We start from the raw sequence: 143,611 nt of genomic DNA, 5'->3' as shown, positions 1-143,611 counted from the left end.
ATTCCAACTATGGCTTCAAGAGAATATTTGTCATCAAGAGGTATTTATAACATACACTTACGCCTTACAACGGCGACATACTGTGTCAAACCACCCACTACAAACTTGATCATTTTAAAGGCAACAAAACAACAAAAAAAATCAAATATTGCTGATAATGACGATTGCAAATATTCGCTTTGTTCTTCAATTAATACCGTGTAAAATCTCAATTTAAATAAGGAGTAAATGAGTCATGATAGCACCTATTTTGTTTTTTCAACAATCAGCTTTTGTCAACCACACAGAAGTATTTGGCATTTGCTTAGAAATAATCAAAATGTAATTAACACCTTGACAAACAGAAGGTTCAATGCCTCCATGTATTCAAAAGAGGAAATTGCTCAAATGTGCAGCCCTTGTAATGGCCTGTCTAACACACAGACTGTCAATGCAATGGAAAGAATAACATTAGGCCCATATATCGCCCATTGGAAACATATTCTTATTTTTCAACCTCTCTCTTTATTTTGCCTATGTTTTGTATTTCTTTTTTCATTTTTAACAAATGTATGTGCACATGTGTATGTGCAGACTATCTACTATATATTCTCTCTGTAAAGGTCTTTGTAGTCATTTTTTTTTTATAAATACTATATTTACACAAAGTTTACCATTTTATTACACATATATAGGCTAAATCGTTTCTTATTTTAGAGTGTACAATTTACACCAATTATTATACTCAGTTATGTGGACCAAAAAAAAAAAAAAAAAAAAAACTTCCACAATGAACTCAAGTGAATCCTGACGTAGTCACCCGAGTGCGAGAGCATTGGTCCACACAAACATTAAACCGGTTGGGGAGATTTACTGCTCCTCTGCGCACGCGATGAGCCCTCGAGTCGCCTTTGACCCGTTTAAAGTTTATGAACCATAAACCCTCGACAGTATCTTACATAATTCAGCACATTGTTGCAAAACATCGCATTTATTCCATACGAGAGCAGGCATAATCGTTTCCAGCCGCGTTTGCACGAATTGGATGGACTATCCGTTTTTTAAGATCTAAATCTCCTTTAAGCGTGCTTTCAATGTCTAAAAATACACCAACCTGGCATAATCAGCTTATTTTTGTAAACACCACTACTTTGGACACCAGTCGGGTATGATTTTGTGTTGGTAAAATTGGAATACTGTAGCTCCCAAGAATATCCAAGACATTTTAATATGAATGTCATGAGCACAACCAGAAATAAATAGCGTAATTACCTGTGTGTGTTCTCTTGTGAATCTTCAGATTTTCCGATCTTGCAAAGACTTTGCCACATCCAGGGAAGGGGCAAGGGAAAGGTTTTTCTCCCGTATGCACGCGAATGTGATTGACCAGTTTATATTTGGCTTTAAAGGGTTTGCTTTCCCGGGGGCACTCTTCCCAAAAGCAGACGTGGTTGCTCTGTTCGGGTCCTCCAACATGCTCGACCGATACATGGGTGACCAGCTCGTGCATGGTGCTGAAAGTTTTATTGCAACTCTTCTTGGGATTGCTGAGCTGCTCCGGATCGATCCACTTACAGATGAGCTCTTGTTTAATGCACTGCTGCCGCATGTATCGAAAGAAGGCACCGGGGTGATGGTGATGCGCTGCCATATTCATCCCCATGTTCATGTTCATGGAGCCGTACTGGTTGTGCAGCTGGGCGGCTGAGTAGGGGTCAGTCCTCGGGCTGGAGACCTGGTGGTACTGATCTGATCGCCCGAAAACCTCCCCCGGTAGTCCGAGTCGCATCTGCCCGTTGAGCACGTTTGGGGAGCCGTGAGATCCATGCTGCTCATGGATGCCAGGAAACAGAATGTGGCCTTGGCTGTCTGTATGGGTGTGATGGAGGGAGCCGGCCGTGGGGCCGAAAAGCGCATGCTGCCCGCCCGCCGGTGATGATTCCCCGAATCCACGGCTGCGAAAGAGAAAGTCCCGCGTGGAGTTAAACGGCGAGCTCGCGTATGATGTGACATGAGCCGCGTGCGCGCCTAGAGCTGCAGCGGGGTAACCGGGCGCTTGGCTCGTGAATGCAGAACTCTGTCCGGGAGAGAGATCGTGGTTCAGTTTGAAGGCGCCCATGTGCGCCGAGTCTACGAAGCTGTTCTGCGCTAAACTCAAATCTCTGTCCTGCATCTCACTGGAGGAGTGGTGATGCCTGGCAAAGGTGCCCACTCCCAAACCAGGGAACTGGTGCCCAGCGTCCAGTAACATTCTTTCGTTAACCAAAACCAATTCTCTTTAAAGCAATCTATGCAAGGCGCTTTATAAAGCACAAAATAATACTGAAGGCACTACGGGAATATTAACTTCCAGATTTGATAACACGTCATGAGGCGATGAAGTTCGATCCGCTCATAGGGAAAAAGCTTTTCGCACTGAGTTAGTCTATATTTTTCTTGTGGATAAGTTGTTACTCAAAATCCCCAATGCAACAAAATGCGAAGATTCCTTTGCGCTTTTCCTTTCAAATTGAGACGATGTCGTTGTGTTCAGATTACAAGAATATACGAGTAAATATTTTACTGAGTCTTCCTTGTTCCTGAAGCATCTCGAATAGGAATGTTTATTTCTTTCGCTTGTCTATGTTTATCTCGGAGGGTCCCTCTTTCTCAGTGGACTGGCACTACCTCCTCTTACGCCCCCTTTAACTGGAGCCCGGTCATTCATTTGACGCTCTCTCATTGGCCGCCGCTCCTCATCAATCCCAGGTGCCCCTCCAATGGAACGCATTCATTTGGCGACTAATCGCTGATCGCCATCTTCTACTGACAATTACCGCCTACTTTTTCGGAGAGGCTTTTCGGGGAATAGGTAGAGGGAAAGCGAAAATACTCGCGTTTAATCAGACCGTTTAAAAAATGTGAATCAATTGACAAATTACTTCACTAAAGTATACGTAACCCATAATACTTTGGTGGAACAGTAAAAACGGTCGAATACGGACGCATAATTAATCATTTAATAATGTGGGAGCTTTAGTTTATAGTAAAGTCTCTCACAAACTGTAATCCAACAAACAGACAGCGCAAACTGAATGAAATGCAAACTCGTAAACCTCATTCAAGGTGCCTTAACCTATTCTGCACGTGAGTACCCAAATGCTACAATATTTCACAATGTAGAAGTAAAATATCAGTTTGCATCCAGTTTGTATGTAGTCGTCAGTCAGCATATGAATAAAGGAAGACAGTAAATCATGTGGAATCTCCCTGGGTGCGGACTGACATATAAAAAATAATCAATTAAATATACGTGTATACATGTATAAAACATTAGCCTATTGAGATTTGTGGCAACAAGGGATAGATTAAAATGACATGGAGTTTGGAGCATAACAAAGCAGGTGATGTGTGGATCGTGCATTATCGCCATCAACATCATCATTATTAAAACCAGCAATACATACAGTAAGTGTCATTGGATTAGAAAACACACTGTTTGTTAAATCGTGGCTAACACTAAAACCCTGTTATATATCTTGTATAAAATTCTATTTCCTCCACAAGAGCCCACAACCATAATCTGTAGACAACACTGTGTTTCAAATACAGCAAATAAAATAGCAACATAAAATAGGCTGTTTTTATTTCACCAAGACATACTATTATTATTACAACATATATAAGACAAATGCTCAGACTCAGAATACTGCTAAGATCACATATAAAAATTGCCAACACAATGCCATTTTAATGTCAGCTCGATAGGCTATATTCTCTTGTTAGACAAGCACAATCTGATACAAAAATAAACCGTGATGTCATGGGCCAAGAGTCTAGTCTTTCCAATGGAATAAATGCAGATTTAAAAATCAAATTTACTGGTATTTTGTGGTTACGGAACAATCATATATGCAAGCTGTAGGCTAACATGTACACTCCATAACAATAACGGAAAGGTCCGACCTAAGTTATCCAAGCCCATGTGGATGGGGTTATTAGCACATTGCGAATTCTAGGCCAATATATAGATAAGCCACTTCAGAGACCATATCAGAACTCTTCCCCCATAGCACCTGGGCATTTATTTAAATGTTAAGATTCAGTTAAAGAAGGTTTACTTACAATTGCATTGAACTTAAGTCCCAAGTCCCGTTCCAACAGAAAACACACTTTTTCTCGTATTTTCTCAGCTCCGAATGCTATAAGCTGTAAATAATAGGGCGGAGGATGTATAAAACTTTGGGAATTCAGTGTGCCTCAGCTCAAAGCGATGCTGTTTGAATGTTATGTACCATTCTTCCAAGACTATTTCTACCCTCTCCACAGGAAACATAGGATCTGATCCAAGTTCAAAGTCACGTCTACCGACCTCTCTAAGAAGTTCTTTATTTCTCCAGAATCCCACAAAACCTTTCCCCTATCCAATGGGCAGGGGGAAGAAGAAAGAGAAATTAGACAGAGACTGCAGTCAGCCAGGAACTCATAGCTGCAGTTTTGTTGTGTTTCTTAAGGAAGGGAAAAGGTTCAAAAATGCTAAAACCAAACACACACATCCGTGGGGGGAAATGAGTTTGGCTTATTTGGCTTGTATACGTCACTGCCTGGATATTAACTAATATTACTATTTTTTTTTTTCTTCTGTGAAAATTGAACATCCTAACTTTATCTATAAATCACCAGACTTGAACAGTAATAACAATACCTATAGTTTACATGAAATATGGCTTTCCTTTGTTGTATTTTGCTATGAGACAAAGCAACAAGGCATTTCTTTCAAGTTTGTCATTACCAATATGGTGATGCATTGTTGGTTACTTTTAGTGACCTGGGGTATTTCAAGGGTGTTTGACCTCCAACCCGTGGAGACCACATATGTTACCCTTTGAACTTATTATGTTAAGAAATCCTCCCTGTTCAAAGGTTGCAAGAAGACAAGTGCTGCCGTCTCCCTCCGTTTTGACGTTTTCATAAACAACAGCAACCGAAAACAGCAAAGGTTCACTCACAACCTTGTTTTAACCATATTCAACCATTATACAATTCTCACCATGAACTTTTATTGTAAATGAACTATTAATTCATTAATTCAAGGACAACAGCAACACTTCCAACATGCATATTGTAGCCTGTATTCTTCCATTACAATCCAGGTAAAGGTTGGGATGTCGGAAATCTAAATTGTAACGCATAGATTGTAATGCTGCTGGCATTAATCGGGATACATTGTGGTTCTTTAACACATTAATTCCCTAAACAAAGCGGACAGGCATGATGGCTTGTGCAGGAAATCGTAACACTTGCAATTACTACAGGTGCAGTTTACACAATGAATGGTAGGCTAATCGTTAAAAAAATAAAATAAATAAATAAATTAAAAAAAAATCCATTTGACACATTTGTTTTTCAAAGTTTGTAAAATTTAGCCCTCATTTACGCAATTTTACGTGATCTGAGAGAAAAAAGTGGACTTTGTTGGCACATGTTTGTCTAACTGATTTAAAATGTATTGAGGATTTTGAAATTATTTAGTATTGTTAGGGTGTGTGATACAGAATCCACAAAAAGTAATTTGTTAATTTGTATTATTAGATGTATTCCTGTTTCTGTACCTTCTACTGTACTTAGGTCTTTGGTTTTTGCAATTATTCTTTGGGATATGGTCACAAATGCCCTGAAGCATTTTCAAAGCTGTCTTTGAATTAAGACATATTAAATCAATGGCTTACACTTCATGCTGAGTTCAACATGGACTCTAAAAGGGCATGGACGTGTACCATGACATGACACACATGTACAGCACACACAAATAAACATGAATTAAAATGATGTGAAAGGTGAGATGCTTCTTAAACATTATTTTTTAAAACAACACTTGACGGGAACATCTTCGAAATGTCATGGTTTGAAAGACTTTAAGGTAAACGTTTTTTTATATCAAGGCACAATGGAACGCTTGAAAAGTTTAATAATTACTTTTTTCTAATTTAAAGCACAGGAACCTACCAACATCTGAAAGCGACCAGTGGATTTTTTTCCTCCTAAGATCTAAGATATTCAAAATTGCATTTCTAAAACATGAATATTAAAATGCATTTACTACATTTGATTTTGAATGTAAAATTACCTGTTAATGTTGGTGATGAATTAGATTTATTTTAATCATCATTTTATCTTGACAACCTAGGCTATTAGAAAGTGTTTTCTCTTTTCTTAAGAAATTATGCCAAAAATGCTTAATAGTTCTAGCTATTCAATTTTCCTGTTTATATCTAATAATTTAGTTTTGCATATATAGCTTGCTTATCAATATACTGTAGCCTACTACTAAACATTGCAAAAATTAAATAAAGAAAAGAAAACATATTTGCTAAATTTCTATTTGGTATAACTATACATTTTTGTCTTAATTTTTATTTTCATTATTTCCAGCTTATGCTTCCTCATTACAACTATCAAGATAATGAAATTGTTTATTATACAGCCTTTTTTTTCTTCTTTATTTTCATTTTTTTATTATTATTTAATTATTATTTTATGCGGTGATGGGCGGTTGCTCAGTATGCACGTATGTATGTAGTGTCAATCTGTTTTGTACAAAGGAAAAACACCATCCTTCCACGTGTGTGTGTGTGTGTGTGTGTGTGTGTGTGTGTGTGTGTCTTGGTAAACATATTTGCCTGTAACTTTGTGAGCACAACTTTGGAGTGAACAGTGATGAAGGGAGTGAGGGGGCGGAACCCTGCTGAGCCTGTGCGCTGAAAGACAGCCAATCGCTTCGTTCTCTTAACTGCCAGTCACCGAAATCTGTCCAATACCCGCAGTGCCATTTCTAAACTCTATTTCCCACTGTGTCCTCCAACTGTTGTATGTTCTGCCAATCGCTTGAGGACAGAGTGGGAAAAGGAGCAAGCAGAGTTAGAGGCAGGACAAAAGAAGTTCTATAGGCGGCCATATACATATATTTTAATGGTTTCGGAAGGCCCGTAGTTAAGAAAAACAATAGCAGTGAGGGCGGACATGACAGCGTAGTGATGGAGCCCCCTTTAAGCAAGAGGAATTCGGCGATAAGATTAGCGGATTTGGCATCGACTCAAACCCTTCCTCATCAGAATATGACAGGCTTCCCGGGGATAGGGGGGCATCACCCGCACTCCCACCATGCCCACCTCCACCCTGGGGAGATGGGCAACGACCCCGGAGTGGCTCTCACTCCATTTGGACCCGAGCACATGGCACAGACCAATGCTCTCAAACTTAGTCCCTCTCAGCCTGTTCAAATCCATCCCGAAGCCCAGACCGCGGCATCTTTCACGTCTTCTCAGACCACAGTTGGTTTCCCCTTGGCTCACCCCCACACAGGCTACACCACCAGCAGGGACTTCATCCTCAGGAGAGAGCTTTCAGCCTCTGCTATGCATGCACTTGGCGACCAGCATAGTTCCGCCTCCTCCCCTCATCACCATGGCATGTTCATTTCCCCAACAGGTGCTTATGGGCACGCGGAAGGTGGTGCCCATCCACTTTTCTCTGGACTGCACGAGCAAGCGGCCCCAGGTGCCCATCACCACCATGCCCTCAACGGGCAGATGCGTCTGGGTCTACCGGGGGACATCTACGGCAGGCCAGAGCACTTCGGCCACAGGCCCGAGCACTATGGATCATCTTCTCTCCACAGCTACAACTCCATGAACTTAAATGTGAACCTCGCCACGGCTCCACACGGAGCAACGGGGGCGTTTTTGCGATACATGCGGCAGCCCATCAAGCAAGAGTTAATCTGCAAGTGGATTGATCAGGAGCAGAACTCTAAGAAGCCTTGCTCCAAAACTTATAGCACCATGCACGAGCTCGTCAACCACGTTACGGTGGAGCACGTCGGAGGACCGGAGCAGAGCAGTCACGTCTGCTTCTGGGAAGAGTGTCCGCGCGAGGGAAAGGCGTTCAAAGCCAAGTACAAACTGATCAATCACATCCGCGTGCACACAGGAGAGAAACCGTTCCCGTGCCCCTTTCCCGGTTGTGGCAAAGTATTTGCGCGCTCGGAAAATCTCAAGATTCACAAGAGGACGCACACAGGTATGTGAAGTGCACAAATTCCTTGAAAAAAACAAAAAAAAACAAACAAACTGCAATTATGACTGCATGTTTCACAATTTATGCTCATGCGTTCAGAACAAAACGAGTACAAATAGTTATATATAAGACTACAGGCAAAATATTGGTCCGAGGTAATACTTGAGTCTTTGGCACGTGCTTGTCTCTGTTAGAGCCACAGATAATTACAAACAGGTAGCAAATAAGTCCATACCAATGTTGATATGGAAAGTGTGCCAGCCATGGTGTCTTTACCACATTTGGATTGACAAAAAATGTTGCCATTGAGAGAGAGGAAGGCCTCTGCTTACGATGTTCCTCTCATGACTGTATTCTAACAAAATTATTTAAAGACACCTGTGCATTGGTAGCTGTGCATTGCATTAAACTAGACTGTTACATCCAGGGAACACAAACTGATAAAAATGAATGCATGAATCGCTTTGGATAAAAGCGTCTGGCAAATGCATAAATGTAATGTATTTTAGTTTTTAATAGATGTAAACAAGCTCTTTCTCCTGTCAGCACAAACATGTACCCCTGAACCCATTATAAAGTGTCTTTTTACGCAAAAGAAATGTAAGAAATGGTGGTATCTTGAAGACAATTTGTTTTTGCCAGCTGTTAAGTAAGTACAAGGATTGTTTGGGATATTGGAGTATATTTACCCTGCAACACGTGATGATATGAACTGCCCTCTGAATATAGGCAAGCCTGTCAAGCTCACCTAGATTAAGAATTCTGTGTAAATGGTGGTATCTTGAATCAGTACTCAGTAAAATGTGAGTAAAAAAGTCAGTATTGGCATTCAATAAGCCCATTTGTTTTCCCGGTATAACACAGTGAATCAATGACTAACGCTTAATGCTATTTTGACATGAGATCCTTTATTTATTTTGAAAAGCTTGTCATTTCTGTCACTCCAGGCAATTTCATACATATGGCGGGCCAAAATGTTTTAAGTGCAGTTGAACTGCATGAGTCAGTGGTATATGCAGTAAAAAAAAAAAATAAAAAAAAAAGAGACATTGGCAATATTTATGCAAGCTTTATTCTGAGAAGGCGAGAGTAGCCTGCATCTACAAAGTATGCCTGAACCATATGTAGCATTTCCATATGCCAAAGCAGAAAATAATAGGCTACTGGGGAGTTACAGTATGTGATAGTGTTTTGATTTTCAAAACGAAACAAACCACCAATCACTGAATGCTTTCTATTATTGGTCACGCATCCATTTCTACTTTTTACTGAGAATAAACAAGCTATTATTTTCTTATGAACAAAAATCTTCTCTGGACCTAAAAAGTACAAGGATGATATCTGCACCATAATTTAATTTTCACTCTGTTTTTGTTATCTTCCAGGCGAGAAGCCGTTCAAGTGTGAGTTTGATGGCTGTGACAGGAAATTTGCCAACAGCAGTGACAGGAAGAAGCACTCTCACGTCCACACGAGTGATAAGCCTTACTTCTGTAAAGTGAGGGGCTGTGACAAGTCGTACACACACCCGAGCTCTCTGCGTAAACACATGAAGGTCCACTGCAAGTCTCCTCCGCCCCCTTCCGCCAACACGGGCTCCTCTTACCATCCCTCGTCCACGACAATGGGTGATGCCCTCTCACCAAACCTGGAGCCCCACAGGAACCGTTCGTCGAATATTTCGCCTCAGGTGACAAACCTAAATGAGTGGTACGTGTGCCAAGGGAGTGCTGGACCAAACAATCTACACACCCCTTCCAGCGATGTGCCAATGTCGGAATCTGACGACGAGGACACTTACAGACACACAGATCCAAGGGCAATGCTCTGATGTGAACAGCAAGGAATAGATTCATGATCAGTGGTCCCCATTAAAAATAAATAAATAAATGAATAAAAAATAAAATTCCAATTTCAAGGACATGGAAAGCCTATGGGTGTCAGTGGGTCAAAGAGATTTTGCCCCCAGTTTGCCCTTAAAACATGCTCAGAGCATTGATGCAATTTATGTTCCCTATGATAACATTCATAAGCAGTTGAAACGTGTAAAATGAATTGTGAAACTTCGATAACAAACATGAAATACTTGACGTCTCCCCTTTTTAAAGATTGCATCTGACTTATCGACTTGTCTTAAAATAACTTGAGCTCAAAGAGAGTATTAACAAAATTCACTTTTTTTGTTTTGTTTGTTTTTTTGTTTGTTTGTTGTTTTTTTTACATCAGACCCCCTTCGTTATTTGATATAAACGCATTTTACACGTGTAATGTCCATTAGGCATTGTTCCGCGTTTGGGGACAAATGCAGAGACAATAATTTTAGGTTTCACTTGTAAATTGTCAGTGTCAAACAAAAACGAGTTTTAAATTGGTTGAGTCTGGTCAGGACGGCTTTTGTGATATTTATTTAAACCTATATTTTATGCAAAATCAATGTAACTGATTAAAGAGTACGAATATGTCCTTTGAGACCCTAAATGATGTATTATTGACAGGCCTATCCATGACTGATTTGTAAATAGTAAATTGCATTGATGCTTGTGAATGTTGTCGTAGAGTCTCGACGAGTTTTGTACATTGTAATTTATTTGCTTGTATTAATGTTGGTCTGGAAGTACAGAAACACCAAAAAAAATAATATAATTTTGGTGAAATGAAGTGATGGTTTTTTATCGTGTTATGTAAAAAAGGTCAAGCTTGAATAGGATGTATAATGTGAAGAATATTTCGCATGACCTGTGTTGTAACTATTTCTGTGAGGTGCATGATGGTATTAATGGAATTACGTAAGAAGGTTGTGAAGAAATGTGATGTTTGTGTATAAATATATGGGAAACTTGAATAAAAGGCAGGACTTGTAAATATGGTATTTTCAGTAAAAGGCTTTGATTCACTGATCAGCGTGCATATCTCATTTTAAATAAAAAAGGTATAGCGTTGATTTGAATAAAACGCCCACCCACTAAAACTCTGCAATTTCCAGACGAATGATTACATTTCTCAATTTCTGCTGAATAAAAATATTCCATATGCCCTTTCAAATGGGATAACGTATCACTTGCTAATAGTGCATCAATCCATCAATACATGAATCATACATGGGACTAAAAGTCATAAAAAATAGCCGACAATAAGAAGAATATTGTATTGTGAATATGAAACAAAGTTCTCCGTGTAATTTCCTTAATTAAATCGTACAATCAAACTTTCAACGTGCATTCTGTCTTAGACAAAAGAATCAGAACTGACCAACGCAAGTCTTGCACCACTTCAAACAGATTCACTTCTGAAAGAAAGACTGCACGATGCGTTCGGATTTCTATGGATCCCATTTGAATATTTATAGTAGAAAAACAACAAACTAGCCTACTACTTGACAGTCAAACATCAAAGCGGAAATCTCCCCCACGAACCATATTCTCCCTTAAAATCAGCAAACGCCGCATTGTATAACAGAGCAAGAAAAAACAGCCACCTTGACCATTTCATTTAGCGGGTTTTTATGCGAGAAAACCGTTTTTATGCTTCATACGAGAAAACCGAAAAAAGGATAGAAGTTTAAATTCATGCTAATAAACATGAATACATCCATCTTGCGTTATATAGCCTACCCAATTGAATATAAAGTATGCGCGTTGGTACGTCGTTGGAGGTTGTAAATCTAGCTTTTTTGTGTCAGTGAAAAGCCCCATAAATAAAGTGAAGTTCAAGGGCACTTCATATAGAGTGTGTATGTGTTTACCCGACACTGGAAACAGGCAACTTCAATTGGAGACACTCTATTAAGATACAGTCGCACTGACCTTTAGTTTCATGCTACGTTAGAGCAGTCAATTCGCACTTCTTCAGAATCGCTCATATTTGTGTTCCCAAATCTTTGAAATCCCTCCTGCGCATTCAGGTTTACTTTGGAAACAAGCGCGCGCTACTATCTGTTGTCCGCAAACTACTATTTGCCCAAAGAAAGAATGATCTTCTATTTATTTAAAACAAGTGTCTTATGAATAGTGCAAAATAAACATGGTGAAAAATAACCAAAGAGACAGTCCTCTCGGAATGAAAGGGGGAACTTCATAAAAGCTGCAGCAGTCACAGCTGAATTGGAGACGCTTTGAAGTAGAACTTATTTGAGGAATACTTTTCGGTCGTCCTAACAACGCTATTGAATCGAAAAGATACCCCCTTTGTCAGCGATTTGTTCTCCTTTAGTGCAAAGCCCGTGGAAATCACTTACATGGTCTACCTTAACACGCAGCCTGCAAATCAGTAACTCTGAGAGTCAGACTCACAGACGCCACTTTTCAAAAGACAAAGCAGAAGTCAGTCTGAAAACGCAGCGAGTTCTCTCTCGTTTTGCCTTTATTGGACAGAATGATCACATCATAGGAGTCTGTTTACTACAGTCAAGTCAGATTTCACACCGTCGGCTTCTTATTATTCGTTTGACGAGGGTTCAAAGTACCCAATTCATTGTGCACCCCTTTTTTGTGACGCAAAAGCAAGAGCATTTAAAGAACTCGGGGGAAAGAAAACATGCATCAGTCTAAACTTCATATTTCTCCATTAGGAAAATTCCCTTTACACTTCATCTGTTTGAAACTCGTACATATGTTCATCTCATACTGCCAGACTTCATCTGAATGCTTGCAAAGTCTCAGAGGTAAATTACGGCACTAATGGAATATTTGCCATGAGAGAGAGAGGCGTTATAAAACACTTGCAATTAAATATCGAATGACACAAATATATTTAAAAATCTTCTTAAACGCACTGCGCGCGGTGGTTTTAATTCCTCTTTTGGATTAGTCAATCTCTAAACTATAGTGATAATTAAAATGTAATCTTAAATATATAAATATATATTTGTTCCTCATTTATATCGACAGATCTGCTGTTTAAATCATCCTAAAATATTGAACTATAATTATGATAATTAATTGTTTACTATCATAGGTGATTATCATTTTATTTGTAGAATCATTTGACTACTTCATTATTCATTTTTAAATGGTGTAATCGTTTCATCAAAATTATAGAAGCACGTAGACTAAGTAACATGAACAAAATGTAGAATTTGCTACATTGTTAAAAAGCCTTAAACAAATGTCAGCTGGACATCTGCAAGACAAACACGGAATAATTGTGCAAAAGTGAACCTTCTTTAAACGCGTTTAAAAGAGCATAACTAAACTGTTCTCGTCCATACTATTTCAAAACAAAAACAACTTCCAAGTATGCGAGGTACTATAAACATCCGTTGAGTGTTTGACCACACTATGCTTTGAAGAACAAGAAAACTGGGCACATATTCATTCTCCAGGCACTCTGCCAAACTCTTCCGAGCACCCTACCTGACTATTATCTTAAGTTTCCCGAATAAGTGAGAAAACACAATCCAGTTGCAGCTGCAGGGCTGCTTGTTTCCTCCCTGCACTCCGAGATTTAACTCTAAAACACGGAGAGGAAAATGTCATGCTCGAAAATGCAAGGGGTGTTTATACAGTGCAACGTAAGTACATGTTTTATGAACTCAATTCTGGGGGAAAAGGGGCTATTGCACGCTTTTCTCGTTTTAACTAGCAACTGATTTAGCGCAGCTATTGATTAAGCGTCGTGCTTTTCCTTCTTGCGTGCATGTGAAGATGATGTTGTTAAGAAAGTTTGCCGTCTCATTTAGTTAGAGACCGGGTGAGTAGTTGTTTGCTATTTGCACTGAAAGCACAAGCCCGACTCAGACAGCTGTGAGTTCACCTATTAGCCCCGATGTCTTTCCCAAAAGATTACTTGAGTTAAACATCTGACAATGAGCGCTCAGGGGTTCCGCTCGCCTGACCTCCACTCGCTTTTAATAGTTTCATAGGAACTTCATTAAATCAATTACTCCACGAGCACATCAACATTTATTTGCACTTGTCCCTCAAAAGATTCCTTAGTAATACTTTCATTTCTTTGGACAACAACTTTCGCGAATAAGTCATTAACAAACCATGCTTAACACATAGGTAGTTCATGTGGAATTAAATATTCAAATATATGAATCTAAGTTCATGACATTTCTATCTATTTAAATGTAATGATCCGATGTTGAAGTTATCAAAAAGTGTTACTGCTTGTATTTCCTCTTTTTTTTTTTTTTTTTTTTTTTTTGCTGGCAACGATATAACTCCACACAGACTACGAACATTTTAAGTGTTTAGAAGCTTGAGACTTGGAATTAAGAATTTGTCTGCTTTAGATTAAACTCTTGTATACAAGTTCTCGCAAATTCATGCTGGAGAATTAAAGTTTCACGCGGCCCATTTATATTTTATGCTTGTAACACTGACAGAGTTTTGGAATTAGTGAAGTATGCCTTAACATGTCTAGAGGGTGAGATTCTTTAAGAAAAAAAATTATATATATATATCTACACTACCGGTCAAAAGTTTTGAAACACTTGACTGAAATGTTTCTCCTGATCTTACAAATCTTTTGATCTGAAGGCGTATGCTTAAATGTTTGAAATTAGTTTTGTAGACACAAATATAATTGTGCCAACATATTAATTTATTTCATTATAAAACTAAAATTTCATTTAAAAAAAAGTTTTTGAAATTGATGACTTGGACCAAAAAATAAAGAAAAGCAGCCAATAAGTGCCCAACATAGATGGGAACTCCTTCAATACTGTTTAAAAAGCATTCAAGAAGTTGGTTGAGAAAATGTCAAGAGTACATGTCTGCAAATTCTAGGCAAAGGGTGACTACTTTGAAGATGCTAAAATATAACACAGTTTTGATTTATATTGGATTTTGTTTAGTCACAACATAATTCCCATAATTCCATTTATGTTATATAGTTTTCATAGTTTTGATGACTTTACTATTATTCTAAAAAAATTATAATAAAGAATGAGTGTTTCAAAACTTTTGACTGGTAGTGTGTGTGTATGTATGTATATATATATATATATATATATATATATATATATAGCCAATAAATCTGTCAAGTTTTTAAAGATTAGATCAACCAGCAGAAGCAGCATCTTGTTTTGTCAACTGACAAAACAGTTCAGAGCTTAAAAATAGTCAGAAATATCTACTTATGTCTATAAATCTAAAAATGTATAAATAAAAATTTCTGAGCAATTCATAGTAAAGAATTTCCTATATTTCTAAATCTTTTCTTGTACTTTAAATTCTCAGAAATGTGAAGTAAAAAAACAACAATAACTTGGAAAATTAGTGATGGCATTACTTGAAGTAATTAGACATTTTCAACCTGTTGTACATTAAACAAATGCTTTGCTTTTTTCATTTATTTCCAACACAAACCAGATAAAAGTACTCGAGCTCAGAATCTACAGTATTCCTCTAGGCCCTGTTAATGACATTGCTTGTAAGCATATCTTGTGTTAACAGAAAATCACACACACACAAAAAAAATGCAAGTTAAAGTTTAAATTGTATTTGAGTGGATATCCATTTATCCAGCACAACAGCTGAACCCTTTTATCGTTAACACATATGAATCATCCTGTCAGTCTGCATGAGAAAACTGTCATAATATCTGGCCTCTCCACAACATCTGTGGGCCTCCAAATTTGGTGCTGGTCCAAATATGGATCCCCAGGACTGGGAGGCTTTCCAAGGCACTTGGTGATGAGAGCAAGGTCGTCCACGGACATGTCCAGGAGCCAGAGCTCTACACCTGGTCCGTTCAGCCTGTTCCGCATTATATGAAGCAAACCTCAGAGCCACGCGACCACTACTCTGCTTGCCTTGTATTTGACAGGTCCTGTTTAAATGGCCCTAAATGCGGGTCTGGACTTCCAATTGAAAAACACTCTGTCCATGTGGCACATGTTCAGAAGCATTTGTGGTGCTGTGCCTTGTCCTAGGAGAGGACGCAAATGTTTGATTTAAAAGCTTTTTGGCCTAGGAAACATATTACATGGACATTGTGGCCTGCTTGAATGTGGATTGTGGACATACCAGTTAATGTATAGTTACTATTGTTGTTGTTTGCTGTAGATTTTAGCATTTCCAGTAGGTATATGACCAAACAATGACCAAAGCTTTACCAAAGTTACTATTTAACTTATGCAACAGTCTCTGTGCATAATTTGATATGCACTGCGATGGCATAGGCTAAAAGAAAAGAACTGTGTATTAACTGTGTACTGTATATAGTTTTCTTGACAGCCTGGAAAGATGTGAGAACTTTTTCTCACTAAAATAAAATAGAAACACTTTTCAGTAGAGAAAGCAAGCTAGTGTTAGAACTCCTATTCCCAACTGCACAGTAGGCCTTTCAAAAAAGAACATTGTGGCTTGTTCAACAACAACATGAAAACAGGATGCAAGGAGAGATTTTTAAAACAAGCTTGTCTAAAAGCACTGTGACTTATCTCAACAATGAGAAACTGTACAAAGATTAGTGATGTGTTTGACTATAAAATTACAACATTGGTCGCAGTACCAACATACTTATCATTTTAAATAAATAAAAGTCAATTACACATTATGTGCATTCATGTGACACAATCTTTACTACATTGGCTTTCCATTTTGATTTTACAGTCTGTAGATGCTGATCCCTTCCACATCTGACGAACTACCATGAGCAGCACATCAGAGTCGTGCCTCTGAATACGGCATCTTTCATAGAGGAAAAGGTCAACATTCGGTGAGAGGAAATCATCCTGCACAGCTGGACAACCCCAGTGCTGGACCCTCTCAGTGAGAGAAAAGAACAGAGTACAAATACACAACTTTCAAGCGTAAGAAGGAAGGGGATGAGCAAAAGAAGAGGATCTCAACACTCAAACAGTCAAAACCCTCAAAAAAGCCAATTCACTTATGCAGTTGTATCTTCATTGACTTGACTTTGTTATATTCTTTTAAACTCTATTGATGATTTGATTGAAGATCTCCAACTACCTTAAATATACAGAACCCACCTTATTTCAGTGAGGGACTAATCCCTGCTTAATAAACCCGTAAACTCACCTCAAGAATCCCCTGGACTACACCTATTGCGTCACCGGCCACCAGAACCCCTGCTGGCTTCACAAGGGTGGCTAGATGTTCTTAAACATCACAAGCCACTTTCTCTGTTTCAAGCTGACCTTGGAATGGCCATTAGACATGGCTTTGAACTACTGGAACTATCTCTTGTAGACCAGTGTCAAGGGTCCCCCTGAGTTGATAATGACTTGCTTTCATAACTGCTGTGACATTTTGTGAAGGTACGCTAGGTGTGCTCGCAGGCCATATCTCCAGAATGCAATGCTTCCTTTCCCCCTCAGCAGGTGCGAATCCAAGCTGCATAGTATGCAATTTGCAGTGCTGTGTTTGCGCATCTCAGAATAAGTATAGGACTAAACACATGCTTATGTCCTACCTTGATAAGCAATTCAGCTCACGAGTGCATCAGTGCCAATTCAGAATTACCACCAAAATATTTCGCACATAAAAAGCCGTGATATTTGGTTTAAACAGCATAGTTCCAAGAAATGTTAGCAACAGTTCAATGAACATTTAGGTTAGAACATTTTATTATGGCTATACTTGGTAAAACACAGGCCATATTCTATCAAATGTTGCCAATTAGAAGTAATTTGACCGTGACCCTTCAATTGTGATGAAAGGTGGGATTTACACCATGTTTGATGTCGAAAATAAAAATGGTCTGGGTGAAATCACTGTCCACTTTGAACATTTAATTGCAACTATGTAACTACTCCATATAGCTGAAATCTTAAATGGTCACCATAAAGATTTGTTAATAACATTAAGACCTGATAAAATAATCTCAAATATTCAAAATAATCTTGTAGGCCACTGAATGGCATGCATGCCTTGTCTAGATCCTGTGGATGAAAAAGAGATAAATGAACTTGCTCACTGTGCCCTTACTTAAATGAGGGTTGATGAAACTGATGATAGACTCTGCTGCTGAAGAAGTGATCCCAGTGGAGACTTTACAGTGGTCTGTCTCACTCACAAGACAAATTATATAATTAGGCACATCTCTTAGGGGATGGCCACCTTTGCCCCTTTCTTGACATATTCAAAGGTAAATGACAGCATATCTTGCTAAAATAACGGAGCAAATTCATCTTGGTGACACTAGCCGAATTCTCTTTATAATTGTATTATTTGTCTGGTTTTGGGAAGTCCCTTTGCTTGTCGCTACTTTTGCATAATATGCACTCAAGGGAAACATTACATTTGATTATGAAGATAATCTTGATTCATAAGATGGCCTGCCTTAGAGATTTGTGCATGAATCAAAAGAAAATTGTTTAAACATTACAGTTACTTGCATAAATAATATTGGAAGAGTCCACGAATAGAATTCAATGCACTGAGATGACTAATCAGTGGAATAAATGTCATTATTATAAATAAAACGGAGATGCCTTTTTGTCCAATTGAAAACACGCCCAAGCAAGTTAACGCCCATAACTAAAGTGTTACATTTTAGGTCAGTTTGAGATATTAGGCATTGCTCTAAATTTGAATGTTTTAAACCATAATTTGGGAAACATAACTTCTGAGATATTGGCGCGTTTGTCTAGATTTCAAACTGACATTTTTTTTTATTCACGTAGTTAAGCTGCAATCTGAATTATCATGCAACAGAACAAACGGACAAGCTTCCTTTCATCACCTCCTGCTTATTATCATCGGCATTGTCAAAATTTCCGTTGAGGGCCGCATGCTCTGCAAGGGGCTCCGATTGATAAAGCAGAACCCGGGTTCCTGCTCGTTCGGGCAGGGTTAAGCCACCTCTCCAACCAGGCGGCCCCCAGCGGAACCCTCATTACTTTGGCTCCTGGAGCAGTCAACTGCGCTGTGATTCAGACAAGAGAGGCTTCTTACCTGAGCATCACTGCTTCAACACGCCAACAACACAAGCGCATTCACCAATCTGATATGACAGCTCATCCTTAACTACATCTTCCTGCACATAGAAAGGATCAAATTACAGTTCGTTTCCAGTCTGAAATGACGTTTCATTCCCTGTTATTGCCTAGGTCGGTGACTTAAGGGTGCTGGGACAGCACTTTGAATTGAGACTTCTTATTCGTATCATTTTTAGCACGAGTTTAATAATTATAACGAGTATAATTTGGGATGTTCATGCCGTCTGTATATGTAGAGCATGCTTATATGAAGCTGCCATTTCAGCTTACAGGGCTTTGAGGTGTGAAGTTTTGTAAAGTTCATTCACCCCATGTGGTTTCTCTGTTCTAGAGGCAACATTTTTATTGACATGCAAAGAAGCTCTGTGGACATTTGCGAATGAGTATGGCTTATTAAGACAGAAAAATTAGTAGACTAACGGTCGGGCTTTAGCTAGCCTGCTTGTTTTCCTCATAATATTCAAATAGCTATTACTTGTTTGAAGACACTTCTATAAAGGCTTTTACAAATATAATTCAGAGCATTACATGTTTCGTATAAAAAGCAGGGCCAACACCATTATATGCCTAAAATCCGAAAATGATACTTGAAATGGGGAAACTAAATTAAAAGGTTGACATACTGCGCAAAGAAAAAAAAGGTTAAATTGTGATTCTTGAACCTTATTTCACTTTACAGTGCCAGTGTATGTTTAACATATACTGGGCCGATAGATTGAAAGTCTCACGAATTAAGTCACTATAATTTATAAAGAGCTACTTTAGATGGACATCTTATCATTCAGGTTAGAATTCTATATGATTGATATTAAGATAAGTAATATTTTACTTTAAATCATATGAACACTTTGGCAATTTTTAAAAAAATAAGAAAATGGCGTGAGCAATCAAAAACAGTTTAATAAACAGTGTCGTGGAGATATTTCACATTTTGGACGGGAAAAATTGCTGTATCTTTATAATAAAGCCATGATGTCATAAAGAATCATTTACGAGCTAAAAGTTTGAAAAGAACAGTTCAATGTTTCAAATGACGCATTTCATTGGGTCGATGTGATTTTTTTTTTTCGAATCGAATTTAATTTCCATAACATCTCAGCTCTATGACATGAAGATATCAAATAGAGACATAAGACTATTTGTTTTAGTGTATGCCAAGCTTCGCTCAACATCGTTCAGAGAATCATCTTGTCCGTAAATATTGAAAACCCCTAACGAAATACTGATTAAGAATCATTCAAATTTCACCCTGATTGTTAACTTTCATGATGTCTAAACCATTCGAACGAATTCAGGTCGAGTTTCCAATATGTCAGTTTGCAAAGCCTGCCAAAAACGAGATAAACCTTTAAGAAACTACTTACAAAAAATCGCCTCAAAAAGAAATTGATGCTTTTTATCATGGCTTAGAAATTTCGTGGTACCATAATCAAAATTAAAATGAATTTCTGCAAGGTTCTTTTCTGGATATCTCAGGGTAGGTTACAAAAATAAGCTACTAAGCTTATTTACCCATACTACAAATTCAATCACTGTAAATACAGTATGATAAATGCATTTTTGGCAAATCTTACAAATTAAGAAGCTGTTTGTTGCCTTGGAGATTTTTTTCATGCATTAACTATTACTTAAACATAGGCTACAAAACGGTATTGAAGGGGATACAGCTATTTTTAACAGCAGAAATAAACGAGGCTAAACGAAAGTCCGAAAAAATGAAATGTATGTGTCTAATTCAAAGCCATAAAGGTCAGCTGCTGTATTCATTATTCACACGTTTAATTGGATTAGCGGAGATGATGTCATAAACTACAATTAAGAGCTTGACTGTGCAAACACAGGCACGCGCTCAAATTGTCAACAGCATAGGCCTATGGAACAAAAATGACTGTTTTAAATATTTATCAAACATGTCAATTATTATTATTATTATTATTATTATTATTATTATTTTAAATACCATAAAATAATAATAAAAAGATTTTTACGAACGGGAAACTTATTTAACATTAAGAGTTTCATTTTCAAGCAGTTCAAAACAAGAACTATATAAAATTACAAAGATATCCTACAATATGGTAATAACTTTGAAACAGTCAGTAAATCTAGTAAAATCACAACATACAGACTATAGACTACACATAGCCTATACGAGGAAATGCGTGGAATTGAATTACTTTCCGAGGGAGTGATTCAGTGACAGCACACCATAGGCTATCATGTTTGTGTGTCCCATCTGACCTATCGCCGCCTAAATGAGCACTTCCTGTCCCTGAAAACACTTGAGAGCAGTAAAGTCCATAATCTAACTTTGTAAACGTTCTGATATGATGAAACCAAAACCAATTGTGACTTCAGGCTAATTCATTACTTATCTGCATCACTTGTCTGATTAATGAATAACTTTAATAACACATTTATTAACACATGATTAACAGATCAGTAGTTCAGGCCTACACTTCAAATATGAATAAGTGAATGAACATTAAGCATAATATCTATAATATTTTTTAACAATATTAATGTATTAATTAGTGTTGTCAGTGTTAGATATTTGAAAGTTTTACCGTCTTGTAAAACAGAAGCAAAACTATTTTAGGGAGAATTGTCAACGCAAAGGTTTATGGCTTGTTAAATGCACAAGGTGGACACGGCCATAGCATTTCGGTGAACTTGTGTCAAGACAAGGTGATCAACCAGAGACTCATGTTCACATGTCCCATGGCTCGATACCTGACAGTTAAATCAGCGAGTTGAAAAAAAGTATGCCTATTTAGGTGGCTACCTAGGCGGTCATCCCAAGACATAGCAAAAATTGGCCTCTAGAATTGCACAAAAGAAAGTTAGCTAAATTAGACCATGCATAGTTGAAATGCCATGACATTACTGGCATGCAAGAAAATGTTTAAGACGATAACTATAACAACATACACCATTTATGTAACCAAACACACTTTTTTATTGTATGACTTCTTTTATAGATCGTATGTCTTCTGCTATCATAAATGTGGACTTTAATCCACATAGTGCACCTGTTACTCATTATAACTATGGACAAGAACAGATATGACCAGAAAGCAACCTTTAAGAGCATAGATCATATATTCCTCTCGATTGCTCTGTATGGATGCATCTGCACTGTTCTAGGAGGGTTCAACTGGAAAAGTCTTAACAGCCAAGAAGCAATAAATGTCGCCTTTATGAACAACCATTCTCTTCCTGCCCCCAATTTTGACAGCATCCGGCGGCACACTTCTTAAAGTTCTGTTCTTCTTTCATCAGAAAGCCAGTGGGTGAGATGGTACAAGCAGCGCCAAGCAGTCAAGACACACAGCAAGCTCACTGGCACTCAAAAGCATATCTGTTTTATCGCATCCATGAAAGATATCGAGGAATTGTTTTAATTTCTCATTCATGATATACAGCCGCTATAATATACATAAAACCTCAATGCGATGATCATCCTGGAGGCAACGCTATAATTGTACCATTTTGTCACAACAGAAGGAAAAGTCCATTTGCAGGGGAGCTGCCATGGGCCTGTAATTGGGGAATCCACCTATCGGCTGTTCCTAAGACTGAACAGTAGGCCTAAAGTGAAATTACATCTGCCCATTGTGCTCTATAGGGCTGACGTGACGATCAAGGAGAACAAATATTTAAAATATATTTAAACGTTAAAAAATATTTTCATAATGCACTAATGCAAGTCTACACATGACTTGAATTTAGCAGGTAATAATAATCAGATGTGAACAATATTCTGCATTTCATTAGGTTTTAAAATAAGAGCATAAGTCAATTAAAAGAAGAGCGATAGAGAGTGAACTTTGACGGACAAAACAATAATGCTGCTGATCAAAAATCATCCTTGGACATCATTCATGAAAGTTCATGGTAAGACAATAAATATAAAGAGTACATAGGGCCAAGCCGGTTGAAAATGCAAAAGTTTTCGGAGACTTTTTGTCGCACTGTATCGAGTCTGATTTACGTGGCCCCTCAACTCGAAGCCATAGCAACAGCAGACAAAGACTGGAGGAGGTTTACTGGGGTTTGTCCTTTGATCTTTCTCCATTTCAAATAAAAGAGTCAGCTCAAAGTCTCCGGTTATTCAGAGAGAACTATCCTTCACTCACATCGGTATTCTACCAAAACATAAAGAAATTATAAAAAAAAAAAAAAAAAAAAAAAATCCCTGCTACGGCTTAGGAAAAGGGCAAAATTAATGTTGCTTCAGAATTAAGAAACAGTATGCTATTTTTGTTGTGCCATCATACGGAAAATCAGTCTTGCATTTAAAGCCGTAAAAACTAGGATCTAACATAATCAACAATCTAAGTTTGATTTTTTATTATTTTTTTTTTTTTTTTTTTTAATGTAAATAAAGTTGTGTCTGGCTCATACATAGGCAGCATTTCAAAATATTAAAGCAGTCTAAACTAGAACACTCGAGCAAAGAAATCCGTTGCTTTTAAAATCATGACGTTGAGCAAAAATAAAGAAAAACAAATAAAACCACAAATAAGGCAAATAGCATCATCATAATAATAGGCCTAATAATAATAATAATAGCAGCCCACCATTTGAAAGTGAAAGTATTTGGTTTTAATAAAGAATAAAAGGTGTGCAAAAAGGCAGACATTTAAAACGTTTGTACAGAAAAAAAAAGTTTTGTTGAAACAGACATGAAAACAACGCGTTAATTTCGTAGTATGAATAAAAAATAAAAATAAAACCAGGATCCGACGATTATCCTGGAGGCTACACGACAATTGCATTCATGCAAAGAAACACAAGACATTTTAAGCATTATTAGAGTTAATTTGTCACTCATTATCCTCATTGACAATAAATTCAATTTCATTTCAATTACACATTATTTCCAAAATGGTTTTTGCCAACCCCTGTTGTAAACGATTCGTTTTATTGCGGGGGAATCATATTTGTTGAAATGAATTTGTCATATATTGTCTACTAAAAAAAATATAAAGTAATTATTTGGAAGATCCCCTGGCAAGAAATTAGGCGAGTAAAATCCTCCCAGCCACACGGGTCCCATTGAGATTAATGAAAAATATGTAAAACGTTTCCTTTTAATTTTCCTCTGAAAGCACTTTGCATACATGCATTTTCTCGGCTGGGTTGATATCAGATAATTTATGAGAGCAATCTCATCACATAACCATCAGGACTGTGTTTCAAGCCTAATTGAGTGCTGTCAAGATTAGGTAAGGTCCTATTCGTGTTAATTGTATTGTACTCTCTTTGGGAATACTAGTAAATGTATTTAAATAATTCCACCTTGTGAGCTAAAAAGATTATGTCAAGTTAGAGGCATAATAGAAATGTCATGAAAAATGACAAAGAATCAGGAGACAGTAGCATTTTGCTGATCTCTAATGACCTCAAATCTTTTAAACCCAGAATCTTTCACTCTGCAGAACAGTTTCAAGATAATTAATATAATTTACAGTGCCTTTGGTGTACAGATCAGAATTCCATTGATGAATATAATTTCACTTTGTATTAAATAATAAGGTGCAAAATAGTAAATTATCACACATCTCAGTTTCAAACAGTAAAGACACATTAATGTGGACACTTTTGAAAAGGCACAAGAACCACTGACGTAGCCGTTTTATGGGAGGGGGTTGTCATACAGAAGTCCACTTTAGTGTCATATCAATCAACAAACAAATATCTATGATATATGCCACAATGCATCCAAGTAGCATTTTCCAGCTCTGTCCATTGGCCTATTGAGCCCACGGTCTCGAGCTCTGACTGAGAGTCTTCAAGACTTGCTTGAAAAGTGCTTAGGAGTGCAAAAGGGCTTGTCTGACATGAATCCAAAAAGAAGATTCCAAAGAAAATGAAAATTAAATGAGTGTATATGGCAGAGAGGGGACAAGGAGAGAAGTGTGGGCTGGGTGCCAGGCCGTCAGCATATCGTCGGCCCTTTGGGCTGTTCACAGTGGCGGCTTCTATCTTTCTGTCTGCGTTCCTTGGTTGGCACAGAGCTCAGGACCGAGACGCACTCCACAGACTCTATTGATCACTCCATATCCAGTCTTGCTTTTTTGTGGGGGCCTTTATTACCATAGTGACCAACGGAACCATCAACCATCCCCCCACCCCAGACAAATCCACCCCTGTCATTTCTGCCAAAGGTCTCATCAGCCCATGGGAGCCAAAGACCAGCAATGAGTGGGAACAGAGTGTACTGTAAGATGCATTCATAACAAATGTGAAAAAACAAAAACAAACAAACAAAAAAAAAAACAAACAAACAAAAAAAAAAAAACACCAACAACAACTCCCTCAAGAGAAATCCTGGAGCTTTATTTGAAAAGAGACATTCTTGACAAAGTGTGTGTGTGTGTAGAACATGGGCAAAATGGACAACGGCAGCAGCAGCAGCAGCACGTCTTTTTAGTGCTTGGGCAAGTTCATGCAGATTCGGACCCACTAGGACCCACTGCCCGGGTAACAAAGCAAAGGAAAGCATGGAAAACTGCTGATATTTACATAGAGGAAAAAGGACAAACTGCGGAGCCCTTTGTGTACGTGTTTGCGAGCAAATGTGTGCAACACCACTGAGCAGGTCAGCTTAGAGCTTACGCCAGGCTGCAGACACATTCAGGCCTCCTCTCAGAGAACAGACTGGCTAACAGAATCCCCTGAAACAAAGGCCTGCAATTTAGAGCGGGCACACAGACTCATTCGCTCTCTGTTGGTTTTAGTAAATTCATGCCGGCTTCTTGGCAAATAGCACTTTGATGTGCAGGGGCCTGGAGGAGCCTTCAGGCTGAATGGAAGCTCAACGGCAGGGCAGCTCTGTTTGTTTGGCCTTTCACTGGGCATGCACAACCTCTGCCACAGACAATCGTCTGTCCTGACACGAGAGAGGCAGGGGGTGGGCACCGCCACACACACAAACACAAACTAATGCATAAAATGGTAATGCAACTACAATAAATTTCAGCAAAAAAAAAAAAAAAAATTACTTAAGTTAAACTTCAATTACTCAGCAGAAGAAAAAATGTGCAATACAGTATGTTCTGTCTTGATTGCAATGCACAGATTTCAGGCGTTGATGTGAACAGGCACAGTTGGTGGCCAGCGTGGTGCAGAATTCGATGCCTAAGGAACTCAGGTCTAGCTCACTTCCCCTGAACTGCTGAAGCCAATGTGACAATGTTCTGAGCTTGCTTCAGAGATGTCACGTCAATCATACTGTTATGAAACATGAAAGCCCCCTAAGGAAAAGAGAACAGAACGCCAGCTGAATAAAAATAAAGCCAGTTGTGTCAGGTATTTTCTGAAAGTATTTATGTCCTTGCACTCTCTGCTGCACTAAGTATTTAACACTACAACATAAGTCTTTTTAGAGACTCCAGGGATTCAACTGTTAAATGTAATAAAAATACAAATGTTGCAAAACTGTAACTGAAATCAACTTTTAATTGGCGTGCCGTTATGATACAGTGGATCAATAAGCTTGTTAGCTTCCAGTTTAAGGCAATGTTGTGTTTTATTCAAGTTGGTAAAAAGTTGGAAAATGCTTTTTTATTAAACTAAGACGCTTTTACTACAGCATGTGTGAAAAAACTGAAATATTCCTGACAGCTGCAAGAATTAGGGCTGGAAGTCTTTTATTTGCATTTTAAATGATTCTGTTTATTACACCACAGGACTGAGCCAGATATTTCAATCAGCCTACCCTGTCATAACTTCTCAACAATAAAGTGTTCCAATAATTAAATGACACATGCATATGCATATTGTTCAAAGAAAATTAATCTGCAGCTAAACTGTATCATAAATGTAATTCAGCTGTATTGGAGTTTGTTAATATTGATATAGTGTCTACAAATGTCACGTTGACAGGCAGTAAAGCCTCAGGTGGTATTTTGCAAACATTTTCTGAAATAAATCTGCAAGGAAATTAAAAAGGGCACTGAAAAACTACGGGAAAACACAAATAAATCAAGCGACTGTGCCCTGGAATCTTGGATAGCAAAGAGCCGAACGGGGAGAGTGCCGCAGACGCACCCCCAGGCCATCCTTAGCCTAAGAATTACTGGCAGATTGTACATTACCAGTACATCTCCGACACACGCAGCCCTACCGTGCAGAAAACTCAGGACTCAGTGATGCACTAAATTAGGAACTATAATATTCAACATCTCATTTTCTTTCTTCAGACGAAAGCTGAAAAGCTACATTGCAAGATGCATCGTGGAGGACATCAGGACATTGATGCTACGTCACATTGGAAAATAGTACAGATCTCTGTAGCTCTGGAATGTGCACCTTTCCCAACTTTTGATGCTCCTTTAATGCAGCAATCAGCTCTGTGGCCCACTTGATTGTCTCCGGACTCGGGGTGAATTCCTCTTGAACAGTCTTGATCTGGTTAGAGTGGATCACTTGTTTTCCTTGAAAGAAGAAAGCACAACAAACAAACAAAATTGACCTCTAACAGCATATTTCCAAATAAACAAACTTACTATCCATGTCTCAATTTCAGGCTGCAATGAATCTGACCAAATCTAGAGACCTGTATAACGAACTAGTGTTGTCATCAGGGGAGAGAAAACCGGGATGTGCAACATTCGGTACGTTTACATGCACTTTAAAAGTTCAATTTCAGTTGGACTAAAACAATAATTCATCATATTAAAATGCTTAAATTTGACTGAAACTGCACCAGTCCGATTTTTGCTAAAACAGACTAACAGACCTACACTCACTGAGCACTTTATTAGGAGCACCAATACACTTGCTTATACATGCGATTATCTAATCAGCCAATCGTGTGACAGCAGTGCAATGAAAACATTTATCTCAGTGATTTCGACTGTGGCGAGATTGACTGGTTTGAGTATTTCTGTAACTGCTGATCTCCTGGGATTTTCATGCACAACAGTCTCTAGAGTTTACTCAGAATGGTGCAAAAATCAAAAAAACATCCCGTGGGAGGCATTTCTGCGGATGGAAACGTCTTGCTGATGAAAGAGGTCAACGGAGAATGGCCAGCTGATAGAAAGGCTGCAATAACTCAGATAACCACTCTGTACAACTGTAGTTAGCAGAATAGCATCTCAGAATGCACAACACATTGAACCTTGAGGCAGATGGGCTACAACAGCAGAAGACCACGTCGGACACTTTATTAGGACAACAGTGTACCTAATAAAGTGCTCAGTGATTGTATACTACGTTTACATTCACAGTTTTAATCGCGCTACGGCAAGTTTTTGTGTAGTCGAACTACAGTCCTTATCTGTCTATCCAAATATACACGACACAAAACGTAATCGAATATTTAAAGAAAGGATGTCAGCTGAGGAAGTGTTAAATAAACGTCATGCGTCAACTCTGTAGCTCGACTTGCATGCTCTGAAAGACAATCAAATTATCTAGGTCTGTTAGACCGACTTCACAAAAATTAGATGATTTCAATAGGACTAAAGGTTTACATTACATTATTTTAGTCTGATTGAAATCGACCTTATAAAGTTAAAGTAAACATACTGCTAGATAATGTGATTGCAGCTCAGCTTTGTCAAGTATGTATACATGTTAATTGGACCACAATTGGCTTCAATGTTGTGCGCATGCATGCTCAACATGTATTTCACCTGGCTAATTTGACATTCATCTTCCCAATATTCGATTACACATTATCCCCTTCAGAGAGCAGCTCACATTCTCTTGTAACACGGGCTTATTGCAGACAATCACTAACATTCTTCACATCATTGCACATTCAATGCATCCATGGGAGACAAATGCAAGTGTCGTTGTGTGCATGTAAAGTTATGGTGGTAAATGCAAAGAGACAAACTTTAATATTTCACTTAACATAGTGAAGCTGACATATTCTTGAGTTGTTACCTAGTTACAGTGATAAAACAGCTGCCGCTGTACTAATATTGATGATATAATGAACAGACCGTGGTTCGGACCCAAATAAAATAATGTGAACAGAGACCAGCGGGTGCAGGGGGAGGAAACAAACTCGGGTTCAGTCCAAGCAATCGAACAAAGTGTGAAAGCACCCTAACTGTGCATGTAAACATACTGAATGTCCCAGGCCCTGTGCAGAGGGGGAGCCACTAAGGTCCTCCATCCATTATAACATCTTTGCTGGCAATGTAATATCATATGAAGAAAGACTTAAAGCCAAGTAATTGTTTATGTTTTCTGGCCGATACGGCAGCTTTTGGTAACCAACGTCAGTGTAATCAGTGTAGTTGCCAAGCAAATTTGTATTTGTGCATTTTCACCTATAAATAGGAAGGCTCCAACATGTAAAATAAAATATAGAGTCAAATAGCTTCTTATATGACTGAAGATAAAGAGTCTAAATAATTTAAAAAATAGGACTATTTGTCAAAAGCACTATTTCTTTCTTTAGGTGCATAACTTGCACATCGTAGATGGCTACAACACAATACAACAGAAAGTGACTAAATTCTGTAAAAACAGAAAAAGTCATGATTATTCCTGCACATTTAAAGGGCTTTGGTTAGTAGAAGGAAAGGCATTGGTGTGTTCTGGCTCCTCTGTCTATAATACAGCTCCCTGACCAGGAGTGAATTTAAGGGACACAGCAGGGATAGAGGATCCTATGAATTATGGGTGTCATCCCAATTTTCGCCTTGTGCCCTGCTGAACTCTGAAACTTTACTACACGCTTAGTTACACTACAATCTGAGGCAGCCTCTGTGAGAATTCACTTGCAGCTTTTATTACAGGACTGTGTGAGAGCCACACACACTTAAACACACAGTAACCACAATGCGTGCACTCCTAAAAAAAAAAAAAGTGCACACACACACACACCACACATAGATATAGATATCAGACAGCAGCAACTGATATCTGTCGTAAACTCAGCTATGTGTGTTAATGACACAACACTGGGCTGAAAAATTGGAGCCGACTACAACATATGAACATGAAATCCTCCATAATGTGAAGTGAGACATCAATGCATTTACTATGTATGCCTCTGTAGGCAAAACACATCCTTCATTTAACCTATATGCCTTTGGATAAAATAAGTCTCAATCTCAATGTTTGGTTTAAAATGTTATATAACATAATTTAGAATTGTTCCATTTAATCTGGAGGCCATTTTAAAATACACGTCTCTCCTTTACCTCCCTACTTTGAAGCATTGGCTAAGAAGCTAAAACAAATTACGGTCAAGGCGGCAGGAACCTTCTCAAAAATAACATCTCTCCAGTATTGCACCAAGATAATCAGGGACATGTTCCCAGATCAGACTTTTGGGTTATTAAGCTTCATTTGAGATATGACATCATCACTTCACAGCTTTAAGGAAAGGAAATACGGAAAGGTAGCTAAACTGGTATGGACTGAATTTAATACATGAGAAAACCATTAGCTCCATCTGCAAGTCTTACCCCAGTTAACCCCTCTGAAACTGCCTGTGCCATGTGTTATCCATCTCAGTTCCCACATAATTCAGCACACAATGTTACATATTGCAGCATAATGTCAGTCATATGTTAACACAGCCCCACAATACCACAGGTGTTACTTTTTGCATCTTTAACACATTGTTAAAGCCAAATACTGCAGGATACAAGACATTCTGACTACAAAAATTAACAACTGAGAGTAAATGAGGCATCAGGTTAATGCTCTGGTTTATCAACGACAGCTTGGCATGCACTGCAATGTAAATACAGTATACCAAATCAGCTTGGTGACTTTGTTTTATTATTGAGTGCTGCAGACGGACGAATGGTGGTGGTGAGGACCAGTGTTTGTGTACTGTCCCTCTGCGGCTCTGGAGGAGATGGCCTGTTGGATCAACACCCTAAAGCGGAGGCTCAAGGTCCCTGTTTGTCACGCCCATCCCAGAAAAGACTGGCAGGGGTCGTTCCCTGACATCAACAAAATATGCCTCCTTCCCCAGACTGCCACCTGTTCAGGAGATGTCTGTTTTGAGCCAGCTAGTGACGGAGTGAGCAAAGGGGGCGTGGAAAGCCCTTACGGCACATTGCTATTGGCCTGCCACAGTGCATCATTAATTCTCCCTAAAGCCAATCGGCCAATCACAGGGTGCCATCTGGTTTGGATATGTCTGGTTGGCTCATTATCATTTAGCAGAGTGCCCCCTGTTAGATGATTCTCAAAATGTCACTTAGAGTGACAGAATCTATGAAAAAGGCAGAACAACAAAAACAACACAAAAGGATACATGTGAATTTTCTTACAATGTAGCAATATGATGGAGGTTATTATAATAAAACAGTCCTGAACTGACAGAGCTGTAAATTAAATAAAAAATAATATGTATAAAAAAACAAGGGAAAGCTTATTTTGACATTTAACTACTTAATGTACTGGGAAAACGTACAATAATATTTTGTCTAATCTTTATATTGTCTTGTGTTCTGACATTTTAGGACACCAACTGAAACCATTCATATTAATTAAACAACATCATATTTATGTAGATTGGTCTCAATAATGCTCCTAACAACAAATTGGGCTAAACACGGGCCAAGGTAAATTCACAAGTGGGGAGTTCAGGGGCAAATAAAGATGCAATATGTGCAGTGATACATACAAGAGGACATTACAAAATATATCGTGAAGCTTGTGATGCTAATTTGTAATTTATTTTTGCCCTATTCTTATTTTCCAAAGAGTATGCTTCCATAAGAAAAACTGATGAACAGTATGCTATTCACTGTAAATAAAAAAAAAAGTCTGGTTTCTGTTTAAAATGATCTTAATTCAAATTAGAAACATCACACACAAAGATACACATGCATACAGATACTAAAGTGTGGTTTAAACTAATCATATTATTATTATAAAGAATTCTGAGACCAGAATTATTTCCATTAATATTGTGATAGATTTCCCAATTCAAGTCTAATAAAAAAATAAGAAATGATATTGCATTGCCATAACATCCTAAGGTCAAACCACATTTATCTGCATGCAATCTAATTTCCTACAGACATACACACATTAACACACTTATACACACACTTCACACCAAGGGTGTAAACTGTAAACATGTTTCCATAGGCCTCCCCACACAGGGACCTCAGACTAGCAGTGGCAAATGGTGCAGCGGTAAGCTCAGCACATGCAACATGAGGAGACGCTCTGATTCAGACTCGCACGAGAGCCAGAAGAGAGTCATCAAACCCGACCCCACCTGCCTAATGACAGGCTGCTGAACAGAGTGCTTGGCTGATGGGCTGCAACATGGCAAGATCAACCCGAAGGCTGGCCGCCGGGAAAAAACAAAAAACAAAAGCCATTTCAGTGGCACCTAATATATTTCCTAGGACACCACAACCCAAAAAATAATAATAAAAAGTAAATAAATGGGTTGGCTCATGCTGACCTACTTGTGTTCCCTTACAAAAATTTACCATGGTAACCATAGTTTTTGCCAAAATATTATAGCTACAATGGTTATTGTTTCCATAGTAAAATTGTGGTATTAGCCAACACTGTCATAAAAAACAAACTAAAATGTCAGAAAGATTCTGAAAGCTTCTACACTGTTTAAAGGAGATCCCTAATTTATTTACCATGATTGAAAAATTAGTAACAATAACTATAGTAACTATGGTATTCTGTCAGAAAGCATGGTTACCACAGTACATTTTTCTAAGGGTTGTTAATTATGAACAATTATTAAAATATCTTCTGTATGAAAAGCTTTTTTCCTGAGGTGCAATTCTATTAATTTCTAAAGCCTACATCATTAAATTATAATAAAATTGTGTTTTAAATCACACATGTTTTAGATTTTATAACACCATGCCAGCTTATATGGCAATTTTCATGATTTTCAAAATACAGGTTTAAATAAAATAATAGGTAAAACAACTTACATCCTACATAAGATGTTTAAAATAAATTTTTAATAAAAACTCTAAAACAGACTATGGATCAGTAATAAGGATTTATGATGAAAAAAATAAAATAAAAATAAAATGAGGGGAAAAAAGAGAGAGGAGAACATCTTGAGCAGAGGACTGCTGTGTTCTGGAGGAATGGCAGTGCTAGTGTATACAGAGATGTGCAGGGAGAACAGTGTGTATTCTGCAAACAGCAATTACATATTCATTAGCGGAGGCTCAGAGGAGTGCTGTGTCTGGCCTCCTGTGGCCAGTTACCCGCTCACCAGGACTCCACACACACACGTTGCCTGGCTACAAAACCACAAAGCACTAAGCTGCGAACATACGTCAATCTCCTACACACACTCACCAATAACGCATACACATGGACAAATACAGAGAGATGCACGCATGCGTACACAGACATACAAATGCTATTAACTATCTTTGAAGTTTCATGTCTGTAGAACAACATTTAAAGCACAGGTAATTAAAATAATCTCTAATACAAAATGGGGAGCTTTACATAATGAAAAGAATTTAAAAAAAACCCTGAAATATAACATCATGCCAGCATTTTTGTTCAAAAGGAATTAATGACAGCATTAATGAGGTAAATGTCCAGCAAAACAAGAGACGAAGAGAGAAGAGGGCTGAAAGCCAGAGGGAGAGACAGGCAATCAGCCCACAAAACAATATTAATCAGCAGGAGACACTTAAAAAAAAAAAAAAATAAATAAATATATATATATATATATATTAACAGGAGTGTTAATATTTTCCACTCTCAGAATTTTAGAGAAATATCTAAAGGAATACTTAAGTCTAAAAACAAGTGAAGCTCTATCAACAGCTTCTGTGGTACGGCGTTGATTACCAATTATATTGAACTTTTTTTAATTTGATGATGTCAGTCACAGGTTTTCTTACTTGTTTTGCTGAGGTAAGGGGCATTTTTACACAGTACATTATCAATATGTAAATATGCCTATATGTAAGTGCATTTTTTTATATATATATATTTTTTAAGATCCTAATTATTCTGAAAGGCCAAATTAGGTATGGAAGACCATACGGTAAGTGAAAAGAAAAGAAATCGATGTGAACGTAGCAGTAAGCATACCAGTGAAGCCCATGAGCGCGCCTCTCTGGCCTGTTGCCTCAGTCCATCCACATCCTGATAGTCAATGTAAACAACAAGGTTGATTGCCTGGAGACCGAACACTTTGGTGGTGACCACCACTTTCTGCCGCACATACAGGAGTTCTTTAGCATCTTTAGTGCATGTGGCTCCAACATTTGGAAGAGACAGAAAACATAACCATTATATAAAAACAACTATACAAAACCCAAACATCAAATAAAAGATCATGTGTATCTGAAGGGATAATCTTAAACATAATATATTATGGAAACAAAAATTCTAACTTGCATCCTATATGTGAGCTTATTAGCAGATGGAAACTAATTTTAACATTTAGGGTACTGTCACACAAATGAAATGAATTAAAGGTGAATAAATGGTGCAAAATAAAAATACATAAATGTCAAGAAAGCAGACCTATGCTGGCACAAAAGTCATCTGACCATCGTGATGAAAAACTGCCTTTGGCCCAAGATCTCGAAGTACTTCACACACTGCCTTCAAGAGAAAGAGAAAATAAAGAGCGGTGCAAGTATGTGTGTGTACATGTGGTCTTTGGCACACAATCAAGTCACCCAGTCAGATGGCTCTAATTTTCCCCAAAACTCCCTTAATCGCTGTCCATGCCTCTGTTCCTTACATAGTGTTTAGAAATGGAACTTGATCACATATTAAAAAGAAAGTCACGTGCGCGCGCACACACACGCACACACACAGACACACACACACACACACACACAGACACACACACACACACACACACACACCCACACACACACTTAATGGCCTGATGCATCTCTGTTTAATGGATGGAGAAATCTAGAAATCTGTGAAGAGCATCCAAGGCTGAAACTAACCTCAGAACTGGGATTGGTGAGAGAAAGTCTAGAATGTGATATGACTGTGTCAGGCGTGGAGCAGATGGAATTTGGTGAATGCTTTTGTTGGGTTCCAAATTAATTTCACTTCTTGCTGTGACTCTGCAATATTTCCTTGTATTGCCTCTGTGATTCCGTCTAGCCAGCACAACAGAGGGTTTGGGGGAGGGGGAAAAAGAAAATAATCAAAGAAAAAAGAACTGCATATTTCATAAGCGGACAAAAAAACATGTCAATTTTTTCCTAAAGGTTACATGAAAGAGATAATTTTCAGATTTGATAATTCAAAAGAGACTGAAAGTTCTTTGAGATGTGATGATTTATAAGGTTTGCAGGGCTGTACTTTACCTTAAAATTCATCAGACCCACAGCAGTTTCCACAAAGGTGACCAGCCTTTTAAGTACTGCTCATGTCTGTCAACAAACTGAAACAGACACACACACAAAAGAGTAGTACAAAACAACACTTTAATCACATGTAAACAGACAGCATATTGAAAAAATCCTAGCCTAAATAAATTCAAAAACGTCTGACTCAGGGTTTTGGAGAAAGAAAAAAAAAAAAAAAGATATTGCTTTTGGAGAAAAAAAAAAAGATATTGCTTCAAAAACTTCACAGGATTCACACAGTCTTTGGACAACTCCTATTTCACAGGGCCCTCGAGATATACTACAGGTTCCTGTCTGCATTTACAAAGCAACAAATGCCGAATATGAAAAGGGAAGGGACGAGATTTGAGCTTTCTGGGAGTGCATTTCATTTCATTTATGCAGAGCCTCTGCTTCCCCAGGCAGACAGACTCATGAGACTCGCAACGTGTGATACGACACTTCTCTGCGCTATTCATTTTCCTGCTAATATTTGAGCTTACCTATGCAGGCTTTAAAATGAAGTTTGGTTCTTTGAAGACCAAAGCATTCTGATTTTTTCCAACAGACCAGTTCACAGCTAGCTGTGGACTGCCAGTGGGGTTGCCCAAATTCCAAAATCTATCATCTGGAAACACACAAAAGCTCCCTCTGTCAGATATTTTCTTTTAAAGCCTGTACAAAAAAAAAAAAAAAAAAAAAAAAAAAAGAAGGGGGAAGGGAAGGGAAGAGAGAGAAAAAAAAAAAAAACTCAAAGCAGAAAAGTGTAATTCCCTGTCCCCTGATCCATCTCTCTTTCACACATTGGGGACAGCAGATTAAAATAACCACAGGTACGTCAAGGCTAGTTTTTCAAATAAAGGCAAAAATATCCCACACACACTTGTTTTACTAGCTCAAAGAATATGCCTTCATTGAGGTTTTTTTTTTTCTAATGGGGGAATTTTAATCATCTCCCCATTCAATCTCAGTAGGATAAATCATATCTAAAAGATTTGCATAAATAAAAACCATCAAAGACTTTTCATCTTCAAAGGGGTTTTCAAGACCCAATAAGCTTTGTACTGTAATCATCTGAGGTCACAACCCTGCAGGAGTAATGCTGCTATGGCAACATAAAAACGCCAAAGGCTTAGCATAATATTCCCCTCCAACGGAGAAAGGGAGGGAGAGGGAGAGGCTTGTTTAGTGGCCCTTCCATTTCCTTCTCTTTTATCAGGTGCTACGCTGACCTCTCTAATGGCCCTGTATTTTTGCGCGAAATAATAGCCACTATGCAGCAAAATTAAGCGTTTATGTAGCCCTCAATAAAACTGAAAGCTCTGCCATGTGTATAAAATGTCTGCCGCGATGGAGAGGTGCCATTAGGATGTCAATAAGTGACAACAAATTACAGGTGTGCTTTTATAGCGCTGAAGTATCAGGCTTGATTGTCCCTTTCAATATTTACACAGTACGGGGGATCTCGGCATTGAACCGTAGTTGCTTAAACATTAATACCTGTCAAGAGAAGAGGGCTTTTCTGGTCGTCAATGGCACTATAGACCGCCGACTCCTCTAGAGGTTGTTCAACCCTCGCTAAAACCCACACTTCTCAAGAACAAGTGCTGAGTTGGCCCCATCCACCACGATCCGGATGGGAAAGAGGCAGGGATTTTGGGGAGAGGGAGCTGCTAGAGTGAAAAAGGCGGCAAGTGGATAAGTTTCAATTAATTCTCTTCAAAAGAGGGCCAGATTAAATGTTTCCGGCCTGCTGAAGTGCTCATTTCACCATGTGGGGGGGAAGAGAATTAGGAGCGGACGGGGAGGGACGGGACTTGAGCTGGTTCCTTTCAGGACTCAGTAGTGTGGCGGCCAAAGAATGCGCACAACCCCGAATATGTGGGAGAATTGTCTGTGGACAAAAGAAGGAGGGGGGGGAGAGTTACGCCTGTTATAGTCCAATAAGCCTTGTCAGTCAAACAAGCACAGAAAGAGAGGATAGAAAGGGATAGTAGAAGATTTTCACACAAAAGGAAACAAGTAAGTCCATCTTTTAGCAACAAATCAGTCTGGAGGTTCCTCTGCTCATCTACGTGAAAAAGGGAAAGAAAATAAACAACAGAGGGATTTAGGGTCGGCTGCAGATAACAGAAGAAGAGGAGGAGGAGAGAGAGATAATCAGGCTTGTAGTGGTACGACTTTGTGTTGTGTGCTGGATTAGACACTCACTGACTGCTCTTCACAGAAACAAACACACACACACACACACACACACACACACACACACACACACTCACACACACAAAAGAGGGAAAGAGAGATATTTAATGCTGCACAATAGCACTTGATCGCAGGTTATTATTTTGTGATATAAAATTATTTTAAGTTACACAGCCTTGACAGTAAAAAAGCACCATTATGATTTGATGCAGCCTCTTCGTTTCAGAGTAAAACATGTAACAGTAATATCACTGGATTTGCCAAATCAAGAACATTTGGTCATGCCATTTTATTTTAACAACTACTAACTTTGTAGACTGCATTTTAGAAACAGAGTGTGTCATTTAAGAACATTTTTATGATTTACGTTGATGAATGCTTCCCCTAAAATTAAAATTTACCAATGGTAATGATAGTTTCCTGGAATATAACATAGTTGCTTCTGTTATTGTTACTGATGTGAAATCATAATAAATTCACAATTTATCTCTTTGGTAAAATGTGTAATTTCTGTGCCACTAATGATAGTAAAAGAAATGGCATACAAAATTACTGTTTTCAAACAGGTTTCCCACAGGACATGTAGTCCCATCCCAAACTCATATCATTGGTTGAGTGTATGCTATGTTGACGGGAGGCTCAAACAGAGCGATGTTAAAAGCACCACAGCTGAATTAAATTAAATTGGGATAGGATAAATTATATATATTAGAAAATTATGCACATCACCATTAATTTCCATTTTTGATAAAAGTGATGAGTGGTGGTTAATACCAAGATACCACATATTTACGATAACTGTAGTAACTACATTAATTTGCCAGAATCTATGGTTATCATGATCATTTTTTGTAAGGTTTCTCTTTAGCTGTGCATGGCAACGTAACTAAAATGTTCAAAGATCAGAGCTATAAAAGACAGAAAAGAGGAGAGGAGGAGAAAAAGAGAAACACCCTCTCCTTTCATGTGTGTCTCACGCCACTTTCAAAGCTGTGGGCCCATGTCAGGTCAGTGCTACATGACTTCCTCTCTGCTCACAATCTCCTGTATCCTGCTGCGGCTATGAGCTTTGCCGTGTGCAAAGCATGTTCTAACCCCCACCATATATGTATGCACCTTTTTTTTAAACACACACACACACTAACACACACACTAACACACACACTAACACACACACTAACACTAACACACACTGTATAACCCAATGAGATATATGTGTGGAGTTTGTATTGATTTTTGGGTGGCTATGTGGGTAGTGAATGGCTGATCTTGTGGGCAATTTCTTTTTGGGAAAACTCTCAAAATGGGGATATTTGTATATGTGGATGAGAGGGAATTCCTGATACCAACTGTATGCAACTATAACAGATACTGAAATAAAAATCAAATCAACCATGTTCTTTTTGGGACACTCTCAGGAGATGTTAAATACAGTTGTACTCAAACAACATATCATAAAAATGTTATGTTTTTATTTTTTTATTTTTATTAAAGGAGGAAAACACCAAGGGTATGCACATTTCTGAAAAGGATCATTTGTGTACATTCAGTTATTATTTTGTCTTGTGGAATATATTTTAAATAGCTTCATCAGGTAAGTACTAAATTAAAAAAACAAAATGCAATATTCATGATCCCTAAAATGATTAATGTCTTGAAGATTCTACTAGGGTCATGTAAGCTTAAAGGAATATCCTGGGTTCAATACTAGTTAAGCTCTATTGACAGCATTTGTAGCATTATGTTGATTGCCATAAAAAAATAATTTAAGACTTGTCCCTTCTTTTCTTTTAAAAAAGTATAAATCGAGGTTACAGTGAGGCACTTACAATGGAAATGAATAGGGCCAATTTTCAGGATGTTTTAAAGGCAGAAATATGAGGCTTATAATTTTATAAAAGCACTTACATTAATTATTCTGTTGAAACTCATGTATTATTTAAGCTGTAAAGTTGTTTAAATCATAATTTTTACAGTCCTTCTAGGGTTTGTTTACATTACATCATCATGACGTAACATGATGTAAAATTTGCTATAACTTTACACAGAAAAGCTTAGTAAGCGATTTTAACACACATATTGTTTTTACGTTTTGTGTCTATACTAAAACAGTGAGTATTTTAACATTGGCCCCATTCACTTCCATTGAAAATGCCTCACTTTTTAAAAAAAAAAGGAGGGGCAAGTAAAAATAAATTTTTGTGGTAATCAATAATGTGCCACAAATTATTTCGAATGAGCTCAACTTGTTTTAAATCCGGAATATTACTTTAAGAGAAGAATTGCATTTTTTGAGGAAACAAAATCAGAGGAAAGTAAAAGACAAAACAGCAAAGAACAAGAAAGAAAAATATGAGCACCTGTCAGCAATTAAAAAAGGGAAAAAACATAGAGCAGCCCAGGAAATATATGAGTAGTAATTAAAACCACTAGTTAAAAACTTCCTGCTTCAAACCTAAACTAACTGTGAGCAACAGACTAGGGGCCCCTCCATCTCTCAGCCTCGGTCCCTCCCTCCCTTCATCTACCTAGTTAAGACATTGTCGGCTCTTTTAAGTCTTTTCAGTGGTCATGCAGAGCAGCTGAATACTGCAGATTTGGGCTAGGTTGGCTGGCTGGGGAAAATGGGCTGTAGGGATTTGGGGGCTGGTGTATTGGCAATGCTGGGGGCCACCAGGAGCTGCCTGGCAGAGGAAGCCCTGCTTTGATGGGTGGACAGACATCCAAAATAAGCCTCAACACCTTCAGTATTACACACATGGAGGTGATCAGGAGCAAAGAGTGTTTAATGATGCCACTTTAATGAAGATCTTCAGTATAAGACAGACTGACCTCTCTGTATATCAAGCCACTAGTCATTAAATGTGTAATTCCCTGATGAAACGGCAAGACTATACCACAAGAGCGATACACCAATATTATTTTATCGAAACATGCACTTTTTATTTTATCCCCAGAGATACAATTAAAGGTATATGTTTGATGTCTAACTTCAGTGCGATACAGCGAATTGCAGTAGTTGTAAGTATGGCTTGCCTTTAATGATAAACAAAACTTTGATAATTCATTGACTTCAAAAACATCTCATTCCCCTCACATCTACTATAGACATACAGTGGCCCAAAAAAGTATTTGGACACTTATGGCACACTTAAAAAAAAAAATACATATATGAATGTCATAGCATTAGATAACAAAATATCAAACCAAGTGGCATTTATTTTAAAGAAAGATAGCACAGACATACTTTAAAGCAAAAAAAAAAAAAAAGTTTCTTAGGTTTTAGATGATAAAACAATAGTTGATGTGCTGGAAAACAATTGATCTTGGGTTACAATTAGCTGCAGTGTGAATGTAGCCATCTTAATGGAACATGTACAAAGTACATGTGATGAGGTTACTATAACTGAGGTTACTCTGCTAACTCTGTGTGAACTTGAGATGAACTGACCACATACATGCATTAAAAGTGAGCTTGGGACCAGGTGGTTAACAGTAATTGCACAAATGGCAAAGTGAAGACAGTTTAAAAAAAAAAAAAAAAAAGGTCTAGCTTCATATGTTTGCAGATGTCAGATATTTTGTTACCTAACACAATGACATTCATACATTTTTAAAAGCGATTAAGAGTTTAAATACTTTGGGGGCACTGTACTGTATCTTTAAAGCAAAAATGGTTGATATTAGAAAGTTTTTGCCCCCATCTTAATATCAAATCTCATCTTTACCAACCTCTTTGAAGGTCTATTCAAGAGGCCCTGTGTTTCCAGGGAAAAATGGTTGAGAGAGCATATTTTGTGACATCTGCCTTGTGAGGCCAATTTCAAAATGTCATGGCTTTCTTGAGCTTATGCCAAGATATACAGCCCGTCTCTCTCTGGGCCTGACTACAGAGATCAAATCCTCTTTACAGAGTAAAAAAAAGACTGTTTTTATTGCTTTGAAAAGACCTGTGGTTTCCTCTTACCCTGTGAGTTCAGAGGCTGCTGTGTTCTTTACAAATGAAAGAAAATGCAATAGCACATTAGAGGTATTTTTAGTTTCTCACTTTTCAGATTAAGCTGAGCATAGCCTTTAATTTTTGCAATAAAACTATCATCAGTGCCACATTAACTATAATCTTACTGTAATCACCATAAATTTGATAGAGAAATATTGCAAACAAGCCCTTTTCGTATCTGGTTTCATCGTATGGAATAGAGCAGCATGAACATTCTTTAAAATATCTTTTTTATGTGTTCCATTGAAGAAACAAAGTAATAAATTAAACCCTCATTTCGTTACAAAACTGTTCAACGTTCTTTCTTTTGAGGAACAAAAAAGGAAAAAAAAATTATAAATATTCTGGTCTGTCTTTTCAATACAATTGCAATTGATAGTGACTCACTAAAAGCTTAAAAAAAGGACCCAAAAGTACAAGAGCTATTTTATGTTCAATGGAAGAAAGTCATACAGGTTTGGAAAAACATGAGGCTGAGTAAATTATGACAGAATATTCATTTTTGAGTGAACTACTGTATTCCTTTAAGATGCTCAAGAGTCATTATTCACTCACCCCTCTGTACGCCCCAGATCCAGCTCTGTCAACATCTTCAGCTAGTTTTCCGAGCTGCATCCTGCCAGAGACACAAAATACACACTAACATATCCAGAGTCAACATCATTGAAAGTAAGGGGGTATTTACACTTGATCACTTCATGTGTTTATACTGATCAGATTGCTTTCCGACTGAATAAGCACATTCCTTTTACATGTGGCCAGATCAATGTGTCTCCTCCAAACAGATATAAATCCAATCTTCAGTTCCCGCGCTTTATGCAAATAAAACACTTGGGTTCACTTTCGGGATTATGCCGAGCAGTGAATTTAAAAGAGGTGATTTATTGTTTGATTCCAGGTGACATTGCACACGCAGGTGTATCGGGGTGTGTGTGTGTGTGTGTGTGTGTGTATTTTTCCCATCAGGGCCTGTTGTAGGTAAGATATGTCCATGTGTGTCAGCTGCACTTACTGTCAGTGTTTAGTTTCAGTTTATTTAGTGATCTCCATCAAATGAAGAATAAAGTTTTCTCTTCTAAAACGTGCACCCGTTTCTTACTTTGTTAATATTTATTGCGCGATGCAAACCATATGCAAATACTCAGTAACAGCTGTTTTGTTTTGAATTTTCCATATGCTGACGTAGCGTTGTTTCAGCGGAATAAAGTTTACATATGTGGCTTGAACAGCCAGATGCATTTACACTTGACCAAGTTTTGTCTGGAGGTTTAACCTCCAGAGGTGGTTTAAGTGATCGGATCTACACTCACTGAGCACTTTATTAGGAACACCTGTACAACTACTTATTCATGTTATTATCTAATCAGCTAACCATGTGGCAGCAGAGCAATGCATAAAATCATGCAGATAAGGGTCAGGAGCTTCAGTTAATGTTCACATCAACCATCAGAATGGGGGAAAAATGTGATCTCAGTTATTTCAACCATGGCATTATTGTTGGTGACAGATGGGCTGGTTTGAGTAATTCTGTAACTGCTGATCTCCTAGATTTTCACGCACAACACTCTGTAGAGTTTTCTCTGAATGGTGCCAAAAACAAAAAACATCCAGAGAGCACACCTTGTTCATGAGAGAGTTCAACAGAGAATGGCCAGACTGGTTTGAGCTGACAGAAAAGCTATGGTAACTCAGATAACCACTCTGTACAATTGTAGTGAGCAGAATAGCATCTCAGAATGCACAACACATTGATCCTTGAGAAGAATGGTCTACAACAGCAGAAGACCACGTCGGGCACTTTATTAGGACCACTGTGTTTTTAATAAAGTGCTAAGTGAGTGTATATCCGTCTCAAATCTGTCTTGGAGGGCATTTACACTTGGTCTTTTTATGATCAGATGACAATCCGATCAGTAAAAAAGCAATGAAGTGACAAAGTGTAAATACCCCCTAAATGACTTAAAAGCAGGCTGGTTACTGAAATAAAAGGGTTACCCAAAAAATGACCCTTTTTCTGCAATATTCAATGATGTAATAAACATAATGTGCTTTCACAGAACATTGAATTGCTATATTATGCAATTCAGACTTTCTTAAGAATGGGAAATTTGTTCTATTTGACAGTAAGTACACAGATTTGTGTGTAGCCCATATAGGTAATGAAAGATTGTCAAACATGCACACCAGTGAAACTAGGTTAGACTGTTTATTGTTTGCTTTTGTGCTAGTGGACAAAGCTCTGGTAAACAGGAAGAAATATTATGTCACATATGGAAAATTGCAAGCAATAAAAATGCAACTCAGGACATATCCGTTTGAACTGGTCAATGGTACCCTTGTAAAAAGATAGGACGTTATCTGAATTTACAGAGGAAGTGGTGGTTGGCGCCTGGGATTACGGTGCGGAGCAAGATCTAGCGAGAGGGATCAACCTCACTAGAGCAAATGCACCAAAGGCCATAAAGTGAAAATCCCTGCACACATGTCGTCCACACAAACACCACAGACACATGACCAAAGGAAGTGGATGGATGGCAGGGAGGTAGAATCAAAGTTAAAGCCAAGTTCCAGGGCCTAACTGACACAGCAGCACACGCCAGAAGATTCAAACCAGATGCAGCCCAAAAAGAATGTAGGTGGGAGGGAAAGGGCCGAAAGATGAGGTTTCCATTGGCCTGAGCACGGCACTCCATCCAAAGAGAAATGTGATCTCAGTTAAACAGCAAGAGGAAACAGTAGTTCAGGAGTTGTCAGGTTAGATTAGAGGAGGGATAAGAGAGGCTAAGTAAGGGGGGGGGGGGGGGGGAGAAACTCAGGGGTTAATTCAACCTGAATGAGGGACTTCGTAGTCTAGGTCATCTTCACTCCGTCCACACAAAGAATCACAACCAGGGTCACATCCATCCAAAAACTGTTTAACTCCATGGTCTAGCCATGATGGCCATGTAATAAATCCAAATGAAGTCAGTATAGATCTGCAAACCCATTTTAGGGTCTGTTCCAAAACCTAGTGAGCTGTCACCAGAGGCAGCATATAAATGCATCATAGGCACGCTCCCAATGTAAAGCCTGTTCCAAAAGGTAGGTACCTTAAATATGCTGCCATTTAAGTAGGGTCAGGAACCGAGAACTGTTTGTTATTCAGAACCTGTTCCATTTTTTCATAGTTAATTAGTCTGTGTCAAAAATCTGTTCTGTTAAAATATTAAATGATCATAATCATTTTGTAATAGGCTGGTTAATGGCAGTAAATCCACTATTAATTGCTTTTATTAATTCCAAATATTTCCTCCTCAAAAGTACTAAAAGATTCTGTTTGCTTAACGGTTTCATTGACAATTCTTTGACAAGAATCGGAATCATTAAATTCCTTAGATTCTATTCATCCTCCTCAGGGTCAGAAATTTAATTTTTAGACCACCATCCAAGGTGCTGGTACATAAAAACATTTCCCAGCCTGTTAGATTTCTTACCTGCTTTTTTCTATTATTATTATGTTTTTTTTTTTCTTTTATTGCATTTTAAAAGTGGATTTTACAGACATGAGAGACAAATAAACAATACTGTAAGCATGTTTAAAAGTGAACTGCTTTTTACATTTTTTTATTGTTTTATTATTTATGAAATATTTAATTGCCAGACAGTCCATTTAGAATTATTCACTTTTTACAACTAAACTAAAATTTGTATTTTAAACTACATGTTGTCATATGAATGACCAGTAAGTAACTATCATGAGTCTCATGAGCCTTAAGTACACATAACACAGTAACAGATCTTGGTTTATTTGGAGTGAGTCAATTAAGTCAGCCAGCTCCAACTGATTCATAAGTCTTTTTGATTCACTAAAAAAAGCCGGCTCATAGATTTACTGCTAACAAGGGATGTCCTCATTCCATTTTTTTTTTTTTTTAAAAGAGTTTTTTTTTACTTCCTTTTCAGTACTCAGCGATACTGATACCTGTTTTTTGTTTTATTTTTTCTGAAATCCATATCAAGTTTATTTCAACATTATCATCAAAACTGTGTATAAATAATTTAATTAAGACTTTAAATAAATGTAAATAGAACAATTAATTTTCAACATAATGCTGTTATTTTTATCAAATGAGGTGGTGTTATTCAGAACCTCACAGCACAATCCAAAATACATCATGAGTTATTTTTGTCAAAGTGCTGCATAACAGAGCATCACAGGTGTGAGATATTGCTTAAATATTATAAATTACTATTGATTTATTATTATTATTAATAGTAGTATTAGTATTAAACCTTATTCAGATGGGATTAGTTTCATATGGGGTAATGTAATAATTACCACAGCTTCTCAGTTCTCAGTAATTTTAATCCCATGCGAATCATTCATGTCAGTAATTTTCCCGGACTTTTTACGGACTGCACGTACTACCTATAAAACAACCGGTAAAAATAATCCCTGGTAATATTAATCCAGTGCGAATTTACATGATGACAAAAAGCCCATAAATCTACACTTTCCGGCACTTGAGCCCTTTAAATATTGCTGTTTCTTAAGCTCTTCGAGTGTCTGAACTCGATGATGGTCAAGAGAAGACGGCAGAAAAAATCTGATGCGTTTCACAGCTTCAGATAATGCTGGCTGTTGCGTTTGGACTAATGCATGTTTCTCTCAAGCTCTTTATGCTGCTGAGTGTTTATTTACCCATGCAAAAGAGAAACAAGCAACTCTTGATTACGATTTGAGCAGAGTGAGTGTGGGAAATTGTGTTGAGCCCCGCATTTCGTAACATAAAATTACATACAGTGCATCCGGAAAGTATTCACAGCGCTTCACTTTTTCCACATTTTGTTATGTTACAGCCTCATTCCAAAATGGATTAAATTCATTATTTTCCTAAAAATTCTACAAACAATACCCCATAATGACAACGTGAAAGAAGTTTGTTTGAAATCTTTGCAAATTTATATAAAAAAAAATAAAAAATAAAAATAAAAAAATCACATGTACATAAGTATTCACAGCCTTTGCTCAATACTTTGCTGAAGCACCTTTGGCACCAATTACAGCCTCAAGTCTTTTTGAGTATGATGCTACAAGCTTGGCACACCTATTTTTGGGCAGTTTCTCCCATTCTTCTTTGCAGGACCTCTCAAGCTCTATCAGGTTGGATGGGGAGCGTCGGTGCACAGCCATTTTCAGAACTCTCCAGAGATGTTCAACTGGGTTCAAGTCTGGGCTCTGGCTGGGCCACTCAAGGACATTCACAGAGTTGTCCCAGAACAACTCTTTTGTTATCTTGGCTGTGTGCTTAAGGTCGTTGACCTGTTGGAAGATGAACCTTCGCCCCAGTCTGAGGTCCAGAGTGCTCTGGAGCAGATTTTCATCTAGGTTGTCTCTGTACATTGCTGCATTCATCTTTCCCTTGATCCTGACTAGCCTCCCAGTTCCTGCTGCTGAAAAACATCCCCACAGCATGATGCTGCCACCACCATGCTTCACTGTAGGGATGGTATTGGCCAGGTGATGAATGGTGCCTGGTTTCCTCCAGACATGACGCTTGCCATTCAGGCCAAAGAGTTCAATCTTTGTTTCTCATGGTCTGAGAGTCCTTCAGGTGCCTTTTGGCAAACTCCAGGTGGGCTGTCATGTGCCTTTTACTGAGGAGTGGCTTCCGTCTGGGCACTCTACCATACAGGCCTGATTGGTGGAGTGCTGCAGAGATGGTTGTTCTTCTGGAAGGTTCTCCTCTCTCCACAGAGAAATGCTGGAGCTCTGTCAGAGTGACCATCGGGTTCTTGGTCGCCTCCCTGACTAAGGCCCTTCTCCCCCAATCGCTCAGTTTGGCCAGGCGGCCAGCTCTAGGAAGAGTCCTGGTGGTTCCAAACTTCTTCCATTTACGAATGATGGAGGCCACTGTGCTCATTGGGAGAAATTTTTCTGTACCCTTCCTCAGATCTGTGCCTCGATACAATCCTGTCTCGGAGGTCTACAGACAATTCCTTGGACTTCATGGCTTGGTTTGTGCTCTGACATGCACTGTTAACTGTGGGACCTTATATAGACAGGTGTGTGCCTTTCCAAATCATGTCCAATCAACTGAATTTACCACAGGTGGACTTCAAGTTGTAGAAACATCTCAAGGATGATCAGTGGAAACGGGATGCACCTGAGCTCAATTTTGAGTGTCATGGCAAAGGCTGTGAATACTTATGTACCTGTGATTTATTTCGTTTTTTATTTTTAATAAATTTGCAAAGATTTCAAACAAACGTCTTTCACGCTGCCATTATGGGGTATTGTTTGTAGAATTTTGAGGAAAATAATGAATTTAATCCATTTTGGAATAAGGCTGTAACATAACAAAATGTGGAAAAAGTGAAGAGCTGTGAATACTTTCCGGATGCACTGTAATGTGAGGGGATTGTCCATATTTTTAAATCAAGAGTAATATAAAATTACAGGCTTGTTAATGTCACCAGTTATGTTGTATTTAGCCAGATAATCCAATCAATTTCTTCTAATAATCACAGATACAGTATATGCTCATGTTTAATATTTCCTGCATAATTAGCACAGTATACATTTTCTAATAGGTCAGTTATATGTGACAGCAGTGTGTAAATGCTGTAGACACACCCTACAGAAGTTTTCACCTCCGGAAAAGCCAGTCACTATGTGACTCAAAGTGATTATTAAACTGCAAAAAGCTGCTATTTAATTACAGTTGTGCTCAAAAGTTTGCACACCCAAGCAGAAATTGTGAAATTTTGACACTGATTTTGAAAATATGACTGATCATGCAAAAAACTGTCTTTTATTTAAGGATAGTGATCCTTATATTGGATATGAAGCCATTTATTATCACATAGTTGTTTGGCTCCTTTTTAAATCATAATGATAACAGAAAAAACCCAAATGGCCGTGATCAAAAGTTTACATACCCTTGAATGTTTGGCCTTGTTACAGACACAGGTTTAAATGGCAATTAAAGTTTAATTTCCCACACCTGTGGCTTTTTAAATTGCAATTAGTGTCTGTGTATTAACAGTCAATGAGTTTGTTAGCTCTCACGTGGATGCACTGAGTAGGCTAGATACTGAGCCATGGGGGGCAGAAAAGAACTGTCAAAAGACCTGCGTAACAAGGTAATGGAACTTTATAAAGATGGAAAAGGATATAAAAAGATATCCAAAGCCTTGAAAATGCCAGTCAGTACTTTTCAATCACTTATTAAGAAGTGGAAAATTCGGGGATCTCTTGATACCAAGCCAAGGTCAGGTAGACCAAGAAAGATTTCAGCCACAACTGCCAGAAGAATTGTTTGGGATACAAAGAAAAACCCACAGGTAACCTCAGGAGAAATACAGGCTGCTCTGGAAAAAGATGGTGTGGTTGTTTCCAGGAGCACAATATGACGATACTTGAACAAAAATGAGCTGCATGGTCGAGTTGCCAGAAAGAAGCCTTTACTGTGCCAATGCCACAAAAAAGCCCGGTTACAATATGCCCAACAACACCTTGACACGCCTCACAGCTTCTGGCACACTGTAATTTGGAGTGACGAGACCAAAATAGAGCTTTATGGTCACAACCATAAGCACTATGTTTGGAGAGGGGTCAACAAGGCCTATAGTAAAAAGAATACCATCCCCACTGTGAAGCATGGTGGTGGCTCACTGTTGTTTTTGGGGGGGGGGGGGGGGTGAGCTCTAAAGGCACAGGGAATCTTGTGAAAATTGATGGCAAGATGAATGCAGCATGTTACCAGAAAATACTGGCAGACAATCTGCATTCTTCTGCATGAAAGCTGCGCATGGGACACTCTTGGACTTTCCAGCACGACAATGACCCTAAGCACAAGGCCAGGTTGACCCTCCAGTGGTTACAGCGGAAAAAGGTGAAGGTTCTGGAGTGGCCATCACAGTCTCCTGACCTTAATGTCATCGAGCCACTCTGGGGAGATCTCAAACGTGCGGTTCATGCAAGACGACTAAAGACTTTGCATGAGCTGGAGGCATTTTGCCAAGACGAATGGGCAGCTATACCACCTGCAAGAATTTGGGGCCTCATAGACAACCATTACAGAAGACTGCACGCTGTCATTGATGCTAAAGGGGGCAATAGACAGTATTAAGAACTAAGGGTATGCAGACTTTTGAACAGGGGTCATTTAATTTTTTTCTTTGTTGCCATGTTTTGTTTTATGATTGTGCCATTCTGTTATAACCTACAGTTGAATATGAATCCCATAAGAAATAAAATAAATGAGTTTTGCCTGTTCACTAATGTTTTCTTTAAAAATGGTACATATATTACCAATTCTCCAAGGGTATGCAAACTTTTGAGCACAACTGTAAATAAAAATGGAGTCTGTATGAAGTGAATTAGCACTCTGCTCCTGGTAATCTGCTGCAAACAGAGTGCGTAAGTGTGAGCCAAGAAGCTCGTAAGAGCAGCTGGCTTCAACACAACAATGGCTTTACACATACACTGCCGTTCAAAAGTTTGGGGTCACTTGACTTAAAAACCTTTTGATTTGAAGGCGTATGCTTAAATGTTTGAAATTAGTTTTGTAGACAAAAATATAATTGTGCCAACATATTAATTTATCTCATTACAAAACTAAAATTTTATAAAAAAAAAATAAAAAAAACATTTTTGAAATGGATGACTTGGACCGAATAATAAAGAAAAGCAGCCAATAATTGCCCAGCATAGATGAGAACTTCTTTAATACTGTTTTAAAAGCATCCCAGTGTGATACCAAAAAATGCCAAGAGTACGTTTCTGCAAATCCTAAGCAAAGAGTGGCTACTTTTAAAATACTAAAATATAACATATTTTGTATTTATTATTATCACAACATAATACCCATAATTCCATTTCTGTTATGAATGACTTCACTATTATTTTGATGACTTCACTATTATTCTAAAATGTGAAGAAAAGGGGGCCTGGGTAGCTCAGTGGTAAAAGATGCTAGCTACCACCCCTGGAGTTTGCTAGTTTGAATCCCAGGGTGTGCTGAGTGACGTCAGCCAGGTCTCCTAAGCAACCAAATTGGCCCAGTTGCTAGGTAGGGTAGAGTCACATGGGGTAACCTCCTCGTGGTCGCTATAATGTGGTTCGTTCTCGGTGGGGCGCGTGGTGAGTTGAGCGTGGATGCCGCAGTGGATGGCGTGAAGCCTCCACACATGCTATGTCTCTGTGGCAATGCACTCAACAAGCTACGTGATAAGATGCGCGGGTTGGCGGGATTCGTCCTCCGCCACCTGGTTGAGGCGAATCACTACGCGACCACGAGGACTTAAAAGCACATTGGGAATTGGGCATAACAAATTGGGTGAAAAAAAAAGTAGAAAAAATAATAATAAAGAATGAGTAAGTGACCCCAAACTTTTGAACGGCAGTGTACAAGTGCATGAGCGTGGTATCCCTACTGCTAACTGACACTTTCGATGAGCAGCTGCACTAGCTAATGAGAGCCAATCCATGCAAAGACCTGCATGTCAGGTTTAGAGTGAGGGAAGGTCTCAAATGCAGGAGGCAATTCAATGGGTTTTTATTAAAACAAAAAAATAAATAAAACAAAAATCACAAAAAAACAAAAACAAACAAAAACTACCCCGAAGGGGAAAAACAAACCCAGTCCAGGATGATAACACAATGACGGGCTGGGCTAGAATGGGGAACTGACAGAAATCTGACTGGACAGGAACACAACCAACAGAGACCTAACATGGAACATAAACACAAGCAACATCCCTCAATGAACTGGCACAAGACAAAAAACACAATGGGGTTAAATAGGTAAGGAAACAAAGAGATAACGAGGAGGGCAAGTGAAAATACAATCAGACAGATAACAAGGCAAATGAGAGGGTGGGGTTATCATTGAAGACAGACACAAATGCACAAGGGAATGAGAAAACACAAACCCAAGTGCATTCACACAGCATGAGACAAAACACAAGTGCCTGGATTCAGCCACAGAGCAAATAATTTAAACCAACCGAAGTGGCTGAATCCAGACACAATACATAAAACAGACATAGAACACATACATGTCAGGGCTCTGCCACAAAGGGAAAAAAACCCAAAACTAAGGGCAGGGGCGGGGGTCAGGCAGCCTGAGAGGAGGGTCCAGGAAGGGGGCGGGGTCCAGCGGCCTGAGAGGCAGTTCAAGGTAGGGGCAGGGTCAAGCGGCCTGAGAAGAGGATCCAGGAAGGGGGCGGGGTCTGGCAGCCTGGGAGGCAGCTCAAGGTAGGGGGCTGGGTCAGGCGGCCTGAGAGGAGGGTCCAGGAAGGGGGCGGGGTCCGGCGGCCTGAGAGAAAGCTTGAAGAGAGCAGGGTCCGGTGGCCTGGGAGGCATCTCCAGGTAGGGGGCGGGGTCAGACGGACTGAGAGGAGGCTCCAGGAAGGGGGCAGGGTCCGATGGCCTGGAAGGAGGCTCCAGGAAGGGGGTATGGTCCGGCAGCCTGGGAGGAGTCTTGAGGACAGGAATGAGGTTAGGCAGGGCGGCAGCGGGCACTGGGAACTGGACAGGCTCATCGACAGCCACGGGAAACTGGACAGGATTATCAACAGTCTCAGGGAACTGGACAGGCTCAGGGAACTGGATGGACTAGTTGACGGCCACAGGGAACTGAACAGGCTCGTCAATGGCCACAGGGAACTAGACAGGCTTGTCAACTGCCACAGGGATCTGGACAGGCAGCTCCAGGACGGGAGCTAGGACAGACGGCTCCAGGACAGGAGAGGAATCAAACAGGGCAATGACCTCCATGGCTGTGAGCACTGGCAGTGACTGGCTAATGACCTCCATGGCCGTGAGCATGGGCAGAGACTGGAAACGGCTTCCATGGCTGTGAGCACTGGCAGTGGCAGGGGAACAGCCTCCATGGCCATGGATGCTGGCAGTGGTAGGGGAAAAGCCTCCATGGCTGTGGATGCTGGCAACGGCAGGGGAACAGTCACCATGGCGGGTGTTAATTTCAGACCCTGCTTCTCCTTAAAATACCTAATTTCGACCAAATTCTACCATACGCTGTGCGTGAAGAGTACCATTTGAATGCTGCATGAGTTGCTGCCTTATGAGCGAGGCAGCTCACTAGATTTTGGAACAGACCCTTAGTCTAGTCTAGACCATAAAACCCTGTTCTTTGACCAGGTAAACATAATTTGCCTGGATTTAAAATCCCTCACACTACGGATAAAATACACAGAATGTACACAAAGCTTTGTGTGCAGTCACACTTATATGTGACATCTAAAGTGTCACAGATATACTACCAAAACATATTAAAACCAACATACAATCTAGACACTCACATGTCTAAACTAACATTATGGTCCTCATATTACAGTTTACTATAAGAGTTGTTTTATTGCTAACAGAGCACAAAGGGATCCTCAATACTGTCTTCTCAAAAGGCAGTCATGGGTATGCTTAATGCCTATAATGTATTTGGACATCACAGTGTTAATATTAGAAGGGCTGACTGATTTATGAAGCCATAACTCAGCATTCATAAAGCTGTTCCATGGCAGATCCAGTTTGAGTGCTTCACTCTCATCCACAGTATAATCCAAGACTGATTCAGTGTCTTTGATACTACCGAACCACTTATTTTTTTGCGAGACTGGTTTCATGTTCACTCTTGAGAAAAAAACATAAGGGTTTAAGTAACAAATCAACATCAAAAAGTAACTATATCAAGTCAAAGACAAGAGAGTAACTACGGACGAGAAACAGACCAATCAGATTGAAGTAACAGTCTGCCCACGCTGAATTGTGCAACGTTATATCAAATCTTCATGACACACAATCCTCTGCTTTTTATCAGCACATATAGCTTTGAACTGATGTTCCAGACAGCAAAATATTTGAATTTCTATCAGAGGGAAGAGCTCACTTACTCATCTACCTTCAATGGTAAATTGACAGAAAGAACATTCTTGAGAAGATATCGGCTCCTGAGGGGCCCCAGCCATTCCGAGCTAGAATAAAGTGCTTTGAAAGCTGAAATGTTTTACATTAATGGAAGCCCGTCCAACTAGTTGCTTCAAAAGAACCTTCCCCAATCACCCAGCATCCCACAGAGTCACCAGGAGAATCGCAGGTTTGAGGGATCTTTGATTCCTTCCATCAAGCCCATCATTAAAGCTTAACACACTATCATGACAGCACATCCAAAAACAGAGGATGGACTTTCAAGTTTGCAGATGCTTCCTTCTGGTTTAAAAAAAGGCCATATCCTTCATATTTGTGAAGAATTTGGTCTCCAACTGTGTGATATGCAATAGATATCTCTATGTATGGATTATTCAGTGTCTAAATCAAAGCTCAAGAAAACGGGCAGTTTGTATGACATTTTAAATGTATAATGGATTCCTTATACAGTACATGTATGTTTACAGATTGTGGATTGTGAGTGGAAAAAAAGAGAAAGAAATATTTACAAAACATCTTAAAATCAACGGAGACTACAGATATATAATGATTTGATAACACTTTATTTATACATCTGTCAGATTTGTTATGATTCCCTTAAAGGGATAGTTATCTCAAAAATGAAAGTTCTGTCATCAAAAATCTATCCTCATGTTTTATACCCCAAATGACTATCTTTCTATCGTAGAACACAAAAGGAGATGTTAGGCAGAATGGCCCCGTTTCCACCTGGTATTAAGATGTGTTCCACAGTGATCCGATCACAAGTGGTCAGTGCTAAATGCAGGTGGAAAGGGGTCCAAAATGTTTTTTGATCAGATCACTGAAACCACATATGGAGGTAGTCAAAATTTAATGTAACCACATAACATTTGGGGAGTGAAACGCCAATAATGGGCCTCGTTCATGATACATTCATAAATATATGAGTATATTCTGAGTAATTTGTGCGTAAAGTGGACCTTCCCGAAAACTTTCCGCCGGATTCACAAACACTTCGTACTCCCCAGATTTGTTAGCAAAATGTGTGTAACTTAGTGAATTCCAAACATTCGTAAACATTCGGCATGTGCATGTTCATTCACAATTATCATAATCCACACCCATGAAAATGCCATATAAGGAAGGCACCAGTCTCGCTAGTAAATGCTGTTAACATCTACGTGGAACAGTGAAAAAATTTTTTTTATGAATGAAGTGCATTCACATCAAAAAATTTTGATTTAGAAAGCACAACAGCGTCTCAAAGAAGGTGAGGACTTACTGTCATTGCATGTTTTTGCTGTCATCGGAGGCTCTTTTGAAAATCAAACAGTTTGAAAAGTCAATAAAAATAGTCTGACATGAGTAAAAAATATTCAGTTCATGCCAGAGGAGGATGTCTTTGACTGAAAAGCCGATTTGCAAGCTACATAACATTTTCTGTTTCTGTCTTCTACTTTTGGAAATGTGGAGAACTTTGTCTTCAGTAAAGTCTCTCTTCATTGACTGAAACTTCAACTCTGACTCCTAGTATTCATTGTTCACACTGGTCTTTCTAATGGGTCTAGCTGTATTTCCTTACAAAAGAAAATCATACGGGTTTGGAATAACACAAGTGTGAAAAAATGATGACAGAATTTTCATTTTTGGGTAAACGATACCTTTAAACTCCATACAGAATAGGCATTTGAGGGTATCTATACCAGTCATGGCTGCTGTTTACATGTAGGCATGAGATTTCTTCCACTCTAAGTTTTTGTCTTTCATTTCTGGCCTCTTTCAACCCATCATGACACTGATGTTATGGTGATGTTGTGATGGTGATGTTATTAAAAATAAGCTGCAACTATGTGAGGGGAGGGTGACCCTGATACTCTGGATGTGAAATCTAAGCAAACAAATGCCCCATGGACAGGGTCTGACAGGTGACGCACTGGGCATCTGGAGCTCTATTCCAGCTGAATGACTAACATATCCAGCATCTGATCCACTCTTCATTCCACATTTGTCCAGTTACGCATGAGGGGGTACCCTGTCCCTCTAGACTTGATGCTAGATTCTCTCAGCCTCTCGAAACCTGCCACTTCTCTTCACACTATGAGGTAGAAGAATGACCCAGGGTCTGTTACTTCTTCAGAGGGCAGCTTAGGCGGCTCACATATTACACAACTGTGTGGCCGCCCAGCTCTGCCAATTTAAACAGACGGCTGTAATTTGATAATGAGAGAGGGAGAATACGTGCCTTTTTCTTCGAAACTCAGCATTTTGTGATACGTTGGGTTGCACAGGACTCCAAGCAGCAAGATGTTAGAGAGGTTCCAGTAAAGGAGCATTCAGATGAGACCTCAGGCCCACCATGATGAAGCCACAGGCAGAATCTTCTCTTTACAGTTAACCATGTAGGCTTACAGCTTGGTTAAGCCTCTGTTCCAGTAAGCTACTTCTGTTCCCACAATACTTGAGATGTCTGTCATCAAAACCTGCCTTTAAGCTATCCCATCTACACAATTGAAAGATGTACCAGCAAAAACTTCAACCTACGCAAATAATGTTTAACAATGTGTCAACACAGTGGTGGTTCCCTACTAGGGCTAAATACATAAATGTAGCCCTGCGAAGCAGGCCACGTGAGAATCTCTTCTGCTAATTACAGCACAGAAGGAAAAGTAAAGCCTGTGATGAGAGCAGGTACAAAAAATCCTGGGGAAATTAAACTAAAAGGGCTTAGATTTTCTCAAGGATTTTACACATTTGATCAAAGTTGTATTAAAGTAGCAACTCTGAGAGAATTTACTCATGCTAATATTCAAAGATTAACAGAAACCACTAAACAATTGCTGTAATGATTTAGTAAAGATTTAAATCACTTTACTTGGACTTTCCAAAGCATCATGTCTAACCAAAGGCGTATAGCATTCACTTTTATGATTGCAAATTTCTTCTACTTGTGTTGTAGCCATATAAAGTTTTATTAAATTATCTTACATTAAAGCTGAAATATGTATTTTTTTGGAATTAGCGTCACCAAATGGAATTGCAAAAACAATGGTTGTTTTCAAACAGATTTCCTAAACACCCACACCATCTGTCCACCATCAGCCAAATGGATAGTAATGCCCCAAACTCACACCATTGGTTGATGCTTAAACAGTGTAAAATTTTCATAAAGCAACAGAGCCAGTGTTTACACTTTTTGAGTTGACTAATCAACAAGTGGCTTACTTATCTGCATATTAAGCTGGGATAGGACATTTATTTTAACATCCAAAAAATTACATACTTAAGGGCCATTCAGATCGAACATGTCTTGCACTGAAAAGAAGATGCATTTTGAACATTTTTAAAAGTTCTTTTCAACCTTACACGTTCTAAAAACATGGCACTCCTGTGCATGCTGATGAAAGACAGCATGACGCAGCAGTCAAAGATGTCTATCTAGCGCATGTTTACATAGAAAAACTATTCAAAAACACATTTGGTGTGAATGGCCCCCATTAGGCTTTAACCCATATCTATTTGTCCATGTTCTGTATATTTCAGGCATGAAGGCCCTCAATTTCCCCTGTTTCTTCTTCTTCTGTTTGCTGTTTACATGGGTTGTATTTTTAAAAGGTGACATTACATGGAGTACATGGGGTACAAGGAGTGTTGGCAGTAACATTTTCAGGCCATTAGAGTTGCTCACACTTGCTGCCAGAGCCACAGCTTTTTAAGTCACTTGTCCATGTGAAGTGTGCCATGTGAAGCAGAGAACTTAAACCAACCTCAACAATGGAAAATATGCTATAGGACACAATTAATCTGAGTAAGTCCAGCAAATGACACAATGCAATTATCTTGCTAAATCATGCTCAAAGAGCTGCAATATTTATTTATTTTTTACAGTTTTATCAGCTATGATTATTCCAGTGCAGCATTATCAATAATGCACTTTGCAAGTGCAAACCATGATAGTGTAATGACATGCCCATTCCGTTGAGTGTCACAAAATTAAACTAAAGTTAAGCTAGTAATGACATCTCAGTCTAGTAAATAGTTATTCAATTTGTAGGAAACAGCCACAGAATGATTATCTGATGGTGTAATTAAAATTACTTAAGACAACTGGTCAGACTACATTCTGTTGATATTGATGATTTGATATGAGCATGATTTCAAAGGCTCTTGCATTGCAAGATAACATGGGTCAAATTTTGCAATATATCCTCATGCAACCCAGCGTACACATGCATGGGCATTGTATTTTGGCTTTGCTATATGCAATGCTTAATTTAAATTAATTTAAACCAACTGATCTCAGTTCAGAAGACTATAGGCTGTCAGTAAAGGGTTAAATTTCCACGTACGGATTCACGTGACAAAACAACATGGCGCTGATCACAGCGGAGTTTGTCTTTGTGAGAAATGCCAACAAAACTACATCTGTTGAGAAACCTAATTTCGTTTTTACATTGAAACTTGTTTGAGTCAAAAGATTAGAGTCTCTAGTTTCATCCGATATGCCATGTTAAAAAAATTAGCGATTTATTGTGAAATGCCACACAGCTTAACACAATGTACACTAATGTGTACTTAGACATTTTTTCCTTAGAAATCCTATATTTACTGTGCAATGGGTTCATCCAAAAGCTGAAAATTTTTGCTTTCAGAGGCTTTATATGGAGTTAGGATGAAAATAAGGTGCATTTCAAACTGTTTAGTGCAGACAGACAGCACAATAGAGGTTACTAAATTGTGAGCAAGGGAGCATCCTATAGCCTTCCTATGCAGCTAAGTGCATTCACTCCTAAAATCTGAACAAAAGTTCAGTTTCAGGCTGCAGATGATGTTTGGACCACTCAATATGTTTGGCAGATATGGAACAATGGTAATCAGTACACAGATTCAGAATTTATAATGTATAATTGTATCTTAACATGGTTGGCAGTGATTAGATGATGCTGGCCATTACTTTAAAAGTATTAATTAATTATGCTACTTTCTGATGTAATGTCTGTAATGTCTCAAAAACATGAATAGCCAACACTCCTGGAAACATTAACAATTTGATTAAAAATATCTGACTTTCTATACCTTGCTTTTATTTAAAATTTCACAACTTAGTCCCACTGTCCACAAATGTTGCCAGTCAATTTTTTTGGCATGTTTATTAGGTGCTACTAAATCAAAAAGGGAAATGGAAAATGCACACGGCAGTCACACTCGGGTCTCAGGAGAATATAATATGCTAGATAAAAGGCTTTTAATGTTTAACATTACCTACTGCATGTACGTTATGCAGTAAAACTGATCAAAGGTGGTTCTGTGTTTGATGTGTATAATACATGCTACATAAATAAAGTTGATGTTAATTCTTTGTTGTTTTTTATCTTTTAGAATCAAACTCTTGGATCCAGAAAAGCAGTGAAACAGACATCTCATCTCCATTCATGTTTTCTTGTTCTGATTAGAGATCATGTATTCATTTATCCTGAATGAAGCTGTTATAAATCAACCGGTTTTCGCCACTTCTCATAGGCATTCATCATACTGGGCGCTGCAGAAATCCCCCCAGATCAAGAAGATATCACTAACACATGGCATACACTTCACACATATCTCATGACTTATCTCAGTTCTATGCATCAGATATAGCATAAGAGTATCTGCTTGCATATAATACATCAGCTATTTATGGCATGCATGTCACTAATCCTCTTCCCTGGTGACAGCGTAATAACAGATCTTCATGTTGTAGCTGCAAAATTAGAGTGATACAATGAGATATTATGGCTTATGATGGACTTCTCTGGTTCCTTCTGCAGGATTCACAGCAGACAGGTGCATGTCATTTTACTTGACACATAATGAACATGAAATTAAAAGGCATACAGTAGTTTACCTTCTGTAGCTATCAATTCTCTTTTCCTTGCACATATTCAAACCTGGCACCTAAAATGCATTATTGATTTAAATGGCATTGATTCTCATGTGACTTTTAATCTATTGCAACATGACATGTTTAAGTGCTTTCAATTAAACACAGTTGCGCATGAGATTTGGAGCTGTGGCAAAGGAGTAATCATCAAATAACGACTTCAATTTCAGCCAATTTCTCAAACAAAGCTATAGAGTCCAACAGTGCCCGCACACTTATTCAGCCATTTGGGTTCCGGAAGTATTTTTCCCATTCATTTTTCCCATAGACTTTTTATAAATCCTTCATAAAAGAGTTGTAAGCTATGAACCAAACCAACCAGCTCCGACATAAATCACAACATCACAAACTTTGTTTTGAGGCAAAATGTGGGTAGTATTTGAAAATTGGACAAAATGACAAAAGGTACAAGACTGTGATCTCACCATCCTTTATGAGGGCACGGACTACAATCCCATGAAATATTGTGAATGATTTCATTGAATATAAAACAATGGGAATATATAAAACTATTGATTGTAGGTTGTTGATTTTAAGTATAGAAACAATATATTTTACATTTATTGCAAAATACGATTTTTACAAACAGATAAGTATTTCAAGGCTGAAGAGCCGTCATTCACAGTGCGTCATGGGAGAGGGCGGTCTCTCTGAGGAAAGTTTGAGGGCTTAGTTGGCCATGGTTCACTGATTGGTGAATCTTTCTCTGCTGGACCATGGGTAATGTAGTTGTTTACCAAGAATTCCGCTATCAACACGATTTTTAAACAATGAAGTTGAAATAATGTAGACGGATGGCTTCAATGGAAGCATATACCATCGATGAACAACCTCGGAGCTACAACCTCGGAGCTCAAAGTAGGTCTATCTTTAAAGGTTTATAAGTTATCATTGAAAATCAATTTGTCTATGGAAATAAACTGAATTGGATTTTTACTTCCGGAACCAGACTGTTGCGCTCTAGTGTATGGCACACGAGTCAGAGTACACTAATGCTGGATCCATTTTCTGGGTAAATATATGACTTTCTTCCATAGAACACAAAAAAAGATGTTTAAAAGAATATCCAAGCTTCTCTTTCCCATACAATGAAAAATAAATATTGACCAGGACTCTTGATCTCCAAAAAAAAAACAAAACAAAAAAACAAAGTCCACATGATTTCTGTGTTCTTTTCTTTTCTTTCTTTGTGTGAAAAGCAGACCAAAATGTATGTCACTAGCTAAAAAATCTTGCCCTCCGCCATAGCTCACAAATCTCATTCAAGCTTACATACATGCAAACAGTTCTGACGTCAATGACAATCAAGATGACATAAAAATTTACAGATTTGAACCGACATGAGTAAATGATGACAGAATTTGTAACTCGAATTATTCTTCTCTAGAGACCTGCCTCTCCTTGTTCCCTACTCTGACAACAGCAGATGCCCATGGGCACCAGGGGCTGTATTACAGAAACATCCTAACTCTAGAATCTTATCTGTTTATTAACCATGGCAATTTCAGTTAGAACTAACTGAACTTGACAGATCTAAACTAGAGAATCAAGATAGGAAGTTTCTGTAATATGGCTCCAGATGAGCTTTCTACAGCAACCTCCCAGCTCAATTGGAGAGGGCCAATTTTTATTTAGCAGTATTTGTGATGTGGACTCCTTTAACACACATCTACACATCACTACACAGCTGCGATCTAGTGTGGCATTTGCTCTTTGAACAGACCCAGTGAGATTATGTCGGAAGAAATCTGAGATTACTTCAAAATACCAGCATTGCGTTTAGGGCTTCTATATCAGATAACAGTTGGTTGCATAAATTATGGTAAATTGAAAATGTTGACAGGAAGCCAAAGTATTACACTTTCAAATAAGCTCGAACTGAAATCCAAGACTACAATAGTGTATTCTTAAGCCAGTCTTGACAAACAGAAGATGTATACTGTACTTGTGAATGCATATGAATGCTAAATATAACAGAAACGTTCTCACACCCACCACTATGCAACTATCCACTGTCATTTTATTGATAGGTGATGTATGTACTGCATATGTAAAAAATATGAGACATGTGCCACTTCTCTTTTCCCAAAAGCATTTCATCTACTGCCACCACCAGGGCTGACAAAGTATAGACCAAAAGGCACAACATCGATAAACTGCCACATGACAGTCTGCTGTCCAGCATTGTGATAAGGTAATAAAATTTTAGCTCTTAGAATTACAGCCACGCAGTCAATTAATAACTTTGCGTTCTTTGCATTCAACTGTGCATAAGGAGGTACACACAGACAGCTAAAGTATTTAAAATTTACCGGTGATGTCAAAGTTGTTGCGCAATTGGCAATGACTAAACTAAAGCCAAGTCACTCTTTTTAAAAAATGCTACTCACAAAAAGTAGCCAACAATATTTAAGCTATTAAATATTTTTTTTTAATTAAATAAATGTTTGTAATAAGCAATGAGATCATATTTAATTCTGACATCATAACACTATTTATTTGGCACAAAAACTACGAAGATCTCAAATAGGGTGGCAATGTTAAATTGAACATACATACAACAAATTTACACCAAACTTTTCACTTTATTATGAACATCTGTACACCTACTTATTCATGCGATTATCTAATCAGCCAATCGTGTGGCAGCAGTACAATGCAAAAAAATCAAGCTGATACAGGTCATGAGCTTCAGTTAATGTTCACATCAACCATCAGAATGGGGAAAAAATTTGATCTCAGTGATTTTGACCATGGCATGATTGTTGGTGCCTCACAGGTTGGTTTGAGTATTTCTGTAACTGCTGATTTCCAGGGATTTTCACACACAACAGTCTCAAGAGTTTACTCAGAATGGTGCTAAAAAACAAAAAACATCCAATGAGCGGCAGTTCTGCAGACGGAAACGGCATGTTGAAGAGAGGTCAACGGAGAATGGCCAGACTGGTTCGAGCTGGCAGAAAGGCTACGATTAACTCAGATAACCACTCTGTACAATTGTAGTGAGCAGAATAGCATCTCAGAATGCACAACATATTGAACCTTAGGCAAATGGGCAAAAACAGCAGAAGACCACGTCGGTAAGTGTATACTAAATACAACTTATACTAAATTTAACATAAATGCATAAAATATCTAATAAATATTTCATTAAAAAAAAAAAAAAAAAAAAAAAAAAAAGATGCATTGATTTCATGCAGGGGCTCAAGTGAATCAGTGAAGCTTTTAAATGAACAGGCTTATTTTGAACCCTCCTAATGAACAGATTCACTAAAATGAATTGTACTGTATTTCCCAACGATTCTTTTAAGTGAATTGGTGAACTGTTTATTTCAATCGGTTTATTTTCATAAACTGTCCGAGTGAAATAATTTACCAAATTGTTTTGGGCTTTTGACTGCATTGACAAAATTTAGCATTTTGTTGGAAAAAAAAAACAACAACTTGTTACTGGAAAAACTATGTTTGTGAAAATAGCTGAATTACTGTTACGCTACTGAAAAATGTAGCTAAGTTAGCAGCGTTGCTACTTTTAGTTAGCTACTCCCCAACACTGGTGCACATGCTCAGGACATATAAGAGCTATTGGCACATGGGGACCCAGTTTCAAGTCCGACCTGGAACATGTCCCGATCCCATCCAATGATATCTGGATGAGAAACAGGTGTTTAGATGTTTCTAAGATCTACGTACTTAGTTTAAAAAGAATAGCAGTGCACAGAATGGGCAGATCCTTGTTAAGTGGATCTGGATCTTCAGAAACTATCAATCCTGAGAAGAACCACACACATCTCCATCAGACTGGGCCAAACCAGCAAACCTGTTGCTTAGCAATGTTTTGCACCTGCTCTGCTAAGTGAAGGAGCAAAGGGTAGGAGAGTACAGAAATGGTGACAGAGAAAGGACAAGGGGGAGAAAATCAGAGGGAGAGAAAGGTAAAAAAAAAAAAAAAGAGCAGGGATAACTGTCATGATTCCAAGCATCAGTCACCACCACCCGCAGGTAAGTGGATCAGATAACACAGAGGCCGATGCCAGCGACACTGCACCTCAGCAAAAGCAACAACAAGGGCGCACACGCACACAAACATACAGACTGCCATCACAGCTCGAGTGTGCCCGTTAGCAGGGGGATTTATTCTCTACATACGGTGCTGGGTAGTTTCAGGGAGCTCGGAGCTGATCACAGAGGATCCTAAAACAACATCCGTCCACTTTCACACTTCAGTGGAAGAGGTGGCCCCTCCCGGCAGGGCTGCGTAGTCTTGCCATCTGGAGAATAAATCGAGTGTGAAGTACAGTATAGTTTGGGACCAAGCTCCGTGGTGGCAGCTCAGCAGTCAGTTCATTAGTTCCAAACTTCCAGGGATTGGAGCTGAGGGGGGAGGGGGCAGTGTGGAACGAGACTGCCGCAGAGAGAAAGGGGAGGCGGGCAGGGGGGCTGCTGGGTGGAATGCCCCAAACTGAGCTGTAGTCTATAGGGCATCTCTGCCACAAAACACACAAATAAACAAACTCGCCCCCGGAGCGAGGAAAAGACAGGTGTAGCCATCAGTCCCTGCCGGAGGGAGAGAATGAGGACTCCCTACCCCTCCTTATCAGTGAGGAGAGATATTTTTTAAATAATACGTGTGTGCTTGTGTGGGTGTGTGGTAAGCCTGTGTCCAGAGTGACAGTTTGCTGTCATTGGGCAGACTGATCCGTCTGTCACATTGAGCTGTTCAGACATGACGTCAATTTCTAGGTGGGCCCGGAAACCTAATACGCCATGGGTTCCCTCTGGAATTTCCTATTGGTTTTAATAAATGCATTTTTAGATTTATGAGTAAGATAACATCTGTGGTAAACATTACTTAAAGATACGTGGAATTTTGTTCTACAGCATAAATTACACACAGTCATACCACAAACGTGAATTTTAAAGCCGCAGTGTTTTTTTTTTGTTTGTTTTTGTTTTTTTTTGTGTTTTTTTTAAAGTATGCTGCTTCAATGAGGCTTCAAAACTGATTATAAAAACTTATAAAAATCCAGAGGTAACCCATGGTTTGAAAATGCCAATTCTCTTTCAGGTTTATGGGCTTCAACCTGAACAGCTTTATAGCACCAAGCAGGCAGGGCTGGGTAAGGACGGGCACAGGTTTGCCAGGGGGAAGCACAACAATAGACAATTACTTCAAGAGCCAATCATCAATCAAAAGAAAACATATTTTCCAACACTTTCAGTCAGTTCTCATTGATAACCTCATCTATCAATACACAAAATGCAAATACACAAAACATTAATAAAGCAATGAGACATGAAAGGCCATGTGTTACAGATATTTCAATACAGTTTTTTTTAAATGGCAGCAACAGCAATATGATAATTTTTAATAAGTGTTTAATAAGTGTTCAATAATGTTAGTTAATACAAATAAATAAATAAAAGTTAATTTAATTTGTTAAGGTGAATTTTCACAATAAAAAGAATCAGACTAAACAATTCTTCCACCAAGCAATATAGCTTAGTATCCCACCTGTAGGCTGTTATGGTTACCAAGCATTGTAGCAAATTGGCGCCATCATTTAGAATAAAATTGTCACAAGTGTCTGTGTACATTAGCTTTGAATGTGCCACATCCAATCAGAATTTAGAGTCCAACCTATCCATTGTTCAAAAATAGTTTTATGTTGGAGACTTTGCCTAGCGGTTAGTGCACACACGCAGACAGGTTGAGCTGTTGTGCTCATATGGACAATGCAAGTTCAAATCCGGCTCATCCCTCCCACTCTCTCCGCAAAATTGCCAATCCTCTCTTCACTCTCAAAAGGCGCTTTTCCACCATCAGACCAGTGTGAGCCAGGGCTATCAACTGGTCAGCCGGGGCCAACAGCCTCGGACCTCGAGACCAAAATCGATCTGCATTCCCACGCAGCGTTGTCCTAAAACCTGCCCTAAATACACCCTGCCCACTTCACAAGCAAGAGGGAAGCTCAAGCTGAGGTATTAGACTCTGGAGACTAGCTAGTCTTCAAAATGAACCAGATTTGCACTGCGCCCGCAATCCCAAACCTGTACCATCGTGTGCTGCATACACAATTTGGCAAGTTCGGCGACAATATCTTTAATCATGGCAAACGCTGTTGATCTGATGTTGCACATTTTCATCAGCCCAGAAGAGCCCTGATTTCGTCGACTGACCAGCACTGACAATTCTCCATTGATCTGTTGAGGTAAGCTGTTAATTAGATATAAAAAATTTGGAAATGAGTATCATGGTGCTGACATTCTGATCTGACTAAGCTAAACTCTGCCTTTGACACTGACCACGCCTCAATCCCTAGTTGGCCTTCTTTGGCCCAAGGGTAATCGGTAGGCCAAAGGTGCTTGACAGTGGCACAGAGGAAGCCCCAGGGAGGTACTATGAAGCCCTGGATGTTACAGTGGGAACACAACTGGCCCTGGCATGCACTAGCATGCCCTCATATGGCCCGATAGTGGAAACGGGGCTAATAAAACATTACAAGAAGGCCAAAATATGGTTTTATAATTAGAGTTTTACAACAACCTTATGTTACCAATGATATCAAGTATCTGATTGTATTTGAGCACTGAAGAATTTCAGGAAGCTGTCACTTATATCAATGTCAGTGTAAATCACTCTCCTTTACAGATTTCTAAGTAGAAGTTATAAGAACATGTGTGTGTGTATGTGTGTGTGTGTGTTTGTGTACACTGATCAGCTACAACATTAAAACCACCTGCCTAATATTGTGCAAGTCCCCCTCGTGCCACCAAAACAGCACCAACCCGCATCTCAGAATAGCATTCTGAGATGCTGTTCTTCTCACCACAATTGTACAGAGCGGTTATCTGAGTTACCATATACTTCGTCAGTTCAAACCAGTCTGGTTGACCTCTCTCATCAACAAGGCGTTTCTGTCCACAGAACTGCCGCTCATTGGATGTTTTTTATTTTTGGCACCAGAGTAAATTATAGACACTGTTGTGTGTGAAAATCCCAGGAGATCAGCAGTTACAGAAATACTCAAACCAGCCCATCTGGCACCAACAATCATGTCAAGCTCCAAATCACTGAGATACAATTTTTTCCCCATTCTGATAGTTGATGTGAACATTATAAGAAGCTCCTGACCTGTATCAGCAAGAATTTATGCACAGCACTGCTGCCACATGATTGGCTGATTAGATAATCACATGGATGATTATTGGTGCCAGAGGGCTGGTTTGAGTACTTCTGTAACTGCTGATCTCCTGGGATTTTCACACAAAACAGTCTCTAGAATTTACTCTGAATGGTGCCAATCCAGTGAGTGGCAGTTCTATGGACAGAAATGCCTTGTTGATGAGAGAGGTCAACAGAGAATGGCCAGACTGATACGGTATCTCAGATAACCGCTCTGTACAATTGTGGTGAGAAGAATAGCATCTCAGAATGCTATTCTGAGATGCGGGTTGGTGCTGTTTTGGCGGCACGAGGGGGACCTACACGATATTAGGCAGGTGGTTTTAATGTTGTGGCTCATCGGTGTATGTGTGTAATCCTTTCCTTTTCCGCCCTCGGCACAAGCCTATGCAAAAGTAACCAAGCTGCGGGAGGAGTGTCATTTAGTGGTGCAGAAAATAAAACATCTATCTATAGGTATACACAAACCCCCATGGATTTCCAATTGCCAGGATGGGGAAAACAGCTGAGAGTGTGGGAAGTGAAAGAGCGGGCGCAGAAGAGCAAAGTGTGTTCTATTATTGAGTTAATAACTCATTTTTACATCACGCAGTTGCGTACTAGCAAATAAATAATGGATCACAGCTTTCAGTGTACCGTGCCAGGCTCTTTAAAGCTAACATATGGTCTTTAAAATGACTGTATCTTGTACGAAAGATTGTAAGAACATGTATCGTGACAAATTTATACCATCAAAAAGATGAGAAGCAATGGGATTATTTCACAGGCTCTACATGCAATACAGTGTTACTTTCCACAGTGAGTTATTAGCATTTTTATCTGGGGAAGTACAGAGAGCGTTAATTCTATCAGCCTTGACTGGAATGTGAGCTAGTGAGAAACCGCTCAGTTAAGAGAGGGACCCAAGACCCTTCTCTAATGCCATTTTCACCCTCTCAGATCACCTAGTATTAATATTCCCTCAACAAAATAATCCTTTTCAGGCAGAACTCATCAGAAGAATAGAATTTTTGCTCAGTACTTTTATCTTAACAACTTTGACATCTGACACGTTCACAATGCCATAATTAGTTAGAAAGCTGTGTATTAATAGAATGCCCCATGCTTCCTATCCTCTGAACATTAAAAAGTGCAACAACAGTTTAACACCTTTTTAGACACAAAGGCTGTGAAAGGTGGATTAAGTTGTAACTAAGGCACTGAAAAAAACAAAAGACTTGAGAGCATTAAGTTAGCATTATTTTTCCAACCTTAGTGGATGGATACTTGATGTTTCCCTTTGAAACCTTTTCCACCACTTGCCAGTGATAAAGAAATTAGCGGGTGTTACAAAACATTGGGATCCATCACCTTTTTTCAGGGGTCACAGTTTAGGCTGTCTGTCAAACTCTCTTTCCCACTCAAGCAGGAATAGCCTCTGGCCATATCAATCATCTTTATTAACATGACTTAAAAACCTTTGTTAGCTGACTCCTTTCCACCGGTTCTCCTTTTAGCTCCTGCTCCAATCACGATTTCATGGAGAGGTAAACAGGGCCAATTGGCTGGCTGTGTGGGTGGGTCGAGAAAGCTTTTAACCTGCAGCATCTGCTGACTTCCTGCTGTTTGCTCTGTGTGATGTGGGCACCTTGTTTCAAGTGAATGTGATGGGGTGCATTTTTGCCTTTATTGGCACATAATGGGATGGAAATGTGCTTGTTTTAAGCATTGCGCTTAGGTAGCTTTCTTTGGAGTGATTAAGGATCAGCAGCTGGCTAAAGGAGAGCTTTAAATGATGAGGATTTTGTGATTATGTCTCACTGAGTCAGGTGTTGGGTCAAGAATGGGGGGTTAGGGTGGCCGGTACCTTCTTGTTGAGGGCAACCACATCTTTACAGTCGAGAAAGGCACAGTCCACGTCCAGCGAAGTCAGTTTCCTCAGTTTTCTCTCATTGTTGCCAGGTATGTACAGCACTGCGCAGCATGGTATGTACTTCAGAGAGGTGCCAGGAGTATGGTGGGCACGTTGATTAGACTGACACCAGGGCACCTCAGCCAAGAGTAGACAACTGATCCCCCTGAGAAAAATCATGCATACTATGATGGATCTTTCAATACACTGGTACACATTCATTATTCATGAACATTTTCTTGTGTAAACTGTTTAACTTTTAAGTGCAATCAAGGCAGTGTTAAACTTGTCAATGAAATTAATGACAAAAATGTCGGGCAAAAATGAAGGGTTTTTGATTGTCAACGATAACGAGACAAAAAAGACCCATCATTAATTTTTATCTCTCTCTCTCTCATATATATTATATATATATATATATATATATATATATATATATATATATATATATATATATATATATATACAGTGTATATATATATATATATATATATATATATATATAATACAATTTATTATCTTGCAATTCTACTTCATTTACTTCACTGACTGAATTTGAATTGAATTTTCATGTTTGCATAAAAAAATGGCTTGTAACAAAATGCTTACTCTAAAGGCTTGGTCACATTTACCTTTGCAAGGTGAAATTTTGTGGAAGAAGGCAGCGTGTAAGGATGTTGTGCGCGTGTGAAACCAGCAAAAACAAATTGCCAAGCAGTCTCTTTGTAATGCTGCACTTTATCCTCTAGGAGATTTAAGTTAAAAAGAATCTCGCTGCTAAAATTATATCCTTACTTGTCAATTGTGAAAATTCAGCTGTGTACAAAGCACTGCCCATACAGAGATCACTGCCAAACCAAGCAATTTCCCATTGGTCAACGCGGCAAAATTCGCCTGTCAAAGTTCACCAAACTTGCACTCCACACGGACTCGAAATCTGCGAGCAGAAATTGTTCGCCACCAGAAGTCCATTGCACAAAATTAACGATTGTGCAGATTCCCACTGAGGGTACGTTTACACGACAACAATGTACTAAAAACGGAAAAGTTTTTCCTTTGTGTTTTTGAAAAGTTTCGCATACAGACGACAACGTTGTCAAAATGATACCCGTTCACACAAATCCACGAAAACGACTAAAAACGCTGTATTATGCATGCCAGGCCAGTAGTTGGCGATATAATTTTGTAAAGAAACACTACGTGCCTGCGCACATAAGCATTCTTCCACAGAGCAGTGAATACAAACAATGAAGATGGCGAAAGCATCGAGCAATTTTGTCTGGACGGACAATGAGGTTGCTTTTATTACTACAATTGCTTTGCTGGAGAAGCGTCAATAAACTTCAAAAAAGCAGCACAAACACAGTCCTGTAGTCCGCCATTGTAGTTTTGAAGTACTTGCGGGCATGCCTATAGACTAAACACGTAATACGCGTGCGCATTATGTCATCGTTATCACAAATTCGCGTTTTTGTATGTTTACACGGAGACGATCATGGCATCGTTTTCAAAAACGTGCACTTTGAAACCCGTTTTCAAAAGTTTGCGTTTTCAGGCCCCAAAACGCCGTTGTCGTGTAAACGAACAGCCAAAACGCATAAAAGTTTTCCGTTTTTAGTTGAAAACGTTGTCGTGTAAACGGCCCCTGAGATTACTGTTTGAAACTTTTATTTTTATTTTATTTTTTTTATCATATGTTATTGTTGTCGACTATACTTATATGCCATTTCAAATAAATGAAAATGAAATATTGACTAAATTTAAAAGGAAATTGTCAGAAACAATTATAACATAAAAAACGGGTGTATAATTTCTGCACCTTTTCATCACCAAACGAAATTACAGAAATAATCATTGTTTTCAAATGGGTCTCCTGAACACTCCCCCCAGCTTCCATTGTTTGCACAAATCGATAAACCTGCCCCAAACTATTACACTATTTCCGTGTCTGGCTGGCCAGGAAACTCAAACAAATAGAGCAGTGTTTTGTTAGCACCGCAGAGCCAGTGTAACACTGTGATAACAGAGACATAAACCAACAAATGTATTACTTAAAGTTGTCTCTGCATATTAAGATAGGATGGGCATTTTAACATCAAAAACATTTACAAACTTCAGCTTTAACAACTTAAGAGATATTTTTTAGATATCAGTTTATTTGCCAATCTCTCTTTATGCCTGTACACATAAAAAAATAAATAATCTCAAGTACTTAGATTGAACTTCAGTTGCTCTTCCAAATCTTCACAAACTCAAGAAACAACATTTGTTTTCATTTCAGCCTCCTAATGGATAATCACTGCTGACCTGAGGCTCTTATCTCCAACAACATCAGAGCAAACGGTTCTTCTCTAATGCTAATTCACAATGGCTTAGCAAGAACAGCTGAATAAATCTATTTAGGGCCAGACAACTGTGATTTGAAACAGATTTAGAGAGATTACAGACCCTACCACAACAATCAAAGTTTAGACAAGACCACAAATGTGTATGTTACTCTTGGTAAATTATTTCTAGTAGCATTCATTCAAACAGCTGTCAGATCCAAGATTTCCATTCCTCTACATCAGTGGGCTAATGGAGGTGTGCGTTTATGGCTTAATTTCCTTCAAATGCATTTGTTCACACACTAATAACCACTGTTATGACACACACACATTTAATTGTTTTTCTGTAATTCGGGTTGTTTAAACAATTAGTATTAATAAATGCAGCAAATAATTGGTATCACATACTAACTAATTATAGCCGGGAACAGTCTTCGCAGCTGCCCATGATGGGACTGTATTAGTTGACTGTATTTCTTGAAAAAAAGAAGGATGTAGAAGTGTGCTTTTTTGCGGTCGGGGGTGGGGATGGGGTTAAAGTATTCTCTCGTGTTCTTTGTTGTCAAAAGAAGCTAAAGTCACTTCAATAGCCACTTAATCCCAACCTTCATGCTTACAATTGCCCTCAAGAACCAAGAAAGCATATTCTCAACTGAGATGATACAGCTATACCAGGCAATTAAAAGCAAATCAGGTAGTTATGGCTGCAAGAACTTTGCAGACCTAAGTACACAGAGCCTTGGTAGGGTTTTTCAATACTACAGTGTTCAGATTTGGTCAGTGGCAATAGCTCAACAAGAGGAAGAGGAGGGGATATGCAAAATCCCTCTCAGTATGGACAGAAAAAGGGGTGGAACTAGCTATTACTAAAGACCTCAAATCTTACAGTGCCTATATTGGCAATAAAGAACACAAACAGTGTGACTATAAAGCAAAAATCGCGGAGGTGGTATAGGGCATTATGCATGTACGCATGTAAGTGTTGGGGGTGGGCAAGAAATGGGTAGAGCAAAAGGGGGAGGGAGGATCCAAAATTAAATCTTCCACATTCAGTGCATACTGCTGCAGGGTGAAATGCTAAAAAGCCATTTTAAGTGGGCACTTGAAAAAGAAATAAATTATCTTGTAAGTAGGAGGCTTACAAAATGATCGCACTCGTAATTAAAGAATAGATTTCATAAAGGAAGAGAAAAAAACTCCATGGGGGGAAGAGGGGGTGCCTTGATGGATCTTTATCAGAGCGGGAAAGCGGATCGCTTGACGGAGGTACAAGGAGTCTAATGGAGAGACGCCATTCAGCGCTACTCTCTCTCTATGCCTTTTTAAACACAGTAGGGGTTTCACTTTGCTCCAACCTAGCTGCCATGGGGGGATATAGAAGAGTTAGCTTTGTTTAGTTGTTACTCTCTCTTTTATGTTTCAGGGAGATAGAGGACAGACAAGTCAGTAAATTCATAGGTTTTTGGTGCTCTCCAAGGGTGGCGTTGTGGAAAGCACACAGCTAACCTCTCACAAGAGAGTGTATGCTGTTTTTGAACATGATGAGGTGTGTGCAGCAGGGAAGGTTACTCACTGTATGCCCATGTGCTGTAGACACACACATGTCCATGTCATGGTCATATTAAAACATGCTTAAACATCTGGCTTTTAATATAAGAGATTTTATTCAAACTGCATGGCATTACACACATTGATTTATTTTCTGTTACAATATGACTCTGATTTTATGCCAGAAGAACAAGAATAGTATTCGGTCTCTGATGGTGTCTCTTCTGTATGCATTGTCATAGCATCTAGGTTAGAGATGATCATCCTGAATAAGTGAACTTAACATATTTCTACAAGCATTTGTGTTACAATTTTTAAAACACTGAAGTTGGAAAAAAAACTGAGATGAGATCAAAATTAACCCTCTTGCAAGCCTTCAGGTCAAAATTCATTGGAAAGATGCATTTCTGTACATCTTAATTCTTTCGACTGGATAATTAGATTAGAAAAGCTAAGTATTGGGTTAATACAAATGGAAAATAGAAACAGAGTACTCTGATAAAAAAAGTTTCCACTTAGCACCTTTCAAATCCATTTAATTTTAAGGGTTCTTTATTCAGCACAGAGTATTATAATTCTTGCTGACTTGGGAATTACATTTTCAGGTGGAGGAATTGGCTGACAGAGAGCAACCAAATAGAGAGAGAGAGAAAAAAAAAAAAAAAGGTCTGAGATATTCAAATGAGTTTCTATTGAGGATAGTACAAAGACATGCAAAAATGTTATCAGCGTTAAAACCATGTCACACAGAGAAAGGACATTTTGTACTTTTTTAATAAAATGTCTGTAAATCAAAAACTTAACATGGTTTATGGTATAGAGTACTTATGTAATAATGCTAATACTGAAACACTGCCAAGCTGATTAGTCTTAGCTTGTGCAGCAGCTCCCAATATTGACTTATTAAGCCATGAAAGTCATAAAACTTTGTGGCATACCACTTTCACAATATAAAACAACCAGAATTCCATTTAATAATGGCTAATGAGATTTTTATACCAACTTTCAACATGGCAATTAATTCACGAAAGTCACTACAGGAAAAAGAGCTTATCTCCCAGTGATTTATTTGATTACAGGATTCACCCATTACACTTTTGGATCCGCACTTAACTCAGAAAACTCTGAAATTAATAAGCGTAATGGTAACCCAAGTGGCCAATATTAAGTGTACAATAATTCACATAAAAGGCAACACAGACCATGAGCAATAAAAACAAGACACAATAAATGTTATTACAGCACCTCTACAACCATTCTTCCCATCCAGAACCAAACAGTGCTTCCGAGATACACAATCTGGACTGTTTTATTGATACATCTGTCCAACATTTTTCCCTGGCATTATACTATGATATATACACTACCGGTCAAAAGTTTTGAAACACTTGACTGAAATGTTTCTCATGATCTTAAAAATCTTTTGATCTGAAGGCATATGCTTAAATGTTTGAAATTAGTTTTGTAGGCAAAAATATAATTGTGCCACCATATTAAATTTATTTCATTATAAAACTAAAATTTAATAAAAAAAAAAAAAAAAAAAAAAAAAAAAGTTTTTTTTAAATTGATGACTTGGACCAAATAATAAAGAAAAGCAGCCAATAAGTGTCCAACATAGATGGGAACTCCTTCAATACTGTTTAAAAAGCATCCCAGGGTGATACCTTAAGAAGTTGGTTGAGAAAATGTCAAGAGTACATGTCTGCAAATTCTAGGCAAAGGGTGACTACTTTGAAGATGCTAAAATATAACACAGTTTTGATTTTTTTTTTTTGTATTTTGTTTAGTCACAACATAATTCCCATAGTTCCATTTATGTTATTCCATAGTTTTGATGACTTTACTATTATTCTAAAATGTGAAAAAAAATTATAATAAAGAATGAGTAAGTGTTTCAAAACGTTTGACCGGTAGTGTACGTTTTATAAGTTCAGCAATCCCTGATGTATACAACCTTTCTGCAGTCCACACTTCGTTGGAATTGAAAGACTACGATAACACAGGGTGGTTAGCTTAGCAGATAGTGGACTTACTGGTGAGAAATCTGAGGTTTTCTACCCTTTGCTGCTTTTATAGGCTTCTAGACTATGGAGTTATATTTGTGCCACAATTCTAAATGATATTTTGAGCGCACAAAAATTTTCTGCGTGCACAAGATGATATTTTGAGTGCACAAAAAGTTATTTTGCACGTGGTTGAACAGAGTTTTGTTAAGCAATGTATCTTCATGCAAAGATAGATTAATTCATTCTGAGCAAATGAAAATCTAAATTTGCTAATAAAGTTTTAATGTTTGCTGATGTCAACAGAGTTTTCACATTTATGTTACTCCATTGTTTTTTGTGTGTGCAAGATCTCACTCACTCTCTCTCCTCGTACACACTCTGCGTGTGCTCAAAACTATAGACTGCTTACTTGCTTTTCCACCCGTATTCTGACAAGTCCCACCTCCTACGTCATGATTGGTTAGAAGCTGCTTACAAGCGCTCTGCGATTGGACAGTTGATGAAGTAACAGCAACCATGAACATCTCAGTGTAAATGTAGCAGGAGAGCCAACAGGCACAAGATCAGTACACATAGACATACACATTATATACTGCAGTTATAATTACAAGATTTATTTACCCTGTGGATTACTGTAAGGCATAATTTACTGTAATGAAAGTTTTCTTTAAATATAGTAGCCTGGAATCATGCAATGCCAAGGAATTCTTTCCATTTATTACTTTTATTTTATTTTTTATTTTTTTGCAGTCTCAAACAATTGAGGGTCCAATGTATTGTGCATTTAAATTACCCTAAACTATGACAGGTGAAATAATTAGCCACTTTTTTCTTTTCATTAATCAATTTTGCCATAAGGGTTGTGGTAGAATGCATAAACTTTATAAAAACAGCATACTGAACATTTCAAGATACCCCACAGCTTTGAAAATGCAAACATAAACTGCTTATTAAAAAAAAAAAAAATTAATATATAGCATGAATTGAATTGAATAGAATATGTTAATTTAGGCAATATTTATTATATTCATACTATTTATAAGACAAGGCCGTTGTCACATTTGCATATAAACCATCAGAAAATGGGAGAGGACACACTAAAGGAGGACGACAAAATAACATGTTTATTAAAGAAAATAATATTTCATGTAATAACAAAAAGAAGAAGGTTCAGTGGTTGGTGATTCATGGCAGACTGTAATCTGGTCACATTTATTTTAATAAACTGCGTTCAAAATATGCACCCGCAGAAAATTTTTGTATGCTCAAAATAGCATCTTGCACGTGCAGAACATTTTTGTGTGTTCAAAATATCATCATGTGGGTGCAGAATTGTGGCACAAATATAACTCCATACTAGACAGGCCTTGTCCTCATTATATGTAAGCCTGCTTTACCAATTTAAGAGGGCCAGAGAGAATACAAAATCCTCTGGTGTTTTGGTTGGACATTGATTCCATTCAGCTGTATCTGACTGATGCTCTACTACTGCCCTACCATGCTGTAGGGGAAACCATGGGCAAATATAACGTTCTAAATTTCTTTAATCACAAACAAGCAAGGCTGATTTATATTTTACACATTTGGCAGATGTTTCTAGGCTATTCAAAGCAACTTAAAGTGCATTCGAGAAATACATTTTTTATTTTCATTTGTTTGTGTGTTCCCTGGGAATCAAAACCATGACCTTGGCTTTGATAGCAACATGCATTACCAGTTGAGCTACAGGACACTACTTCATGACACCTATTCAACATGTGTTCAGTAAAGTTCTCCGCCTGAGTGTGATAATTTCACTTTGTGACAAATTGTAACTATTCAAATATCAAGGTTTTTGTTTTGTTTTTTTTTGCTCTAGGTTGCTGGTAAATTCAAATCTTTATAATGTAGGTAGACTTTTGCTGTAAACCCATAATACTCATGACAGCCAAAATAATTAGTACCATATAAAGGAGAAAACTATTCAATAACATTACTAAGTATTAAAGATATGATAAGTATGATATTATTACTTTGAGGAGTGCTGTTATTTAAGATATAGTGGGTTAATATCATTTATTTTGTGTTACTATTGCCCCCAACCACTGTTACAATTGTAACAATTTCACACTATGATTTCTTGTATTCATTTAGAGATAATTATCTTATCTTTTTCATCAGAAGTCTATTAATAGTACAGTTACTTTTAGCACATGGTAGATTTGTAATAATCAGTAAGTTATGAAGGAAAATTTTACAGAAGTCTTATTAAATCTCAGATATTCCTTATCGTTTAACTTGAAATTAGACCCCAAGTAGGAGGTGAAAGTATATATGGGGTCACATGTCTTCAAGTTTCGAAATGCCAACTTACCAGGTGACATGATGTGAAGATTTACTGCCTGACTGTAACGTCTGAAAAAGTAGCTTTTATAATTCTCCTAATGATACTGTAGGCTAACCTCACAAACTAGGAATGCACTTATTTAACCGCCCACTGAGTTCGCTCAAGCTAAAAACATGTTGGTGACATTTTGAATAATAGATGTATAAGCCTATAATGCAAATTTAGAATAAACTTGTGCCAGCATTTTGTGATAAAATGTGACAAAAATACTAGCATTTCATCTTAAATTGCACAAACAAAACAAACAATAGGGCAAATACTCCTCAAAAACCACTATGAAATTAAATGACAGAAACAAACAAATAGCCTTTTAGACAAAACTTTAATAAACATAAGTCATTTCCAGACCAAATAAACAAAGAAATGTCTTCTATTTTGGCTGTCTGCTACAGCATCAGATTTCAGCCTTTGAACTACTCTTGTTTCATGTATTGATAAACAGCCCTGGACACGGCATCATGGATAAATATGTTGTCCAATTTAACCCCTCTTCCTTCCCTCTCTCATATAATATGGAAGCCCAGGAATGCCATATACAAAAGAATGAAGGAATAAATTATCAATCTATTAATTTGAAAATAAAAATGTGAATAAACCAATTTATAAATGGACAAATAAACAGACACATTTAAATGCATTTATTTAATTCATGTTTTAAAATGTACTTATATTTAGCAATAAAACAGCACATTGATAAGTCATTTTTAAATGCACCTTTTAAAGTGCATTTTAAAAAGCACTTGGCAATTGTGTTTCTTCATCCATTTGCCATTTGCTTTTCTTTATTGTTTGACTTTTCCTTTTTTTTTTTTTTTTTTTTTTTTTTTGCCATTTGTCAGTTCATACCATCTGAAGCCCAGGTGTGCCAATTGAAAAAGAATGAAGGAATAAATGATCAATCTATTAATTTGAAAATAAAAACTTGAATTTTTATTTGGACAAATAATTTGTAAATGGACAAATAAAAAGACACATTTTAATGTGTTTAATTAATGTTTAAAGATGTCATTATATTTAACAATAAAACTGTGCATTAATAAATAATATTTATTTAATCTTTAAAATGTCATTAAATGTAACAATAAATGAGTACACTAATGAGTCTTTTAAATGCACTTTTTAATGCACTTTAAAAGCACCTTTTAAATTGCATTTTAAAAAGGCATTTTGCAATTGCTTTTCTTAAGTCATTTGCCAATTGCTTTTCCTCATCCTTTTGCAAATGCCTTTTCTTTTTCGTTTTGCTTTTCTTTTTCTTTTCTTTAACCAATAGAGAATAAAAAATAACACTGGACTGTTGACTCGTGAGAGCAACCTATGAATTTTCGACTCAGTTGTTAGACACACCCCCTCTCCATGTGCCACTCGAAGAGGATGTAAGACGGCCTGTCACTGGACAACGGTACGAGCAGTTTACGTGATATTATTGGATCTGTGAATCCTGTGCATAAGAAACGTATGCGAAACATATCAGAAGTTAATGGTGGCTCGTTCACTGCTGCTGTGAAATACTGAACATGACCCTACCTGAGCATGCACAGTGATACGTCAACAGTCAACAGAACCAGCCTCCCAACCCGCACCCCGAACTGACACACGCGATGGAGGTGAGCAAGGGCAACGGCTCGAGTCACTGGAGAAAGCCGATGAACTTTCCAGAACTTATACTGAAGAAAACGCACATCCCCTTTAAGTTATATCACATTCATTTTAAAAACACTGTATGATCATCTATAAATATTTTATTTTTATTAAATTAATTGCCTGTGTATGATCGAGAAAAGGCAGACTGTCAGAATGACGATCAGCTGATGATACAGAGAAGGCAAGCGAGCACACTTTTGTAGGACAAATGGTAGTGTTTAAACTAATGTTGTGTATTACGAAAGTGTCTCTTTCAAATGAAAATTTAAAAAATATACAGAATATCTATTTTCCACACCAACCTGCTGTGTATATCTGTTTATAACGTTGCAAATACTTTGTGCTTCATCTTTTGTTGTGCTCAACTTCATAAAGATGTTTATTGACTGACAGTAGCTATACACACAGTAAATACACAATGTATACATTATTTTATCACATTCCTCTTTTACAATTGTAGTTTGGGTCTTATGGATTTAATATTTTGAATTTGAATTTTGAATGAAATTACATTTTATTTGTATCAGTGCACGTAAACTGCTCGTACTGTTGTCCAATGACAGGCCGTCTTACATCCTCTTCGAGTGGCACGTGGGAGAGGGGGTGTGTCTTATAACTGAGTCGAAAGTTCATTGGTTGCTCTCATGAGTCAACAGTCCAATGGCATTTTTTTTTACTAAATTCTCAATCGGTTAAAGAAAAGGTAAAGAAAAAGGAAAAAGAAAAGGAAAGCAAAACGAAAAAGAAAAGCAATTGGCAAATACCTTTTTAAAATGCAATTTAAAAGGTGCTTTTAAAGTGCATTAAAAAGTACATTTAAAAGACTCATTAATGTACTCATTTATTGCTACATTTAATGACATTTTAAAGATGAAATAAATATGATGTATTAATGCACAATTTTATTGTTAAATATCATGACATTTTTAAACAGTAAATAAACATTTAAATGTGTATTTTTATTTGTCCATCTATAAATTGATTGATTTATTCAAGTTTTTATTTTCAAATTAATAGATTGATAATTTATTCCTTCATTATTTTTAATTGGCACTCCTGGGCTTCAGCTGGTATGAATTGACAAATGGTAAAAGAAAAGGAAAAGTCAAACAATAAAGAAAAGCAACTGGAAAATGGATGAAGAAAAGCAACTGGCAATGGATGAAGAAAATCAGTTGTCAAATGCTTTTTAAAATGCACTTTAAAAGGTGCATTTAAAAATGAATTATTAATGTGTTGTTTTATTGCTAAATATAAGTACATTTTAAAACAATAATCACATTTAAATGTATCTATTTTTCAGTTTTTAAATTGGTTTATTTATTCACATTTAAATGTGTCTATTTATTTGTCCATTTATACACTGGTTTATTTATTCACATTTTTATTTTCAAATTAATAGATTGATAATTTATTCCTTCATTCTTTATTCCTTCATTCTTTTTTAAATGGCACTCCTGGGCTTCCATAATATAAGCACTGTCAACTGCAGTCCTCTCAATATGCAGATTTCACAATTATTTCCAGTGTCTGGCAACAACAGCAGTAGCTGTGTCTAAAATGCACAAAATTAAAGATTTGTGTTTTTACTCTATGATAACCAGCATCTTTTTAATATGCAAACTATTTCCAGGATCTGTCGCATTTGGGCTTTTAAATTAAATTAAAAATGGGGGGTGGAAGTGTCAGATGAAACAGAACAGAAAAAACAAAAACAAAACAAAAATCAATGTTGTGATGCATAAACATGAAATAGTTCATAAGATGGCAAAGAAATAAATTGTCAAGGAGTCTTCAATATTTATCCCATTTCCAGTCCTTGTATTGCCCTCCCGCCTCCTCGTCGCACAAGGCTAAAACAATCCCGATAAAAGCTGCTTCTCAGCATGGGATCAGCCTTGTTTTCCAGTCTGAAGACATATGGGCCAGTGCTAAAAAATGTGGCCAAATTAACCGTGAGGCACTGAAGATGGTCAGGGAGGCAAAGTGAAACTTTTTCTCATTTGCCTCTTCCATCCCTCCCCTTCAACTGCCTGTCCCTCTCTAAAAAGGGCTGACAGACACATCTGATCCTCTCGTAACAGGATCAGCTGGTGGCCGGTGACCCTGGCAACAGTATCTCAGAAGTAACGCGTTCTCCTCTATTCCATCGTCCTCTTGCCGCTGCCTCATTAGAGTGGATTTTACACCCTAATCTGCACAATGAGGGTGAAGTCATAGCAGTTATGTGCACTGGCCTATGCGTCTACCTGTAATCCCTCTGGAATAGGGCTACTCACTCTCTTTCCTTCTGTGCTTTCGCAAAGCTGCAAACACACAATGGCTGACAAACCGCAAACTCTAAGCTCTAATTCTTCTCCACACAAAGGCTCAGACTACAGATGGCTCAGCTGTCAAGCATCAGAGTGTTTTTGCTTCCTGGTTTAAAGACTTGTGACTGCCTGCCTGCAGCACAAGGAATATCTATATCCAATTCACTACACCAGAGCAAAGACGGCAAAATAATTATGGCAACTCATTGACGAAACTCGGCTAGTCCCGATCAAACTTTAGCCAGAAGCTGCAGATGTGCGTACAAATAACCACATAAAAACTAAAGTTTCAATCTGTGCCAATGCGAGAAACCAACTGCTCTGTTCAATTCTCTTTCGCAGCAGGGTTGACACTGAAAATTTTCCCATTAATTTTTCTTTAGAAATAATTGAGAAGGGTCCATCAAAAGGAGGGAGCAAGTGTTGGGTGTGGGGAGGGCAATGGGGTTAGCTTTTAACTTAGCATTTTTATTGACTCCACGAAAACAAAATAAGGGATCCTACTAAGAGTGTGCACTCGGCAATAGCCATTCAGGCCTTTGGAGCTCCATTGTAGCACTTTGAAGGGCCTGAAAGGAAACCCCACTGGTGAAAATCCAGTGGAACATCTCCACAACAGAGCACAACTGTTCCCTTTGGCTTGAATGGGAGGAAGATAAAAGGGGAGATGGACTTCTGAGGTACAGCCAGAAACAAAGGCAACAAAAGTGCTGATCATGAGGGAAAGACACAACTCGTTGTGGCCAAGGGGCACAGAGAAAAGGAGCTGTAGACAATGGCACTCACGGCCAAGTGACACACTGAAGAACTGAAAAATATACACAAGAAGTGCTTCCCTCCCCACTTCACAAAAACCCACAAGGAACTGCTGGACGGTCGAGGGGCTGGGTGGTGTCTCAGATGGGAAGAGGACAAGTTAGAGAAACAACGCAATAGCGACAGACTGACAGCGAAATCTTTAGAGAAGTGAAGAAAACTGCAACAGTCAGAGAAACTGTCAAGAGGAGACCTGAAAAAGGAGGGTGACACAAGCAAACAAAGCTTGTTTTTGAGAGAAAGACAGGGAAAAACAGGAAGACACAGGAAGAAAGAGACCGACAGAGAGAGAGAAAAGATGGGTATACAGGAAGAAAGAGACAGAAGTCACTCCTGTCTGGTTAGGCTCTTTAAAAGTGATGCTGGACCTCGGATGCATTCCCACAGTGCAAGCTATGCCACAGCGGCACTATTCCTGATGCCTGCTCGGTTCTTTTCCAGGACTTTTGAAGTACCTCTTTGTGCATCAACACAATTAGAGCTGAACCCCCGGAGAAACATTCATCCCCACCCACTCACCCATTCAACATGTGGATGACTCTTGCAGAGCCAATCACCTTCATCTCGTCCTGACAAAAGGCCATCATGACTCTACATATAAATAAATAAGTCCTATCTATAATTATAATGCACTCCACTTATTTCCCCTGCTTTTTCCAGACACTTGTAACAGAAAATATTTTTTTTTCCACTAGAGACAGTGTGTGCTGTCCATTTTAATGGGTGGCAGGGCTTCATTTACAGTTAAATCGTGTCACCTCCAAGACTGAAAGCATCTGAATACAAGCAGGCTAGGACGAGAGGGGGCAGTGATTTATCTGACATGTTTTTATAAAATCTCTCCAAATGATAGCCGCCTCCCCCTCACACTGGGTCATTTGCATTCTCCGACACACAGTCCCAGCCTGAAAGATTATTGCTGATATGCATACAAAAAGAACCATTTTGAGATACAGTATGCATAACATCCTTAGAAGTTATGATATGCAAATGAAACGGGTATATTTGTAATGCATTTTAATAACAAGCAACTTCCATTTAAAGTTAGATTGTAATGCATAAAACTATGAAGATCATAAATGTAAACATAGATTTGAATTTTCCTGTGTTGCAAAGTATGGTTTAATTTGGGAAAATAATAAAATTTAAGACACCAAACAGGCTCGTATACTGCTTTTATTCAGACAAAAATTATTTTATGAACTAGATTACATTTTCTGACGGAAATATGAATGGTGCTGGTCCATCCAAAACTCGCCTTTAGGGCGTTATGGCAGGTTGCTAGGTGGTTGTTTCTGGCCAGATATTCTGGTCCCTAGATATGACTAGGTCCCTCTTTGAAAGGGCTTTTTTTTACCCATTTAGTACACCAGGTGAAAATTATAAGTGCGGTCACTGTATCATTCATGTCAGGTATCATTATGTCCATGGCACAAACAGTGCAGAAAAAGTTATGGGCTGAAGTTTAATACTTAGAGTTATGGGTTTAAATCTCTAACCCTAACTAGAACAATAGTAATAGTGGTCCTACCTTAACAAGCACCACTAATGAAAAATAATCATACAGTAATTTATGCTTACAGCTAAAATCATAGACTGGAAAAAATCTAAATCAGACCCATTCTATCATTACCCGCAACCTAATGCTGAAGACTGTTTTCCAACCTGTACATTCTGGCAACAGAGGCATTTAGTCCAGTGAAGCACTGCTCCATGCAAGACAAGCCTGCGTTTAACCCAACAACTCTTTCCCTCTCACTTTAGCTGATTAATGGATCAACACTGTAATTGATTAGCGGCAAGGTGTGAATTTAACCAGAGTTCAGCGGCAATAATGGTCTCTTGACAATAGCAGCCGACGTAAAATGTAAAATGATAGCCTGCAGCCTGATGGCCATCAAAGGAGCGCAGCCCACATAAAGAGGCCAGCTATTCTCTGGAGCACTGAATGTCTTTGGGCTCTTTTCTCTTGGTAATGCTGTCAGTTTAACTGACAGGAACCATTGTGGACGGCGCTTGTCAGCTCACCTTCATAAAACAAGCTGTAAAACAGCAAATAACAGGCTTATATGGCTTCATTATCTGAGGCACTCTACATCACAGTAGAGGCGCTGGGTTCTCGTATATGTGTGTGTGTGTGTGTGTGTACCATCTCTTCAGTTCAACTTACAACTGAGAGGGCAGACAGGGCGTTTTCATAGAGTAAGAAGAGAGAGAGACAAGTTGAGTGGGTCAGTCTCTTCTCAAAGAACTAATAAACCTCTTCCTTTTCATCAGCCATAATGCAGAGAGAAGACCCTCACCATGCTCACCGATCATTATCCAACACATTATTAATTAGCCCACATCCACTCACCTATAGTTCTGAACCAATGTGATCAGGGGCACCCAATGTTAAGATAAAATGTCCTCACAGTTGGATACAACTGAAGTGGAGAGAAAAAGAATGAAGGAGGAGAGAATAAGGGACAAAGAGAGAAAAAAAATGAACACAATGTTAATAAAAGTACTGCTTCAGTGAAATTATTTAAGAGGTAACACGACAGAACGGGTGGCTGAGGGACAGATGGAGACTGCATCTGGGAGAGGAAACCTTTTGCCACTGCACCACGCTTGATAAGCAATCGTTTTTATTTATTTCATGCAAATTGATCCAGGCCTTTCACTAACCTGACAGCAGGGGCTGCAAGGTGTCAGCAGTTCATGGCGCTGAGTGTTTTTCACTGTTTGCTGAAGTGCTGCAGGGACGAGGGTTGGGAATGTTGGATAGGTGGAGATTTACTGAATAAGGCAGGATTTTTTTCTGAAATAATTTTGCGTGCCCTCACAATAAATTTACCATGGTTTTACTATGGTAACCATACTTTAACCATGATATTTGTAGTAAAATCATAGTGATAATTCAGAAAAACAAAATCATAATTTTGTGATTATTATGGTTTTACTAAACAAATACCATAGTTTAACTATTATTTTGCTATAGTAATATTGTAGAAACCATGACTATTGTAAGTAAAAGAGGTACCATAGTATGTGTAGTTAAACCATAATAACTACAAAATTATGATTTTTAATTAACATAGTTTTCGTTTACATGTGTTATTACTATGGTTTCACTACGAATATCAAGGTTAAAATATGGTTACTCTGGTAATACCACGGATTACCAAGGATACCAAGGGAATGCAAAACTATTGTGAGGGCACGCAAAACTTATTGCAATGAACACAAACTATTGCGAGGGAATGCTAAACTTATTGCGAGGGAGGGCAAAACTATTTCCAGAAAATAAAATCCCGTTTGTCCTCTAAGGGGCTCTTTATTTCCAATGTTTTTGTGAAATTTCACAAGAATAATTAAATTCAGGCTAGAATTTTATAAAACGTGTCTGGAAGCACATGGCTTTGGATACAAGCATCTGCAAAATTATTAAATGTTTGATATTTATATTTATTTATTTATTAGTAGTAGTCTTTTAGTGGTAAATCAACTATTTTCACTAAAAGATAGACATAAATATACAATGTATTGCCTGTTCCTAATTTAATCAGAATTTTGCATCATGAATATTTTTAATTATATACAAGTATAAATACATTTTCTTCCTCTTTCAGTGTTTCATTCATTAAATAACCTCAATATACTGTAGAGCAAGCATTATTGGATTAATGCTAAAACAAAACTGTGAAAAAATTATTAATATCAGAAATAAAACTTTGATGAATGCAAATGAAATGAGAAAATAATTAGAGGGGGCAAAGCAAATGCAAGTCAAACTACATTTCACTCACAGTCTGCCTACGCCTAAGACAAAAAAAAAAAAAATAGTAATTTGAGTGGTTAGTTTGTCATTGTTCTAGCATCAAAAGTAAGTGGAGGATAGAGAGAGAGAAGGAGGAACCAGAGATCAGTGTGACAGTCTCTTAAAATAGAGAGAGGGAGAGAGCGAGGCTGAAAGGGCTGAATGATTAGTGTTTGTCATCACACACACACGCACACACAGCAGTGCTTGCACAAAACTTGCTGTCATGAGGCTAGGGTGTTGTGGTTATATGCATGATTGCTACTATTTTCCAGGAGGTTACTTGGGCATTGCTAGGTGGTTTCTTTCTGGCCTACATCAAAACATTCCAACTGCAATTCTCTGTGATGTTTTGGTCCCTAGATGTAATGTAAGTCAATGTAAATCTAAAGAATTTTCTCACCTAATTTTATTGTCCGTCAGGCGAAAAATCATTTAAAATGTAGTGTTATTTCTGTCCCCAACACTACCCATCTTCCATTGGTTGGACAAACAGTGATGAACATTGGTTGAGCCAATGTTGCCTGGCTGGATGGGATTCTCAAACAAACAGAATTTTTTTTGATAGTGCCACAGAGCCACAGTGTTTACACTTTTCAGTCAAATCCACTTCAAATAGCTTACTTAAGGTTGTAACTGCATATTAAGATGGAACAGATCCAAAAATCACACACGTCACCTTTAAGTCAGATCACTTAGTAAAGTGAAACTTTTTATATATCATTCATTTTTGTTTAAATCGCAAATTTGTTCAAACCCTTACACTACTTATAAGCAATAGTGAAATAATAATTAGATTAACCATGCACTAATCCAGTTTAAGAATGAGAGTGCATCATAAGACATGCAGGTGTGTGTTTAAGCATGCAACCATGCACCAACATGCTCTTGCATGCACCCACACACAGGTGGCAAAACATTTTATTTTAAATCGAACAGACTGTATATGCCATATCACAGGAAGCACTCACACACAGAGAGACACTCACACACTCACTCAGCTCCATACAGCCGTTGCATGCTTTGTTATACAGTACCAAGCCCTGCCGTCTACACACTACACTCAGCTCTTCTGGCTGCGCTCCAGAGCACCTCAAATGCACGCCTCGTTCTTTCCCTCAGCCATATGGACAGATCTGAGCCCTTTGTAGACGTCTCTCTAAGGAGGGCCTACCTGACTAAAGCCCAGCGGACTGCGACCTGCAGGGATGAACACGCTGGCACCAGAGACTGGCTCTTAAACACACTGTAACACTTGCCATCTGACTGGCATAACACTCAGCACCCGTCATACACACACCAGACGGACATTCAATGATTGCTTTAAAAATTTTCAACTGATCACCAATTCAACAAATAGGAGGCAGTTTTAACGAATGTAATTAATATTGTGATGGAAAAATAACAAACATATGTGTTATATGAAGGTGCTATGAGTGGAGATATTGTGGAATAAATTCCAAAATCAGCTTAAAGGAACAGTTAACCCAAAAGGTAAAACTATGCCATCACTCACCCTCGAGTCATTTCAAATCCCTATGACTTTCTTTCTTCCGTGGAACACAAAAGGAGAAAATCTGAAGAATGTTCACGCTCAACATTTCCCCTTTTTCCTTTCATTGTAAAGCATACAGCAGGGCTTTTCAACTACTTTCTTGCGGGGGCCAGATTATCCAGATGAAAATTTGGCAGGGGCCAAATTTTGTTCCCCGTATTTATCTTAGCTAACACTTCCATTGCAAGTAACATTACTTAAAAAAAAAAAAAAAAAAAAAAAAATTAATACAGTGCATTTATTTATATTAAAATAGTCACAGGGTATACTGTATATTGAATTATAATTTTTTAAGGCCTGGCCATAAATTCATTCATAAGATCTGGCTTAAGAACAAACATGACTTATACTCTTAACTAACAAATAAGTTTTGATCGACTTTATTTAAAAAAACAAAAAAACAAAAAAAACAAAAACAAAAAAAAAAAAACAATCATTTTAACATTTTAGGGCTATTGTTTATAAATCATTAAAACTGAAGAGAAACATTTAGACCTGCTAAAGCCCTCTCACAATATCAACCCAGATATGAAAACAATGGCCATATAAAAATTTCATGTTTACTTAATGCATTTAAATTAAATTTTCTTTTTGAAAAAAACAAAAAGAGATAAAATGTCTACTCTTCTATTTTCTCTATAAAGTATCATCATCTTCAGTGAGGAAAAAATTAAGTCCTGCAAATATTGTGAATTTGCACACAATAGCCAGTGCAGGAGCTAGAATTTGTGTATGTAATCAACCGGCAAAAGAAGAACAAACTGAGTTGATGCTGTTCGTGATTGAGAGGGCTGACTCACAGCTGTATATACAACCAAATATTATCAGGATATTTGCAGGATCAGTTTCACATTATAATTTTTTCCAAGCCCTACAGACCCTCAACAGATGAATCGTTTGACACTTCAAGAATAGTGAATAAAAGCAAACATTCTTTGAACATTCAGTTTTCATAATCGATTTCTTTTGTTGCCTAATGTGCATATGTGCTGACAACATTTCTGTCACAACTGTGGTGAAATTTTTTTACATCTGTAGATTTGATCGCATTCCACACAACTAAGCAATTGTATGTAAATACATTTGATTGAAAAAGACGCTATCAAATGCTCACCTAAATGGTGTGATCCATGTTTAGCAAAGCAGTGTGTGACGAGAAGGAGGGCGGGGCCGGGCCGTGAGTGTGCACGGCCGGGCCCTAATCGGGCTAATTAGCTGAGGATAGGGATGAAGCCAAGCCGGATGCGGCAGTTAGCCCGATTGGGGCCCGGCCGTGCGCACTCATGGCCCGGCCCCGCCCTCTTCCTCGTCACACAGTGTTATTAAACTATCGCCAGAAAAGCTTAAAAGCATGCTCCGGCCTGCACAACTGATGACGGCTGAAGGCTGTTGCACGTGCCAATGAGCATTGTTAAACTCACCGCTGATTGCTAACCCTCGTGCCTATGAACACTGATTTTTGCACAGAGAGTGCTCTGGTATTTCAGATGGCGAGACGATTTGATCAAAAATCAGTCGGAGGGCCAGACAAAGACGACTGATGGGCTGAATTTGGCCCACGGGCCACCAGTTGACTAACCCTGGCATACAGTGACCGGGGGCTGTCGAACTCCCAATAGGACAAAAAAGCACCAGAAAATTAGCATTAATGAGTCCACACAACTCGTGCAAAGCTTTATGTGAGGGACAGACCAAAATTTAAGTCGTTATTCACTGAATATGCTCATATATTTCATGTGCCGTAGCTCTCAAATCCCATTCACACTTTAGCATATTTAAACTTGGTGTCAGTTACAAGATACAGAGAGAATGGCATTTGTTACTATTGACATGAAAATTGATGCAGCTTGTCAATACAAGTTTTAAATAAATGCATGCGCGGGGCCTGGGTAACTCAGCAAGTAAAGACGCTGACTACCACACCTGGAGTCGCAAGTTCAAATCCAGGGCATGCTGAGTGACTCCAGACAGGCTTCCTAAGCAACCAATTGGCCCGGTTGCTAAGGTGGGTAGAGTCACGTTGGGTTAACCTCCTCGTAGTCGCTATAATGTGGTTTTCGCTCTCGGTGGGGCTCGTGGTAAGTTGTGCGTGGATGCTGCGGAGAACAGCGTGAAGCCTCCACACGCACTAGGTCTCCGCAGTAACATGCTCAACAAGCCACATGATAAGATGCGAGGACTGACGGTCTCAGATGTGGAGGCAACTGAGATTCGTCCTCCGCCACCCAGACTGAGACGAGTCACTATGCCACCATGAGGACTTAAAATAAAACAATAAAAAATAAAATAAATAAATAAATGCACGCACAAATGAGATTTGAGCACAATGGTAGCAGGGAAGATTTTAAGCAAATCTTCTTGAAAAGACTTGGAAAATAGAGAACATTTCATATGGACTTGGGCAGCACAATTAATCATAAAAGTAATCGAGATTACGATTGCGGCTGCTGTGAGTAACTAATCGTGAAAATTGACGATTACAGCATTCCATTTAAGCCTACTCCTGTTGCATCAAAGGTTTCTATTCACAAAGTGTTTTGCGTATTCTAACCAATCCCAGACATGTCTGATGAACAATGAAATCGCAATGGCGAATCAGAGATGCTTAAATTAGCCTATAGTCCTATAAGTCATGACAACCAATCCTAATGCGCAAGTTTTAAACAGTCTGATGCCCAGATGCTTGCTTTTTGTTTCACCTCTGTTCGTAACGGCACACGAAAATTAGAGCTGAAGGAATATCACCTGACACTTGAAAAATGTTGGCCAATTTGAAGTTGATTTAATGGTGTATAAAACAGCAATAAAGCAATTCAGCTTAACAGTTTTCAGCTTGTGTTGAATGTATTCTACATAACGAATACGGCATGAAGTTGAATAAGCATTTAACCTTGTGCGACCCCGCATCCACACGTGTGGACATTGAATTTTGGCTTCGCTATACACAATGCATAATTTAAATTCATTTAAACCGACTGAATACTGTTCACAACACTCTAGACTGTCATTTAAGGGTTAAACTTTTGGAATCACGTGACATAACAACATGATGTCGATTTTCGTGAACCACTTCTACGGGCGCAGAGCCAACAAAAGTGCCTCTGGTAAATAACCTCCAAGTTTTTTAACTGAAACCTGTTTGGGTGTAAAGAGCAGCGCCTCTAGTTTCGTTTAATATTCTGCTTTAAAAAAATAATTCATTATTCACGCGTGAGCGCGCTGATAAACATGATATCCACTCAAAAGCTGAAAAATTTTAGTTATTTTGAATAACATTCAACATTAACAAATCTGTGGGTAATTTCGCTTCATTTAAATATAAATGTTATATTTTATTTTATCACTGTACAATACGGTTCTATTCATTAACATTAATAAATGCATTCAAATATTCACTGTGGATTTTCACATTTAGAATCAGTGGGTTCTGAAAAATGTTGCTTTCAGAGGCTTTATATGGAGATATGATGAAAATAAGGTGCATTTCGAACTGTTCTGAGACAAGTGCAGACACACAGCACACTGGAGGTTAAGTAATTCACTAAATAGGGAGGAACGGAGCAAGGGATCATCCTATAGCTCTCTATGCAACGAAGTGCATTCACTCCTTAAATCAGAGCAAATGCTCAGTTTCAGGCTGCAGATGATGTTTGCACCACTCAACATGTTTGGCAGACATGGGACAATGGTAATCAGTACATAGATTCAGAATTTATAATGTATCATTTTATATTAACATGGTTGGCAGTGACTGGATTATGCTGGCCATTACTTTGAATCAGAAATAATTATGCTAATTTCTGATGTAATGTCTGTAACATCTCAAAACATGAATAACCAACACTCCTGGAAACATAAAACATTTGATGGAAAAAAAATCACTTCACTTCCTATAGCTTGGTATATGTGCATAGCATATGTGGACATACATTTTTAGGAAAATTTGCTCTAGAATTTTTATTTATTTATTAATTTTTTTGGCTTGTTATTAGGTGCTACTGTAACGGTAGCCAGCTGGTAGGTAGCTGTGCAGTGTGTAAATCTCACTCCCCTGGTCTCAAGAGGTGCACTAGCGACTGACGCTAGAGACTGTAGCCTTTAGCCTCCTTGTTAGCATGCCCACCCCCCACGTCGGAGATGCCGGTTCGAATCCCATTCGGAGCGGGTCGTGCAGGACCGGTTACAGTGGTGCCGTGACCCAGATGCAAGTGAGGTTAAGGGGGGTGAGTGTAACGGTAGCCAGCTGGTAGGTAGCTGTGCACTGTGTAAATCTCACTCCCCTGACCTCGAGGCGCACTAGCGACTGATGCTAGGGGCTGTAGCCTTTAGCCTCCTTGTTAGTGAGTCCACCTCCCATGCCGGAGACGCCGGTTCAATTCTCATTCAGAGCGGGTCGAGCAGAACCAGTGACAGTGGTGCCGTGACCCAGATGGGAGTGAGGTTTAGGGGGATGAGTGTAATGGGAGCCAGCTGGTAGGTAGCTGTGCACTGTGTAAATCTCACTCCCCTAACCTCGAGGCGCACTAGCGACTGATGCTAGGGGCTGTAGCCTTTAGCCTCCTTGTTAGTGAGTCCACCTCCCATGCCGGAGACGCCGGTTCAATTCTCATTCAGAGCGGGTCGAGCAGAACCAGTGACAGTGGTGCCGTGACCCAGATGGGAGTGAGGTTTAGGGGGATGAGTGTAATGGGAGCCAGCTGGTAGGTAGCTGTGCACTGTGTAAACCTCACTCCCCTGGCCTCAAGAGGCACACTAGCGACTGACGCTAGAGGCTGTAGCCTTTAGCCTTCTCGTTAGCGCACCCGCCTCCCATGCGGGAGATGCTGGTTCGAGTCCTGTTCGGAGTGGGTCGAGCAGGACTGATTAGTGGTGCCGTGACCCGGATGGGAGTGAGGTTTAGGGGGGTAAGTGTATTGGTAGCCAGCTGGTAGATAGCTGTGCAGTGTGTAAATCTCACTCCCCTGGCCTCAAGAGGCGCACTAGCGACTGACACTAGAGGCAGTAGCCTTTAGCCTCCTTGTTAGCGTCCGCCTCCCACGCCAGAGATGCCGGTTCAAATCCTGTCCGGAGTGGGTCGGGCAGGACCGGTTACACTACTAGTTACAAATCAAAAAGGGAAATGGAAAATGCACATAGCAGTCATGCTCAGGTCTAAGGAGGTTAATGTAACTTCCAATATCAACATCATAACAAGGAAAAATTGCCATACTCGTGCAGCCCAAGTACAGACTACTGATGGCACATTTATGGTGCAGTTCTGTAGCTCTTGGAGGTTGACAGTCCCGGGTCACTGTGAAGAGTGAAGAGCCTTTAAAATGTGTCCTTTTCTGTTCCATGGAAGAAATTAAGTCTTACAGGTACTGACAACATAAGGGTGAGTAAATGATGACAATTTTCATTTTTGAATTAAAGTAATTAATTACTTTAAAGGTTACATTAAGATATCAGGACACTTACAGAAATACTTGTTAGAGGGGCACAGCCTCTAGCACTGTGTGTATATGTGTTTGTGTGTGTGTGTGTTTGTGTATGTATAGAGGAAAGATGGATGGTCTAGCTGCACCACAGGTGGCTGAGGCCCAGTGTAGGGTGGATGCGGGTCAAAGAGACTCTGTCTCCTGCTTTGCAACAGAGTCATATGAAGACGCCCATGTGTCTCTATGCAGAGCACAGATGATGAACTAATAACGGGAATTAAATCAAAGAATAGCACAGGTAGGACCTGCCTTACCACCTCTGAGGTTCTTGTACATCAGCTCAAGGCTACTGGACAAATGGGTGATGGACATTATAGTTTAGCACAGAACAGACCGAACAAACAGCTTTAGACTGACTTTACATTTGGTTCATTTCTGCTCCAAGCAGCATCTTTATATGACTGTTTGCTCTGTTTTTGGATGCAGTTCTGTTCCACAGTATAATCCAAAATATCTCCTATAAAGCAGCCAAACAACAGCCTGATTAGTTTACCTCGCCCTCAAGTGGTAGGATCTGGGAACTGCAGACCTTTCTGTTGCATCACCTCAACTTGCTTCTGACAACTTTGGTCAGGTTGATATGACCAGTCAGACCAGACTGGGAGACCAGCAAACCAGCTTGGGCTAGTTTAAGCTGTTTTTTTTTTTTTTTTTTTTTTTCCAGCAGGGACATGATTAAGAAATCAGTTTTGAAATTGAACACGCATGTATGGAAGACAGGAGGAGATAAATGCTTTGAATCATATTTCCTGGTGCTCAAATTGCCCTGATAAAACACAGGCACGCTTGGGCTGGCAGTCAGACATTGATCAAAATTCGAGGTGCCTCTTTCAAGAGTGTCCCCTCTCCCCTAAAACACCCCACAACCAGCAATGATGACACACAACTGGTTAGTGCCATTACTCAACAAAGAGCCAATGACACTCACACTGACCATGGGTCAGCAGGTGGAGTGAAACCTGTCATGAACCGTGCGCATTTACAGCACTGTTAGACTTTTAAGCAGGATTCAGACTCTCTCAGGCATGAATGTTTCCACTAGACCTGCACTAATAGCATCTAAACAGCTAATATCAACAGGATGGCCATTCAAATGATGCACACCTGGCTGCTGTTTCGCAAAAGCTCAGTATCAAGCAAGAAACGAGTGCAAACGTGTAAGTGTGACTGGTCACATGCTCCATAAATATTAGATCTGATAATCACTGAATATAACGGTAGAATAACATTTGAGATGTATTTCTTGGCATGAGGAAAAGGTTGAAATTTAAGTCGATAACACCTTGCCTTGAAAATCTTGCTTGACAGTCATGGTCACCATGCAATTCTATTGTTTGGAAAGGAGCGTGAACATTCTGCTTTCAATAGCTCCTTTTGTGTTCCACAAAATAAATTAAGTTATACAGGTTTTGAAAGACATAAGGTTTAGTAAATGATGACTGAATTCTCATTTTTGGGTGAACTATTACATTAACTAAAAAATTCTCTGTATTGGTTTTGAGGCTGTTTTGGCTATAGTAAGGGTTGATGTGTGTGTGTGTCTGAAGTAGTACAGGCAGGACTTCCCCACCCGCTTGCCTCCCTTCAGCCCAGTCCAGATCCTTTAATTAATACTGGCTTAGACCCGATTGCTTCTGACACTACAGGGAGATTCCTGAGGCACAGCCTACTTCTGCCCCAAAACACAGTGACCAAATCCACCAGGGCTGCCCACCTCCACTCACACATATGACCTTGTGAGGACTGTAATTAAAATCCAACTATATTCTAGTTAGAATTTCACTCAAATAACAGGCTTTGGACATTTCAGTTTGTCTCAAATCGGCAACATAACTGCTAGTCTGACTATTAATGCTTGGCTCTCTTTGAATGACTATATGACTGTGGCACACATATTTACAAACCAACAAGAAAATGCCAAACAGCACAAATTAATTAAGATAATTCAGCCTGAACTGCAGTCTAAAAGTCAGCGATAACCTGTTAACTACAATGGTGTGCCAAATGCACAGCTGAAAACTTAATTTCCTCCATAATTTATGGCTCGGGGTTACTGTAAAATCACTGAGAGACATGAGCTAAACATTTTCTCTAAGGTTAACCACAGTGACATAGTATCACTAGCGGTAAAAATCCAACAAACCATTGTCGCTGCCACATTTTCACCCAGTGCAGCGCAGGAGTAGGAGTGGAAAGCCTATGGCTCCTGCACCATGAATCCACGTGCACATGTGTGTCAAGCATTCAGCATTGCTCTGCGTGGAATCGCTCCCAAACGCTGCATTCCCCAGACTTGCAGTCAGTACGGTATGCTCATTTATGCAAGACATGTCATTATATCAGACAACTCACAGTGCCAGGAACATTCATAAGATATATGCACGGGCTGGGTTATACATTCACAATATTTTCTGGCGATACAAAATTAAACACTGATCTTATCATGCTGATTTTAATGTGATTTTCCTGCTGTCATAAGACGATTACAGATTTGAGGTCACTCCTTGTGTCATGACTCAGTGTTAAGATAGATATTTAAATAGTTTATCCTTTTAAAATTCAGTAATATTAACAGTGTTAGGTCAAAGTTTCAAATGGTGTTAGGAAGTGATTAGTGAATTTTGTAGAAGAACACTAACATACATACACAAAAAGAAAGTAATCGATTACTTGAAATTTAGAATTTAAGTTCAACCTTCAACCTTTGAACCTGTTTTTCTTATGAAAAAATGAGCACTATGCATAAACAGATTAATAAAATGACAAAAAACAACACTTGCACTCGCACAGAGAAACATACATTCCAAGTCTTCTGAAGCGATATGATCACTAAATAATGGAAAAATAAAAATTGGGTTGTGAACTATTGAGGATAACAGCTTAGGTGAGAGAAGCTGTTTCATTGTTGCCCACGGCAAGCAAAGGCACAAAGAAAAATCTAATTGCAATATTCGAGTAGTGTTTTTACTAGTCGAATATTTAAAGCTGAACGAGAACTCGATTAATCGATTGCTTGTGTACATCCCTAAAAGAGAGTAAAAACTTTGATTCAATTTATTTGCAACACCCAAAAGTTCACTGAAGTCCCTGTGTGGCATTTTTAGTCAAATATTTTAAGTAAAAAATATATTTATTGCATTTTTTCCTTTATATTGTTATATTAGTACATATCAATGAAAATGATTAAATTCTTCCATGTACTAATTTCAGTAATTTTGTAAAAAAGTTTGAGGAAAAAACATGCCTTGACAAATAACTAGATGTTTTGAATGTTCTTTGAATCTTTGATTGAAAACAACAACAACACACTTTTATGCTCTTCCAGACCAAACACAAATATTGTATTTGTCAATAGGTTGAAAAATATCGATCTACAATTGTATTTTTTTAGCTTAATTGTGAAGCCCTACAGAGGGCTCATTTAAATGCATTTACAGGGTTGTTATTCAAACTGAAGTCCAATATGAAATTTCGATTCAGAATGCATAGCAGACATGCTGCCGTGTATTTCTCAAAGATAAATACTTGGTTCGTTTAATTAGTGGGACAGTGGAAACATGGCTGAAGGCTACGGCTGTGATCTAACATTCCAAACTGCTAAATACAGTCTATTAACATACACAGTCTATTGGAATCTGGAATACAAATGCAGAGCAGAGGGCAGCAGGGAATAAAAGAGCAAATGTGGAGAAGCAGAGTAGATGTGGGAGGGTGGAAAGGGCAGCATGTTTGTTTTTTTGCCTCTGGCTAATGAATTTACTAAACTGCAAGGTGGATGCAAATGGCAGAGTAGGCGCCTTAGCTCTGCAGACAGCAAACTTCACAGCATCTGCAGAAACGCTGGGAGGGGGGCTAAACAGCCCTACACCCTAAGGTGAAATGCATACACTTAAACAACTCTTTAAAACAGATTGTCAACAGATTAAAGCTAACAACAAACAGCAAAGTAGACTGCCACGGGTTGAGTTTGTCACTAAATGACTGTCCATCTCGTTCAGTGTTCAGTTTACACAAAAACCTTTGAATAGCCTGAACATTACAATAGGCATATAGTGATGACTCAGAGGGTTAGCATACAATACAGTGTTTCAAATTAGTTTTCAATAAAAACTAGACCAGTGAATAAGTTACACAGCAGGCAATAGCTACTTTGAAATTTTAGCTTGTCAAGCTAGCTACAAGCTAATTTAAATTAGTTAAGCTACAGTCAAGCTAATAGTAGATAGTGACACTACAGTACTAACGAAAAGCAGCTAACAACATTGAAAATATTTAAGAGATCAATAGCTCTTTAATCAGGAACTGTTCATCTAGCATGAAAAACAATGTAGATCCCAATTAGGGTGACAGCATAAAAGATATAAACACTTCACAAATACATTTATACTAAATACAACAATAAAAAAAAAAGAAAACATAGAAAATGTAATTTATAAGGCTGGGAAATTTAACGCGTTCATTTCTGCGATTAATAGTTGAATGTTTAACGCATTAAAAAAAATGTATGCAGTATCCATTTTTTTTTTTTCACTTCCTGAAACTTCACTAATGTTTTTTCCCCACTTCTTGTGGCTAAAATTGGCATATATACATTTCTAGGAGGTACACGCTCGAGTCAAATGCACATCCCACCACAGCAACTGATTGTGTGGAGCAGTGCACGCTTATTACGCACAATGCATGTCCCGGGCATAATAAACATGGGAGTGGATTTACTGTACTCAGAATATAGACTTAACCCAAAAGCGGTAATACCGGCAAGTTACCGTAACTCTTCACATCACCCCAAATGCTCACTCACAGTCAACTGAATGGGTGACAAAAGCAAAACTGCACGAGAGAGACTGAATGCAGTAAATTGAACTTTAGCATTTCATTTGTTTTACATCTGTATGTATAGTGTCTAATAATGCATTGGAAATGTACACTTAAGTTTATCTTGCCAATAAAGCTTGATATGAATTAAATCTGCCCATTTGAATAACAGCATGTCCACTGATTTTATATCATGAATACAAATACTTGTATCAAAGATTTATACATGTAAAATTGTGTCTAATTAACACTATCTGGAAAGAAAAACGTAACATTTTAAAATGTACATATTTAAATCATTAAAAGAAATGATGACTAACCAATTTCTTGCAAGTTCTTTGAGACAAAGTTTAAAGTAGACATATTTATGATTTTATTTTAATGTTTTAATGTACCAACTCTTCTTGTGAAAGAGAGATGCCAAGAGAGTGTTCAATTAATGCCTCAGCTCAATGTAGTTAATTTAGTAATGCAGACTTTAAGTTCAGTTAGTTTAATAACTCCCCAACACTGGAAGACAACAATGTCAATTAATTCCTGAATAAGCTCAGCAAAATGAATTCTCACATTTCCAGTAAGCTGAATAATAAGTCTGGATAATCAGTACAGTGTGGGGAGGGAGGAATAGAAGCTGTTGTGCTTGGCCGTGGGCCACATCCATCCAACCACCACCCTTCCTTCCCCACTCCACCTGGACAACATTTTTACCACCTGATACACATCAACATGGAAAATACACGTCACACATTTAAAACAGGTACACAAGCCGAGAAAGCCTGGTGTTTTTGTCTGAGATAGTACATTTAAAATAGCATTGGCTGGGGTGACTAAGAATGGCTGAGGAGTGCAAGGCCAGAAGCGCCTTTTATTTAAACTGAAATCCAGGGCTGGCACCTTCAGCTGACTAAAATGCCGGCGGCATGGCACATGACTCAGAGGAAATTATTTGGAAAGGTTCCATATAATATTTCATAAGCCTTCCTGTACAGGCAGAACATTAGTGCATTAATGATGGAAACTTTCATGGACTGACACCCAGGTCAGGCAGGATGGCACCAAACACACACTATTTTGCTTGGATACGCTGGCATTTTCAAAACACCTCGCTTAAGCATGGTGTCAATTGATAACATTTATCTTCTTGTTTGTGCTTTGACAGGACTCTAAAAATAGCAACCTGGTCTCATAGAATGACGTTCCTATATCGACATTGCTGCTTCAGTTGGAATCTGATCTAAACTGAGTCAGAGTAGGCTCTCTGTTATGGAGTTTATGCAAACTAGCAATTTTATTTTTTATTATGAAAATTAATGTGTATCATAAGCGTAAAAGTGAAAAGATATTAGCAAATAGTTCTGTAGGACAGGGACTACTTCGCCTTCCATTAATCGGAACATGTGTAGATGATTGCTCATGTTCAGACATTTTTACATAAACAACATAAGTCTGATCATTTGCAGTTTAGGTTATTAAATGTAAAAAAAAACAAAAAAAAACAGCAGCTATCAAATATAATGTTGAAATGGCTTCAACCACACATTTTAACCAGATACTTTGTATCTGATCGATAAAAATAATATAAATGGTATGAGCCATCTCTAGAACTGAGCCCTTACCATCAAGTGACTAATGAAGTCCGTCTGCATCTCCTTAACCCGAGTTAAAGGAAGAGTAGCATACTGGTTTTAATTTAGACTTGTAAGGGACAGAAGATTTCCAAAATCAGGCCTTGTGACTTCCTTCCGTTTATGTAGTGGAATGCTGTGTCTGGCTTTATGCACTGCTTTAGGACTACAATAAAGCCAGGGGAAAGGAGGGGAGGCAAGGCATGGGCATGTTTTTACCTACTTTGACCCACTTTACTTTCATCAGTGAGAGCTACAGAAGCCTGGGAAAAAAATACAAATTAACCAGACACTGAGCTATAATTGAAAGTTTGAGTTGAACCAAAAAGAAAACTCTTGTAATGTAATAATGTTTTTAAGTGTTCCAGAAAATTATCATCATGATCAACATGTCAACAATTCATAAAAAAGAAAATATGACAGTTTTTAGGAGTCTGATTACTCTTTAACAGTTTCAAATGTTAAACCCAAAATCTACCAAAGAAATAATGCCTGCAAATATGATGTCTATTTTGAAACAGCTTTCCAGAACACTCCTACTGTCTTCAGTTCATCAAAAAAAACAGATAGTCCCACCCCAAACTCACGCCATTAGTTAAGCCAGTGTTTCTATGTTGGGCTGATTAGGATGCTCAAACAAACACAGCAATAGCAGTGCTACCACTAACCACACATTAAGAGCAAAAATCTACAAAACTTGTTCAAAGCAAGCTCGCTGTAGCCTGTATCAAACATGCAGTGGTTAAATCAGTGGAACAAGAAGTCCCTTTTCTGACCACGGCTGTATCCTGTATTTTCCAATTATCACCTTTTAAAGGCCAGCTGGGTGCATTCCAAACCATCAGGGGGCAATTCCATTTGCATTGCTCTGAGACAAAGTCATGCTCAAGTACGCTCGTAGTAAAGTTCATTATGACTGGATAGACACCATCATTGCCTTCATTATTTTGGGAACAGGTTTCCTCATTTTCTGATCCTGGGCCTGCGTTATTGATCCAATCTTTCGCGCTCTCTCAGCTATGACACCAATCAGAATCTGCACAAAATCAGAGCACTAAACGCAAGCCACAGGGAAATATACTTCATTACAGAGGAGAAAATTGTCACTTAGGGTACACTGGGCAGTTTGTTTTATCTCTGTTAGTTTTTCTTCTGCCCTTTATTGCTGTACTGTATTAAAATGTCTTGTTTTCTCCATAATAGCCTATCTTGTCCATATTAGTTATTGGTTTTAGAGGGGTTTTGGGCACGTGTCAGCTGAGAGACTAGATAAACCAGCTAAAACTAGCAAATCAGCTTAGGCAGGTTTAAGATATTTTTCTCGGCAGGAAAAAGGCTGTTCTGCTTTTTATTGTTGCTTTTGTAGTGTAACATTATTCTGAAACTCCAGTTGTAATGCAGACTATAAAAATAAGGCCTAGACAGCTTGGGGTCTTTTACTTTAGCTCATGTGTGAGCTACACTCCGTGTTTGCATCTCTTCCTTCATAATGCACACAACAGCATTTAGTCAGAAATTAATTTTAATGTTTAGATAGACCCTGCTGCGGTGTAATTCGGCTGCTGTACAATAAAATTTCAATGCTACATATGGCCCAACTGGCCTTGTGGGTATTTTCACAGACATTTGGGTTGTGCCTGTGAATACACGGCATCAAAGACAATAGGAGGGGAGAATAACAGGGAATCAATAGGAACACAAAGATGGCATCATGACAACTGTAGATGAACATAATGGCAGATCAAATGTGTAAATAAACAAAAAACAAACACTTCTCACAAACAAATCCCATTCTCACTGGCAGAGATATATCTAAATCAGAAAGCTACTATGTGAATGGAGGTGGAAGAATGGGGGGGGGGTCGCGAGGGAAAGTACAAAGACCTGCTTTGAGTTTTCACAGAGTAGTGGCCCCTGATCTGTCCAGACAGAGCGAAGGGGGCGAGATGTGAAGAAGGGGAGAGACGAGGGACCTCTGGGACATGCACCCACCTCCACACCAGCAGCCTCTTAATGTGCTGTGTCTAATGCGCCTATTTAGGTTTTGGGGTGCAACAGTGCAGAGACTCAGGTTTTTGGGAGGCCTCTGGGCGAGGAGCACAGCTATCACCTATCCCAACAGCTGGGGCCCAGAAGGGTAAACAAAGGCCTGTAGGAATTAGCGCATGGCTGCAGCCGGGTCTAAAAGGCATGCCGATATGTCTGAGAGACAGTTACTCTGGTCTAACAACCAGTGGAGCAAGATGGATATTCAATCTGCTAAGAATAAAGAAGCAAAGACCCCCAAAAGAAAAAATATATTATTCAATGGCTACATTTACATGCACCCTCATAATGCAATTACAATGTGATTAAGGCAATACTGCGATTAAACTGTTGCTCATGTAAACAGAATATTGCGATTATGCTAATAAGAGTAATGATAATCGCAGTAAGTTACGTGGAGTACTCCTATTTTAATCGCATTATACTGGCATGTGAACACTTTAATTGCATTTCTTCCAGTCTGACCGAAGTGCGCCTGCGCCAGTGCTGCAGACGGATGATGTAACACTCAAGCATAGGTTCAAAAACATCGCGACTTTCAAAAGAGTTTGTCCTCACCGGGGGAACACAACAACATCCAGCACGCGTATTCCGATTCACAAACAAGTGACTCTTATGAACCGATTCTCTTTAGTGAATCAAAACAGACAGAGCAACCAGTGTAATCCAATAAACAAATGACTCTTATGAACTGATTCTTTTTAGTGAATAAAATGAGACAGCACATCCAGTGTAGTCGAAAATCACTTCTTAACCGGTTCTTTTCATAAATCATTCAAAAAGACTAATTTTTCTTATGCTAAGCAGCATTTAAAGATACATATTAGCAAAAAGATGTTTTTTGTAATATTATTTTATAAAAAAGCATTAAAACAAGTAGCATGTAAACAGGATTGAAGAGGTTTGCCCAAATCATGTAAACATCTTAATCTAATTATTCCTTATACTCTGGTTATTGCAATAATCAAGAGTATTGGTGTACATGTAAACGTAGCCAATGAGATCAAAAGACACCACCGCAACAGGTTTTCTAAACAAGGGCAAGCTGAGTGACTCCAGAGTCTTCTTTTTCTCCCCAAATATTATTTTGTTCCATTTCATATTTCGTGTCCATTTGCCTTAATTTGCAATCTTGTGATGGGCTCATTGTCAAAAGGACAGATCAAAGCAGTGCCAACTGGACTTAAGGGGGGTTTGCGGGGACAAGCCACCACCAAAATTAAAGGGAAAAGGCCTCAAAAGGCTGTTCATCTAAAGGCTTTGGTGCCATTCCCAGGTCGTCACATTCAAATGACCTAGTCTGTTATTCACATGTCTTCATAATCACAGCTCTTCATGCTGAGTGAATACAAATCCACGCTGATCAGACAAATAAAAGGACTTTGCTATTTAAAAAAGCTGACCATGCCACCAGTAATTTCAGCCTATCTGTTTGTTAGGCCGCTCGGGAAGGTTAAACCATTTAGAGGACCTTTTCAGCTAAACAAATGGTTCCCCCTCACCCTTTCAGACAACATGAGTATAGAGAACCACTGCTGGCAAATTCACGAGGCTCCTTTTCTTTGTTCTGAAGTAACCAAAAACAAAGACATTGGGTCATAAGTCTTAGCCAGAGATAAACAAAACAACATGTCACAAATGTTTTTTCTCTGATAAATATTTAAAGTGAGACAAAAATGTACGAGGTACCGTCACCTGTTAGAGCATTCAGCAGCTGGGGAGGATTCTGATAAAGAACGGCTCTTCTGGGGACATTTACAAAGGTGTTAAAATAATTCACTTTGTGCTCTTGTGGAAGCAAAATCAGAGAATAATTAGCCTAATTGTTTGTTGGCACATCAGCTATTAGGTGATAATTAGTTCAGAAACAAACTGTTTGAAAAGGGCTGTTTGATCTTCACACTAGTTCCCAAATGAATCTCTGCATTTTATGTAACAATTAAACCTTCCCTTGGACACGCATCTGAATGTCAAAGTTATTTCTAAATCAAGCCAGGTTGTTGATAAAATTAAATATATTTGACCCCAAAGCCACCATTTAAAGCAGAGGCAATATGATGACAAATTTGCATAACAAAATGCTGTGCACGGCAAAAACATTTTTTTATTTTTTTTTAATCTACGTAGAGTCCAGTCTGAACTTGTGATTTATTATGGAAACAATTACATTTGGCATTCAACCTTGGCAAAACTGAAAAACAGTCCCATCATCAGTGACTTCCTGAATCACACCCTAGTTTCCCAGAGACAGATTGGCACCGTGATGTGCATGTCACAGTTATTATTATGGCCTAAAAACATTTCAAAATGATCAACAGATTTTAAGCATTTTGGTGAAAACCTTATGGTCAAAATTCATTCTTGAGTAGAGAAAATCCTCTAAATAAAACAAATAAACAGTACGAGAGCATTTCGTTACAATACCTTTTAGAAACCTGAAAGAACAAACTAATCAAAGGCTTGGCATGTGTTAACTGCAGCTTTACTATGTGGAAGTCTACAATGGAATATTAACAACCAGGGCTATGTTTCACAAAAGCATCATAAACCTAAGGCCACATCCAAACTAATCCATTTTCAGTTTCCTAACATATTTTTTTTTCCAAAGGAAGAATGCAAAGCATTTTCAATCACACAGTTTTCAGTGGAGAAACATGCTGTTCCAGTATGGATGAGAGGCATAAGCTATCGAAATCAATGCATTTTCAAACTAAAATGTATTACGGTACGTGTCCATTGGCGCAGAGTAGGCGGAGCTGAGCGGGTGTTTTCAAATCATTCCTATTGGAGCCAAGCGACACACTCGCGAGGTGGGACTTACAGCAGACCAAAGCAAGTGTTGAGCTGCTAAAATCGTCAAAAACTTGAGAAATGCTTCATGCAAAAGGGGAGCGAAAACGCAGGCAGCCAATCACTGTGAGCTAAAAGCAGTGACCTCTGTCATAAGCACTCTAAAATCTGATGATAGTGCTGTAGTTTCTGACTGATGTAGAAAGCACATTGTTAAGTTTACTTCAGACCTCAAACAGACTTCATGTGAAGATTGTCAAGAGTCATTAAGGCAATGCTGTGGCTGGGTACACAAAAGTGTATTAAAACACAGTTTATATACTTTGGGATCCATGCTCATATATGATTTTATTGACTGTGTACTAAAACATTACAGATAATACACTTGCTTTGCATACAAACATGCCCCAAAGCAGCAGATGTTTAGCGTGAGCAGCATATTATATTATATTATATATCAATAATTAAAAATACATTATTGTATTCATGACACTGCCCCTGGAAGCTTGCACCTCAGCTAAAAGATTAATTTGGGAATACTAAACTTCGCAAACGCACATCAGATGAACGAAGATGTTTGTGTATAAAACTGATTATATAAACGTAATAGAATAGATCATAAAATAATGTTTCATTATGTAGAAAGACAAAGGTAAATTCTAAGTATTTATAAAGCTACTCTACAAAAAGCTATAATGACATTACAATGACAGGTGATAAGGTGACAGTTCAGCATTTCACAAACAGACATGCAAGTAGAGCTGCATGTAGTGTTGCAAGCGCATTCGCGTATGTTCATGTTAAGTTAATTTTGGGGAAACACACATAAAAAGGAACGAATATTTGAAACCTTGCATGTAGACAACGCTCTTAAGAGCAAGGTCCATCGTTATTGGGAAATCCAGCCCTGGCTGTCATTTAACCCAGAGGTTCAACAACCTGACACTGGAGTACCACAGCACTGCACATTTTGGATGCCTCCCTTCTATGACACACCCAATTAATAATTACTAATGATATGATGAGTTGAATTAGATGTGTTTAATTAGTAAGACTTCCAAAATGTGCAATGCTGAGGTATTCCAGGTCCAGGATTGAGAACCACTGGTTTAATTTCTTGACTTCTTTAATGCCTGAGGATTCCCAGCTATTTATAGGAACGTATGACATGATAACACAGTTCAGTAGAAGTGCAGCCAAGAGTCGCTGTCCTTTTCTGGACCCAAGCCACCGAGCAGTCAGGGAAAAGATTAAACAGACAACGTGGTCAGGAGAAAAACAAAGCTTACACATCAAGGTCACACCTCATCCCAGGGTCAGCCTCAGGGCAGACGGTGTTACAGTGCTACACACAATACTGTATCGCAGCTTTCTCAGTACCTTAACAACACGATGATCCTGTGATTAAGACCGACGTAAGATACTGTAAGCCCTGCCTGACAGTCTTCGCACGGTTACCTTGACTCCTCTGCGCTGATCCCAGCGTGAAAAGGGAAAGCTGACCAGGAGAACGGGTTTTCAGTAGCATTAGCAACACAAACATGGGCACAAACAAAATGCCCCTTTTTGGGCTGTGGAGATTGAGGTTCAAGCCCTGGGTTAAATAAGAGGCAGACATAAGATTAAGGGAGCTGGCATGAAAGACTAAATGTCATTCAGTGGCAATGAAGAAAATACACCCTTAAAAAGGAATGTTCCGGGTACAATACAAGTTAAGCTCGATCGACAGCATTTGTGGCATAATGTTGATTACCACAAAAAAGAATTTTGGCTCATCCCTCGTTTATTTAAAAAAAAAAGCTAAAATTTTGGTAAAAGTAAAGCACTTGCAATGGAAGTGAATGGGGCCAGTCGATAATCATTAAAATACAGTACACACTGTTTCAAAACCTATAACCACAATACATAAACATTATGCATGTTAACATGATTTTAGAGTGATACAATCGCTTACAAACCTATGTCTGAAGTTATATCCAATATTACAACTTTGTTGTCATGGCAACATAGCGCCTGTAAACCCTGCAACCTGGTAAATGCCGATAAATCTCTGATTTTAACACTAAAATCAAGTTAACAAATATGTTTACCTCTTGTGACTATACTTTTGGAACAATGTTTATTTAACGTTTATGGACTGGCCTTCTTCACTCAAAAACAAACAAATAAATAAAACATGGAAACCAAAAAATCTTCTTCATATTCACATCGTATTAGGGCTGAACACTAATTGAACTATTTAATTAAGGGCGTTTTCAGACCTGTAGACCGTTTGCTTTGTTTTCCGAAATGGGGACTAAATTGTTACATTACATTTTCTTCTTGGTTCGGTTTGCTTTCACAAGGCAACATTTCAAAACGGACCAAAACTATGTCAATAAAAGTCCCATGTGAGCAAGCTGTCCCCTTATTGGTCACTATGTTTGTTTGCTGTTCCAGGATTAAGCTCATCCATTGATATACCGGTTAAAATTATATGCCTGTAAAAAATGTGTCAACCATTACAAATTTTAGAGAATCTTCGAGCGTCGCCAGTTAGAGGTTGTGCTCCAAATACAAATTATCCGTCACTCGAATGGATAGAAGTTGTAAAGTTTCTGTCATGGTTATTTTTATCCGTCATTAGTTGCTTTTGCATTATTTCTCCAATGAAACATGCCTGTTCTCACAGATCTCTCTCTCCCTCTCTCGCACATACACACACGCACACACACACACAAACAGCAGAGTAAAGTCATGTAAAAATGTTTTTTTATTTGTCAAAAAGTTGCAAACGCCGTCCCGTGTTCTGCCACTACACAAAAGAGAGAAACGATCGTACTAAAATTACCTCAGGAATGATAAAACAGCTCCTATTAGAGTTTGTGGTATAATGGTATAAAGCGGTTTAATGTGGTCCTTATTTTAACATCATCATCATCATCTCCTCCTCTATATTTTGCATATTAGCTTGCGACCAAACATATTTGGAATTACGCAAAAGTTTAAGTGAATCTGAAGCGCTTTAAATATAGCACGCTCAGTGCAAGTAAACAAATGTGACCGAACTTGGAGCACATCTGTTACTCTGAAAACGATAGTAAAGCATGCACAGACCCGCTCTGAAACCAATTAATCACTGTATTATGAACCTCACACATGCTACTAGAATGTGTAATACACTAATAACATACAGAACAGAATAGAACTAGGCACAAAAACTTTGAAGCGAGCAGCGCGCGCAGACATTTATTATTATTATTATTATTATTATTAATCACAACCCTTTGTGGTTTGATAACTGCACAAGGTCATATCGCGATCTCGATTTATCTCAATTAATTGTGCAGTCCTAACTTGTCCTAAACCTGTAACATTCCTTTAAAAAAACAGTTCACACAAAAAGGAAAATTTTATCATAAACTATTCAACTTACATGACTGACAGCCACAGTCCACATTCACTTGCATTGTATGGGGGAAAAAAAAGAGCAGTGTCGACATTCTTTAGAATTTTCTCCTCGTGTTACACAGAAGATAGAATGTCATAAAGCTTTGGAACAACATCAGGGTGAGTAAATGATGACAAAACTTTAAGGGAACCTTAAAGGGAACTGGCATGCAAGAGTAACAGTCATTCCGTGGAAATGAAGAATAGACCCCCTTAAGGGAGAGGAGATCTTGATTAGGCCCGTGGTTTAACAGCATCCGATGGACAAGCCGTCTACCCCCTCGTTTACAGACAAGACTGACCTCCTGTATTCCTCTAAATAAGTGACATGGCTTTAACGGTGCCCAGATCCACCCATGGGAAAAGGTTTCTAGCCATACCTGTCCTTCTCATAACAAAAGGACCACATTTCTCTGCACCTACACAAACAAAGGGATCTGGCTGGTTCCCAATACTAGAATAAATTGCAGAGAATGGGACACTATCTTCACAAGTGACCCTTAAACCTGGGGTAAACCTCATGGCATCACAACAAAGCTACACTGCACCTTTTCACACTGTAATTGTGCAGACAGCTTTTGACAGTTATTCCCAGTTTCAAGGTTAAAAAAAAAAAAGGTGCCCATCATAAAGCAGAGTCTAGGAAACAGGATAAGCGCTCCAGCCAAGACTATAAAACGCTCGCTGGGAACTTGAAAGCCATGCAGGCAAAGTTGAGGGCTGCCATCTGGAAGTAATTAACAAACAAAAACTAACCAAACAAATATTGGGTGTACCAGGGGAACTAACTGTAACCAAACCAAAGGCAGCTGGGGTGGGCAGGGTCAGTGATGTGGACAGACACGTCCTATGAGGACAGATTTCTCTCAAGTGTGATGAGGTGGGGTTTCTTCGGCTCGGTCCAGTTCCTGTGTGGCAGGATCTTGGCCTTGTTCTAATGAGCTGCAGCACTAGAGGACAGCATCAGCCCTTATTCCCAGTGATGTGAACAGGCACCCATCACACTCCCCATTAAGAGGTGGAAACAAACTGTCTTGCTTTCCTGTGAGGCTCCCACCTCCAAAGGCCACACCCATTCACCCCTGTGGGAAAGGGACAGGATACATGGAGTGAGATTATCAAGAGCAGGCACTCTAAATAGAGGGAATCTAGAAGGTAAGGGTCAGGAAGGGTGAGAGCTGACCTAAACAAAAAGTTTTTAAGATTAGCGGATGACCAACATGGCCGATGCCGATACCAATAACTAGAAACTATGCAACAAAGTGTCATGATAACTCCTAATATTTCATACTAGATGCCAAAAACATAAGATATTGTATACTTAGATACGACTTTCATTTCTGTAGAGACCAACCCATCAACAAACAGATTTTCAAATTAATAAAATACAGGCTTCAAATTAACTAGCCTCCTATCCAACACTTTATTTAAAGAAAGGAAATGTCAGTGAAAATATTTGGTTACTCATTCCATATTTATTAATGCAATACACATGACTGATGTGTGTGTAATAACCTGATGTTTTCTTTCTTCCGTGGTACACAGATTATTTTTCAATTAAAATCATGGTTAGGTTTAGACTTTGGGTTATGGGTTAAACATTATGGTTGGGTTACATTTGAGTTAGGGGTTAAACTTAATCGTTATAGCATTGTTAGTTGGTTTGGGGTTTTTTTTCTCCATGGGATTAAAAGTCATGTAAGTCGTACAATTTCGCCATCTCATACTAATTATATTACCACTTGTTAATTATGAGACTGGGTTGGAGAATGCTATATATACAAAATATTCACTCACTTAGTACTTTATTGGGAACACATTGGTGCCCAATGTGGTATTCTACTGTTGTAGCCCATCTGCCTCAGGTTCGACTTGTTGTGCATTCTTAGATGCTTTTCTGCTCACTACAATTGTACAGTGGTAATCTGAGTTACACAGTCTTTCTGTCAGCTTGAACCAGTCTGGCCATTCTCCGTTGACCTCTCTCATCAACAAGGCGTTTCCGTCCGCAGAACTGCCACTCAATGGATGTTTTTTGTTTTTGCAGAGGATATCAGCAGTTACAGAAATACTCAATCCAGCCCACCTGGCACCAACAATCATGCCACAGTCAAAAACACTGAGATCAAATTTTTTTCCCATTCTGATGGTTGATGTGAACATTACCTGAAGCTCCTGACGTATATGTGCATGATTTTATGCATTGCCACATGATTAGCTGATTAGATAATCACATTAATAAGTAGGTGTACAGGTGTTCCAAATAAAGTGCTCAGTGAGCATTTATTACAAATTGATTATAGTATACGAGATGCACACATTCATGCTAAATTAACAAATATTTTTTTACACAATATTTATAAAAACAAATTCCCAAAAAGCATCTAAAAAACAGAAATTGTGCATTATCTATTATTTATTGGCACAGTTATAGACAGATGCCGAAAATCTAAAAATAGCCGAATATGAGCAGATTTATTGGCCTGCCAATATATATCGCTAGTTACAAAGTTCAGTAGCTGATGTGAATAAGCTTTCAGAGTAATGGATAGTCTGCAGGGACAAATCTTATATATTTCCAAATTTTATAGTTGCTGACATTAAGACAAACTACTTTCTTTAGCCGTAAGATAAAGCTAAAATACACACAAACAATAGTGCACAAGTGGCAATGTAAGGTGTAAGAGGATGTAAGGTGTAATCATTGTGGGGGTGATATCCATAATTAGTACGCATTTCAGGTTAATCGCACTCCTAACACATGTCTGCCAAAAGCAGAGGAAACTGATTAGCTCCCTCCAAATACCACAGACATGTGAATACCTGAAAAATATCAGGTTCAACCAAACCTAACAAAGGGGTGTATTGTATTAAATGGCAAAATAAAGTACTAATTACTGTCTCTGTAAATTAAAACTAGCAGAAAAGCTTTCAAAAAATAAAGTGCTTTAGTAGGATTTATTTATTTATTTATCACTTTCAGTTCTGGTCCTTTCAGTTTTTATCCAAAATCATAAATATAATAATTTCACATTAAAAATCAGTATATGCTATTCCATATGAATAATACACCTGTACCTACATTTTCTAATCTACAAGGCTTTAATAAATAAATAAACAAACAGACAAATAAGAAAAATTGGAAGAATGAATCACTAGCTTGGCTAATTTGGCAAAATTGTGCATGCAGTTAACTGTGGATACATAGAATAGTATTTCTGTGAATCTGACGGCAGCTGTGTTAATTTCATACGATAAAATGGTGTTAAATAGAGAGTGCTCCCTAAGGGGGAAGAAAACTCACAGGCAGGAGCCATTTTACAAACAACACAAACCCAGGGCATTAAAAGATTATTATGAAAAGAGAGATCCAATAACCTAAATTTGACATTTAACAGTTACTATAAAATTAACATTGAATCACTTATTCAATCCATAAACATACTCCCATAGCAACATGAGGCAAATGTTCTATTTGGGACTGCAATACTTCATCCAGCGCTGTTGGAAAAGAGCCTTAAACCAATACGAAAATTACTACTGGTGTTTTAAAAGTCCAAAGCACTTTAAAACGCTGTGAGAGTATACGGTGTGCCCGGGTTGTAAATAGACAGACACTTTTCTGGTATCCTGGCCATACAACAAGTCAAGAATGTTGAATTCAGGATCTCCAGCGCCACCTATGTTCCAAACACTGTGAACTGCACTGTTTGAACCTCCTGCTGCATAGCCTTAACCACGATGTATTTCCAAAGCTAATGAGAAATGCTCCAACGATGGTAGGGGCAGGTGGATCCTCACAGGCACAGAGAGATGGAGACAGGCCCAACCTCAGGGCTCCGATCTCCCCATTTACATGTGCCACACCATGGGAAATCTGCTCCTATTATTATCTCTCCTCTTATTGCTTATGTTCTTTTAGTATTTCATTCAGTCATTAAAAAGGGGATGGATATAATTTCATTGCACGCTTCACCGGAGACTAATTTCACTGTAAGTGCTGTTTGCTCTGGCCTTTAAATTAGAACTTAAGATCAGTGTTTCTATATAAAATATGTAGGAGGTGGAGCAGTTGTAGATGAAGTATTTTAGCATACTGTATGCTAGCCACATGCACGTAATACCAATCTGAATACATCTACTAAAAAAAGAAAAAAAAAAGAAAACATGGAATGGACACAATGGTGGTTGAACACTGTACTTTTTGGACTCAAGATGGTGGCGAGTATGGCTGCTGCGTTGCGAGCTCCGACACATCATAGTAGTGTTTTGTTTGTTTTGTTCACAATTCTTATGTTTTTTGTCTTGGATGTTGTCTGCCTTATTGTCTACGACAGACAAACAATTTTGGACATTGGTTCAGCAATTTCACACCGTAAACCGGACTTCAAATTCCTCAATGCCGACCCGCTGTTTACAAACACGCAAGCAGAGCCCTTTGTCTGGGCAGTCCGGACGTGGAAACGCAAAAGGAAAAGGGGAAACAGAGCCGGCATTCTCATCAGAGTAAGACGCCATGCAAATCGACCCCCGCTACCCACTATTCTACTGGCAAATGTTCAGTCTCTGGATAACAAGCTCTGCGAGCTGAAAGCGCGGATCTCTTTCCAACGAGAGACGAGGGACTGCTGCATTATCTGCCTTACGGAAACTTGGATGTCTGCGGAGATTCCAGACTCAGCCATTGAACACGCGGGGTTCTCCGTGCACCGAGCGGACAGAGCGAAAGACCTCTCAGGTAAAAGCAGAGGTGGTGGTGTATGTTTAATGATCAACAAATCCTGGTGTGATCAGAGGAACGTACATTCTATCAAGTCTTTCTGCTCTCCTGATCTGGAATTTCATTCTTCTGTGTCGACCATTCTGGCTACCGAGGAAATTCACAGCGGTCATTATCACAGCAGTGTACATTCCCCCACAAGTCGACACAGACCAGGCACTCAAGGATCTGTTGGGAGTATAAGTGAGCAGGAAACCGCACACCCTAAGGCCGCGTTCATTGTGACCGGGGACTTTAATAAAGCCAGTTTAAAATCAGTCGCACCAAAATACCACCAGCACATTAGTTTAAACACACAAGGGGACCGGGTTTTGGACCATTGCTACTCTCCCTTCCGGGATGGCTACAAATCCCTCCCCCGCCCACCATTTGGCAAATCGCATCACTCTTCCATTCTGCTTCTGCCCGCTTACAGGCAGAAACTGAAACAGGAAGCACCCACCCTCAGAACGATCCAGTGCTGGTCAGACCAATCAGACTCTATGCTACAAGACTGTTTTGATCACACGGACTGGGATATGTTCCAGTCTGCCTCTGATGATGACATCGAGCTTTACGCCGATAGCGTAATGTGTTTCATCAAAAAGTGCGTGGAGAACGTGGTTCCGACCAGAACAATACGGATCTATCCGAACCAGAAACCATGGATAAATAACGATGTTCGCACGGCACTTAATGTGCAGACCTCCGCTTTTAATTCCGGGAATGCGGAGGAGCATAAACAAGCCAGTTGTGCCCTCCGAGAAACTATCAGAACAGCAAAACGCCAGTACAGGAGCAAGATTGAAGGACAGTTTAACGCCACCAACTCTAGGAGCATATGGCAGGGAATTAACATCATCACAGACTTTAAAGGGAATAAAAACTCCGCCATGAACACCGCTGCCTCTCTCCCGGATGAGCTAAATACTTTTTATGCTCGTTTTGAGGGAAATAACACCGCCCTCACGGAGAGAGCTCTTGCAGCAGAAGCTACAGAGGTTAGTTCACTCTCCGTCTCTGTAGCGGATGTAACCTGATCCTTTCGACAGTGAATATCCGCAAAGCCGCGGGCCCAGATGGCATTCCGGGCCGCGTCATCACAGCGTGCACGAACCAGCTGGCTGGTGTTTTTACAGACATTTTCAACCTTTCCCTCTCTTTGTCTGTAGTTCCCACATGCTTTAAAACATCCACCATTGTGCCTGTTCCAAAGCAATCAAAAATAACTTGCTTAAATGACTGGCATCCTGTTGCTCTGACCCCCATCATCAGCAAATGCTTTGAGAGACTAATCAGAGATTACATCTGCTCTGTGCTGCCTCTCTCTCTGGACCCATTGCAGTTTGCTTACCGCAACAACCGCTCCACTGATGATGCCATTGCAACTACAATACACACTACTCTCTCCCACCTGGAAAAAAGAACACTTACGTGAGAATGCTGTTTGTAGACTACAGCAAAGCATTCAACACCATAGTGCCCTCCAAGCTCGATGAGAAACTCCGGGCTCTGGGCTTAAACAGCTCGCTGTCCAGCTGGATCCTGGACTTCCTGTCAAGCAGACGCCAGGTGGTTAGAATAGGCAGCAACATCTCCTCATCACTAACCCTCAACACTGGAGCCCCACAGGGCTGTGTTCTCAACCCACTACTGTATTCCCTGTACACACATGACTGTGTGGCAACACATAGCTCCAATGCCATCAAGTTTGCTGATGACACGATGGTGGTAGGTCTGATCACTGACAATGATGAAGCAGCCTACAGAGAGGAGGTGCACACTCTGACACACTGGTGTCAGGAGCACAACCTCTCCCTCAACGTCAGTAAGACAAAGGAGCTTGTGGTGGACTTCAGAAGAAAGGACAGAGAACACAGTCCCATCACCATCAATGGAGCACCACTGGAGAGAGTCAACAGCTTCAAGTTCCTGGGTGTCCACATCACTGAGGAACTCACATAGTCCATCCACACTGAAGTCGCTGTGAAGAAGGCTCATCAGCGCCTCTTCTTCCTGAGACGGCTGAGGAAGTATGGAATGAACCGCCACAACCTCACACGGTTCTACACCTGCACTGCAGAGAGCATCCTGACTGGCTGCATCTCCGCCTGGTACGACAAAAGCACCGCCCACAACTGCAAAGCACTGCAAAGGGTGGTGCGAACTGCCAGACACATCATCGGAGGTGAGCTTCCCTCCCTCCAGGAAATATATACAAGGTGGTGTGTGAAAAAAGCTTGGAGGATCATCAGAGACTCCAGCCACCCAAGCCATGGGCTGTTCTCACTGCTACCATCAGGCAGGCAGTATCGCAGTATCGCAGCATCAGGACCCACACCAGCCGTCTCCATGACAGCTTCTTCCCCCAAGCAATCAGACTTTTGAACTCTTGATCTCCCACGATCAAAATACATCAGCACTGCACTTTATTACCCTTACCCTTATATCTCACACCGGACTGTCATAAATGTAATTATTATTATATTATATTCTCTCTTAACAACTGACTATCAACCGACAGCCTGAATGTCAATACAGTACAATACAATACTGTACATTCTATATATACTACTATATATATTTTTTTATATATATTTGTATTTTTATTTTTATTGAATAATGTGTATCTATATAGTGCATACTGTATACTGTACAGTGTATGTTATTATTTGTATATTGTTGTGTGTAATTATGTGTATATCAGACATTTAAATTGTGCTGTGTTAATTTGATGTTATTGTAAATTGGTATATGTCTCATCACTGTCACGACTGCTATGTTGATCGGAACTACACCCAAGAATTTCACACACCATTGCACTTGTGAATATGGCTGTGTGACAATAAAGTGATTTGATTTGATTTGATTTGATTTTGATTAAAAGTCTAAACAGAGCTAGTAACTTTGTCACGATCCTGTCACTCTGTCTGTCTGGGTTTTTGTGTGACAGGATCGTGACGTCATTGTTCCGTGTCTGTCTTGTGTTTCGTTTTCTGTCTTTGTGTGAGCGCACGGCTTCGGTTGTGGTTTCCCTGCCATGCACTCTTCGGTCGGTCTTGTGTTTCATGACCGGAGCATGGTGTCTGGATCCTGACTTCCCTGTGTGGTTCGGTTTCAGTTTTATTGTCAGGATCCGGACACTCATACTCCTTGTCTTTTATTGGCGTGAGTGCATTGCGCTTGTGTCATCTTGGCGGAATGCACTCATGGCAATCGTCTGTGTCTGTCTCTCACGACTGCGGACAAGCTTCGCATTGTGCTTGCTTTGCGCTGTGCGCCCGGGTCGCGATCTGTCTTTACAGAGGTTCAGTCACTTCGGTCTGAGTTGTCGGGTTTATTTGTGGCCGAACTCTCACACAGGTGTCTAGTCTCTTGTTGCCGCCTGTTGCGTGCATTGCGTGGTGTTTGCCTCGCGATGTACGCTCAGGCTTTGTCTAGTGTGAGAATGCATGGCATTGCTTTGTTGGCATCACCATTTATTCTCTCGTCTTATCTGTCGGTTGGCATGAGCGCATATTGTCTTATTGTCTGGGCGATGTGCGCTCGTGCCATTCGGGTGTCTGCGTGAGGTTTTGTTTTGTTTCTGTTTTGCCTTATGTCTCTCTGTCTTGCATCATACCCCACCTCCTTGTTTGCCCATTATTTGTTCATTAGTTACACCTGCTCTGCCCATTAACCTGTTTGATTTCTCTCCCTATTTTAGCCTCCTTGCGTGTGCTGTCCTTTGTCAGTTCGTCTTGTTCTTCGGTCGTGTTTCTGTCCGGACAGTCCTGTGTTTTTGCCTCTCTATCCAGCTCAGCCCATTTTTTGTGATTATTGCCCAGAGCCTGTTTTTTCCCCTTCGAGGTAGTTTATGTTTTGCCCTTGTTTATTTTTGTAGTAATAAAACCTTTGTTTCACTCTGCATTTGGGTCCTGCCTCTGCTTCTCTACTGCTGCAATCGTGACAGTACGAACTGGGAAATAATGGACCTAGCAGATAATTTTTTTTTTGGTTCTCCTGCTCGTCAATGTGCAGAGCACATTAAGAAGCTGCGCAGGATACAACAGGAGGACAAGTCTGTGTGGTGGTATGCCCTAGAGATTTTGTCATTGTCCTCGGGTCTGGGATATGATCAGACCTGCCTAACTGATCTCTTTTGGGAAGGTCTGAATGAGCCCTTTAAATCTTGTGAGTGGAAGTTTTGAGCCAGTCAGGCTTGCTATGAAATTGCAGGGCTCCAGACTTAAATTACTTAGGAGCCATTGGTTCCTAAACTGAAACATTAAGGAGCCAAATGGCTGTTTTTAGTCACCAAATCACAGAATTGCTCGATTAAGATTGCTGTTCAGAAACAAGATAGACAGCCAAAGAAAAGACAGCTGATAACCCATTAATCAACGGTTTAATAAACAGTATATATAGTTGAGAAGCTGAGTTTGCATTCCCTTGTCTCATAAATGTTCACACCACTTTCATAATTTATACAAATATAAGAGATAAGATTTTTTTATTTAGTACTGCTCTTCAGAATCTACATTACAGATAATTACATATAGTATGCATATAGTAGTGTGTTGTCTTCTTGAGCATCAATGAATGTTTGCACCTTGTGTAATAGTTGTGTACAAGTCCCTCAATTGTAAGTGTCAAAAGCTTGATTTTATATATACACCAATAAGTCACAACATTAAAACCACCTGCCTAATATTGTGTAGGTCCCCCTCGTGCCGCCAAAACAGCGCCAACCTGCATCTCAGAATAGCTCACCACAATTGTACCGAGCGGTTATCTGAGTTACCATACACTTTGTCATTTCAAACCATAAATAAAATAAACTCTAGAGACTGTTGTGCATGAAAATCCCAGGAGATCAACAGTTACAGAAATCCTCAAACCAGCCCGTCTGGCACCAACAATCATGCCCCAGTCCAAATCACTGAGATCAAATTTTTTTTTTCCATTCTGATTGTTGATGTGAACATTAACTGAAGCTTGTGACCCGTATCTGCATGATTTTATGCACTGAACTGCTGCCATACAATTGGCTGATTAGATAATCTCATGGATGATTGCTGGTGCCAGACAGGCTGGTTTGAGTATTTCTGTAACTGCTGATCTGCTAGGATTTTCACACATAACAGTCTCTAGAGTTTACACCGAATGGTGCCAAAAAACAACAAAAAAAAACATCCAGTGAGGGGCAGTTCTGTGGACGCAAACGCCTTGTTGATGAGAAAGGTCAACGGAGAATTGCCAGACTGGTTCGAACTGACAAAGTCTATGGTAACTCAGATAAGCGCTCTGTAAAATTGTGGTGAGAAGAATATAATGTCAGAATGCTATTCTGTGATGCGGGTTGGCGCTATTTTGGCGGCACATGGGGGACCTACACAATATTAGGCAGGTAGTTTTAATGTTGTGGCTGATTTGAGTGTGTGTGTGTGTGTATATATTTTTACAAATTTAAATGTAATATATATATATATATATATATATATATATATATATATATATATATATATATATATTACAATTTTTAAAAATATTGCCTTAGTCTTTCTTTACGGTTACCGGATGGCCCAGACACAGAGACAACAAGAGTGCAAATTGAAAGAAATACCAGATGCAGGTTACTGTGCTACTCCAACCCCAATCAATAATTATCAGAACAAAAAAAAAGTGGTACACAATACGGGACTTTTAATTATAAAGAAGCTCCAAATACGCATGGGACTCTTATTTTGAAATGTCTGCACTCCCAGTTGTGAGCTCACTGACGGCTGATTCGCAAGAAAGTGAATCTGATTCAAACTGCTAACCCGGTTCAAATGAATCATTTGTTCACGACTCTCTCGTGGTGGGTTTGTTGTTGCGTGCGGTGCAGTGAGCTCGTTAGAAACAGAGTGGGTGAAAAGTGGCGCGAGACACACTGGCGCTCTAAAGATGTATTCAATAACTCGTGAGATGATATCTGACGAAACCACATATGAATGCACACAACAAGACTGTCACCAATGGCGACTAGATTTGAAATGATTGTCACAAATTATTTTTGGTCGCATTTGCGACCATTTTAGTCTCAGTCTGGAGCCCTGAATGGGAGGAGCTTATCACAGCCTGTGCCTCGGAAGCAGTTAGAGGAACTTAGAAAGAGGAAGCAGAGAAGAGTGAAGCCCAGCCCATCAGCCGAGCCCACTGCAGCTGACAGCATGTTCTTCTGCCACTGCCAGTGCTCACAGCCACGGAGGCCATTCCCCAGGTGCTGTCAGCGTTACCGACCTCTGCAGCCGTCAACGAACCTGTCCTGTTCCCTATGGTCATCGAATCGGTCCAGTTTCCTGAGGCCGTCGATGAGCCTGTCCTGTTCCTTGCGGTCATCAAGTCTGTCCAGTTCCCTGAGGCCGTTGACAAACCTGTCTAGTTCCCTGTGGTCATTGAATCTGTCAAGTTCCCAGTGGCCGCCGCTCATTCGGACCCCCTCCCAGCAGCCACAGCACTACCAGACCCCACACCAATTGCCTTCCCTCCTGACCCCTGCCCAGCAGCCGCTGCCCTGCGGCCACAGCACTGCTGGACCCCACACCAATGACTGCCTTCCCTCCTGACCCCTGTCCAGTGGCCGCTACCCAGTCCTCTTACCCCTGCCCAGCGGCCGCTGCCCAGTCCTCTGACCCCTGTCCAGCAGCCGCCACCGCTGGATCCTGACCTCCCTGTCTGATTCGGTTTTGGTGTTGGGATCCAGACACTCATGCTCCTTGTCTTGTCTTTTATTGCCGTGAGTGCATTGTGCTTATGTCATCTTGGCAGCATGCACTCACGCTAACCGTTTGTGTCTGTCTCTCGTGACTACGGACGCACTTCGCGTTGCGCTCGCTTTGCACGTCCGGGTCACGATCGGTCTTCACATTGTGCTGAGGTTCGGTCACTTTGGTCCAAGTTGTCGGTTTTATTTGTGGCCGAACTCTCGCACAGGTGTCTTGTCTCTTGTTGTTGCCTGTTGTGTGCATTGTGTGGTGTTTGCCTCGCGATGTATGCTCAGGCTTTGTCTAGTGTGAGAATGCATGCCATTTCTTTGTTGGCATTGCCATTTATTCTCTCACCTTATCTGTCAGTTGGCATGAGCGCATACTGCCTTATTGTCTGGGCGATGTGCGCTCGTGCCATTCAGGTGTCTGCATTTTTGTGAGAGCATGTGCCTTTGTTTGTATTTTGCCTCGTGTCTCTCTGTCTTGCGTCATACCAGCTTCGTTGTTTGCCCATTATTTGTTCATTAGTTACACCTGCCCATTAACCTGTTTGATTTCTCTCCCTATTTTAGTCTCCTTGTATGTGCTGTCCGCTGCCAGTTTGTCTTGTTCTTCTGTTTTGTTCGTTTGTCATGTTCCTGTCTGTAAGTCCTGTGTTTTGGCCCCTCTATCCAGCTCAGCCCATTTTTTGTGATTATCACCCAGAGCCTGTTTTTTCCCCTTCAGATAGTTTGTTTTGCCCTTGTTTATTTTTGTAGTAATAAAACCTTTGTTTTACTCTGCGTTTGGGTCCTGCCTCTGCTTTTCTACTGCTGCAATCATGACATGCTTATGAGGAAAGAACACATACAACAGTATGCCTGTCACTAAAAATGGCATCTTTTCCTTGACTTTCAGGGCTACCTTCCTGGTGCGTGACCAAATGGCAATAATCAAACTGAGAACATTGCAAACACTGACACCATGGGGACTGAGAGAGAACTGCTGCCCTGAACTTGAGCATCCAAATTGAATCAGAGCAAACAATTCATTCAGCTGCCTGCTGTAAACTCAGCAATAAAGTTAATAATCATGATTTATAAGACAGGAAATGCAATGTGATTACGGCTGATTTTGGCACAGTGTGGCATACTCAGCAGAGGCTGGTAGTCCAGGTGTCTTTCTAGAGCTCTGCCTGGAGTATGATGAACTAAGCATGACAGATGCTGTGGCAGGAGATCATGCAAGCCAATCCACAAACCGCACATTGCAGCCAGTTCACCTGATGCAAGCAGTGACTCAGTGGTTTCTCGAGAAACGTTTTCTCAGAATCAGTCTGTTGAGTCAAGCATGCATTGAAACATGATTGTTAATCAAAAGCATTAGGCAGCTAATAAATAGCCTGTTTCTCTGTAAACATTATGACAATTCTGAGAGCTGTGTAACGTTAATCATAACTGTTATTTATTAAATAGAAAATTACTATTGCTTTTTTTTTAACTTTTGAATTAGTAGGGGAGAGTGGGGTAAACTGTGCTACATTTTAGTTACGTTGACATCTTGTTAAGGAGAAATAAAATAGAGGTAAAACAAAAAATGATTTGGACTCATCCCTCCTTTTCTTTAAAAAAATAAAAAGTAAAGTTGTTAAATCATCGTTTTGCGGAATTTTAGGGTTAATGGTGTTACTTCATCATGGCAACGAGAGCAAAAAACTGTGACTCAAGACAGACGGTTGTTGCTGTCCTAAACATCGTGACTCCAAAAAATGATGAGTTAGGTGTAAAGAAGACGCCGGTAAAGGGGATAGGAGTTACTGTCTGTCACTTTTACTGCCCAACAACAACACAGGATAAAGCAATCAAATATACCGTTAAAGCATGAATAACGTATCATAGGTGTTAGCTGGGTTACTTTTAACCCAGGTAAATGGTCCTGAACTGTCATTTTTAATTATTGAAAACACAAATTTTGGCTATATCAAAATATTAAATGTACATTACCAAATAGAATGGCATATGTACACAAACACAAAACTACTCGTATCTGTATTTGTTATCGGACAATATCTAAAACTAGGTACTTGTATTGGTCTTCAAAAATTGGTATAGGTGCATCTCTAGTAATAATTATTGCAAAACACATCATACCTTGATGCATCCGATGCACATTAACCCAAAGCTACCATTTTGTAATAATTCATGGCTAAACTTAAGCCAAACCATTTACATGGTTCTATACATTGGCAATTTATCAACATGTCTGATACAGTATTTTTAGACCTGAATTAGTTGGCTTTTACATAAAATTCCTATAAATGTTTTCAACATTGAAACATGCTTATTGCTTTTCTCATGTGCTCCTCTCAATCACAGGCTGATATCTATGATGGGTTCTTTCTAAATAAATGATCATGTGACACATAAAAAAAACTGACACATCTTGCACTACTCTTCCATATTTTTTTTTTTAGAAGAAATGACTGATTGCTTTAGACAATGTCCAGCTAAATCTTGACTTAAAATCAAACTGTAACAATGTTTCTCATCAAAGACAGCCCTTTAACATCCTAATAATTATTTTCTTGCAACCCTTGCGAAACAAAGTCAAAGTTTCAACATCCCACCGCTGTTATGTCTGAAAACAATGTAAATTCCCAAAACTGTTCATTCAATCTGAGCAGCAAGCTCGATCTGTGAACCGCATGAGTCCAGAGGTCTGGCTCTAGAACAAGATTCTATTGTTGCATTGTTCACACATTCCTGAAAGGCCATGTTTATACAGATGCGATTCCACGGGCTATCTGAGGAGCCGCTCTCTGGCCGAGACCCTCCGTTGATCAAAGCTTTTAATGCAAGAGCAGAGGCACTTATTTAGGTCGGTGGGGACTCTGAGCACAAATCTCCATCTGTTGGCCGTATGGACCTTCTCAGATACCGCCGGGACAAGAACGCTCCAAACTGCCATCCCTCTACATTCGGTTTACTCAGCTGGCTCCCAATCCTGTTACCTCCCCTTTGTTTTCCCTCCGAACATGTGTTAAGTTAATGCTCTGTAACAAATTTCAAAGGCCAACTTCGGGGGGAGGGGGGGAAGGGGGTCAACAACAGGTAATAGACCGATTTATTGATGTACTGATCTACAAGGTGAAGAGGAAGCTTTTTTTTTATGGACAACCTGATATTGTTCTTTCACTCAGTCATGTTTTTGGTTGGGTGAACGGCAGATACAAATAAACACACCTGGACTCACCCTGGACTAAAAACCTCATGCACTTTATGAAGGGAACGCTAGACACCTTACTTATTCTGCACTAAAATACAGTAACCTCAGGATTGCTTTGATCACACCAGGTCAGCCGCGATTTCTATCCAAAAGCTGTCACTCCATTTTCTGTAATCCCGACTGGCTTGTAGAATTTGGTTACAGTGAGGCTCAGGTTTCCCCCCCCTAATTGGATTAAGGCCACACACCTCTGCTCTTGTTAAGCCTGATTTATACTATGGAAGAAGTCAAACTTTTTTCTCCTGGACGAACTAAAGCACCCTAGGCGAACGAAGCCGACATTTATACTATATGTAGCGTCGTTTTAAAATTAGTTTGTTTAGGGTGTTGTTACGGTGTTTAATGTACTGTTCCAGCCACACGTAAAGCCAATAATGCAGGTTTTTCTCTGCATGGACCGCCGCTTTTAGTGCTGTGTTGCTTCTTTGTTTTATTAATCTTAAAACGGAGCCCCTTCCACTTTTAAAAAATCCAATCGCTCCCTACGCATTTGTCGTGGCTATACTGTCTTTGTAGAGTTTGTGTTGCAAATCATGTAAAAAGTATACTTCTGCACAATCTCTTAGAGACAGGCTTCAAAGTTATCCATTTTAATGACAGTAACCTAGGTAACAACTCCTCAGCTGGCAAGCACGATTGTAAATAAAAAAACGTCACGTCCAAACCACGATTAGTTTTAACCAATCATCAACTCTCTTCGACCAGCCGAGTTCCCGAGGTCAAGAATTTCAGAGATGTGCTCAAACAGGAGAGATCTCACCAAACAAACACATTGGAAGAACAAAAACGTCACAGCACTTTGTCATCATTTGTAGGCAAACCAAGCGAAGCCTGTTCGCCCAGTAAGTATAAATTAGCCTTTACCAGCACCAATCAATGTGGAAATGAGCTGTCAACACATCACTATTTACTCAGCACTCATTTATTTTTCTATGGGATGCCAAAGGCAGCACCTACACTAAAAGGCACCAGATGAGGGGGACCGGTGGCTTTGAACATTTAAAATGATCTGTCCTCTCCAGTTGACTTTGTTCGGAAATGTCACAGTCCTACCACACACACACACACACAGAATATTAAAACAGGAAACAACAACAACAAAAACCCTAATTTATCCCTTTCATGCACTGCCAACGCCGTTTATATTCAATTCAAACACAGGCTGAAGACGTATATTTGATACAGTTGCAGTTTAAAAGCAAATAATATGAACAATTAACTTGATGGAAATGGGCACAGTGGGATATTTTGGGCTACAGCATTAGCTCAAAAAAAAAAAAAAAAATTGGTTTGCAATATAAAAATCATTACAAATAGAGCATGAAACTATAAGCAACACCATCAGGACTGGATCCCTTGGGAAGTTCATTAAAAAAAATAAAAGTCCAGATATCATCCTGTATGTTTTGTAAATAAAGGCTGCTAGAATTAATCAAAGTTGCCAAAAACCCCTTTAAAATTACGTTCCATTGCTTCGAGGTATGCAAGGGCATTTGCACAGTTGCTCTTAATTGAAAAAGTTATAGCAGTGCATTACACTTCATGGGTTTATAACCAGTACTATAAATCCTTGGCAGGCCCCAAAAAGGGAGACTGCCCATTAACTTATAGGATCCAGGCCCGGGAAGTGTAATTGACAAGCTCTAGGCTACTTTCATCACTTGTTGAGTTCATAGCGGCAATCCATGTTTCCTCTGGGATGCTGTTGCATCTTTGACATGAGGGTGCTTGTGACAAATCCCAGTCTGCTTCCAATCCAGTGGTGCTCGGCTCTCCATAAAACATGCACAAACATTCCACTCGCAGGCCTCGGAATTGAGTCCAGCCTGTGCAGTTAGCCATGTGTTCAAATTTCCTTCAAAAGCTAACTCACTTTGCTTTGTGGCTTTTGTGGAAGGAGGAAACGAAAACACAGGAGTTCACACAGTTATTAAACAAATGCAAAACTGATGATAATCTAGTTCTGCCGTTCCTCAACATGTACCCAGGAAGACAGATTTAAATGAAAAAAAAATGAAAGAAAGAAAAGCTGAACAAATGAATCTGTCTTCAAGTGCTAACAAATCTGAACTGCTGGTTTCATTATCAGAGCTAATCAGATCCTCATAAACGACCTCGGACATCAAAACTGTCATTGGACGAACCTCATATTCACTAACTGCAAAGATGACAAACCCTGGCATGACAGTCACTTCACACTGTAGATTAGCTGGCCCATCAGAAGAGCGCCTCTGGAAATTCATCTGCTATGAATTACAGCCACCTGGCCCCATGTCTTGATGACCATTGCCCAATATGGACAGATTACTAGGACCTTAAAACCATGCCTTCTTTGTAATTGACATTTAAACTGTTTGAAGTCCCTCATTAAAGTCTCTCAGGGATTAGACACAGATGTACCATGCAGAAGTACAGTACTAATTTGCTTGAGAGATTTTGACTGCTTATTTGAAATGCCACAGAAAAAAAAAAAAAAAAAAAGGTTTTTCCATACATTTCCATACATACATTTTTTGTAATTCTTTAGCCTAAATAACTACCCTTTATGCATGATAAAGCTTTAATGCCATTTAATAAATATTCATTCTTGTTTATAGAAAATTCATTTATAGTAAAATGTTACACACACTATCAAAACAAAGATAAAAAAGCATTCTAGAACCTTCGAGACAACCAATTCACATAACATGTTCACAAACATGCCAAGGACCAAACCATAGTTTTTAATTTTCAGTCTTGAAAACATCCTCAGCTTACTAAGTAAATAAATGGATGTATAAAACTAATATATATATATATATATATATATATAAACAATGATAAATATAATCTTTACAATATTAAAATAAAAAAATTGTACAGTCTACACTTAGTAAACTAATTTCCTAAATACCCAGAAAAAAACAAGTATTTTATAAATATAATGGAATAAAGTTATTAATTTAGTGCTCAATTTTTCATTCATTTATATATTGTCCAATGTCATTTAAGGCATATATATGATAGTATTTAGATATCTGCTTTGGTTACCATTCAAAATATGGTTTAATCAATATTTGCCACACTCCATCTAATATATACAGGGACTCTGATTGACCCAAGTCAGAGATATGGTTTTGGACATTAAACTTCTGCTTTCTCGTCATAACTCTTTTGATATTTCTCACATTACCACTAAAGACACATGGCGGAGCATAAGCTACCAAGTTAAAGTTGTGCAAGCGTTTTGGAAGAGAGAATAACGAGAAAGACAAACAAAGATGAATGTTAAATGTCAAGCTCAAAGCTGTTTTTGTCTTATTCTCCCCGCTTACTTATAAGTGATGCTCTTTCATAACCTATGCAAGCAATGTACAACCAGTGTCACGTATGTACAATGTAGAATTTAATGAGAAGACAAAAGAAATCTCGTGTCAGTTCAAACTTACAGCACTGCTTCTCTGCTGTAGGCAGGATCGATGCGCAGCGCCATGTTTTCAGCTCCCCACAGAAGACATTCCTATTGGCTACCGGCGTCGCAATATGTAAATATAAAGATTTTCTATTGGCCAAAGGGAATAACTGGTGCCTCTAAAGAACCGCCGCTTTCTGATTTAAAGTCGCAGACAAAATATATGTTTTTGAGGAGGAAAAAATAAAGGGCACTTTCTTAATATGTATTTACTAAATTTATACTTATTTATTATTTCTATTTATACTTATATGGCAGCTAATTAATCCTCCAAATCATTTAAACATGGCCTCAATTATCATGAATATAACTAATGTTTATTAATTTTATTCATACTAAATAAATTTGTTTATTACTTCCATACCAGTGTCACTATTTCTACAGTATAAACTATCTATCTATCTTTAATTCTGTATGCACATACCCAGATCGTGACTACATTTGGGGTATACGACAAGACTAGGATACACTTGCATTCCACAGTAAACCTTGATATTTAAAATCCTCATCTTGATTCATTAATTGATCTGACTCTCAAAGACTTAAGACATTTTTACACAGAATTTGATTAAAATGCAACATTTGTATTACACTCATTAAATTGAACATGCACATAATATGGTTGTGACAACTATGTAACTTAATATTGTTTGAAACATTATTTGTTGCATATTGCATAGTTTCAGATACTAATTTTTATTATTATTATTATTATTATTAAAGTAGGCCATGTACAGTATTTACTGTGCAGTATAAGCTGCAGTAGTGTTCAACTTTGAACATAGCCTTAGTTTGGTGATTATCCTGGTTGTCGTGTCTATGTGCTGACGTGCACGACACCATCACAGGATCGCGCTCCAGGAGATCAGGCACAGCGGTGGTGAATTACTACTTCTACCATCAGCCAAGTCCATGCGTGGCAAACAAATGACACGCAATATTTGCCATGATTAAGTCAGCAGGGGACTCTGAGGAAATGTCAAGTTTCAAAACCCCTTTCTTTGGCTATGCAGTGGTTGTACACAACATTGCTTGAATGGGAGGAACTCTGTAAGATGAAAATGAAGGTATATATGCAATTCAGTATTCATAATTAATTGTCTAATTAGTGCTTCTACCAGCTGGCAAAAATTAATGCATATACTGTATATCTCCAGTGTGCTCAAAATATACTTGCTGTTCACCATCACTGCTATCACAGAGATTCTTCCCTATTAAAGCCTTATTTTACAATGTCTGCTTTAAATCGTGTCAGAAAAACCTCTCATAGCATCAAGATATGTAATAAATCACATATCCAAGAAAGAACATTAATTCAATGCATAGCCACGGCAATACCACTTTAAATGTAAGTATTGCTGCATATACTAAATTTCTCTGTTCATACAGCTTCATTAACCTGCATATTTAGATATGGTAAAGCAGCGCCTCCCGCGTGTCTCTCTCTCTCTCTCTCTCTCGCTCGCTCGCTCTCTCAGTTTCAGTTTTAATGTGCTTTATTGGCAAGACAAACATTTTTACATTCGTATTGCCAAAGCGTTTACAGCTGAGCTGCATACAAATAAAACAGTGCAAAACAATGTACATAATATAAGAAAAAATAAATATGCAATGTAGCCTATTCATGGCAAATAAGGTAAAAAGGATAATGTTACATAATAAAAAATTACACAAGTTTAAAGTTACACATAAAGGAAAAGTCAAATGTTACTAAAAAACTAGAAAGAGACAAAGTAAAGTATGTTGGGGATGCAGACTCGGGTCAGTTCACTCACTGTCCCTCACTCTGTGGCAGTCCTTGTATTCACCTAATAAGAAGGGCAGTTTTTTTATTGCTTGTTAAATGGTCAGATGTGCTGTGAATATGTTTAATTTTGTGGTAAACATTTTCCTGGGTGGCTGTGTATTTTGTGCATGCATTCTGTTAGAAAATGCAGCTCTGTCTCGATTTCGTTTTGATCACAGTGTGGACACAACCTTTCTTCCTGTGGCAGCCATGTTTTCCTGTGTTTGCAGTTTCTATAGTGAGGTTGTGTCCACTGAGTCTGTACCTTGTCAAGGTGGCTCTCAGTTTTTTGTCTGTCACTGTGTACAGATAGTCTGCTATGGTATATAATTTTTAGGGCCAGATATTGCATTTTACACTGTTGTTGTGTTTGAGTTTCCTAAAAAGTGATATAATTACAGTATGTTTTATTTGTGCTGTAATTTGGCTGTATCTAATTAGTTTATCAGTATTGTTTGGTCCAGGTCTCCAGTGTGATGAGGGTTAGTAGATGTTGGTGAAGCATCAGGACTAAAGCTCTGGACCAGCTGAGAGAGGGGACTGGTTTCTTTGCTCGACTCTTGGTATTGCAGGGCTTTATAATGGTATGAGTGTGGGTTACTGAGTTTTAGATGTTTCCAGAATTTGATTGCCCGTTTTTGTATTTTTTCAAATTAGTGGATATTTTCCCAATTCTGCCCTGCATGCATTATTTGTTATGGGCAATACATACAGGGCAATCGGCTCAATCACTGATTCTAAAATTTTTAACCAAATTCTAATAGGTATTTCTATACAGTAGGACATTGTCTTTTATGGCATAGAAGGCCCTGCGAGCTGTATCTCTCAGTTCATTTACTGCAGGGTTAAGGTTTCAGTGGAAGTGATTTAATTAATGTGATGAGTGTGTTATTTCGTTATTTCCTAATGTGAATATTCGTTGCGTTCCCTGGGATCTGGATCTTTTCTGGAAGGTCATGATTTTAGTTTTATTGAGGTTTGCTGTCAGAGCCCAGGTTCTGCTGAAGACCTTGTTCAGTGGGAGACAACAGCACCAGGTCATCTGCATCATGGGTGGCTCCAGGGCTGGGCTACTGGGCTTAAGCCACGAATGTTTTCCGTTAAGCCCCAAATGTTTTGATCATCTTTTTGTAGTGATGTCATACGAACCAGCGCTTGGGTATCAAGTTGATATGAAAACATATTACATTTGATTATTTTAACATTACATATTAAAGTTAGGGTAATATACTGTATATAAATGAATGATTTCTGTCTTTCTATGGTACTGACAACACCAAATTCAGACTCAATTCATTACCCATGAGCTGTCTTGTTGGCAGCTGCTTTCCAGCTCTCATGTAACACTTGTGTGCGCATGCAAGAAGAGAGTTTGAGGCACGTGACTGCAGCTGTGTGTCTTGGAAACTGTGTTGAGTTGGTCCATCCAGATGCAGTAAGTACCAAAAATTTAGATGTATAACCCTGAAAACAAGGAATAATATATACAGATGTATTTGAGGAATTTGCTAACTTTAAAGTCAAGAGCCAGGACATTTGTGTGTTTAGCAAAACTCTTTATTAAGACACAATGCAATAAACATAGCAAATTTTAGGCGATCTAGCTATTATTTTTCATCTCTAGTACCAATTTAGCTTGTTTACAACCTGCTTTCTTGTAAATGAACTTAAGCACCCGACGAATCAATGAAAACTCTATACAACCATACACAATGTGTGTCAAACTACGGAAAACCGAAAGGGTTACAAAATAGTGTTTTTTTTTTAATCGCGTTTTAAAGTATAGATATCAAAAGCATATAATTTCTGATCTTTGAGTGTATCTGAGACAAATGTTAGTGAGACTTTTTTAGTTTACTATATAAATGACACATCATAGATGTATTCAGATTTTTATTATAAAGTGTATTATATTCTGATATTTCATCAAAGGATGGCCCCATCTCCACAGAGGTCTCGGCTAAGCCCTGAATGTCCACTGACCCTAGTACCACCCCTGATCTGCGTACAGCAGGTATTTGATTTCTGAGTCATGTAGAGTGAGATCAGGGGCTGTAGATTGCTCTAGACTTGTTTCTTTGTTGATGTAAATGTTTAACAATGCTGGGCTTAAACAGCAGCCGTGTTTCACTTCACGCTCCTAGGAAAGAAATCTTGTTTTTTTGTGCTAATTTTGATGCCACATTTGCTTTCAGTATACATTGATTTAATGAGGTCATAGGTTTTACCTCCTATGCCACTTTCAATATGTTTGTAAAATAATCCATTGTGCCAGATTGAATCAAATGCTTTTTTAAAGTCAATAAAGCATGCAAGCATTTTCCTTTATTTTGAACAACATGTTTTTCAATTAAGGTTTATAATGTTGAAAAATGTTCAGATTTATGGTAATTTGGTAAAAATCCAAATTGACTTCTGCTCAAGACATTGTGTGTTGTGATGAAGTCCAAAAGTCTAGAATTAATTTCACTACAAAACATTTTTCCCAGGTTGCTACTCACACAAATGCTTCTGTAATTATTTGGGTCAAATGTATCTCCATTTTTAAAGATGGGTGTTACCAGTCCTTGATTCCAAATGTCAGGGAAGTAACCTACACTCAGAAACACATTGAATAATTTTAGAATGGCTGATTGGAATTTAGTGCTGGTATATTTTAACATTTCTTTCAATATCCCATCAGGTCCAGATGCTTTTTTGGGGATTTAGAGTTTTAATTTGGTCTTTAAGTTCCTTTTCAGTAATAGGAAATTCTAATGGGTTTTGATTATTTTGATTGCCAATTCTAGTACTTCTAGTTGTTTAGTTATTTGATTTTGCTTACAATTTGTGCCAGTTTCTACTTTATTAAATAATGTTTGGAAATGGGTTTCTCATATTTCTCCATTTTGGATTGCCAATTCTTCCTGGTCATCTCTCTCTCTCTCTCTCTCTCTCTCTCTCTCTCTCTCTCTCTCTCTCTCTCTCTCTCTCTCTCTTTCTCTGTTGTCTTGTCTTGTGCAGCATCTGCAGTTCATTTGACTCTTGTCGACTTTAGTGTGAGTGCACAGCAAACAAAGGAATTTGCACATTTGTTGAACTTAAAGATTAAACATATTCACCTTATTCAGCCCCGCCCCTTTTGTGCCCTCCGCTCTTCCGAATTTTGTCATCTAATTTCCTGTTTTTATTATAGCTACTGAGAAGAGTAGATCAAAATGGATTACGTATGGGAGCACAGAAAGTATTTTTCACCAAGAGTTGATGGTGTGAGTCTACACCACCCCTTTAATAAAATGCTAGTGAGGTGTTTTTTCTGCCACTCTTAATGTTTGTTTTTCCACACCTGCAAATTGGACCTGGCAGATCACATTCGGACATCTATGACACACTACACTTTTTCATAATACAAGCGTTTTATTGTTATACGTGTAATTCTGCTTAATTTTTTAGGTTTCAACATGTTAATAATTTGTGTTAAAATGTGTAGTTGATATGAAATTTCCAACAGTGACAACTCATATTATTACACATGCAAGTTGTATTAAAGAAAATTACAATTGTACTTTTTAAAATTAATTTGTCACCCTACATTTTTATAGGCTTAAATGTGATTAAACTTGTTGTAAACGGAATATAAAATAAAACACACTTTCACGTGTGTGTGTGTGTGTGTGTATGTATGTGTTTGTATGTGTGTGTGTTTGTGTTTGTGTGTGTGTGTGTGTGTGTGTGTGTGTGTGTGTGTGTGTAAATATAGTGTCACCCTTCCCCCATCCTGGTTTAATGCTCAAAAAATCTGCTCGCCTTAACAATAACACAATGGGTGAATGACATGAGAAGATGGTCAGAGGTGTCCTACAGAGATAATTTTAATGACTTTGCATTGTCTTGGAGTTTCATGAGCACAGAAGGATATCAGTATGTCCACAGCTTGAAGGTAGGATCTTGTGTATTTATGAATTTTAAAATCACCCCGGTCTGCTTTCAGTTGTTATGACATTAACACTTTAAAATACTCATGATAGTTTTTGACAACTCTATAACCTGTAAATCCACTTCGCTAGCTAATTACACTTTGACATCAACACCATAGATATCTATATCCACAGTTTTCTTGAGCAACCACTGGGCGGCGCCATGATGATTCTAAACGACCTTTTTCACACTCTGGGTTTTGGAACGCGGAAGTAAACGTTTGCAGGGTAAACTTCGACAGTGGTGAATGGGAGTGAATGGGAGACCACAGCAAATATTGTTTTAACTTACCCATTTGCTCTAAGTGTAAAAGAAAAAATCCACTATTACATTTGAATGACTTTCCAGAAGAGGAAAAAAATAGAGAGCGGTGGATTAAGACAGTAAAATGGGAGAAGATGCCAAATTTATTGTCACTCTCAGCAGCTGTAATCGAAAGCCCCTCGCAGCTGTGGTAATTCGTTTTTTAAAACTAATTCCAGGGTAATATAACACAAAGCATAATGTTATAAATTTACACTCAATATTTAAAAAAAATTATTTATTTTTATGCTGATAAATAAGGTTGAAACGCATCATCACAGTCTGTGGAAAAGGTCTATTGCCTGTTTTGTATTTCTGGTATCGAGACACCAGGAAAAAACTGCCAAATTAAGCGATCCAGAGGAGAACAAATTGTTGCTTAGTGTAAAAATGAATTTCAGGCTCAACTTGTGCAGTTGTTGGCTGTGAGTGAAACAATGGAGACCGTAAATTGAAAACAGTCGATTTGTGGAACACTTCCGCGATCAGGAAAAAGGTGGATAGAACAGCTAAAACGGAAGTTCCGAGACAAAATTTTCAAGTTGGTTGCGTGCTAGCTTCTCTGGCGCATAAGGTGATATATAAACCTGTTAATTCGACATGAAATTACATTATACTGCGTTACTGCAAGCAAGCAAGCGACGTGATCAAACAATCACTCCTGTTTAATATGCAGTGCAAGCGTGCAACGTTGGAGCAGTCTGGTTTTGTCTCGTCACAGCGTGGCGGTCCCTCATAAAAAAGCATCTTTGACAAGAAAGGCAGAAATAGCAAAACATGCTTTGTGTGTAATGCAACCAGAACTACTCAGAGTGAAGAGAAACACTTCAAACAGAATTAATCACCCTGCTAAACACCTATTACATCCCTCATCTCCATCATCTGACGTTGACTATACAGGTATCCTCTGCCTTCTGATGTAGTCAAGTTTAATAATATAAGTAGGCCATATGTAGCCGATAATAGTAGCCTACATAATGATAATAATCTAAATACTATAATATAATACTTGAAATATACATGCATACTATTCAAAATATAATTTTATAATCTATCTTTAATATACATGTTATTATTTTTCACTAAACATTATAACTTATTTTGCAACAAGGTCCCCTCTTTATATATATATATATATATATATATATATATATATATATATATATATATATATATATATATATACAGGTGCATCTCAATAAATTAGAATGTCGTGGAAAAGTTCATTTATTTCAGTAATTCAACTCAAATTGTGAAACTCGTGTATTAAATAAATTCAATGCACACAGACTGAAGTAGTTTAAGTCTTTGGTTCTTTTAATTGTGATGATTTTGGCTCACATTTAACAAAAACCCACCAATTCACTATCTCAACAAATTAGAATATGGTGACATGCCAATCAGCTAATCAACTCAAAACACCTGCAAAGGTTTCCTGAGCCTTCAAAATGGTCTCTCAGTTTGGTTCACTAGGCTACACAATCATGGGAAAGACTGCTGATCTGACAGTTGTCCATAGGACAATCATTGACACCCTTCACAAGGAGGGTAAGCCACAAACATTCATTGCCAAAGAAGCTGGCTGTTCACAGAATGCTGTATCCAAGCATGTTAACAGAAAGTTGAGTGGAAGGAAAAAGTGTGGAAGAAAAAGATGCACAACCAACCAAGAGAACCGCAGCCTTATGATTGTCAAGCAAAATCGATTCAAGAATTTGGGTGAACTTCACAAGGAATGGACTGAGGCTGGGGTCAAGGCATCAAGAGCCACCACACACAGACGTGTCAAGGAATTTGGCTACAGTTGTCGTATTCCTCTTGTTAAGCCACTCCTGAACCACAGACAACGTCAGAGGCGTCTTACCTGGGCTAAGGAGAAGAAGAACTGGACTGTTGCCCAGTGGTCCAAAGTCCTCTTTTCAGATGAGAGCAAGTTTTGTATTTCATTTGGAAACCAAGGTCCTAGAGTCTGGAGGAAGGGTGGAGAAGCTCATAGCCCAAGTTGCTTGAAGTCCAGTGTTAAGTTTCCACAGTCTGTGATGATTTGGGGTGCAATGTCATCTGCTGGTGTTGGTCCATTGTGTTTTTTGAAAACCAAAGTCACTGCACCCATTTACCAAGACATTTTTGAGCACTTCATGCTTCCTTCTGCTGACCAGCTTTTTAAAGATGCTGATTTCATTTTCCAGCAGGATTTGGCACCTGCCCACACTGCCAAAAGCACCAAAAGTTGGTTAAATGACCATGGTGTTGGTGTGCTTGACTGGCCAGCAAACTCACCAGACCTGAACCCCATAGAGAATCTGTGGGGTATTGTCAAGAGGAAAATGAGAAACAAGAGACCAAAAAATGCAGATGAGCTGAAGGCCACTGTCAAAGTAACCTGGGCTTCCATACCACCTCAGCAGTGCCACAAACTGATCACCTCCATGCCACGCCGAATTGAGGCAGTAATTAAAGCAATAGGAGCCCCTACCAAGTATTGAGTACATAAACAGTAAATGAACATACTTTCCAGAAGGCCAACAATTCACTAAAAATGTTTTTTTTATTGGTCTTATGATGTATTCTAATTTTTTGAGATAGTGAATTGGTGGGTTTTTGTTAAATGTGAGCCAAAATCATCACAATTAAAAGAACCAAAGACTTAAACTACTTCAGTCTGTGTGCATTGAATTTATTTAATACACGAGTTTCACAATTTGAGTTGAATTACTGAAATAAATGAACTTTTCCACAACATTCTAATTTATTGAGATGCACCTGTATATTAATCTTTTTAACAACGAGTTTAAGTTTTTGATAAGGTGTCTGCCAGAACAACAATATCAATGTGAGTCAGTACATGATGGCATTATGTCTTGCTGGGAAACAAGTGACTGAAGAGAAGGGCGATAATGTAGGCTATATATATTTTTGAAGGCTTAAAAAATGTATCTACAATTAATTTAAAGAAAAAGCAAAATTTTGAGAAGTAACTTTGAAAAACTTCAACTAGTGCCATGTCACGTGAACAAGTATTTTGGAAATGCTTTGTAGCGAATTATTACAAAAATGTTAGTACACATACTGAAGATAATATAAAAATGTTTCTCTCAAAGTCACCAAAATTGAATCTTGGGTGTTGTTTTTCCAAAAACAATTATCCCGGGGGTGCATGACACCGGACCCCCCTAGACAATAAGGGCACACTTCTTTAATTGTTCAGGTTTCTCTGCGTACCCAGAGAACAAATCCTGCAGGCACCCCTGATTTCAGTAACAGACTGTAAATTCATAAAAATATACTTATATTTAAGTGTGCAGTGATAATATGCTTACGTCAATGTACACAAAATTGAAAAAACATGATTTTATAGCAGGTAGTCCACTTATTTTAGCATTATATGCCATGGCAATGGCAATATTACTTTGACACATGTGATGGCACCCCTGATTCAATGAATCCATTAATTGTACACATGATCAACAGCACATCAAATAACTACAACTATATAGGCTGTAACAATAATATAATAACACAACAGTGTAGAATGGGAACTCAAATTCATCATATTGCATATATTTTGAAATTCCATTCATGGGTTACTTGGAAACTCACTTTTTCTCTCTCAATGCCTTCCACCAACCACAATTGTTGTCTGCTAATCCAGATTTGATAGCATTTGGCACACTTTCTTTGGATCACAGCAAGATCCACAACTTCTATTTTGGTCTCCCCTAGGAACCACTGAGCCCCCAAAAGAAGCCAGAGTTCGGTTGTTCAAAAAAGGGGGCCTATGCCATCTGACGAATGTCACTCAGACCATAATCTGAAAATTGCACTTTTTTTTTACAGAAAGTGATAGCCTACATCATCAGCATTATTTTATGGCAGTCTAAAACATGAAAGGTATATAATGGCCTTTAAAATTAGGTGAATATAATGATTTAATGTAAGAATACTGCATATAGACTACAGTACATAAAGAGCACTTTTGTTCTCTTTTGTCCATCCTGGTACAACTGGACAGTGCATCAGCAGGGTTTGGTGTCTTGGATGTCTGGATTCTTTGAAAATCTTGAAATAGTGCCAGCTTTGAAATTGGAGATTAAAGAACAATACATAGAGGACAAAATATATGGATGAAAAGTCACAACCTAACCCTGACATTTCAAGTAAGTAAATGTTTTTTATTTCTAAATTACATTTCTTATGGACAAGGTCGACATATTAAAATCTATTAAAGCAAAAACACATATCAACACATTATAATAGACAAAAGTCCACATGATAAATATTGTTCTTATAACTGTTATATGGAACCTACAATACAAATGTAAATTTCAAATTTTCCTTAAAAGTGCCATCAATGCTGTGCCAGTGTTGGAACTGTTCACCCAGGGGTACGTCCCATCACAGAAATGTCACTGGATTTGGTATGAAACCATGACATTTAGACCCAAGATATCCATTGTGATTTTCAGGAAGCTTTAAAAAAATAAAAATAAAAAAATAAATAAATTATGATAACTTTTTTAGACACACATGCAAGTTCATGTAAAAATTATTCATAAAAAAACTGCACATCCATGAATATCATATCAATCTGATGTTTATGGGTTTTATTAAATTCTCTAAATGAGATGATATGATTTTAAAACAAATAAACAGTCAGACATTAGCACAGACAGATATTTGATATTAAGATATGATAAGATATTTGCTTTATATAACAATATTAGAATTCTCAAGGTACAGATAAACTATCAAATTGTTTTCAAAATTGTAATTTAGTAAATAAATAAATAAATAAATGTATACTAAAAATAAAATACATTTAAATAATTAACTTATTATTGTAAATAATAATAATAATAATAATAAAAACATATAAATGTTCTCGCAATATCAGCCAAAACATTAAAACCACCTGCCTAATATTGTGTAGGTCTCCCTCGTGCTGCCAAAACAGCACCAACCCGCATCTTCTCATCCACAGTTGGGTTATCTGAGTTACCGTAGACTTTGTCAGTTCAAACCAGTCTGGCCATTTTCTGTTGACCTTTCTCATCAACAAGGCATTTACATCCGCAGAACTGCCACTTACCGGATGTTTTTTGTTTTTGGCACCATTCTGAGTAAACTCTAGAGACTGTTGTGTGGGAAAATCCCAGGAGATCAGCAGTTACAGAAATACTCAAACCAGCCCATCTGGCACCAACAATCATCCATGCGATTATCTAATCAGCCAATCATGTGGCAACAATGCAGTGCATAAAATCATTCAGATATGGGTCAGGAGCTTCAGTTAATGTTCACATTAACCATCAGAATGGGAAAAAATGTGATCTCAGTGATTTGGAGCATGGCATGATTGTTGGTGCCAGATGGGCTGGTTTGATTATTTCTGTAATATTTATATATATATCTATATACACACATTTCTACATTTATTTGGGGTTATTTATGGCTTTTATTAACAGGAAAGGAACTGCAAAGCATATTTTCAAATTTATGAATTCAGGGTTTCCCTTTCCTGAAAACTGCCAAAACTGTAGTGTGCTATCCTGTGGTGAAGACCTAACCCAATTTGTGACATTATCACTGTTCATTTATAATGAAGAGCCTAACCCAAATTTAAAGGCAATATGTCACAAACAACCCATGTCATGGTCACAACACCTACAACCTGTAAACTCACAAAGCCAAGACTATTTATTCATTGCCTTCTTGCATTAGCAGGAATCTCACTTTTATGGCATCAGCAGAGGATGAGTAAACGGAAAGATAGAGGGAGAGAGTCCATCATTACTGGACCACCTTCACTCACAACTCACATTAAGTATTACAAATGATATCATTGCAATTTATCACGCTCCTCAGTTCAGTGATGTTTTACCGACTCATTTACTATGATACCTTGTTACGGATCCAGCTGCGAATCAGAGGCTTGTCATGGGGCTTGGGGCAGACCCCCCTCTGTGGCTACCCAATGACCTGGAAGGCAATAGGGGATGCCAGTGCCTAGAGCATGTGCTGCACTGACAGAGCAGCAGGGCTCTGTCAAAAGGCCTAGCATACAAACTTTCCAGATCACTCTGTTTTTCACAGATGAGTAAGCAGCCACGGAGCGAGCCTTCGGTTTTGTGAATCACAGGTTTGCGTTTTGGTTGTAGTGGCCCTTTTTGACACACCCTGTATCGCCTGCCTCCGAGGGGGACTGTGTGCTGGTGAATCTGGGCAGAAGGAGGGAGATTGCATGTGGCAGGGTCACTGGTTGGGTTAAGCAACAATTCAGAAATGTGCTTTTAACAGACAAATGCCTATGAAGGTACCTTGCACGGATTTCTGACACAAAGAAGATAATATTGATCTGACCCTGAGATAGAGCTCACATCTGCTCTTTTACAGAGTCATAGTAGTTTAAAATGGATCAGTTCGTCATTAGGTCTATGCATGAGATCAGCCACTGCACCAAGTCTACCCATGTATATGGTTAGAACTTCAGTGATTTGAGCATAACTGGCAATGTCACAAAACATTAGCCCATTGAGGCCCAAAGTAAATGGAGTAGAGCAAAGACTTAGAGCAAGTCATTGACCCAGTAGTTGCTTGCAGTCAGGGTTGGTGGACCTGATCTGCACATTAACAAAATCACAGGAAATGCTTTTAAGAGCCCCCCTCCCCTGTCCACCCTGAAAACAACTTTCTCACCTCATTTAACTAAATTAATGAGCAGGTTCAGGCACATTTAGAAAAGACAGAAAATAAAAGAGTGTATTTGAAAAATGACCCATTCTGCACCAGCCATTTTTGAGCGAAAATGCATATACTACATTTATTTCATTTTACTGTAATATTGCAGTTGATGCATTTAGTAGGGCATTTTTACATTATTTCTTATTGTTACTACTGCATTTCTTATATAACATTAATTGCTGTGCTATACCATTTTGTGACAATTCTCATTTTTACATTTCCGCTTCTAAAGTGTGAGTGAACTCCTTCTTAGATAAACTCTTTTCTCTCATTTTCTCTCTCTCTCTCTCTCTTTTTCCTCTTGTGACCTTCCCCCCTCATCAAGCAGACAAGGACAATATGTTTGTTTATTTCAATATTTACCATGCTCATGTGATCTATGAATTGATATGAGTTCATCCATTATTCATATTCAGATTTTGCATTTCCCTATCATGCTGTCACTTACACGGTCAGCATTATGAAAGCGGCTCATCACCGGCATGGTCTCACAGTGGTCACAACTAGCTAGTTAGTATAGACATGACTTGCACAGGGGACATGCACCAAATGCCACTCCACTGACCCGTGAATTATAAAAACAAGCAAACAACGACAGCAAGACAAGTGATGGCAGTATCTGATTATTAATATATTATTGGGGCGAGGAAACATGCCCCACTGCCAAACCCATGGGTGAGCATGAATACATTGGTCCACAAGCACACGCTGGTGATGCGGGGAAAGGTGAAAACAGGTTTTACTCTGCTGACTGGACACATAAAAGCAGGTCATGTGACAAATTGGGTCTAATTATTGGAGACCCCAATGAGGGCTTATTCTGCGCCCTATGCATTCTTTGAATTGACACAACATGTTATCACGTAATGAGTCCACATCTCAAGAATGGTCATTATTTAGTGGAGAAAAAGCATGTAGCTTCAAACAGTGGCAGAAAGTTCTATGAAGCAATAAGAGCAAATTTTACATTTTTGGTTCTTGATGATGTCATTTTGTCAGAAGAAGAGCGAGAAGTATACTGATGCTTGACTGCAGCCCTCTGTGATGTACGGTGGTGATTCTTTCATGGTTTGTCAGTAAATCAATTAAAAGTTAACAGCTTTACATCAGCGAATTGGGAAGCTGTTCCTCTTCAGCATGATACAGAAGTGATCCCAAATACATAGCAAAAACTTAGAGCAGTCCTCCTGTCCAAGTAAAGGCTGGCATCAAGGGTACAATAGTTACCACTATCCTGTATAAGCAAAATACATTTTTATAATACATTATTATAATACATTTTTATCATTTTTATCATACATTTTAAATACAAAAACAAATTAAATAAAGCACATGTTCTGCATTTTTCAGGAGCTGTGCAGCTGCAGTTTATCTCTTTATTTTTTATAGTATATATAATTTTTTTTTAAGCAAATAAAAATGAATAAAAATCAATTCAGTCATTCAGTATGGGCACTAGGTTGTCAGTCAAAGTAAATCCATTTAGAATTTGTTTTTGTTCTCATAGAGTAGTGTGACCATACCATAAAGTCAGACATCATTTCTAACCGACATGCACTGCTTCAAGTCAGGCGCCAGGCTGCATAAAGTCAACACACCTGTTATATTGTCAGGGATTTCACTGTTCAGTATTATTCATCTGTAACCACATGCATGGATATAATAAACGATGATGCGTGGAAAACGTGTCAGAAACTGTCGTCATTCTGAGTGAGTTTGATTCATATATTGATAGATCATTTATTGAGTTAATAATATGATGCAATGAGCACTGCTGCAGGCTATATACAGTAAAACACTCTCCCCTGCAGAATGTAAATTTTTAGAGGCAAGAGAACTGATTCTTTGTCAAATTCAAATTATATCTTAGTTTTACTGGCAGTACATCTCTCAGCTATGGCCAGTTGTGCAGCCCACCAATTATCTTAAAGCGTCAGCAGTAGGAATGATGTTGCTGGCGGTGTGACTGTGAATAGGACTTAAAGACCCGGGTATACTTCATTTTTCTACGTTCCGTATCAGATCGTGCTGTTCAACCGCATTGACTTTCAAAGTATACTCCTCTGACCATGAGCAAATATGAACTTTGTGCTTTGTGATACTCTTTTAGTACAGTCAACAACAGGCGCATGTGCCGAAGATGCGCACACAAGAGGACTGTCTGCGTGTCGAGGAAATCACGAACAGTAACACAGACTGTGCTGATGACGAAATTTGTGTCACAAATACTGTGCGCGCTCCGATCAAAAATGCGGACAACTGAAGTACTTTGACCTTAAGGCTGTTTCAAGAAGGTAACACCCCCGCAGCCTAAGTCTTGAGAGTCTCACTCGCTGTTACTAAGGTTAGGTTTAGGGTTCTTCTTCTTCATTTTCACTGTGTTTCTGCCGATATGATTCTATTCACTAGAAAGTTGCAGTGTATTTATTATATGTTAAATATATTTATATGTTTTATATTTATATGTTAAATGTAATGTTTCTCCACTGATTCAAAAGCCATTCAAATGTAGCCAAATATTGTGACAAAATAAAATAGTTTGAAAGCAACATAAATCACAAAGAATCATTATAATAAATTAGATAGTATCTAAATAAGATTTTCCACCAAAAAACACCACTAAATACTAATTTTTTTCATGTCTACCATCTTTAACATCACAGAAAATGCACTAGTCAGCAGGATAGCCGATAGCAAAGGCACGTTCACATAATGCCATCAGCCAGTCAGGGTTGTGCATTTCCAGAGTGATCGGTCACATGGTATTTTCAGCTCAGTTGACTACAAAGGTTTCTGTTACTGACTGCACATAAATCCAATATGGCAGCATCCAGGTTGTGTACTTCTAAGGCTGAATTCGCTGGCTGAGAAACTGCCATTGAGATGAATGGGAATGCTAAAAGATAGCTTTCTCCAGGTATATTAGGTATATTCTCCCACTTTATGGATAAATCACCTTACACACTGGGTTCAGCTGACCTAAAAGTTACTGAAGCTGGTTCACAGATTTTTTTCCTCAAGCTAGAGACCAGTTCACACTGTCTCTGAAATACTGGCATAGTGTCCATACATCAGCTAATAAAATAAGATAATTAACACTTTAAAGTGCTTAAGGTACCAAATTTGCTTGAGTGCCTCAATACACCCTTAGCGCTGACTAGCTGGTCTATAAAGCTTTTATGTTCGCACCTTTCTGATATAAATATTCTCCCACCCTGGGCATAGGAAAGCTGTCAGCAGAACATTTGTTTTCCATTTTTCACAACTGAGGGCTATTCAAGAGGCAGAAGTTTGACAAGGCGTTAAAAATGTACACCAACACTTACTATTTGCCCTTCAGAAAATGTTAGCAGCTTAGCAGATGGGGTTTAATCTGACACCATTTATTTTCTTCCCATTTTCTTTCATCCCAGTTAATGCCACTGAGTTTCCACACATGAAGGTAAGCACTTCAGTTTACTAGCAAAGTTTTGAATTGAATATAGCGTGCTTCCTGCATAGTGTCCAGTACATTTGTCTAATGCCTACTATTTAAAACAAATAATAATCTGTAGTATGTTACATTGTTGTCTCATTACTTCATTATGCTACATGTTTAATTCAGCAGGTCAAGTCCATATTTCATCTTGAAATTAACATGGTTATTTTGCATTTTTTATTAATTTTCTTTTAAAACATATCTTCACAGTCCTATTAAATATTGAGTCAAAAATGAGAATGCTGCTGAAATTTCTTCAGGTTCATTCATCACACTTTTACACACTTTGTAATGCAGCTCTCAAGTTGAGAGAATTTGCATTTGGCATATATACTAAATACTACAGAAATAGTACAGGTAATATGGTAGTATGCTTTTCCGAGCAAAGCCAGAGACAGCAAGTGAACTACATATCAATTTAAAAAATAAATAAATAAATAACAACAGAGTTTATTTAACATGAGGCATGGGTATAGTCTCATGCCAAAGTCAGTATAAGAGAAAACTGTCAGTTTCAAAAGTTGTTTATTACAAAAGTGTTGCAACACCATATGGTTAGACTTTGGGTAATGTTATTTGGAAGGCCTTTAGAGAAGTTAGAATAAACAATTTTGAAACTAGTGAAGGTGTTGTTATCCTTCGTAACAAAAAAATTATAGCCACATGATTTGTTGCTTTGCAGCAGAATATTAGATACTTTATTTTATTCATAAGGCATTGCCACACACTAACCAGAATCGCTGGCAAACATTACGTTTCTTAGATAAAACTGAAGTTTTGTGTATTTGCATAAATTTCCTACCACATATAGCCACCAGTTAAGACAACATCATTTAACTGTGAAGGCCCACAAGGTAAAAAACTAACAGGGATCACACATCACTTTTGAGACAGAGGGACTCATATAAACAACCTTATGAATAGATAAACACACATCTGTTTCCTCCAGTGTCTGAGGCTCCATAAATGTGACTCACAATGGCTCAGGGCTAGCCCGTCGGAGGCTAAGTGATCTAGATGGGGGAGATGCCGGAACACGAGACTGTGAATTAAGCATTCGGGCACACGTGGAATTCCACATGTCAGGTGGCAAGGCAGACTGAAATAGATATCACCAGCACTGCCCGGAGAATAAAATCCAAGCCTGCTGTTGCCCTGATACCAGCAATAAGCCAACAAAGAGTGGCCGAGTGACCAGGCAAAGCTCGAGCCGTCCAGTTGTCACCCCCCTGATGCTGATTTGATTTAATGAGCGGCGTGCTGTCACGACACATCTCTCCAGTGCGTACACTTGTACAATTTGGCAGCTGCGGAACCTGCTGGAGTCTGTGGAACTCCTCTCCTCACTATTAGAGATACTCAGAGTGGATTATGTGCTTTTCACAAACAAATAAACACATAAACAAAATGGGAGGTATTTGCATGTAAGCCTTCCTGAGGCCAGGCCTCCTTATCTGTGTAAAGTGTGCTAATTTGCCCCTAATCAAACTGTATGCAACCATGGACTGTGAATGATGATGTCATTAAAGTATAGAAGGACTGGAAATGCTGAGTCAGACTGTTTGGTTTTCGAATGATTTATTTTTTTTTTTTTTTGGAGAATTCAGATGATCAAAATTGGTGTATTGAGAAATGCACGATTATACAACTTAAAGTGTGTAACTTTTCTGATGTTAAAATTCTTTCACGTATCTGAGCTTAATGTGCAGATACAACTATAAGTTTGTATTTTCTCAAAAACGTTAAATGTTGTCTTACTGTGGCACTTAAAAAATTGCTCTGTTTGTTTGAGCAGCCCATCCAGCCCGACACAGCAACATTGACTCAACCAATGGCACAAGTTTGGGGCAGGACTAGCTGTTTGTTTGATCATCACAAGACGGGGGGAGTACATTTACATTTGGAGGAACTATTGGCACAGCAATTACACACTTCATCACCATTAGTGTCATCATAGGAGCATATCGCGGTGCTGTTTTGTGGCGCGTTCTGCATAACGTGGCGGCCCATGCGGCCCCATTTCGCGGCCGGCCCACCGGGAAAAGTCTCGGTTCTCCCAATGGCCAGTCCGCATCTCTCTCTCTCTCTCTCTCTCTCTCTCTCGCTATATATATAGACAGAGGCTATTTACACTAACTCCGCCCACCACTGCTCAGACCAAACTCAAGACAGCCATGACAGATTTATATGGGGT

General features: G+C 38.7%; 2 protein-coding genes and 1 pseudogene across 2 annotated transcripts in view; 1 reads left to right on the top strand and 2 right to left on the bottom strand.

The window, feature by feature from the left end:
• LOC127446810 (zinc finger protein ZIC 2-like) overlaps positions 1-2,710 on the bottom strand; it is a 4,286-nt gene extending 1,576 nt beyond the window's left edge. Inside the window, exon 1 of the mRNA XM_051708052.1 lies at positions 1,252-2,710. Within this exon, the coding sequence (XP_051564012.1) occupies positions 1,252-2,230 (979 nt within the window). The 5' untranslated portion in view covers positions 2,231-2,710. The remainder of the gene's footprint in view (positions 1-1,251) is intronic.
• A 4,131-nt stretch (positions 2,711-6,841) lies between these two features.
• On the top strand, positions 6,842-10,931 carry LOC127446809 (zinc finger protein ZIC 5-like). Its single transcript, XM_051708051.1, has 2 exons — positions 6,842-8,037; positions 9,420-10,931. The coding sequence occupies exons 1-2, from the start codon at positions 6,993-6,995 to the stop codon at positions 9,863-9,865; spliced, it is 1,491 nt and encodes a 496-aa protein (XP_051564011.1). The 5' UTR covers positions 6,842-6,992; the 3' UTR covers positions 9,866-10,931.
• A 12,606-nt stretch (positions 10,932-23,537) lies between these two features.
• On the bottom strand, positions 23,538-125,181 carry LOC127447576 (citramalyl-CoA lyase, mitochondrial-like; annotated as a pseudogene).
• Positions 125,182-143,611: the final 18,430 nt, after the last annotated feature.

The sequence above is a fragment of the Myxocyprinus asiaticus genome, chromosome 10 (genome assembly GCF_019703515.2).
Source record: "Myxocyprinus asiaticus isolate MX2 ecotype Aquarium Trade chromosome 10, UBuf_Myxa_2, whole genome shotgun sequence".
NCBI lineage: Eukaryota > Metazoa > Chordata > Actinopteri > Cypriniformes > Catostomidae > Myxocyprinus > Myxocyprinus asiaticus.
This window is presented reverse-complemented; position numbering and strand designations above follow the sequence as displayed.

Excerpts from the sequence above, each read along its gene's own strand:
- LOC127446809 (XM_051708051.1), top strand. The coding sequence starts at position 6,993 with ATGGAGCCCCCTTTAAGCAAGAGGAATTCGGCGATAAGATTAGCGGAT. Across the intron at positions 8,038-9,419 it reads TCACAAGAGGACGCACACAG|GCGAGAAGCCGTTCAAGTGT; the intron begins GTATGTGAAGTG and ends GTTATCTTCCAG.